Source organism: Chiloscyllium plagiosum, unplaced genomic scaffold (assembly GCF_037043375.1).
Source record: "Chiloscyllium plagiosum isolate Xiang-an unplaced genomic scaffold, Cpla_swu_hap1 HiC_scaffold_11, whole genome shotgun sequence".
NCBI classification, from domain to species: Eukaryota; Metazoa; Chordata; class Chondrichthyes; order Orectolobiformes; family Hemiscylliidae; genus Chiloscyllium; species Chiloscyllium plagiosum.
Genome location: NW_028270149.1, coordinates 31,328,835 through 31,449,502, shown reverse-complemented (window position 1 = coordinate 31,449,502; position 120,668 = coordinate 31,328,835). Strand labels below are relative to the sequence as shown.

The 120,668-nt window shown below is 41.2% G+C and overlaps 2 protein-coding genes across 2 annotated transcripts; both read left to right on the top strand.

The window, feature by feature from the left end:
• Positions 1-35,697: 35,697 nt before the first annotated feature.
• Positions 35,698-42,926, top strand: cdx4 (caudal type homeobox 4). Its single transcript, XM_043705309.1, has 3 exons — positions 35,698-36,124; positions 41,120-41,265; positions 42,726-42,926. The coding sequence occupies exons 1-3, from the start codon at positions 35,698-35,700 to the stop codon at positions 42,924-42,926; spliced, it is 774 nt and encodes a 257-aa protein (XP_043561244.1).
• A 10,936-nt stretch (positions 42,927-53,862) lies between these two features.
• chic1 (cysteine-rich hydrophobic domain 1) lies at positions 53,863-112,552 on the top strand. Its single transcript, XM_043704906.2, has 6 exons — positions 53,863-53,998; positions 68,941-68,995; positions 75,650-75,805; positions 96,682-96,738; positions 106,636-106,695; positions 107,360-112,552. The coding sequence occupies exons 1-6, from the start codon at positions 53,877-53,879 to the stop codon at positions 107,408-107,410; spliced, it is 501 nt and encodes a 166-aa protein (XP_043560841.1). The 5' UTR covers positions 53,863-53,876; the 3' UTR covers positions 107,411-112,552.
• Positions 112,553-120,668: the final 8,116 nt, after the last annotated feature.

Here is a 120,668-nt window from a genome sequence, read left to right as displayed (position 1 = left end):
CTTGATAGAATGCAGAAGAGATTGACTAGAGTGATAGAGAATTTACTAGGGATGAGGGATTTACCAGAGGGATGTGGATTTATCAGAGATTGGAATTTTAGCTACAAGACTAATTGGGAAAAGCAAGGCCTGTTCTTGTAGGGTGACAGAGATTGAGGGAGATTTAAGATTATGACAGATTTAGGTAAGAAAAGCCATTCCCATTAGTTACTCCTATGTGGACTAGTGAACTATTTGGCCAAGAGATACAGGGATGTGAGAAAGAATTTTTACACAGCAAGTGATAATGGCCTGCAACTTACTGCATACAAGGGGAGGAGAAGCAAAGATGACAAATGATTTCAAAAGGAAACTGGATAGTGTTTTAAAAAATTCTCAAGGTCAAGGACCAGGCTCGCAGGAAAGTAGTCTGACACAGAACAAACAGCCAAGAGGCGAGTCTGCTAGAATATAGTTTTATTCCCCGCAGTGTCCCCACAACCAGTCTCGTACTTACAACGGGTCTGGCTTATACTCACTCTACATGTTACCAAAACTGGGAGCCGTCAGTTCTCGTAGAGCGGTTGCCAACAACCCACGCTCGGCGGTTAAACGTAACCCCGGAGCAGACTCTACCGAACTGGAGACTTCTCCAGCTGATATACCCTTTTCCAGATATAAACATTCATGTGAACAGCAGAGCAAGGCTAAAAAACACATTCCATTCTGGTTACATACAGATAAGAAGATTCACACGGGAAGGTGTATAACAAGATTCACACGGGACTAAGCGACACCTTCCATTTTCGGTTAGATTCACACATGTATTGGGACACAATTTTAACCCTTTCACCACATTCCACTGCTTGGCCCAATACATGTGTTGCATAATGATTCACACATGTATTGGGACATAATTTTACACCACATTCCACTGCTTGACCCAATACATGTGTTACATTATGCCCATATGTATTCTTTCTAACAAGCGCCTACGTACACGCCAAATATACAAGCAAGTCAGGACATTACAGCATGTTAAAATCACCAGGACCGCTACCAGGATCGACAAGGGTGGGAACAGGAATGTCCCCGCAGTGGAGGACATACCACTCAATATGTCCCACCAATGATGAGCTGACTCCACGTCCACTACACGGGCAGCATGTACTACCTCCTGTCCATGTATAAAGGTAGACACCGTAACCTTGGTGACATTGGTTTGATGCTTTCGTAATATCTGCTTAAGCTCCTCGGATCGGTCCAATGCTCGCTTAAACCGATCCAGGGAAATGTTCCAGGGATTCCTCAGCACTTTCCACTGCACCTTGGTAAAGTGGCGAGCACTGCTATAAGTGGTCAACAAATAGGTGTGATTCTGCCAGTGCCACTGATAGACATTTGAGAGGCATCCCGAGAACGGTGCTGAGGGAAGCATAGGATGTGGATTATTGGTAGCCACACAGAGCGTGTGTGGCCCAATCTGCCACATCATGTCCCTTGGAGTCTCAACAGTCCATTCGCACAGGGCCATTCCCTTAGTCAAGCAAGGGTCCCGATACCTGTCCATCAGTAGGCAAGTTTTCCCCTGATCAGTCTGTTCACAAGCGGACAGATCATAGGTAATATTGGTATCTGGGCTAAACCACTGTCCCCTTGTCTTCAGAAAATAATATCCAGAAGATGTAATCACTGGTAATACATAATATCGACAGACCGTAACAGTGTGGGTTACATTCATGGTAACAAAGTATCCGTTACACATAGTTGCGTTACACCATGTTCGCTCTAGATGGGTTATCATCCACAATTTCTCAGATACATTCCATAGTCCCCTCCACGCCTGTACATTGGGGGATGTTACCACACGCAAAAAGCGTTCTTTCTGTATTTGAGCATGCAACATTTGAATATGACAGGCAGTCCAATTTAACTGAGCCGTAATGTTCTCAAACAGTTCCTGAGTGGCGCCCCAGACATCCAGTTCCCATTGCAGAGATCGTATCATTATTTCAGCTGTCTCTCCTTGAGTCATCATTACGGATGGCATCCACCTTCCAATAGTATGTAGTCCTTGTGAGGTGGCCTGTCCCGTGTTAGATAATTTAGTACGGGTTACCTCAGAGTCAATGGCATTCGAGATACCCATAACAGTTCCTGCGCCTCCCAGCAGGGTGTCGTACCACGCTCGTCGCCGCCTCTTGGTATGACACTCGGGTATGAGGGGCAACTGTACCCGCCAATGAACATCAGTGTGCAGTACCGCCCGGGCCATCTGTTGACAAGTTGACATAATAGGGGCCAACTGTGTTCGATGCGACCGCACGCCCCCCGTGGCTGGCCCGCCCCGCGTGGGGTTTAATAACGCCTCAGACGGGGCGTTCGTCGAGGGCAGTACCATTATTAACCACATGAATCGATGACGATTCCGAATATCGGTGGCATTGCGCAGCCACAGATCTTCCCCCCGAGCTGTGACGCTCCAATGAGTCCCCGTTGTCCCGCATGTCTGGGTGCGTCGGTCCCACAAACACGTCTTGACTTGGGCATTTACCACCAGGGTGCAATTAGGCGGTATGAACGATATGTCATATTTTTCCCCATCCCGGCGCATGTAGCACTGTGCACACGTGTACAATTGACAGTCGCTGGTGAGAGTCAGAACAACGCACTGCTGACCGGGTTCACATGTAAAATCGTCCTGCGTCCGTCGCTGGCTACTGGCCTCCCACCGCACCTCATGGCGGGCGACCGGTACCAGCGTCCAGGCCGTGATACCGATGCCCTGGAGTGGCCATCCGATCGCGAACATCGCCAATAGGAGTCGCAATCCCCATGACCACCCCATGTTTAAGGCGGAGGGTCAGCCTGCGGGTGCATAGCAATTACAACATTATTTAGGTCTCACGTAAGTAGCACTGGTTCGCCGGGATGTTTGCCCAGGTCGGGTCCCCGGGGTACATAATGGTGACCAGACTGTCCTTCCCCTGTGCTATGATTTCGGCCGGCCTGGGGGGGCCGGTCGTCTGGCGCACCCATACCTTGGCCCCCTTAGTGTCAGTAGACCCAAATCCCCCCGTCCCACGCTCAGTAACCGTAACGGGAGCTCCCATCTCTTCCACCGTTGTAAGGTTACATGGCTTAATGACCAATTGCGCTATTCTGTCCCCCTTCTGTATCACGTAAGGTTCAGCGGTGATGTTGACCAGGATCACCCCCAACTCCCCTTGGTAGTCTGCGTCAATTACGCCTGCCATCACATCAATCCCCTTTAGTGACAGTCCCGACCGCGGGAGGATATGCCCATAGGTTCCAGGGGGACAAATCAACCCTAACCCGGTCTTAATCACCGTAGGTTTCTGTTGGATCAAAGTCTGGGCAGTTAGTGCTCGTAGGTCCAGTCCAGCCGAAGCCGGCGTGGCCCTTACGGGAATATCAGCTTCCTCAGCGAACTTCCACATTTTAATAGGCTGAGTCTTTGGGGTATCACATACTCGTATCATCCTATTCAAGGGTGTTACCCCATTTCCTAATGGGCGGTTATTAATTTGTTTCACCACCCGAATTAGTTGCTTCCTCCAACCCGTTAAGTCATTGCAACCTCCTGCTTTTCGTAGTGAGGACTTCAGAAGCCCATTCATTCGTTCTATAAGTCCCGCAGCTTGTGGGTGATAGGGTACATGATAAACCCATTCCACGTGGTTATCGTGACACCACTGCTTTACCGCCCTTCCTGTGAAATGGGAGCCATTGTCACTCTGGACCTGTATGGGCAATCCATAAAATTGTTCAATCAAATCTAAACATCGCAAGGTAGCCTGTTGATTGTTGTGATGACAGGGATGGGCTACCAAAACCCCAGACATAGTGTCCACAGCTGTACATATGTGGTTACATCCTTGTGAGGAGGGTAAGGGACCCACAAAGTCCATTTGCCAGCTCTGTCCCGGACCATCCCCCCGATGGATATGTCCCATCATGTGTTGGGGCACTCCCTGCCGCTGATGTTGACACTGCTCACACTGGTTTACTGCAGTCTTAACATCATCTACCATAAGGTCTCGAGCCCAGTGCAAGGTTCCTTGCACTCCCCAGTGCCCAGCCTTAAGGTGTGCCCATCTAGCTAGGTCCACTGAGGTGCCCCTTTGCACCATCATGGTTCGGACGATACCATCCACATATCGGTTATGTAGAGCTTCCACATCATTTCGAGAGGTATGGGCATCTACGTGGGTGATGTATATGACCAGGTATTGAGCTTTCTCCCATATATCCTCCCATAACTGTTTACCCCACACTTCCCTATTCTGGATCATCCACTGATTGGCCTGCCAAGTTGGCATCCATTGTGTCATGCCGTTAACCACTGACCACGAGTCAGAGAACAAACAAACTCCCATGACCCCTGCTTGCATGACTACCATATGCACTGCCTTTAATTCTGCCCACTGACTACTTTTTCCCTCCCCTAATTCTTCTAGGGTAGTGCCTTGTTTTGGGTTAAAGGCGGCAGCTTTCCATCTACGCTGTCCCGCTTTCCATTGGGCTGACCCATCTACGAACCAAGCCGTGGCTTGTTCATCCGGGGTCAGTTCATCATACCGTTTTCCCATCTTAACGGGTGATTCCTTGTATTCAATCACCTCAAACCGCTTTTCCCCTTCCTCAGGGGCCTCCGCCACTTGCTCATGTAGGACTGACACTCCTTTCTGTCCAGTCCGCACTCTCTCCGACACATACCATTTCCATTTAATGATGCTGCTCTCTTGGGCAGTTCCTATTCGGTGGGTAGTGGGGTCACTAAGTACCCACGGAAGAATAGGGATAGCTGTTCTCATGATCACTTCATGTCCAATGGTCAGGGCTTCGGTTTCCACCAAGCCCCAGTAGCATGCTAATAACTGTTTCTCAAAGGGGGTATACCGTTCCCCTGCCGGGGGTAATTTTCGGGACCAAAATCCCAGTGGCTTACGGGTTCTTCCCTGTTTTTGCCATAAGCTCCAATTGGCATAATCCCCCTGTGCTGAGACTTGCAGTTCTACAGGTCCTGACTGTATCTTTCCCAAGGATACAGCTTGCTGTATCGCTTGCTTGGCCATTTCAAATGCAGTTTGATGGACCTCCGTCCATTCGAACGCTGCCTTTTTCCTCGTAACTCGATACAAAGGTTTTAAAATTTGTCCTAAATGGGGAATATGCTGTCTCCAGAATCCGAATAACCCAATAAATTGCTGCACGTCCTTCTGGGTGTGAGGGACGGCAAAGACCTGAATCTTATTTTTAGCTTTCGCAGTGATTTCCCTTTCCCCCTTGTTCCACACGATTCCTAAGAATTTTACCGTTTGTGAGGGACCCTGGATTTTGGCTGGGTTGATCTCCCACCCATATCCTCGCATATGTTGAACCAGTTGGTCCAGCAATTCCTGAACCTGCTTCTGACTTGTCCCCTGTATCATCATATCGTCAATATAGTGCGAGATCATCACTTCGTCAGGCACTTTAAAGGCAGCCAAGTGTTCTGCAACTATCCGGTGGCAGATAGTAGGGCTATGCAGATATCCTTGGGGCAGTCGTGTGAACGTGAATTGTCTACCCTCCCAAGTGAATGCGAACTGTTCCTGCCTATCTTCGGGAATAGGAATTGTGAAGAAGGCATTAGCCAAATCAATTACTCCGTACCACACCCCTGGATGATGTTGGATTCGTCCTATAATAGTGACGGCATCCGGGACCGCTGCCGTCAAGGCCGGAGTGTGACGGTTTAGTTGCCGATAATCTACCGTCATCCACCATGACCCATCGGCTTTATGTACGGGCCATAAGGGGTTATTCCACGCCGTGGTGCATGTCCTAAGCACTCCCGCTTCCAAATAATCCTTAATTGTGGCGGATATTTCTTTATGTCCGCCGGGAATCCTATACTGTCTAAGACTTATTACGCGATCGGCGATCGGGATGGGGAAGGGGTCCATCTTAACCTTTCCCACTAACACCGTCCTACAGCGCAAAGCCATTTTCGTGATTCCAAATTCAAACTTCCCCTGTTGGAGGTGAAGTGTTAAACCGGCCAGAATGTCCATTCCCAGGATCCATTCTCTAACCGGTGTAATGATAATTGAATAAGTTTTAATGGGCATTGTACCTATCTTTAGGGGCAATTGTACTGTTCTTCCTTCAATCAGATTACCTCCCAGCCCAACCAGCGTGACTGGGGTTCCTTTAAACTTATGGGGCGTCCCATAGATTAAGGTGGCCTCCGCCCCTGTGTCCACTAGAGCCATAACGGTTTGGACGGATTTGCGCCAATAGATAGTCAATGATACATGAGGTCGAATGTCGTCTGCTGACCATTGGCTCGTTCGTGGGCAAACCCTTGGGGCTTGGCCCGATTCCTATTGTTCCTCCCATTCATCTTCCCCAGACAGCACTGGGTAAAGACGTTTGCCTCGCCCTTCTTTGTTCTTGCCTTTCTTACTAGGTTTCCGGCCACGCCTATCCACTTTATAACACTCTCGGAGGGGAGGCCGTACCTCCTCCTCCTCCTCGTCCTCCGAGGATTCCCACCGCTGGGAAGTGGAAGTTCTACCCCTTCGAGGCTCATTAACAACCGGACCCCGTGTCTGACATTTTTGTGTTAGTAATTCCACTAGGTCTTCCATAGTGGGTCGGGACTCCGTCTCTACCCGGGACACCTTCAGTCCCTTTCGTCTGCATAAGTCTTTTAATTCCGGTGTAGGTAGGCCATCAATCTCCGATGCTGGGACCTGCGCCCGTATCAAAGCTTGCCACAAAGCACGCCGTGAGGGGCCTTGGTTACTTCCTTGATTAGGGTTTACTTTTCCCCCTGCTCGAGCCTCAGGGCGACGCCCCTCCGTGCCCCCCTGAGAAGCACGGGTTGTGGGTCCCCAATCCCCCAAACCACCCATCTCCCTCATCATACTACGGGCATCTCCTAGGGTTTCTCCCCGTCCACTCAACATTATGGTTAATAACAGTGGTTTATAATGGGGGGGGGGCAGTCTTCACTAGATGGTCTCTAGTCTGTCTACTAACATTTGTGTTATCTACCTCATCCAGCACTCCCAGCAACAGGGCATCCCGCACACACAAACGGGTTAGCCTCTGAACCCCTTCCTTAATCGTTGTCCAAGTTCCTTCCAAGGGGGGCCAATCGGACGGGAAGGGATACTGTTCGGCCACTGCCCTGGCATACATCCCAAATAGGGTCCCCATACTGCGATCTATTACCATATCCTTGGCTTGGTTGCGGTACCCCAGGTCTATGGCAGCATCCTTTGCTAATCCACCAAACTTGGGAGCATCCTGATAGTCTACCTGCACTTGTTGCCCCCCTTCCTCGAGGAGCCGAATTAGCCATAGCTCTAACGGCTCCCCAGGATTACGTCGGGTTTTCTGGGTGATAAACAGCACCTCATCGGTAGTGAAGTCTTCCGTTAATTCAGAGAATTCTGCGGGAGGCTGAGCCCGCGGTAATTCATGCATAATTGCCTCCCCTTGTTCATTCCGTATAGGGTTTCCTTTCTCATCTAACATTACCTCCCGTTGCACTGGGAGACGTCTCTGAACCTGCTTTCTCCTAACCACTGGTTTAGCTTGGAGTACGGGTGGGTCCTCTTCGTACTGATCATCTAAATCTCCCCAAATGTTCCCATCCCAATGATCGATATCCCACCGATCCCCGTTATTTAACTGGGCTACAAACGCCCGTACTTGTACCGGGTCCGGGGTTCGAGGGACCTTCCTTTTCTCTTTCCGTTTCTTAGCAGACAAATACATAATAGTTCGTCCTGCTAGTTCAGTTAATGCTGTCAATTCAGCTTTTAACTTCATAATTTCCTGCCTCAACATAGAGGCATCTCCCGAACTGAGTCCCTGCTCATGTTTCAGGAGGGCTAATTCTGCTTCAGCTTTTTGGCGCTTGTCTGACTGTTGTCTACAAGCCGCCGCACAGGCCCACATCCTCCGCTGTACCCCAGGCAATGGGTTCTTCGGCAGGACTGGGATCCTCTCAAGGGTGGACAGCAGCGACCCTGGGGTTCCTACGCCCTCGGCCTCCCAGTCCTCCGGTCGCCCCCCACCATTTCTCAAACAAACTGCCACGCCATGCCACGGCCCATGCCATCCCGGGACGGTCAGGACCTCCACAGTTTGTTCCTCTGGTTTCTTAGCCTTTTTCCAAAACATTGTTCTGTATCAAAATCTTTCCTCAGTTGCGATTGATCCTGCCGGCTACGCCAAAATGTTTTAAAAAATTCTCAAGGTCAAGGACCAGGCTCGCAGGAAAGTAGTCTGACACAGAACAAACAGCCAAGAGGCGAGTCTGCTAGAATATAGTTTTATTCCCCGCAGTGTCCCCACAACCAGTCTCGTACTTACAACGGGTCTGGCTTATACTCACTCTACATGTTACCAAAACTGGGAGCCGTCAGTTCTCGTAGAGCGGTTGCCAACAACCCACGCTCGGCGGTTAAACGTAACCCCGGAGCAGACTCTACCGAACTGGAGACTTCTCCAGCTGATATACCCTTTTCCAGATATAAACATTCATGTGAACAGCAGAGCAAGGCTAAAAAACACATTCCATTCTGGTTACATACAGATAAGAAGATTCACACGGGAAGGTGTATAACAAGATTCACACGGGACTAAGCGACACCTTCCATTTTCGGTTAGATTCACACATGTATTGGGACACAATTTTAACCCTTTCACCACAGATAGACACATAAGAAAATCTAAACTGCAGGATTCTAAGGACTGAGCAGGCAAACTACTATGAACCAGAATGGACTTGATGAACCAAATAATCTTGTGAGCCAGTTTCACTCAATAATCTCTCTGATCATTGCCTTCTCTAAATTTTCAATAACCTTTTTATTTGCTGTTACATCACACTAGTTGACGTTTTGCACATAATATTTGTCTGATTAAGCTCATTCCTTTAATTATAACATTTAAATATTACAGTTTACCATATTTTATCTCTTCTATCTTTTGTTTTGCAACATTGTAAATTATTCATTATCCATGCAGTTGTGAGTCCTCAAGATGAGTGCAGTCCAACTGAAGCAGTTGATTTCAGTGGAGGAATCATCATGAGCTATCATACCCTGATGCAGGGTCAATTGCTATATGCTCCTTTTTATGATTGCTCTTTTCTGTGGCAATCTCAAGACCAACAGTTCTTCAAATTTCTGCATTAAAGTGTAGAGATTTCAGCTCAAAATGCTTCAGTCACGTGCACTCTGTTCTCAAATTTGAAGCTAATCTGGCATGAAGTATTGTCCCACTTGCATTAATCCTTCACTGGATCTTGCACGGGTCAGACCATCTTGACTGAAAATTCCACGAGGGCTAAAATAACTGGAAACCCAGCTTCCCACATCAATATTTCATTGAGGCAATCCTAATTGGGTCAGATTGACACTTCCTGGTATAAATCTGATTTGTCTGGCAGATCCACAGTCACAGTAATGCCAGAATTGAGCGGTGGTACAAGAAGTAACTCCACAAGAAGAATGGTCACATCTTCTGGAGTTCAGGTAAGTCTGGTGGCTTCAGGTGGGTATGACAGACCCCAGCAGGAGGAGGAGTCAAGGAAGGGTTTGAGGGTCTGTGTTTTTGAGACCAGCCATGAATTGTCCAGGTTGCCAAGCAGGGAAAACTTATTGGTAAAATAGTGACATATTTGTATGGATATTCCTTTATTCCAGTCATTTAAAGTTATCACTGATATTTTTTAGATGGACAAAAACATAAATCATATCATAAATGCCTGCGTTGCAACAAAGGTCAGGTAGTCCAAGTAATTTTATAATACAGCAATGTCCTCTTGAACACAACATTTGCAGAACCCATTACAACACTAAAGAAATAGAAACTATTATACAGAAATTTTCACCAAAATTCTTTGAAGAAAGTAGAGTATTTGATAAAAGAGCACAGAACTGTTAGGATACTTATGAAAAATCCATAACTATATTGCACTTTAACCGACTAATGCTGGAGATATTTCCCTTGATCCTTTCAACAAAAAATAAATGCAATAAATGTTTTATGTTCTGTTATTATAATATGTTCAAACTCTGCAGAGCTACTTTTTCAGTTTTGGTTGGCATTGGTCATCCATTTTAATAAGAACTTTAGCTCTTTTCCTTTCTGAAAAAGCGAGCTCTGTCCAAATAAATAAGGATCAGATAAATATTATAAGAATAAGGAACATTCCAAATATCTAAACACTTGGAAAATTGGACTGAATTCCAATCACTGTGCCACAAAAAACAAATACAACTACTGGAGTTGCTGCAGAGTGAAAAAACAAAGCTGACATCAAGAGTAAAACAGAATCAAAAAGCAGCAAAGCTGAAGAAAGTGTTTCACTTTTGTGTCTTTTTCATAGACAGGATTATTTCAGCTTTCATGAATTACACCACAATTCTTCAAGCATGTCTATCCTTGAATTGAGATTTAGGTAGCTTTTAGTACCATGCCTGGGAAGTGCTCAGCAAATGCTGTTAGGTCATTTCTTTATAAATATTAGATCATTCGATGTCTTCATAAGATTTTACTTCAGTCTTTGAAACTAAATTAAAATATGGAGAAAATTTGTCAGATAAATAATGTATGGAAACAATTGAACGGGGATTGAACAGTTGTGTTTATCAATCTCCTCAAATGGATAAAATAATAAATGATTGCAAGTCTGAGAATTTTCTGCTTTTAAGATATAACCCAGTATGGGCGAGAAATTGAAGCAATGATGCATCTCATAGTGAACAAAAGTAATTGGACTTTTTAACTGCACCTTCCACTTTGCACTATATTTCCATTTCAAATTGCTGATTGATGTATTAAATTGAAATAATGAGCCAATTTCAATGCCACGTTTGGGAGCTGGTGTATGTCATTTCCAATAGACGATTTCCTTAATCAACAAATGATGTGGATAGAAAGTTACAGTGAAAATAATTTAGAGACAAATTAGATACAGATTTGACAACTAAAGTGAACAAAAGAAAGAGCGAATTAAGAGAGAGACAAGAGAGAAACAAAAATAGGAGAAATAAGAAAAGGAATTGGCCCACTTGGCCCATATCCCTCTAAAATTTTCCTATTCAGGTGCCTTGTAAATGCTGCAATTGTACCAGCCTCCACCTCCTCCTCTGGCAGCTCATTCCATACACGCACCACCCTCTGCGTGAAAAAGTTGCCCCTTAGGTCCCTTTTAATTTTATCCCATCTCAACCTAAACCTATCCCTCTAGTCCTGGACTCCCTCACCCCAGAGAAAAGACCTTCTCTATTTATACTATCCATGCCCCTCATGATTTTATAAACTTCTATAAGGTTACCCCTCAGCCTCCGACACTCTAGGGAAAATCTGTAGCTCAAATCCTCCAACCCTGGTAACATTCTTGTATATCTTTTCTGAACCATTTCAAGTTTCACAACATCCTTTCAATAGGAAGGAGACCAGAATTGCACACAATATTCCAAAACTGGCCTAACCAATGTCCTGTATAGCCGCAACATGACCTCTCAACTCCTATACTCAATGCTCTGTCCAATAAAGAAAAGCATACCAAATGCCTTCTTTACTATCCTAGCTACCTGCAACTCTACTTTCAAGGAGCTATAAACCTGCACTCAAAGATCTCTTTGTTCAGCAACACTCCCCAGGACCTTACCATTAAGTGTATAAGTCCTGTCCTGATTTGCCTTTCCGAATTGCAGCACCCCACATTTATCTAAATTAAACTCCATCTGCCACTCCTCAGCCCATTGGCCCATCTGATCAAGATCCCATTGTGCTCTGAGGTAACCTTCTTCGTTGTCTACTACACCTCCAATTTTGGTGTCATCTGCAAATTTACTAACTATACCTTTAATGTTCACATCCAAATCATTTATATTAATGACAAAAAGCAGTGGACCTAGCACCGATCCTTGTGGCACACTGCTGGTCACAGGCCTCCAGTCTGAAAAGCAACCCTCCACCACCAACTGCTGTCTTCTACCTTTGAGCCAGTTCTGTATCCAAATAACTAGTTCACCCTGTATTTAATGAGATCTAACCTTGCTAACCAGTCTACTATGAGGAACCTTGTCAAATGCCTTACTGAAGTCCATATAGATCACATCCACCACTCTGCCCTCATCAATCCTCTTTGTTATTTACACAAAAAAATCCATCAATTGTGTTTAGGAATTTGGAAAAAAGGAAAATACTGAAAATGCTGAGCAGGTCAAATAGATTGTATGGCGAGAAAAAAGAGAGTTAATTTTACAGGTCAATAACCATTTATCAAAACATAGAGAAGTTAGAAATGGGACAGTTTTGAGGCAAATACAGGCTCAGTGTCAAGACAAGAAAGGAAGGAAAGAATGAAAGAGAATGTCTGTGATGATGTGGAAGAAAGAAAGGGTATTATATGCCAAAACTGGATGTAATGGGACAAGAAAAAAAAAAGCATGATTCTCAAGACATTAATAATAGCTGGTGCCCTAAACTCATGTGAGCACAATTAAAATTTCTGAACTCAATGTTGAGAATGCGAGGCTATAAAGTATTTAAATCAAAAGGTGAGGTTACTCAAGATTCTATCGAGCTTCACTTGAATGGTTCAGGAAGCCGAGGACAGAAAGATCTGTGTAGAATTTGAGCAGAAAGGCTTAGCGTCAACCTTACGGACTGAATGAAGAGTTTCCACCAAGTGATCACCTAATCTGAATTTGGCCTCCCCACTGTAGAGTAGACTGTAATGTAAGCAGGGGATACATTACACCATAGATGTCAGCATATAAGTCAACATTTGAAACCTCAAAACGTTTTTCCAAAAATGAAGACACAAAGTATTAAAGTGAACCACTAGCATGGGTGTGAGTGGTTGCCATTTTCAAATGTCATTAGCGTCTGATACAGATTGGGCACGTCTTAATCTCACATGTATCTTCACCAAGCAGCCCATATCACCTGCTGATCCTGTGCACTCGGTTAGAAGGTACTGGTAAGTAAAATATGCTTTTGTGGGATGAAAATTTGAGGCCAAGACCACAAGTTTGGCATGCGATGGCTAAAAAAAGGTGGGCTGACTCATGTGATAGCATATACAGAAATAAAACGTTTGGGGTCAGAAGTGGGGTCGTGCTTTAAGCTGTGATTTAAAGTACTACATTAGAAGCATAAATGTAAGTCACTGCTTCACTTGGAAGGAGTATTAAAGGTCTTGGTCAGAAGGGTGAGTTAGAAAGGTAGCATGCACAAAGGACCACCCTGTCCCAATTCTGCCCCTCCAGAGAGAGGCAACACCAAACACACCTTTCCCTTCTCTGCAATTGCAGTGTTTGAAAGGAACTATTCCCTGCACAACATCCTGATCCACTCTTCAATCCTTCAAACATCAGTTCTGCTTCTTATAACCACTATCTTCTGGTATGAGGAAATGCACCATTCCTTTACATCTCCTCCTTCTGTGTCACTGATTATAACATGTTGATGAGATTCCACTCTTCAAATTTTGGGATTAGATTGGGTTGGGATATCTGCTCAGCATGGACAGGATGGACCGAAGAGTCTGGTTCCATGCTGTACATCTCTATGACTCTGTTTGAAAAGAACAAAGCAGACCACGTTCTGTACAATGGCCACAAGAGGGAAGGAGCTGCTACATACGAAGGTAAATGCTTTCCTTGTACTGCATGTGGGCCAGTTGGGGTAATTGTCCTCCATCCTCTGGGAGACCAAGAAAGTCTTTCCTTTATGAAGCCTTTCCCTCCCTATGATCTCTTTCTCCCGTGCTCACTTTTCCCCTCAATCTCCTTCATCCTCTCTGCTACCTTCTGAGATATCCAATACCTTCATTAGCACACAGTGATTTCTCTAATTATCGAGGAGCGTCCCTTATTGTCTCTGACTGCAATCCAGATTTTCCAACCTGTCAACTGATCAATTCTTCAATCTGACTGAGTGCCACATGAGATGGAAGGAAAATCATTGCTAATGAGATCCTGTTGTTAAATTTAGAAGGATTTTTACATTCTCAGGTCTCTCCTCAGCAAATACAAGCTCCCGAGGGTCATTGTTTTCACAGGCTCACTTTGAACTTAACATTCCTTCAGCTAGACAGCTTGTCCTTTCACCTACCTTTCTGAAAAAGATGAAACAGCATGTCATGCTCAAGGATATCTAGCCTCTTTGGAATATTTAATATCTTAAGTGACATTAATTGCCTACTTAATGATAACAGTTGTCCATACATAACCTGCTCAAACTTGATTTAGTCAGACCATGGGAAACCCACACAACACCTTATCATCCGATTAAATGCCCCCATTCACCAAACTCAACTGAGAGGGGATAGTAAATTACACCCAAAGAATTATTGAATGGTACACCACAGAAACAGGTCACCTGCTCATCGGCTAGTTAATTCTTTTGAAGAACACTCTAGTTAGTCCCACTATCCTGATATTTTCCATATCTCACTATAATTTTCTTCTGCATCTACTTATCTAATTTGCTTTTGAAATCTCGTATTAAAGAAAGAAGAGAGAAGGGTTAATATTTGTTAAATATTACAAACACAGGTTCACCAGTAATTTTACAAAGGAGAATTAGATAAATACCTGAGGGAAGAAATAACAGAAATATGACAAAAGTGAAGGACTGAAGAGGAGCGAGCTGGGTTTTTTCTTAGAAAGATCCTCCATTGTTGTACAATTCACTTATTTCTTGTTTCCTCCAACCCAATCGGCAGTACATTTGAAATCCTAACCATTTGTTACTTATCTTTCATTCTTATTCGATTACTCCACTGTAATTTGTGTAATAAATTCTTCATGTCACTTCTGGTTCTATTTCCTAACACCTTAAATTAATGTCCATTGATTATTCATTCTTCAGCCAGTTGAAACATTTCTCCTTCCTTATCCTGTCCAAACTCTTCATTTCTGAGCTTTCCTTGCATCAAGATGAATTTGTTTAACTCCTCCAGTCTATTTGCTGTAACTGCAATCCCTCATCACTGGAAACATTCCAGTATATTTCATTATCTATCTGTTCTAAAGTCATCCAAATTAAAATTCCCAGAATTGGACATGATATTGCAGTTGGAGCCAAAACTTAGTTTTCATATTGACTTAAGATAACTTCCAGCTTTTGTCCTTGATATCTCTTCCATAAACCCTGGAATCTGGTTTGATTTATTAACTGATCCAGCGACATTCAAAGATCTTGGCTTAAACAGCGTTATCCACCTCTTTCTGCATTCTCTACCACACCATGATGGTCTCAGTCCAGCAACTGCAAGCAAAATGCAAAAGACCACTATATCAATTTATTTCAATAAGACATTCAATCAGATGAACAGGGGCAGTCTATTTAAGGTGCTGGAGAAAATTGTCTGTCCCCAAAGTTATTTAATGTGATCTCCTCTTTCCATGATAAATTGGTGGGTAAGGTCAGTTATGTTGGAGCAACATCTAAACCCTTTGAGATCTGCAGTGGATCAAACTGGGTTGTGTTCTGGCACCGACATCTTTGCTGCTGTCATTTGCCATTAGGTTATCTACATGAGTGTCTACTTACATAACAGAATGTACGGAAAACTGGTCAACACTTGAGATGCAAGACAAGATTTTGGCAGAATGGCAGAGGTATCCAACCATGAGCAACACTGCGTAATGTGATTCAAGACAGTTTCCTTGAATAATATGCTGTGGATCCAACCAAGGATCAAGCTACACATCTGGTGATGTGTAATGAGGCAGCTTTAATAAATGCCTTCAGAATTAAAGATCTTTGAGGAAACAGTGATCGTAATATGGTAAAATTCAACATTCAGTTTGAGAGGAAGTAACTAAGGTCTGCAACAACTGTGCTAAATTTAAATATTGGTAATGACAAAGAAATGAGGGCTGAGCTAGCTGGAGTGATCTGAGAAAAGGATTTAGCAGCAAAAATGATCAAGGAACAATGGTGCATGTTTAAAAAATAGTTTATGGCTCATAACAAAGATATAACCCAGTGAGGCAAAATATTCTAGGAAGTGGATAAGTCAAGCGGTTAACCAGCAAAGCTAAGCATCAAATTGAAAGAAAAAAAACACAATGTAGCAAAGATTAGCTGGAAGAGGATTGGGAAAGGTTTTTTAAAATCAACAAATGATGACTAAAAACTAATAACGAAGGAGAAGATAAACTTTGAGGGTAAATCTGGAAGTATTATCAAAGTGGACTTCAACACCTTCTTTCAATATATAAAAAAGAAGACAGAAACTCAATTGAACATAGGCTCCTTACAGAATGAGACAGAGGAAATAGTAATGGCGAACCAGGGAATAACAGATGAGTTGAATAAAAAAATGTTATCAATCTTTACAGTAGAAAACACTAATAGCATTCCAAAAATATTAAATTATCAAGGAGCAAAAGGAGGAGAGAAAATAAATTCAAAAACTATTATTAAAGAAAACTAATCGGGTTAAAGATCAATAAGTTCCCAGGTCCTGTTGGGATGCGCCTTTGATTATTAAAAGAGTCATTACAGAGATAGTGGATGCATTGATAGTAATCTTCCAAGAACTGTTAAGTTCTGGAAAAGTCCCAGAAAATTGGAAAACTGTCAAGGCAATATCATTATTTCAAAAGGGAAAGAGACTGAAAGCAAGTAACTGGAGGCCAGTGTAACATCTGTCATTGCAGAAATGTTAGAGTATATTACATAGGATGTAATAGCAGAACATTCAGAAATACATAATATTGTCAAGCAGACAAAGTATTGTTTCATGCCTCACAAACTTATTATAATTCTTTGAGGAGGTATAAAGCAGTAATATAAAGCAATAGTCAGACCATATCTGGAATACTCTGAATGGTTTTGACCCCTTATCTAAGTACAGATACATAGGCATTGTAGCTAGTCCAGAGAAGGCTCATTAAGTTAAATCTTTGTCTGGAGGAATAATCTTATGAGGAGAGGTTGAGTAGTTTCAGCTTTTACTTATTGGCTTCAGAAAATTGAGAGGCGACGTTATTGGAATATATAAGGGGATCCATTAGGGTAGATGTGGAAAGGTTGTTTATCCATGTGGAGAATGTAGGGCCAGAGGGCATCATCTCAAAATAAGGGATCACCCACTTAAGGGAGAGATAAGGAGGAATTTCTTCCCTCAGAGAGTAATGAATCTGTACAATTCTTTATCACAGAGAACCATTGAGGATGAGTCACTAAGTATACTAATGGCTGAGAAAGACAGAGTTTCAATTTGTAAGGACATCAAGGATTAGGGGAAAAGGCAGGAAAGTGGGTTGAGGGTTATCAGATCAGCCATAATCACATTGAATGGTGTACCAGACTTGATTAGCAGAATGGCTACTTCTGCCCCTATATCTTGTGTTCTAACATACACTAGGCAGGAGAATAATCTAAACAGTATCAAATTTCCCTCTCTGGGATATAATCTCAGCATCTCTTGGCAAGACAAGGTCACTAAATCAGAGAGTCATTGAGTCATGCAGCATGGAAACAGACCCTTTGGTCCAACTAGTCCATGCCAACCATGTTCCCAAACTAAACTAGTCCCACTTGCATGCGTTTGACCCTTATCCTTTCCTATTCATGTACTTACCCAAATATCTGTTAAACCTTATATCTGCATCCACCACTTCCTCTGGAAGTTCATTCCACACACGAACCACTATCAGTGTAAAAAGGTTGCCCCTCATGTCCTTTTTAAAACTTTCCCCTTTCACCTTAAAAATGTGTCCCCTAGTTTTTAACTCCCCCACCTTAGGGAAAAAGACCTTGCTATTCTCTTTATCTGTGCCCCTCATGATTTTATAAACCTCTATAAGGTCACCCCTCAATCTCTTACCTTCCAGTGAAAAATGTCCCAGCCTATCCAGCCTATTTTTATAACTCAAATCCTCCATGCCCTGGCAACATCCTGCAAAATCTTTTCTGAAATCTTTCCAACTTAATGATATCTTTCTATAACAGGGCGACCAGAACTGCACATAGTACTCCAGAAGAGGCCTCACCAATGTCCTGTACAATTTCCACATGATGTCTTAATTCCATCAGCGTTAACTCAACAACTTCCATGTAGACTTGGCCAGATTCATCACATGGATAGCAGCCATATACCTAAAGACCTTCTGTATTGGGAAACTGGCTACTAGGTTATGATCTGCTGGGCTTCCGGACCTCTGTTCAAGGCAATGTCCAAGTAAGATATGAAGATGGGGGATATGAAGATGAAAATTTGGAAGACAGTCACTGTTGGCAATGATCTCTGAAGGCTGACTGTTCAGAAGGGCATTGGAACAGGCAAGTAGATATCAAAAGCTCAGCCAGCTAAGAAAAGGGGCTAGAGAAATAAAAGGCCAGAAATTAATGCTCCTTCTCAATCCAGTGTCTTCCCATACAGCTAATGCAGCAGAGGATGCACACCCGAGTGGGTCTCTTGAACCACACCATGTGATATTTGGCACTGAGCTGTCGATCACATGACAAACCATCTTTTTACGAGATGAAGGACCACCACTGGTAAAGTTCTCTTCCTTAGTGAACACTGGTGTAAAGTATTCAATTGGTGTCAAAAACAGAAGTTGCTGGAAAAGTTCAGCAGATCTGTCAGCATCTGTGAAGAGAAATCAGAGTTAAAGTTTCAGGTCCGGACCCAAAACATTAAATCTGATTTCTCTTCACAGGTGCTGCCAGACTTGCTGAGCTTTTCCAGCAACTTCTGTTGTTGTTTCTGATTTACAGCATCTGCAATGCTTTCAGTTTTTATTTCATTGGTATCTCAGCCATATTGTCTGCCTCCACCAATAAACCTCCATTTAATCCTGAATTGGTCCCATCTCTCTTCTAACAACACATTACTATTTGGCTTGACAATTAGGTTCACCCTTGATTTAGCAAGCAACCTATTCCCAGCTTTGCCCGTTACCTCATACACTTTTACACTTTTCTGTTTTTACCTTCTACATTTGGCATGGTTTTCCTTTTGTCATATGGCCTCTTTCTGAATCATCTTATTGTCATCAATGGAGCTCTTGCTTTGATTGCTTTGATATAATAAGGACAACTGAGTAATTCTAGAAAGCACGTGTGCCTATAAGATGCACAGTGGGGTGCATTCCAGCACAATTACCAAGATGTAAACATAGAAATATTGAAGATAGGAGCAGTAGTAGGCTATTCAGCCCTTCAAGCCTGCTCCACCATTCATCATGATTATGTCTGATCATCCAACTTAATAGCCTATTCCAGCTTTTCCCACATATCCTTTGATCCATTTAGCCCCAAGTGCAATATTTAACCCCTAGAAATTAAACAATTTTTCAGTCTTGACTGTTTTCTGTGGTTATGAATTTCACAGGCTCACCATTCTCTAGGTGAAGAAATTTCTCTTCATTTCAGTCCTAAATGGTTTACCCCATATCCTTAGACTGTGACCCCTGATTCTGGGTATACCTTATTACAGCCCTGCAGCTGACACTGCTATGACCTCTGGGTCAGGGTTATGAATCACAAGTTTGGGTAAAGATCTGGGGCACTCATCTTTGCTTGGAAGAAAATGGAAACTACAAGCCAAAGCTGGTTGGTGGATGGTGGCTCTGCAGTGTCTAACCTTTATCTATTCTCCAGAAGTGTTCAGCTTCCAGGAGAATCCAGAGACAATTTTGTTAATGTCAGCTCAGTGGAAAACTATAACGAGCAAGTTTTGAAATCAGAATTCATAAGAGAGAGAATTGTTATTGGAATTCTTGATGAAACTTTTCCAGATTGCTTACCATTCAAAGAAGATGTAACTTAGGAGAAAACTATTCAAGTCATCATGGGAGCAGAATCCAGAAAGATTTATAGACAGACCCCAAGAGAAGATCAATATTACCTCAAGAGAGCAACAGAGTGTAATAACTCTATGAACAGAATCTAAGAAACAGGACTACTGCAACAATGGGTATCCTATTGATTTTGCATTTGATACAGGAGTAAGTGTTACTGTCCTATCAGATCAGTTGTCAGGGCTGAAGGAATAGAAGTTATATTCTTCAGAAATAGTCTACATGGCACAGCTGGAATAACTGTCAGACCTGTCTGAAAGCGACAGGTTACACAATGGCACACAAGAGAGTTGAAAATGAGTATATTGTTCACAATCAATTTCACTTTTGAGCTTGCTTACATGCCTCAACCTCAACTTCCTCAGAAGAGTTAGAAGAGATCAATGAACTCCCAGAGAGAAACTGATCCAGAAGCAAACATGTGTCCAAACACTGGTCCATGAATAAACTGTTATTGACCAACCAGTCAATGTAGTAACCAGTTGAAGACTTCATGAGATTTCTTACAGTCATGGCAGAACTCAAGCAGAAGAAAGAATCAAGTGAGATCACTTATGTTGCTAAACAAGAATTCTGTCAATTCACACACGCCACAGGAAGTGGTGGGAATGTTTAAACCTCTGTCTTCTAAAACAGAACGGTCAATGCCAGTGTCCATAATCGTACTGAGTGCGCAGCAATCTTTCAGTAACATTGAGAGTCTGTAAAAGTATAGTTCAAAAATCTACTGTCAGCAACTGAAGAGGTCCAGCCTGATCAACTACTCGAGGGAGATGAGCTACACATGACTCCATGGGCGGAAGATCATTGTGTAGAAATGTAGGACAGAGTCAGGAGGAAGAAACTGGCTGGTCTAAATACCTAGAAGTCTGAAATAAAGAGATCACTTCCTCCAATTAGGAGGTGATTACCTGATCCAAAAATCAAAGATACAAGGAAGAGAGTACTTATTTCAACAGAGCTGCCGTCTTGCAGGAAGGAAAGTCAGTAGACTAAGTATCTACTTGATAAATAATGGAGCAACAACAATGTCTACAAAGAGAAACAGCGTCTGTGAAGGATATCAAAGAGATAAAAGACCCTCCAGTGAAGAAGAAATCCACGGATCAGAACCAGGATCAACTGTCAGCAATCAAGAGATCTACCGTGCCTCCAAGTCCAAAGAGCATGCTTGCTGAGAAAAGTTTGAAACAACCAAACCACGTGCATTTGCAAAATTAGAGAACTGGGGGAAGATGTGGTGATGGTAAATGTAGTATAGTCATATACACGATTGTACAATGGGTTAATTATGGAGAAGGTAGTTTGGGGGAGACATATAAAGGAATGGTCTGAAATGGTTAATATTTGTCTCTACTGGCTCCACACATTTCACTGATGATGCACTGTTTGTGGGTGGCTACAAGGGGTTCTACTATAGTTTTTGGAAGGAACAGATGTATCTGTACTTGCTCCGTAAGGTTCTAGTAATTATGCCTGACCAAATGTAGTTATACTTACTGCTATTATGCAGTTGTTATCTAAGAATTGTACCTCTTCTCCAGATACTCTATAACGGTGTATCCTCTATCACTATTCACAAGATTGTCTCAAAACAAAGCAAAGGCAAAGAATGGTTGGTTGTGAGTGAAATACTCCAAATAACTCCTACTCAATAACAAATACTGCAGAGGTGGCAAATACCACAATGTACCAGGAATAGTCACATAGGAAAATACTACAAAAACTTGAAGAGAATTGAAAATAAAGGTGCCTTGCCCATTACAATCTTTGAGTGGGCCTCATCTTAGTGGTCACCTCTGTCACTGGATACAGATGGCAGTCTCAAACATTTGTTTTAATTGAGATTGTATGAAGTATTTTGGACAGACCCGATTTTCAGCTATCACAGCAAAGAGTGTGCTATTTTTTCCTAGTGGAACTAGAAGCAGAGCCGGTAAAACTATGACTCTGAAAGAAACTACTAGAGATCACGCAGAAGATACGAAAGTAAATACTTTCACTGAATATTTTCAAATATTCACTCTCCCATTGCTTTCTGTTCTCTCCTCTCCTTTTAATTACTTTCTGTTAGCTCATCACAGCAAAGGGACTGCTCAATTTTCTATCCTGATTGATAAAATATCAGCATTCATTTCAAACTCTGGTTTTTGGAGAGAAAATAAAATACTGTAGTGTTTGGAGGGAACAGATGTATCTGTACTAGCTTGCTAAGGTTCTAGTAATTAAGCCAGACCAAATATAGTTATACTTACTGTTATTATGCAATTGTTATCTAAGAATTGCACCTCTTCTCCAGATACTCTTATAATGGCGTATCTATCACTATTCACAAGATTGTCTCAAAACAAAGCAAAGACAAGGAATGGTTGGTTTTGTGAGTGAAATACTTCAAATAACTTCCACTCAATATCATATACTGTAGAGGTGGCAAATACCACAATGTTCCAGGAATGGTCTTTTATTTACAACACAAAGTTTTGAAACCCTTTCATATATCGATCTACTTTCACCACTAGATGGCGAGAAAGATCATATAATGAACAGCATTCCCAAGCAAAACTGAATATCACTTCAAGAGCCTGTGAAGAAAAGTAGACCAGTTAAGTTTAAAATACATATCCATTTTAGTTTTAATGTTTGAGGGAGCATACTCAATTGTAGTGAAATTATTTTAATTTTGGAGCAAGTTCTACCATTTTTTTGGTAATGAGTTATGTTGTTTTACCAAACAAGTAATCAAAGACTGAAGAGCATCAAGAACATCTAATCAACTTATTTTCTACTGAGATTAAAATGACATTTTTAAATTTCATTTTTGTCTTTCTGTTTAGTTTTGTGCTCCACTCAGCCAAAAGTCAAATGTTCCCACTCTATTGGTCTGTCCTGGACTGGAAGGGCTTCAGTTAGCTTAATTGGCTGGATGACTGATTTGCAAAGCAGAGTGGTGACAACAGCAACACGTTTTTCAGCATTGATTGAATCCCAACACCAACTAAGATCACCATGAAGGATCTCCCTTCTCTACCTCTCCCCTCGGCTGAGGCACAGTGACCCTCAGTTAAAATGCCACCAGTTGTCTCTCTCATGAGGCAGTAGCCTATGGTCAAGTCAGACTAGGGTTTACTTTTATCTTAGACTGAAACTAGATCCCTTGGATTAAAGCATAGTAACTATCTGAGTGCAAAAACTGAGTGTTGTTCAATAATCAATGTATATCAGTGAATTATGATTTATCCATTAAAGCTACTGCATGAGGTGATATATTAATGTGGCCAGGATTGCTGTTATCAGGGTTTATGAAGTCTGATTTTCTTTTTATACTTGCAACACAATCTTTCCTGATGAATCTAAATTGCATGATTTCTGATAAAATTGAATCTCAAAAGAGAGGGAGCAGAGAACACTCATCAGGATGTTGCCTGGGATGATAAGTTTCAGTATTGAGGAGAGATTGGATAGGCTGATTTGTTTTTCTTTTAGCAGAAAAGGCGAAGGAGGGATTTAATTGAGATATACAAAATGATAAGAGGTATGTAAAGAAGAGATTGTGAGAATCTTTTCCCCATGGCAAACATGTGTAAGACCAGAGGACATATGTTTAAGGTAACTGATTTAGAGGAGATCTGAGAAATAATGTTTTCATCCAGAGGCTGGTAGAAATATGAAACATGTTGCCTGAGAGAGTAGTGGAGACAGATACTCTTGTAACATTTAAGAAGCATCTGGACAAGCACTTGAAACACAGTAGGCTATGGACCGATTGCAGGTATTTGGGATTAGTGTAGTCTTGTGTTTGTTGGTCAGCAAAGATATGATGGGCCAAAGGGCATCTTTCTATGCTGTATGACTCTGTGACTCTATGAAGAAAAGTCATGGCACTGGTCTCTCTGTTATATTGGCACTTAGTTTTTGCACTCAGTTGGTTACTACATTTTAACCCAGGGAAGCTAGTTTCAGTCTAAGACAAAAGTAAAGTTCCCACAGTCCGATTGGACCATAGAGTACTCCCTCTCATGAGAGAGACCAAAATATAATAGAATAATCTTGCCCAAACAGAAAGAAAATGCTTGTAGCTACACTGTATATTATTACCTTGAGAAATATATTGATGTATGCAACACAAAACAAGTACTTTTAAGTTAAGCAACACTGGAGATATTTAGTTCTCATCCTTGTTTACGAATCCCTCCCTGGTCTTTCCCCTCCGCTAGTTCTCCTCCAGTTTCCCTCACTGTCAACGATATCTCTGCTCATCAAATTCTCACCTCTTAGACAGTATTTAATTGCTCTCTCATTGGTTCTAAGGACTAAGCTCTAGAATTCAATTTCTCTACCTTTCTGCCTCTACATCTTTCTATTCCTTTATTTGCTGCTTAAAACATACCTCTTTGAGAAAGCTTTCAGTCCAGTCCCCTAATATTTCTTTATGTGGTTCAGTGTCAATTTTGGCATTAACACACCCCTGTCAGTGAGTATAATTTAGTATATTAAAGAGGTTATATAGATTAAAGTTCTCACTTAGAGTGCAATATCACTATCATTACCTGTGTATCATTATATGTGTAACCACCCTGTCCAACAAATTCCCATATATACATGACTAATTTACATGTGTTTAGTTGTTTTGCTTAAGTTAAGATGTTGACCAGAGAATTCAATATTCTGAGGTGTTCTGAACACTTGAAAAAGCAGACCGGACATCAGTTAGGTATTTTATTCCAGAGGACAATTTCTGAAACAGTTCAGGCTCCCTCGGCACTGCACTACAGCATCAATTTGAATTGAACCATGCGGGGTTGAGATCCATAATCTTTTACATCAAAAATAAGAACATCACAAACGTTTTTTAAAAAGCATCCCAGCAAGAAGCAATCCTAAAATTTTTATGGTGTTGTGCAAAAGCAGGTCATCCAACCATTTACATGTGGATATTTTACTCTATTTTTAGTTTTCATTAAATTCCATTGTTTGTCTTCACATGCAAATCAAGCTTTACAGGTATGTTTGTTTTAAAATATTATATTTCCATGAGGAATTTGGTTTCATCAACACCAGGGAATTTATAGTAAAATTAAGGTAAAGTCATTATTGTCTTACCGGACCAGTAGAGAGAGATAACTGGTGGTGGTTTAACCTGAGGGTTATCACACCTCAGGCAAGGGGAGAGGTTGAAAAAAAGAATTTTCATGGTAACCTCAGCCAGTGCAGGAATTGAACTCACATTCTTGGCACTACTCTGCAATCCACACTCGACACAGTCAAACTGAGCTTCATAAAGAACTAATCTGTAAACTGTCCACCAGATGGTGCAAGAGCATATGCCTGCAGCTGCACTACTTTGGTCTTGGGTTAAAAATCACACACCACCAGGTTATAGTCCAACAGGTTTAATTGGAAGCACACTAGCTTTCGGAGCATCGCTCCTTCATCAGGTGGTAGTGGAGGGCTCAATCCTAACACACAGAATTTATAGCAAAAATTTACAGTGTGATGTAACTGAAATTATAATTGAGCCCTCCACTACCACCTGATGAAGGAGCAACGCTCTGAAAACTTGTGTGCTTCCAATTAAACCTGTTGGACTATAACCTGGTGTTGTGTGATATTTAACTTTGTACACCCCAGTCCAACACCGGCATCTCCAAATCATGACTACTTTGGTCTTGGATTACAACAGATAGACTTTTTCACCTTGTTAAAGCCAAGGTAGGCACAATCTAGAGATCACTGCAAACTTTTCTTTTAACAATTCTACAATGTTCCTATTTAAAATAATCTTGTCAAAGCTTTTATCAAAGTTTCCACAAAGTTTCTAAATAACTTGTCTGGTTTTAACATGCAACAAGATTGGCAGCATTGTAAAACTGCAATATCAACCTGGACATATATGTAGGTAAACCCAACAAAAGGATGGGAATAGTCATCTTTACAAGCATGACTATGTCAACAAATGCATGTTGTTTATAATGACTGGTCCATATTTGTAACCATTGAACCTACCATTAAACATGAATGGATGTTCTTAAAATGCAAGTTTAAAAAATGCTTTCTGGACTTGTGAAAGAGTAATGACCTGCTAAATAATATATAATGCAAAAATACAAACAGGGCACAAAAGCAGGTTATTTAGTCCTTTAAGCTTGCTTTGCCATGCAATATAGATCATAGTTGATCTGATTTAACCTCAACACCACACTCCTGCATATCACCAGTAATCTTTCATCGCTTTGATAATCAAGAACCTTGATTGATAATCATAGGGGTCATCCTCAAAGACCATTGCATATCTATATATATGGGCACCCAAGACACAAAAAAGCAATGTCTCTTTACACTCTTGCACATACATAATCAGTCCTGCACAACATGAGCTAGCCAAATGGTTAGAAAAATTGCTCCACCATTTTTGGCAAAAGATTCCTTCAAATAACTCAGCAGGTCTGGCAGTTTCTGTGGAGAGAAAGCAGAGTTAACGCTTCAGAACTGAGATTTTTTTTAAACGCATGTCAAGCTCAAAATTAATTGAAGTGAGGCTGCAGAGAAATAAATAAGAACTTTGCTGAATACAGAATGGTCAGCATTGGAGAGGATAAGGCCAGAACAGATGGTAAACACCTGACAAGAGATGAGGTTAGAAGAAGGGATGGAGACAGAGGGAAGGGGAGGGGGGAAAGATTCCAGAGGGACGTTAGTTCCAAGGAAGGGTATTGTTAACTCTGCTTTTTCTCTGTAGATGCTGCCAGACCTGGTGAGTTTCTTCAGCAATTTCTGTTTCCTTTGTAAAAGATTCCTTCACATTTGAGAAGTCTGTATAAAACTTGAATATCAATAGTGATGCCTTCATGTGCTCATTTCATATTGCTAACATAATCACAAATGTACCACTCAAGGAAGCCATAGATATCAGCATTACAGCACTAAATTGTAGCAATCTAAACCCCACCCTTTGACTTTTAGAGGATCAGAATTGATTGCATTTATGAACTCAACAACTTTTTACAAGACAATGTATGTCTAAATAGATATTGTTGCCTTGAGGTCCCATTAGCCCATTTATCACAAACATCTTTGTCACATTCCACAAGAAACATGTCTCTAATGCAATTACACTTTACCTCCAACCCTTGGCATATTTCCAAGATGGTATATTCGCTATGTTTGAATCCATGTATGTATATAAGAATTTCCTGACACATCCTAACTAGTACCATCTTGTGCTCAGATTCACCTTTGAAGTAGACCAGTCAAATGAGCTCCCATTCCTTCATGTCCTAGTTGAGAAATCGGTTAGGAGGACTCGCTATTACTGACTACCAAAGCCTACCCCCAGTGAGGTAAAAACAATGACTGCAGATGCTGGAAACCAGATTCTGGATTAGTGGTGCTGGAAGAGCACAGCAGTTCAGGCAGCATCCAAGGATTCCTACCCCCAGTGGTCAACATACCTATTGCAATTCCCACAGTATCACACACTTGGCCTTAACAGCAATATTGTAGCTATGTCCTGAATTATTTGTTCACCATGCAAAGTTGATTCAGAAATAAGGCACGTAAAGGTCATCTTCAGGGTAAAGGTTTCCCTGAACAGATCATTTCTGAGTGTATACCAAGCAACTTTGTGAATGAGCTGAAGGTCTTTGCATATGGCCCTCAAAAATGCCCTGGCTATCTCAGAGGGTAAGATATCTCAAATGTTTGAGCTTTGCAGGCTGTTTCACGCTGCCACTATGTAATAGCAATAAATATGGTGCCTACCACTAACAAAGGCTGCTGTCAAACCAGAAGGACATTTGGTTTTCACACAATTAATTAATGTGGTATGTGAATTTCAGTGCCAGTGTGATGTTACATATGTAGATTATAATTCCAAACACTAGTGCATTAAATCAAACAACATATCACTTCAGCTTCTCCCAACATGCTCGGTACTATCTGCATTTAAATAGCCCTTGCCTGCAAAAGTCAAACACTGCACTCAATATTAGAAACCATTCCATGACCAGACAACATTTGCTAAACAACTGTAAGCATGAGGAGAATTATACTAACAGCCAAGTTAAGATTGTCATTTGGGTTTGCAGTCTGACCCTCTTACATGTATTAAAAGCTGTGTCTAGTAATACACAAGGCCTGGTCATTTGCAAACAGAAAGAACATGTATAAACACTGCATTTGTCTCAGCTCAATAAAATAGCTGACAGCCATTCTTTGATTAATGTCTCAAGCAATGCCTTGACCAATCATAATAAACTGCCTGATTTAAAATTTAAACAAAGCTTGGCATATAATTATCAGCCATCATCTAACTGGTGCATTCACCATGATAATTCATCAATCAGAGACCACTTGCCAACCAATCAGCACTCTCTTCTCATACAGTATAAATTTTGTTTCTCCATTGCGTATGTATTTCTTAAACATTACACTCTTTTCAATGCACAATGAAGAACTGTGTAAAAATGTACTTTCTCAGCAGTACTAAATTCTGTACTAAAAAAGCCATAAAACTATTTTATTTAGTATGATAAAGATGCCAGAGAGTAATGAGGATGTGATACTGCCAGGAGCAGCATAGATGTGTTTAAGAGAAAGCTGGATAAATGCACAAGGAAGAAATAATAGAGTTTTGCTGATAGTGTTAGATGAAGTAGGATGAGAGGGGGTTTATGTATAGCATAAACACTGGTATGAAGACCCAATCAGTCCATTTCTGGGCTAAACATTCTAAGTAATCTTTATAAATTACTTGCAATTATTAATTACATGTTGTAATATTTAATGTACTGTCAGATAACATTTAAATAACAATTTTACAGTAATTAACTATTTGTTTGGTATAGGTGAAAGAACAACCTTCCATCTCTCCCTGCATCCATCCATTTTTGATTGTCTTTAATGAGCTTTGAAAGTAAATATTTAATTGGCTATATGGGTGATTACAGGTGGTAATTAAAAAGGACAAAAAACAATTTAAGAACAGAGTGATTTTGGTGGTAGGAAGATTGCTCAGGTGTGTATGATAACCCTTCTGGGTATAAAAATAAAGAACAATCTTTGATGTACTTCCACGGACAACACTTTGTTTACAAATCTATAGTAATATTTAGTTTGAGAGAAAGTGAGGGCTGCAGATGCTGGAGATCAGAGCTGAAAATGTGTTGCTGGAAAAGCACAGCAGGTCAGGCAGCATCCAAGGAACAGGAGAATCGACGTTTCGGGCATAAGCCCTTCTTCAGGAAGCCTGAAGAAGGGCTTATGCCCGAAACGTCTATTCTCCTGTTCCTTGGATGCTGCCTGACCTGCTGCGCTTTTCCAGCAACACATTTTCAGCTAATATTTAGTTTGACACAACTTTACAGCAGTTTTGAATACACTGCTAAGTAACAAGATCTCGTTTAGCCAGTTTTGTTGACATTGTCACTGTACATTAATTTATGGTGTTTAATCCTGATGTTAAAAAGATCAAATAACTTATATTTTTAAAAATAAAACTTACTGCTGATACTTTGTAATTAAAAAGTACCTAAACCTATTACAGAAATGAATGTGTTAAGGTCACTTGAATCAGACAGCTATGCTAATATAAATCAGTGTAAAATTTAATGATCTTTTAAATTTACAGATCCCTCTGTCCTCAATGCACAAATAACATGTATTATCTTATCTTTCACATTCTTTCTGCACCTCTGAGGAATATAAAGTCCTGAAAAAGGGTTATACCAAAACATTGACTTCTACACCTCCTGATACTGCCTGGCTTGCTGTGTTCTTCCAGGCTCCTGCCTGCCTACACTGAATATAAAGCTGTAACCAGTCAATGCTATTCAATTCTGGGATTTATACCTACAGTTCCAACATTTTCAAGGACACTTCACCTGCATCACCTGCAAAGGAGCTCTTCCTCATCAAATTCTAGCTCCTCTCCCACATATCATCCATTTCTATATTTGCATAGAGGTCCTTGTGTCAATAATTCTTAAAAAGCAGCCAATGTAGAGCCATTATCTGTTCTGAACAGTTATAACTTGGATATTGTCACTAGACAGTCTAGAGACCGGAGTAATGTTCTGGGGAGACAGGCTCAAATCCTCTAGGTAAAAACAAATCCTCCCATGGTGGATGGTTGAATTTGAATTTTTTTTAAATCTAGAAGTTATCTGGTTTATTGATGACCATGAAACCATTGTTGATTGTCGGGAAAAAAATTCCATCTGGTTCACTAATATTCTACAGGGAAGGAAATCTGCCATCCTTACCTGGTCTGGTCTAGATGTGAATATAGAAGCATAACAACTTGGTTGACTCTTATTGTTTTCTGGCCAGTTAGGGATTGACAATTAATATTGACCTAGTCAGTCCCACACTTATCCTCTGAATCAGTAGAAATAGAGCATTGGGAATATTTGTGATGCATAAAAATACTGCTTTATTTATCATTTTCTGATATTACGAAAACATCACAAGCATCCACACTAGAACCGGTTATCTGATTCAGGTAGCTGAAGGTTGTTGCAAGGCAATGTGTTGGCTGAGGATCAGAAGCATGGGCGTGCAAAGGACTTCAACAATTCCACCATGAAAAATAACCACAGGGTAATATAAAACCCAAAGAGGTAATGTGCTGTAAATCCTTACACCAAAACCATTATGATAGAAAAGCCAAACAAAAGTTATACATCTTTAATGGTTTGCTTAAACAGCAGAATTCAATTCTCACTTAATCAGATAGGGGGTTATTTAAGCAAAGAGATGTGATCATCCTAAGTAATGTCTGAGACATAAATAAGCAAAAACACTCTCTCTATCTCACCAATAAGGGCAATGAGACAGTCATTCACACGTTGAAATGTTCTGCAATTCTGTCACTTTTTAACAAGCCCTCTTTGAATTTATTACTCGTTTTTACAGGACAACTATCTTTAACTGTGCTTTTGACTAAGCGTGTATAGCCTTATTTGAGATAAACTGTCTATAATGTTCACTTTTATGTGATTGTTAGGAATGTGAGTAGTAGTAACTACTCACGTCTTGTAACTAAAATAGGCAGGTTAAGAAACATTATACAAGGCAAATTAGCTAGAGTACTGTGATAATTTGTGCAGACAAGTTCTGAACAGTTGATTAACTACCCTTTTATATAAGGTCATGATATAACAGATTTCCCCTCTACTCATCTATTTTGCACCTTTAACTTTTCATTGCCATTAATTTCCTTTACCCGAGCGCAAATTAATTTCCTTTATCCAAGGCAAAAGCTATCATTTATGGAAACATTCAGGTGCTAAATACTGGAGATGGAAATGTCTGCAGTATGCAACAGGCAGAAAGATTTCCATTAGCAATATGTATGACTGTGAGGAGAGATGCTCTTGCTAATTATTTTTCTCAACAAATGTTGTTATGCAGAATAAGACCAAACTCTTAAATGTCAAGATAAAGCATTAAAAGTAGGAAAATCTGAGATTGACAGTTATTTGTTAACTACAGGTATAAAGAAATATTGGCACAGTTACAGCATGAGTTTGCAGATAAACCATAATCTTATTGAATGATAGTGCATACTTCAGGGGCTAAGTGATCTACTCCTGTTCCTATATTATTATATTCATTAGAATAACAGGTGCTTTGTTTAAGCTTTGCTACATTATCATGGTGGCATCAACCCCTCCAAGGTTAATATTCCTACCTCAGGTACAGTGCCCAGAACTGAATGAGCTCCTTCAGATGGGGTCTGATTCAAGGTTCCATACAACTAAAGCACAAAATCTGCTCCATTGCATTCCAACATCCTTGAAATGATTCCAAAATTACAGTATTCCAGATCTGACCTTAGGAGCACCTTGTACAGTTGCAGTAATTCCAAATTAGCCTCTTCCATTGCTTAATGTAACTGCCTGTTTTAATGGTTTGCATATATGGAAGGTTGAATCTGTTGGCTCTGCACAGTCACTCCTTTGTTAGATTTAGAAAATGCTCTCATTACGTTTTTTTTCAATATCTTAATCATGGATTCTATCTGACCTACATTCCCATCTCGAATTCTCCTGACTCCTTGCAAAATTAAACATTATCCATTGGATTATCCATAAATTCTAGTTTACACATACGTCTATGCATTCATAAGACAGTGTTTTGTCTGGTACATCAACATAATATAAGTCACGATCCAATCCGAGCCCATATCCGATTACATTGACCTATTGCTAGGCCTGACATTTGTAATACACTGCAATTCTTTATTTTCATCAATACGATAGAACCTTGTTCCCAGCTTCAAATTGACAGGAGGCCACTTTTGTACTGCTCTAAGGCCTATAACCAAGACCAAAATCTTCAAAATCAGTCTTAGTTCCTTAATGATGTCCTTGACCCTCCAACAATCACATGTACAATTGTTCAAAGGCAAAATACTACAGATCATGGAAACTTGAAACATGTACAGAGAGTGTTGGAGGAATTCATAAGGCCTGGCAACATCAATGGAGAGAGAAGCAAAGTTAATGTTTCAAGTCCAATGTGATTTGAAGAGTCACACAGATGCTGCCAGACCTGCTGAGTTTCTTCAGCACTCTATGTTTGTTATATGACTGCTTGTTTCCCTCTCTTTAGATACATATAAAACTATAAAAACGTAAGAAATTAGCACTGCTGCCTCACAACGTCAAGGACCTGGGTTCAATTTTAGCCTTGGGCAACTGTCTGTATAGAGTTTGCCCATTCTCTCCATCTCCGCATGGGTTTCCTCCAGGTGCTCCAGTTTCTTCCCTCAATCCAATGATGTGCAGTTTAGGTGAATTGGCCATGCTAAATTGCCCTCAGTGTCTAGGGGAATGCAGTGTTACAGAGACAGGGTAGACGGGCGAGTCTGGGTGGGATGCTTTTCAGAGAGTCGGTGTAGACTTGTTGGGCCAAATGGCCTGTTTCCATATTGTAGGGATTCTATCATTCTAAATAAGTTTAAGAGAAGGTTATTCAGCCCCTCAAGCCTGCTCCACCATTCAATAGAATCATGGCTGATCTGTCATTCCCTTGAACACTTTCCTGCCTTTTCCCCATACGCCTTGATTTCCTTTCGGATCAAAAATCTATCTCAGCCTTAAATATACACAAGGTGTGTGGTTCAACCCCATCCACCTCCCTCCCTGCCCCCACAGCATTTTGTGGAAGGAGTTCCAAAGGCTCACAACCCTCTGAGAGAAGAAATTCCTCCTCAACTCAATCTTAAATTGGCACCCCTTTATTTTGAGACTATACCAGAAAGTCCTAGACTCTCCCACGAGGGAAATCATCGTCCCAGCATTTATCCACTCAAGCCTATTAAGAATTCTATATGTTTCAACGAAATTGCTTTTCATTCTTCTAAGTTCCAACAAGTAGAGACCCAATCTATTTAACTTTTGTTCAAGTGAAAACCTCCATACTGAGGATCATCCTAGTGAACTTCCTCTGAACTGTTGCCAATCTGTCCTTATATAAGGGGATCAAAACTGCTCACAATCCTCCAGATGTTCTCTTACCAGCACCTTGTACAGTACACTTCCCTACTCTTATACACCAACTCATTTGAAATAAGGCCAACATCCCATTTGCCTTCCTGATTATCTGCTGCACCTGTGAGCTAGGTTTCTGTGTATGGTGCTCAAGTAACCTCTCTGCTCCCCACCAACCTCCCCCACCCCCGGCCCTTTGTATTGGAGCTTTGTGCAGTTTTTCTCCATTTCAGTTCCTTTGTTTTGCACTCCAAGTTAATTTTATGGGGAGTCATAGAATAACCGTGTGCTTTTATTATTCTGAAAACATTGAAACGTACCTTAAAGGCAGATTGTGTGAGGCAAAAAGGAATCAAAAAGAAACAGATACAGGCTACAAAACACGCTAAGCAGAAGGTGGTGACCATTGTCTTATATTTTCACGTTAAAAGTTTTACTGAAATGTCCTGTTCCTTGGCTAAGGATGAATTACACATTTGCCGCATGTGGAATGCATGTCCCGTCCAATATCAGTTGGAATTTAGGAAGTGCTCAGAGATAGGACCAGTTGACCCGCTTAGACTGCTCTATAATCGAAAGCAAAGGACTTACAAAAGGTGTTTTATGTGGATTTTATTCCGACTGTAAACTCAAACTTTACAAGCCAGCAGTGAGCTCTCTCTCCGTGTGTTTCTGAGAAGTTATACACCAAACATTCTTCTGCATTGGTGGACTGGGCCGAATGTGAGGATTTTGCAAATCTTACCCTTAGTCCCTAATCTCAGACTAATCGTAAGAGTGTAACTGCGTTTTAGATTCATAAAATAGTGCTAAAACCAGGCAAATCTTTTCTTCTGGAGTGTGTTTTATAATAGAGCTGTCCACGGGACGGTAAAAGTCTATATATTCCAATTGAAAGCGAACCCTTGATCAGATACACATTTCTTTTCAGCGGGGATGGATTTAACAAGTGACACTATAACTGTGAAGAACTTTCAACTGTAACGTTCGCATTAAGGGAAGAAACCGCTTCATGATACTTTGCACCTCTTTGCACCGTCAATGGTTGTGTCAAATGGAGTTGTTCCTCATCTACATAACAATCTGAAAACTAGTGGACGACGTCCCTTTCGCGTGGTTTTATATGTTAAGAAATGAAAGCATCATTGCTGTCCACACTGCTAAACAAAAATCCAAGAAGCGAGTAAAATAGTTTTATTTTGTAAATTTCAGAAAGCCACCTTATACCAGTTTGCATTTGCGCTTTTAAGATATTTAAGATCGGAAGTATCATTCAATATCCCACAAAACCAGGTAAACACAGTAAGATGAGGTTCAAAATTTCTCTTTCAGAATCATTATCAACTGAGAGGCCCACACGATTTAATTAGTTCTGTGACCCCCGGGGGTAGCTTCATTTCAAGGGACTTGTTTTATCCTTCTCAAATTTATCAGGAATTTCAAAATGAAATCAAATGATCCTTACAATTTGAAAAGAATTATTGATCATTTAATTTCTTGCCCAATTTGAGCAAATCTTGAACCAGCAAATGGGCAAACTATCTGGTAAGCACATACGTTGTATCTGCCTGAAAGTGCCTTCGGGAGTTCAAATCATTTGCTTTCTATCACTGGTTGACTGCGGCCAGAACGCATTGAGAAATCCACTTAATTACTTGGCTTTATAGCAATATTATATTCAAGGTCAGATTTAAAGTATGCCACACCGGTAAATGGAATAGTAATGTGTGCATTTTAATGTGAAAAGAAGAACCGCAGATGCTGGAAGTCTGAAACAAAGCAGAAATTGCTCGAGAAACTCAGCAAGTCTGGCAGCATCTGTATAGGGAAAACAGAGCTAACGTTTTAAGTCCAGTGATCCCTCTTCAGAAGGGGGGTGTGTGTGCATTTTTTGATTAATGATTATGCCCGTTCAAATGTTTGCTTCCCAAAAATAGACATCGTTCATATAAGTCCTTAGGAGCACATTACAAAACGTATCCCATTGAAAATTTCAGATTTGCACGAAAATTCAACTTCTCTCCAAAGTGCAGGTATTTCGGTGTTATTGTAATGCTTTTGGTGTTTACAATTTATTGCTGAGGTGGACTTCTCTGGCAATAGGAAGTGCCACAGAGCAGAAAGGTGGCTTTATTTTTTTTAAAATCCCGTTCTTATTTGAATGCAAATCGATGACCAGGCGGTGCAATGACGTCGCGGCGCCTTTGGTACACCGTTAGTAGCAGGGTCCTGTCAACAATGGTTAATCGTGTGTGATAGGGGCAGTTCAGTATGAGCCTCGCCAGGCAAATGCCAGTCCAAGTAGACGGCCACAACTGGCTGCAGCATGCACGCAAACCCTAACCCTCGCCATGTATGTGGGCTATATATTGGATAAAGAAGTAAGCATGTACCCAGGACCCGTTAGACGACCAAGCATCAATTTATCCACACAGAACTTCGTTTCTCCGCCACAGTACTCGGAGTACGCGGGATATCATGTGCCTAATATGGAAAACCATCCCCAAACCTCGGTGTCTTGGGCCTCTCCGTATGGTCCACCAAGAGAGGACTGGAGTTCTTATGGGCCCGGGCCATCGAACACAGTGCCAGTTCAGATCAGTAACTCTACTCCAGCGCAGGTTTCTTACAGCTCGCCTGACTATAACCCCATGAACACCCCAGCTGCAGGAATCCTTCCTCCTTTAGACGCAATCTCAGGGGGGCAAACGTCGCCCAATAGTCAGAGGCGCAATCCCTATGAATGGATGAAGAAAACAGCACAGATCTCTGCTGCAGGTAAGAACTCTCCAACACTTCAAAAACCTTCTGGTTCCGTACAATTCGGGGCCCAGGTAAAGTAGGTGCATATTCAACGGTGGTGGGAACAAGGAGAGCTATATTCAGAAATACAGATATTAGTCGCTTGCAGTTATTATATTTAACTCAAGTATTAATGCAAGTGACAATGTTGGCTTCTAGAAAGGTATGTTGATATTATTCATGCTTGGCTTTCTGTAGATTGAAATCTGATGTTAAATGACGATAGTGATTAGTGTCCTGGGTACAGATCGTTCCATGTGGTCATTTTCACAAAGAATCCTTTGTCTTTTGTTTTGGGAAATGTTTATAGAAATGGGGTTCATCTCTCAACTACACTGAGCAATCTGCTGGGCCGGGTGTGAAGCGTTTGTGTCGATGCTCGGGCTCTGTTTTAGAATGTTACTGTTAGAATAGGGTTAGGTTCTCCATTGCGTTGATTGCAGGAAAGCCCAGTTTGAGTGTGCGTGCTAAGCCCTGTAGAAGGCTGCATCAGTCTGTATATTACAAAAAAGTCAGGATTTGGCAAAGTTTTACTTTTAATTACGAGGCCTGAGGCTTTTAGATTTTGTTTGCAAATCTCATTTTTATGCGATTGGCAAAATGTTTATGTTTTATTAACTTCAACTTTGCACTTTTTTGAAATCATTGCGATTACTCGGCTCTTTTTTTTGAGAACTATTGGAACTGAGGGAACTGTAGCCAAGCCAAACCTGAGCCCTTGCCTATTACAGGGCAAGAAATTGGGCCAGGCCCCGCAGTTCCATTTACGTCGATGGAATGGAAACGCTAAGGCCAGTGATTCCTATCCCCTAATGTGTTTTTTTAAAAAAAAAACACATGAAAGGTCGGCCAAGCCCTTCGTGTGTCCCGTCTTGCAATGTGGCTGCACGGAACACCTTCCAAATGCCTGACTCGCCAGACTCTGCGTGTGAAAGGAAACTGCTTTCCCAGACTTCGACTACCTCCGCATGGACTCCAATAACAACAGGACTATTGGAAGGAGCATGTCTGAGAGATTTGCTGGATCATTGCATGCGGAAGAGAAGCTGACCAGTAGTGTGTGGTGACTGCCTTTCTTTTGATGCCTGTTTGCATCAGAATGAACAGATTGGTGAAATGTTAGTTAAATAAGGAAATACGGGTGGTTCTGTTTTACAGCCTCAAGTATTAGCCATTTGAGATAAGAAATTGAATCATTTTTCATTTGGTGGCCAACCCATCTTTCAGCTTCTTAGGTATTTCTGGTTTACCGAATCACATTTGAAAGGGTTTGAAAATAAACGTTGTGATCTGGAGCCAGTTCAAAAAAATCATTGCTGAATGTTAATTAAATCCGCATTTGTTCGCTTGAGGCTTTCTAGTGCTTTCCTGGAACTGGCCAAATGATCGGATCTGGTCCCCACAATCGTAGGCCAATTTCCATTGCTTAAAATCCCTGGGACAACAAAACACTCGCGGATTTGAGACTTGCACAATGGTTAGAGGACCATTAACAACCACTCCACATATTTCCAAAAGCACATTAAAACTTACTGTTCAATTTGAATTAAAATCAAAGAAGTGTAGGAGGAACTCAGCAGGTCTGGCAGCATTTTATGGAGCGAGTAACGGATAGAATTACAAAGAAGTTATAGTGGATTCAAAATATTAAATTAAAAAAAATCTGCTGATGCTGTCAATCAGAAACAGGAAGAGAAATTGCTGAAAAACTCAGCAAGTCTGGCAGCATCTGTGGAGAGAAAGCAGAGTGCACTCAACAGATTCTGTCAGACTTGATGAGTTTTTCCAGAAATTTCCGTTGTTTGTTCCAAAATATGAAATTATTATTTTCTCCACTATGGCAGCCGGCGCTGAATTTCTACCGCATTTTCTGTTTTTTGTTTCAGGTTTGAAGCATCCGCAGTATTTTGCTTTTATTTTTCCAATTTAAATAATCGGATTGGCAGCGGCGAGCTGTTAAGGTCGGAAAGTGAACTGGAAGGTGTTAGTCTCTGACTTGGTTTTGGAAGGGCCAGCCTGGACGCGGGAACCAATCCCCTGTAAGCGCCTATTGTAAGGTTACACAGAGGTTACACTGTGTGAACGAACCTAAGTCCGGCTTCGCAAGCTCCCAATATTAGTCCTACCTAGGGTGTTGCTTCCACCTTGTTCCTGTTGTCAGTGTTGTGTCAACACTCCCTTCAACCCAATAGATTTCTGGAGCTAAACAAATCTCTTCCCTATTATAATTTGCGTGAAGGTATTGTTTTTAAAGAAAAGTTTCCAGCAGGGGTAACAAAACCGGATTATTCTTTTTTTAAAAGCGACAGTATCATTGAATTGGGACAGTGGTCCCAGATTCCAGTGAGAGAATCCCATGCAAATTGCAGGAGGTGCGAATGTAACCAGGCGCCGGTCTCGGTTTGAATGCTAATTTGCCATCCTGTAAACTAGCTGTGAGGTCCCGTTTCTTCAGTCACCACATTGTTATTTGTCATATTCAGGCGGCATGCCCTTTCAACACTTTGCTAGCTTTGATATGCGCCCTGTTACGCTTCCTAACTCCTCATTATCTGGGAACATGGAGGCTTTATATTACCGGAAAGGGTGACGATTTTCACAATAAATAATGAATCTTGTCCTTGTAGCATTGTCTGGCTCGCAATGTCTCCCGAATTTTATTACCAAGGTGAATAATGCGAGTGCGGATGGCCGCGTTATAAACCGAGGTCATATTTACATAGGCTTCGGGTAACCTGTTGAATTTTAACCCTTGGCACACCCGCAAGACAGGTCAATTTTTGTTCAAATGCAAATATGTTCTATCTGTGGCCTGGGGGGGGGGGGGGGATATAAGTAAATTATAAATCAAACTCATTTCTGATTTGGAATAAGGAGGTTGGAATTGGAAGCTAGAAATGGTTTGAAGAATTCTCTTGAAATTGAATACATTTAACAGTTAGAATTGTGAGAGAAACATATTAAGACAATCTGAACTTAACAAGTGAACAAAATGTCAATAAGTACAATTCGAAGAATATCAGCTCATGCTGGAAATCCACAACACTTTGGTCAAGAACTGTAAGGGAAGTGATTGCAATCGTGTAGGAGAGAATAAGGGTTAACTTTTAAGTTGTCTATTCGAGTCTATGGTCCATTTTGAATGAGAGTGACGATCAACACCTTGGTCCCTTATAGAGATATTAAAACTGTTCATAATGAACTAGACCACACATAAATTGTGCATCAGCTAGAAGCCTGGACAGAACAGAGATTCAATAATAAATCACAGAATACGAAGTAACTGCAAAATGGTCTGAATAGAGCTGATATATTTAGAAATAAAAGCAATGAGTGTTATGTAGAAGAGGCAAGTTTTGGCCCATGAGACTCTCAAATCATCAGTTTGAGGAGCAATCATTCAAATACTGCACATCGGCTTATTTGGTCAAGATTCAATTTAAAATACGTTTCTTTTTACAAAGAATCCTTAATATTTTTTGTGGATTTATTAAAAACGAGTAAATGAGAAGATATTCTAAGAAACAGTATTAAAGGTGATCGATACTCGTGTTAAATGCAATGGAACAGTTTATCCTGAAGTTGCAATTGAAATTTGAATACCAGCTCATATTCAGCAATTCTCTTTTAAAAAGTTTGGCTCCCTTGTACTATTGGGCCCGAGAGCCTGCAGACGCTTCGTTTTCGATGTTGTGTTTAAAAGATGCTTTTAAGATGAAAGTAAATGCCGCCAGTTGTTTATGTGAGGGAAATCAAACAGATTGTCCTGTGATCTGACTACTAGAAAGTCACCCTTTTGTAAAATTAACTTGTAGCTCTTTGTGTGGAGTGTGTTCGCTTTATCATATGAATACCGCGTTGTTAACATGTCCAAGGGGGTGTATGCACCACAGAGTGGTCTGGTCTCATCTTTCAAGTAGGGAAACGAGTTGCAAACATTTACAAGGATTAAAGAATCCGTTTGAGGGGACGTCGAGCTTCATTTCCATTTCTCGAAAGGATTTAAACTGAAATTCCAAGTACCACACATGACAGTTTAACCTATAAATTTTTGTGACATTGCTAAAGGTGGGCGCATTGCACAACGTAGATAGATCTAACATTTTTGTGACTTCACCCCACTGTCTTTTCTTTTCCAAAGATAAAATTCTTGCTGTATCTACGTTTTTTTCCCCGTAACTCGTGTTTGTGCTTTGAAACTCGCGGTTAGACTACCAGAAATCAGACGACTGGATGACATTGCATTGTAGTTGGGAGAGATTTGCAGAAAAGCTCTCCTGTGGAAATCGACACTTGGTTGAAGTGTTATTTTGTGCACTTAACTACATTTTGTTTTGAGAATGTACTTATCTGGGATGCGGGTCTGGTGGGAAGGTAAATATTTGTCGAAATGCAAACATACAAAGCTGAATTAGGATAGCTGTCTTGAGAAGTTCGTAAACTAGCCAAGAGAGATGAAATATTCACAACAGGAATGCATCCTTGTCACTTTGTGGTGCTCAAGAAATATAAATAGCAGTGTCAATTTAAATTTGATTCTGATCCGTTAGGAGGATTACAGGATATTCGTTTCATTTATTACATTAATTGCTACATTTATTACAGATATTGCTATACAACGTTTTAAAAATACAGTATTCTACGTTAGCATATTGCAACGTGTAACTTATTTTACTGGATAACATTAAGTTATTAAACGTAAGTTATTTCTTATTCGGCACAAAAACCGAATACTAAACATGCCAAAAAGTCCGAATTAATTTGGGGTATCTGGCCCCATCTCCGAGAATAATAAATACCACTGATGCGTGTAACAGATGACGAGTAAAGAATTAATGCAGAAATTTAAATCTAAAACAATAAGCTTAACTAGGGTTTGCTGGTCAAATAAAAGAGAAAGTCACTCTTTCAGATTCGGCTTTACTGGATTCGTCATAATGTTGCTTTAAATTCCACAATATCATTTTTCAGGTAAAACCCGGACAAAAGACAAGTACAGGGTAGTTTATACGGATCATCAGAGGCTTGAGCTGGAAAAGGAATTTCACTACAACAGGTACATTACTATCAAGAGAAAATCGGAACTGGCAACGATCCTAGGACTCTCAGAAAGACAGGTTCGTTAACAAAATCTTGTAGAGAAATCTGCATTGACGTAGGAAAATATTCGTAAATACAACACCCCTTTCTCCTGCCAGATTCTAATTGGGATCTGCGAAATAATTGCGCTCATTTTCAACATTGCCCTAAAGTCCCTACATACTCAAATCAAGAATTTCATATCATTGCCTCTTCCGTGCCTGAACTCCAGTCTGATATTTGGACACCCGTTGTGCATTTCCAGGTGTCATTTCTGAAAATCCAGTATTAAGTGCGTTTGTTTGAAAAGGAAATACTGTTTCTCAAAACTGCACAGAGACAAAGTTAAAAATCACACAACTCCAGGTTATAGTCCAACAGGTTTAATTGGAAGCACTAGCTTTCGGAGCGTCGCTCCATCATCAGGTGGTTGTGGACAATGTTGGTTTTTTGTTTTATTTTTATGCGAGTCCCTCAGAAAGCCTGCTGGTCAAATCTTTCTGCTAGTTTTATTCTTGTGACTAAATCACAATTAAATGAAAATCACTTCATTGCAATGAAGAAATATCCTTTCTGCTCAGTGGTGTGAGCTTATTCATAACTGTCAGTAAAAGATTACTTAATTCTTTATTTGGTATTATAAGGCTCATATAGGTCTCTTCAAACTTAAAAATCTCTCAACAATAGGCACCTTGAAACAGAAGCAAATGATGTAATTTACAAAAATCAGTAGAGGAAGGGGAGGGTGAAACATGGCAGTGAGGAAATGATGGAGGTAAACAAAGAGATGAATTTTGTGATTATTTCTAAAAATGAGGAGGTTTGATTTGAAGAGAAAATTTATATGTAGAGACACGATTATTAAATGAAAACAGAAAATGAACTGGGCCAACGAAAAACTATAGGAAGGTTAATGGCACCTAGGTTTTCCACCACAAACATTAATTCCTCCTTTCAAATGTTGACTGGCAATGTATATTTCCAGCATTTTCAATTTTCATTTCAGAGAATCAGCATTTACGTCTTTTCTCATTATCTGAAGGCTGCAGATCTGCAAGGTAACTATTCCAGCCCCCAAACTATAAAAAGTAAATTCTCATGTGAAGTGTTTTGAAACATTTCAAGATATGGTATGAGTGCAAAAGGACAGTGGAAACATATGACCAAACATAAGAATATACATGTTGGGAGCAGGAGTAAGCGATTTCACTAAATCAGTCTACTTCACCATTAATGGAGCCCTCTACTCCCAAAAGTTTGATGAGTGGTTAAACATTTTAATACTGCAATTCATAGTTGGTAAACAAGACAGTAAGAATAGAGAAACCAAGGGCAGTAAGTAGTTAGAATCACATCAGCCATAATGTGCTTGAATAGTGAACCTCTGTGGACAGACTGAATGCCCCTAACTTTCTAAAGTAAAATTTATTTCAAGTTATGACACTTGTTTCCCAATTATTGCCATATGCCTTACGGTTCTAATTCTGTTCTGATTTAGGTTAAAATCTGGTTCCAGAATCGAAGGGCCAAGGAACGGAAGATGACCAAGAAACAGTTAGCTCAATCTGATGGCTGTCTGGCTCCCCATGGTCCGGGTCCAGGGAGTCCTGTTGAGATGCCGGGGCAGATGCTGCTTGGGGGCCACATTTCTGGAGGCCCTCCTGTGGGGAATATGGCCCAAGTAACTGTCACACTCTAACCAGTGCACAACAGCAAGGACCTCAGAGCTTGTGAGGATGACCCAGCCATATACCAGGATTATGCACAGAGAGCACTCCATTTAAGAAAAAAAAGGCGCTTTACATTTTCAGAAGATGTGAATTTTATGGATATCAGGGAATGATTTGCAATTTATAAAGTCAATGTAATGACAAGCAGATGCTTGATATACAGATCAAACTTTGTCTTCAACATTAAAAGTTATTCAAAAGATTTTTTTTCAAGAATCTCGGTAACATTCCGGGCCATATCAAGTTGTTTCTTTAAATCATAAGTTTGGATACAAAATAGTAAAACCAATATACATTCAAAAAGCTTTTCAAAGACTTTCTAAATATTCAAGAGGGGAAAAAGTTACCTCTGAACATAAAGGGACAGCAAAGAGCATTGTGTCGCCTGTTGTATTATTAAAAGTGGAGTCGTATTCTGTAAACAATGCAGAACTGTATACTGGTACTCAGCTAAAATACACATGTTGTCTGGTGTGTGTTCAGCAAATTAATCTCTGGTCCCAGTTGCTGTGCTTCATGTTTTTTTTTAATTCTAGACATGTATTAACTTACAAGAATTAATTTTCTGGCATCTTAAGGTACAAATTGTTATCTAACTTGTTAATAAAAGGGTGTTTGGGATGCATTTCATTCTGCATGTGTAGTACCAAGGAACAAAATTACATGGGTTTGGGCAATTTGGAATTTTGCTAAGTTTTAAAGTGTGGGAGTTAAATCAATTAGTTAAGCTTAAATGTAAAATAATTTCTCACTGGTATGGATTATCTAACACAGAATTTTGAGCTTCTGGTTGGAACGTCACTCGTCAGTGCATCTATAATTTGGATCTCCTGCTGGCCAATGTTAAGGACTAGAGGACTCATTGGTGTAATTCTGCACACACTAGTTCCAAATTCAAAGAGTTGAGCTGAAATATGCTTCCATCGAACAGAAGCTTCAAAGTTTGGGGTGGGGAAGGAGGACATAAATGCACCAAAATATTGCATTGGGAAAGTGAATGGATCCATCAAAATAGTATGTCCTCATGGATTACTCAGAATCTGGTTCAGAAGTCTCAATAAAACAAAACTACTGAACAACTTTTGGTAACAAATTATTTCACAAGATAAAAACAGAACTAAAAAGTTGCAGCAGTGTTAGCCTCTACTGCTTTGCTGTCAGAAAATAAACAACATATTACTTATAATCAGACTGATAGCAACCATCTGCAACTGCAGGTATGTTCCAATCAGACAGCTTGCTGCTTACACAGCCTGACTAGAGCTTTCATTTCTACTACCCAGCAGAGAAATTAGTGGATTTTTGATTACAGGCAACCTGTCAGCTCCCTTCTCAACAATTACATTTTTTTAAAAACAGCATAAGTGATGGTGTCTGCATTCTCAAAGCGTCTGAGATCAGTGAAAACATACTTTAAAAGTGTCCACAGAGGACCTAAGTATCTGCAACCATTTCACATGCTTTTTCAAACACAAGAACTTACTATACACAGATTTAAAGTTGTAATGGAAATGCAATCTGCTTTACCACGTTCTCCTGTCAGCAAGTTTTAATCATTTCAGGTTAAACACAACTAGCATCATAGTAAGAGGCACATCTAAAGACTGTGGTGCAAGTGTAATTACCCTTCCTTCAGGCTTAGCTCCATGCTTGGGGAATGGTATCCCTCAAGCTCTACATGACCAGTTGAGAGATTCTGTGGTCTGTTGTGGAATATGGCTTATTACTAGAACCCTGTATTTAAGTTAAAAAAATCACCAATTTGATAAAGTTCAGAGGTCACATGTCTGGCAGAAGCATAACTTAGGGCCACATACATATTTTATCACCATATGTAGAGTTTTAAAAAAAATTTCTAAATATCTTATTAAATCAGAGGGTATATATTTCTTACATCGGAATGTGCACACTGTATTCGTTATTTTGCATGCTGAGGTTTCACCGTCCCGCCCAATGCCAGCCAACAGCAAAAATTAGAATAACAAAAGATAGCTAACATTTACTTCTGTTATTATCTATCAGCTCTTCTCCATGCTGTACTGAAGGTATTATCTGTCTGAGATATGGAGTTGGATTTTCAATCACTGGTGGGTTTGGGACACAGTCTGGGAGCAATTTACAAAATGCAGAGATTAGCCCTGGGACAGTCTCCAAATTTCATAGTGCTCTCTGGGAGAGGGAATGAGGAAACCCACTCACCTCAGATTAATTTCCCATTCATCTCTTATAAGAGTTGTAACAGGCTGAGGGCTCCAATCTTTAAGAAGAATTTGGAAAAATGAAAGTTTTGTGCACATTGATGCACAATTGTCAGATTCACATTGGGGTGGACAGTATTTCTTTATATATTGAAAATTATTGGAGGGCCTGGATTATGTGCCTATTGTCTCTGTTTTGCCCCTGTGCCTCAAGCAGAAGCTCCATTTGGAACCCAAGTAAATTATCAACCTGTAAATCCTTCAACATGTGCCAATGTTAGATCATAAGAGTGGGAGACATTTCTGGACAGTCATGTAATGGAAAGTAAGTTGGGACCCCTAGCATCACTGTCCACTAATGTGGAGAAAACAACAAGACCTCCTCATTGATATGTACCACACTATCATTTTGCCTTTGTGTATCCAGCCCTCCAATGAGGAGCAATCTAACTACTTTCTTGCACGCAGTGGCAGGCAGCTGCTACCCATGAAGGCTGTACGTGTTACAGCTAGCAGTCTGCAGGCAGCTGGTGCCTCCCTGAGACATGTGCATTTACTCTGGACCAATTAAGGTATATGTATTTCCATATCTTACACTTGATAATGGGATTTATGATTCATTTTCTGAATTTGTCATTACCTGGCCTGGCTGAGGAATCTAGAACATGGAATCTATTCTTAGGCTGATCATTTAGGACTGAAATGAAGATCATTTATTTCATTCAGAGTATTGCGGAGTTTTGGAATTCTCTACCCCAGAGAATGTCTGTGCTCCATCCTTGAATATATTGAAGTCTGAGATAGAGGGGAGACTTAGGAAATTCCATAGTATGGTGAGCAGGTAGGAGAATGGAGTTGAAGCAAAATATTGGCTATGTTCATCATGAACATCTTGCTATTAATTGGATTAAGGATAAGTGAATCAAAAGTGTCCTTTTCTCATAGTTGTGGTTATCTATATGTGGAGCTGCGGGAAGTCAGAGATTTAGGCTGTTTCTGAATTTAGCTTTTCTGTCATTAACCGCTTTCACATTTCCTCCATCTGTGCAACTGGTAGCCCATATAGTAGATGGCCAAATGTATATCCAACTGGCTAGTGCTTAAAACGAGGACCTAAGCAGCAACAAACTTCATGCAATGGAATCTTTGATATATTTTGTATTTTGCTCAAAACTTTGAAGAATAAGCATAGATTCTTTGAAGAATAAACATAGCAAAAGATTTTAAAAAACAAAGAAAATAAAAGCTAGTATAAAATAACAATATCAAGTATCACTATTCACTTTTCGATAAGTTCATATTGATCAGTTGAGGTTCCTTTAAAGAGATCAGGTTAGTTTGGCAGATTTAGTCTGTCAAAAGGCCTGTGTTAAGAATCGTTATGAATCATTTAATTAAATTCTAAATTAAACATCAGAAAAGTAGATTCACTCTTGCTTAACATGTTTCTCATCAAAGAGCAGGAATGGGAATATAAAAGTTAATCATCAACCTGGAAATCAGATGAATGAATGAGTGAATTGATACTGATCATCATTAAGGAAAGTAGGATCAAATATTCTGAGTTTTAAGTAAGGTACGAAGAGTTTAAATGTAACTGAAATTGCATCTTACAAATGCTATGCTAATGCCAAAGCTAAGCTGTACCTATCAGACTCCGGTGCTTGTCGAATGGTGAGAGTAAGATAAATTATAATATTTGCAACATTCTCTGCTCAGGTGAAATGAGTGCTACTACATAAACTCAAATTGTGTATTTCATATATCTGCAGAAGTAGGGCTGCTGACTGCTAGTGAAACCTGATAGAAAAGACTTGATGGGATAATTGGCTTTCTTAAACATTCAAAATGCAAAAATATCAGTGGACTGATAGGCCTTTTCTAGAGTTGCCAAATGTTTTCATAAAAATGTCAAGCATTGCAAAAATAAAAGCTTAAACCCCATCAAACCTGTACAAAATGATTGTTGTTGTAATGACTTTCTTTTAAATTTTAATGTTTCACCTCAGTAATATTCCAAACAATAAAAAGCTGAGGATGTGAGAGACTGTCTACTCCAGGCAGTCTTTCAACTAATTGAAAATACCAGACATCCAATACAGTACAATACAAAAAAAGGCTGTCAACATTATTGGCTATGCATATAGATAAGCATCATTTGTTGTAGTGGTCACAACAGGCTGGCATTTTCCTTCGAGATAGAATTGGTCAAATAATGAAATGTTAATTTATGCATTGTTGTGAAGAAAGAATCAACCCAAAATTGGAAAATACAACCAGAAACCTAGTTATAAATATCCTAATTATGATTCCAGTAACTGGAAGTGTATCAAAAGCACAAAAATGCCAAAAACCCACCGCAGACCAGGCAACATCTGCAGAGACAACATTTCTTACAATGATCATTCAGCAAAACCCAAATATTGCTTTAGCTTTCCAGCAGCTATCACTTTTCCTCTTCATGTATATCCATACATCTGTTATTTCCATAGTGCATTGTAAATGGTGGCTATTCCAGAGCACTTTCAGCCTCCAGCACATTGCAGAGTCAAAATGCTTCCAGATCAGAAAAACAGCCTTCATTCTTCACAAACTGCTTGAGGGATTAGTTGGTTTTCAAGGCTCAACAGAGAATTGAAACAAAGGAGGAGTCACTTCACAAGCAATTGGAGTCTTACAAGCCTTTTTATCAGGTGTGAATTGGAAACATCACAAGATATCTACATCACACAGGTTACTTTACCAAGCTAGAAATGAGAAAAAGAGGTCTCTGTCTCCCTCTCTATGGAATAGCTCTTCTCATATGATTCCGAAAACCAACGATAACAGAAGTTTCCATAATGTGGCTGAAAATGATTGTGCAGTTTTCCACGCAATATAAGATAAATTAATGTCGCGCCTTTCATGTCATAAAGATTTTCGAAAATGCTTCAACTAATTAATTACTTTTGAAATGCAGCCACCATTGGCAAATACAGCAAGCAATTTACATATTGTATTGCAAGGTCCCATGAACAGCAATAAAGCAATTAACCAATTATCCTATGCACTAATTAATAAGGCAATCAAAATATCATTAAATTATTAAACACAGTGCAATATATAAAATTCAAAACATTCTGTTTGGAACAATATTAATTTGTTTGTTTGGCTAACATACCTTTATATCCTGACTGAAAACAACAAATGCTGGAGATCACAGCAGTCAGACAGCATCCATGGAGAGAGAGCAAGCTAACGCTTCAAGTCTAGATGATTCTTCATCAAAGCTGAAGTAAAATGTGGAGGGGACAGCATTTATGCTACAGTTTGGGGAGGTGGGGGTAGTGGACGGAGGCTCACTGCCTTCATTCCTGATTTTGCTGCTCCTCGGATGCTGCCTGACCTGCTGTGCTTTTCCAGCACCACTCTAATCTAGACTCTGACTTCCAGCATTTGCAGTACCCACTTCTGCCTAGTGGATGTGGAGTGCCAATTGAAAAAAATGTTGATAGTTTAAGTAATTGGAATGAGAGAATGGCAGAACAATGTTTCTTACCTTTATATCCCTTCATTTCAGTTTTATTTTTTAGGAAATTATTGCAGCCATCAGTGTCCTGAAGACATGTGTCAGTTCTATGGGATATGGTTCTATAGGTAGGAGCCGCATCTGCTCCCAGGAGGACCAGTTACTACACCTCCTCCCATCCTGCCCCCTGTAAAAACGCCATCCCATTCTCCCAATTCCTTCGACTCCGCCGCATCTGCTCCCAGGAGGACCAGTTCCAAAAACGCACAACCCAGATGGCCTCCTTCTTCAAGGACCGCAATTTCCCCCCCGACGTGGTCGACGATGCCCTCCACCGCATCTCTTCCACTTCCCGCTCCTCCGCCCTTGAACCCCACCCCTCCAACCGCAACCAGGACAGAAACCCACTGGTCCTCACCTACCACCCCACCAATCTCCATGTACAGCGCATCATCCGCCATCATTTCCGCCACCTCCAAACGGACCCCACCACCAAAGATATATTTCCCTCCCCTCCCCTATCAGCATTCCGTAAAGATCACTCCCTCCGTGACTCCCTCGTCAGGTCCACACCCCCCCACCAACCCACCCTCCACTCCCGGCACCTTCCCCTGCAACCGCAGGAGGCGCAAGACTTGCGCCCACACCTCCCCCCTCACCTCCCTCCAAGGCCCCAAAGGAAACTTCCATATCCGCCACAGATTCACCTGCACCTCCACACACATTATCTATTGCATCCTCTGCACCCGATGTGGCCTCCTCTATACTGGGGAGACAGGCCGGCTACTTGCGGAGCATTTCAGAGAACACCTCTGGGACACCCGGACCAACCAACCCAACCACCCTGTGGCTCAACATTTCAATTCCCCCTCCCACTCCACCAAGGATATGCAGGTCTTTGGACTTCTCCATCGTCAGACCACAACAAAACGACGGTTGGAGGAAGAACGCCTCATCTTCCGCCTAGGAACCCTCCAACCACAAGGGATGAACTTGGATTTCACCAGTTTCCTCATTTCCCCTCCCCCCACCCTGTCTCAGTCAAATCCATCGAATTCAACACCGCCTTCCTAACCTGCAATCTTCTTCCTGACCTCTCCGCCCCCACCCCAGTCTGACCTATCACCCTCACCTTGACCTCTTTCCACCTATCGCATTTCCGACGCCCCTCCCCCAAGTCCCTCCTCCCTACCTTTTATCTTAGCCTGCTGGACAAACTTTCCTCATTCCTGAAGAAGGGCTTATGCCCGAAACGTCGATTCTCCTGTTCCCTGGATGCTGCCTGACCTGCTGCGCTTTTCCAGCAACACATTTTCAGCTATGGTTCTATAGGTGCCAAGTATCCTTCAGTATCTCTTCCAAATAGGGGTTATTCATGCATGAGCCTTGAGAACAAGCAGACAATACAAACTTCAGGCATATCGTAGCCAAATATTCACTCAGTGCTCAAAAATGTGCACTGCTAATCTGATTACTGATAGAAATCAATGCAGCTAAAAGGTCTGCTGAATGCAAAATGCAGTAATTTTCACAAGTAGCTTCTCCTCCTATGTCAAATGAAACATTAGGTGCTTTCGTTTACTCATTTGTTTTTCTTTCCCGCAGTAATATGCAAACCTTGGCAATACTTAAATTGAAAAAGCTCCACATTGAAATATTCACAAATCTCTGGATCAATAGCCAGTGGAATGTACACTGAACTCTGCTTACCCTTTTCTTCTCTTTTGATCCTTCAGCAGGAAATGGTCAGACTTTAGTAACATGTGCCTGACTCCAACTACCACCTATTATGCACAATGACAAACAATTTTCTTTTTAAAAGAAGCAGAGATAAATCTTACCACCCATTGAACTATTTTATCATGCAAGATGAATATAGCTGATTTTTGGTTCAAACACCACTCTCCTGCATGCTTACCACACCGTGGAATTCCCCGAGACTACCTTACACCTCCAACTTCAACATATTCATTGATGGAGCATGGACAACTCGTGGAGGCAGAGAATTCCAAAGATTCACAACTCTCTGAATAAAACAATGTATCCTCATCTTAGTCCAAAGTAATCAACCTTTTATCCTGAGAATGTGCCTTTATGTTCCACAGCCAGGGACAATAAGTGCTCGTATCAACCTGCCAAACCCTTTCAGAATCTTGCATGCTTCAACAAGATTGTTTATTCTTCAGAGAACATGTATCCAATTTACTTGGCCTCTCTATCATAGGGCAACTCACTCATCCCAGTAAATTTCATTTTATTATCTCAATAAAAGTACATAATCCCTTAAATATGGAGATCAGCACAGCACACAATTGGCTGGACTTTCCCACAGGTGGGAAAGCAGGTGTGTGGATGCATAATGTAGAGTGCTGTGCAATGGACAGCAAACCCACTAGCGGTTCATTCAGATATGCTTTGTTAATCTTTCACAAATAGTGGGGGGGAGGTAGGGGGTAGAGATAGTGGGCCACCAAGTAGCTTATGATCCAATTGAAACAATTAAACAGAGAGGGCATAGATTCTAAATTATGTGCAAATGAAGCAAGGGTGACATGAATTTTTTTTACACACAGCAAGTAGTTCAGGTATAGAATGCACTGCCTGGGAATACAGTGGGGGAAGGTTCAAATGAGGCATTCAAGAGACTAATGGATGATTATTTGCATAGAATTAAAATCGGAATTAGATTTTATTGTCACGTGTACTCAAGTGTAGGAATACGTAAGTATAGTGGAAAGTATACAGAGTCACCATTCTCCGGTGCCATCTTGATTACAAATCTAGAATTTTATAAAACAAGAAACATTTTAAAAAGAGCCAAAAGGTTAGTCGTCAGAATCTTAGTCTAAAGTCTTATCTCCATAAAGTTGTTTGGAATGCTCAGTTACCGATGTAGGCACCCGGGCCTAGCTACAGTCAGGAGTGTAGGTCAGCCTGTGAATCTCCCATCGATCACTGGGAGGAGCCGCATTCTTATTGCTACTGATTATGCTGCCATTATGTCCGATCACCAGGAGGAAATTTAACACTGCTGAATTTCTGTGAATTCCCACTTAAAGGTCCCATCCTGCCATCACTCTGATTTACCAGTGCCTGATTTATACCCCCGCAGAACTGTCCCTGTTATTACCGGCCAGTGAAAATGGGGATTCCTTCCAAATCCACAGAGGTAACTGGAGGCACCGCCCCACAATGGCATTCCCTCCTGTATTCCACCCTACCCTGTGCCTTGTCCAAAATGCAGTCCCAGACCCTCATTTTCCTACCAGACACTAGTAAGGAGCCTGAACCACATGGAGGGTCTGAGATTATCACTCAACTCCTCTCTCTGCCCTCCAATTGCAGGTAGCAATTGAGCATGAGTAAGTCACTTGTGATAGTAAGATGGTGTACAGGCCATCTAACAGTAACAGTTTGGTTGGATGGAATACAAGGGAAGAAACAAAGCAAGCTTGTCAGATAAATAAAACAGTAATCACAAGATGAAATACAAGCATGTGTCAGATATTCAGTCCCTCAAGCTTGCCCTACCATTCAACAAAATCATGGCTGATCTGCCGCAAGCCTCAATTCTTTTCTCACAGCCCGCAACTTCCCAAAACTTCAAAAGTCTATCCAGGTGGTCTTTAAATACTTCCGGTGATCTAGCCTCCATAACTTTGTGGGGTGGAAAATTCCAGATGTTCAATATCCTGCAACAGAAGAATTTTTTCCACATCTGCTTTAGATGACTGATCTTTTATTCTGTAGTTATGTCTGCAAGTTCAAGCGTCCCCAACTAGTGGAAATATCTTAATAGCTACCCTTTCAAGATCCCTCAAAATCTTGTATGTTTCACTAAGATCACCCTCATTATTCTAACCTGTTCAGCTGTTCTTCATAAGTCAATCCTTTCATCCCAGGAATCAGCTCAGTGAATTGCTTTTGACCTGAGGTCAATGCCTATAGATCCATACTTAAATATGGTGACTAAAACAGTCAAACCCTCCAAGTCCAAATCAGTCTAGTCCAGTCCATCTCAGCCTAGTCCTTCCTACTCTAGCCTTTTCTAACCTAATCCAGACCTCCCCACTCTAGATCAGTCCAATCCAGCCCACCCTAATCCTGTATATCCCATTCAGTCCAGTCTGGCCCAGCCTAACCCAATCTACCCCAGTCCAGCCCAGCCTAACCCAGTCCGGCCCAGCCTAACCCAGTCTACCCCAGCCCAACCCAGCCTAACCTAGTCTGGCCCAGTCAAAACCAATTTAGTCTGGACAACCCCTTTCCAGCCCAGTCTCTTCCCAGTCCACCTCACTCTTGCTCACCCTATTCTAGCCTCGTCCATCTTGGTACAACCCACTCGATTCAAGTGCAGCTCTATTTTGCCTAGTGTATCCCAGTTTAGCCCTCCCCATTCTAGCCAAGTCTATACCAATGCAGCCTACCCTAGCCCAGGATATCCTAGTTCAGCCCACCTTAGACTAGTGTATCCCAATGCAGCTCAGGATATCCCCCTGTAACCCATCCTAGCCCAGTCTATACCAATGTAACCCACTCCAACCCATGGTATCCCACTGAAGCCCACCCTAGCTCAGTGTATACCAATGCAGTCTTCCCTAGCCCAGGATATCCCAGTGCAGCCTTCCCTGGCCCAGGCTATCCCAGTGCAGCCTTCCCTAGCCTAGCATATTCCAGTGCAGCTTTCCCTAGCCAAGGATACCCCAGTGCAGCTCATCTTTGCCCAGTGTATACCAATGCAGCTTTCCCTAGTTTAGGATATACCAATGCAGCCTGTTATAGCCCAGGATATGCCATTGCAGCCTGCTTTAGCCCAGTCTATAACAATGCAGCCCACCCTAGCCCACTGGTACACCAAGGCAGCCCATCTTAGCCCACTGTATACCACTGCAGCCCACCCTAGCCCAGGATATCCTCCTGCAGCCCACCATATCCCAATGTAATGTATACCCTGATGAAAGACTCTTGCCCGAAACGTTGATTCTCCTGCTCCTCGGATGTTGCCTGACCTGCTGTGCTTTTCCAGCACCACTCTAATCCAGACTCTGATCTGCAGCCCTCACTTTCTCCTACCAATACAGCCTAGCCCACGTTGGCTGCTGCTGCTCCAGGCTAATCAGCACGTGGCCGTCAAGGCGGCAGGCGGTGCTTGTGACGTCAGCGGGGCCGGGACGTGCGCAGACGCGGGGACGGCCGTGCCCCTCAGGAGCAACATGGCCGACTTCGATACGATATATGAGCTGGACGAGGAGGACGAGCGGGTGGTGATAGATGAACATTTGATCCGATATACTCCGGACCCCGTGGTGGTGCGAGGGGCTGGCCATATAACTGTGTAAGTTGGGGTCTAGGAGGAGCAGGGTTAGAGAGAAAGAGTCTCCCCGAAGCTTGTCCTCTCCGCTGGGAGTGTTGCTCGGCGGCGGCCCCGCTCCGGCTCTCGGCCGCTGCTGACAACAGGCGGCTGTAACCAAGCAAAAGGACGCTGAAGTATTCCCAGGGAGCGCGGGGCTGGCGCACTGCTGGTCCTGCAGGGCATTATTATTGGCGTGACGTTGACCCCTTGCTTGGCTCTATTCTGCGTCTGTTTCTTTTTTTTGACCCGGAAAAACTGATCTGGTTTTGTAATCGTATTTTCAAGAATTAGTTACAGTGGCTACATTTGTAACAGCCGTTTTTAATGCTGTATTTGTAGGATCAGCATTCTGTCACATGTAAGTAACAGTGCGTCGTGAGATTTATATAATCGGAACGATTTGATTGTGAACTCATTCAAACAAGTCGAATTATTGACTGTATTTAACTAGGCTGTATTTATGTCAGAATTAATGTGATTACTTGGATCCTAAAGACAGGAAACTTGTGATACCTTAAATTCGTTTCTATTTCTATTGATTAACTATACAGTGTGAATTTCTGCGCTCCTAAATTTGACTGTAATTTCGAATTTGATTACTCCTCCTTTTGAAATTACTTTTGTGCTTTTAGTTCACAGCTGTGTTTTGGGGGCATTCTTGAATAACCTCGACGTTTATTGACAAGAAACAAAAGACCATGTAATCCGTCAACGTAAATATGTGTTTTTAAATGCAGTTTTTAAAAGTAGGTGTTCATTTTTGAAGTGATCTATAAAAAGATGTGGCTTGTAATTTTGGATAAACAGTTACACAACATATTAATACAGAAGAGGGATTTGCATGTGAATGCCCCATTGTGGTTGTTGAAAAGTGAGTTTTATAAGTACTACTGAGAAAGGTAGCTAAATTTATGGACTAGTAAACTGGAAGCCTGGACTATTTGATTAAATGACTTCAAATCCCAATGGGATGGCTGGAAAATTTAAATTCAATTACTGAAGTTAGGTTTGCAAAAAAAGGACTAATACCAGTAATAATCACAATTGTAAGATATCATGTGTACACAAATGTACTTTATGGAAGGAATTTTGCTATCCGTACCTGGTCTGACATATACATTACTCTGGACCCACAGCAGTGTGGGAGATTCTTGCCTAACACTGGCTAAAAGGGTCATGTAAGCCGTGCAGTTGTATTGAGGAAGCTGGCTCTCAACCTCATAAATTAAATCAATTAGAGGTAAGCGATATAATGATATCCATTTTCTGAGTGAAGTGATAAGTTGTAGGAATACCTTGCTGTTTTGTGGGTGGAGGGTATATTGGGAAATTGAGTAAACTCCAGTGTATTTACATTGATTTAAAATGAATGAAGAATTTCAGATTAAGGATGTGATTTTTCACAAACAGAAACAGAAAATGTAGCTAGCAATTCAAGTCTGGAAACATCTCCCTATATCATTAGTGACAATAGTGTATACTATATACAAGATTCATTGTAGCGATCGCCAAATGCTTTTCTTCATTGCCTTTGAAAACTATGTCTGCTTCCAACTAGAAGCATAATTTCATTAGATGGAATATCGCCTTCCAAATCAGTCTTTCTGACTTAAATAAATTGTAGTTCCTGTTTGTCACTGAGTCAAAAGCCTGAGGGTTGGTACCTAATAACTGTTGCATAAACCTAGAACATTTAGACATTGGCAGTTAAAGAAGGTGGCTCATACAAACTTCTATTTGGCAATTAGGGATGCAATTCTTGAGCATTTGATTGAATATCTTTTGACATTTAACATTTCAGATTGATCTTGTCTGTCTTTTGTGTAATACTGCCAGGTCTGCTGACTATAGCCATGCAGTTTTATTTCAAATTTTCCATTATCTGCAGTATTTTCACCACTGTTTTCATTCATCTTCGGTAGAAGCAGCTTCTGTCATGTACAGGAAAAGAAACATATACACATGAGGGATTTCACCAAAGATTGGCGCAGATAAGGTATGGCCCCACGATGAGCTATAAGTTCATAAAGTATAGGAGCATAAACAGGCCTTTCCAACCATCGAGTCAGCTTGGCAGGTCCATGAGATCATGGCTGGTCTAATAATCCACAATTCCACATTCTTGCTTCTTCCCTATAATTCTTGATTCCTTACTGATGTTAAAAAAAACTAAGCATATTCAAGATTTATATAAATAACAAATTCCACCAATTCACTGCCAATAGAAGAAATTCCTCCTCTTCCTGGTCTTAAGTGTGCATTCCCTTACTCTGAGACTATGCCACTTGGTCCTGAACTCTCTTCCAATGTAGTCTAATGTCAACACCTTGTCAAACACGTTCTGAAAATCCAAATCTATTACATCCACTGTTCCTTTTTCAACCTGGTTGTTACCTCAAAGCATTTAATTAAATTTATCAGGCCACATTTGTCCTTCATTAAGGCATGCTGACTTTGCTTGATCATATTATGTATTTCTAACTGTTGTGTTGTCACGTTCTGTACAACAGACTCTTGAAATTTTTCTCAATAACAGATGTTGGGTTAACTGGCATGTAGTTCCCCCTTTTTTTTTGTCTCCTCTTTTTCTTTTAACATAAAGGTGGTGCTTTTGCAGTTTTCTATTCCTCTGGAATTTTTCCAGAATTTGAGGAATCCTGGAAGATTGCTAACAGTCCATCCACTATCTCTGTAGCTACTTCCTTTAATATCCTAGATCCATCCTGTCAGGACCAGGAGACTGGCCTTTAGCCCCATTAATTTCCTGAGCGTGTCTTCTCCAGTGATAGTTATTACATTTATTTCCTTTCTTCTTTTTTGCCTCCCAGTTATTCACTAACATTGGAATGCTGGTAGTGTTTTCTACTATAAAAACAGACACAATCTGTTTATTCAGTCCCTCTGCAATTTCTTGGTTCCCCATTATTATTTCCCCAGCTTCATTCTCTAATGGGCCTATGATCACTTTGGCTCCCCTCTTTCTTTTTCAGATATTTGAAGAAAAGCTGTTACTGTCCATCTTGATATTACTTAAAGCTTGCCCTCAAAATGTTTTGTATCGGTTTTTAAAACTTTCCCAATTCCCTAGTTTACCAGTAATCTTTGCCACATTGTATGTTTCAATTTGATGCTATCTTCAACTTAGTTGAGTTACCCACTTTCTAGAATCCTTCTTTCTTTCTCACTATAATATACCTTTGCTGTGAGCCATGAGTTGTTTTTTAGAAATCTGCCATTGTTTCTCAACTTTTTTTTTGTTGCTGTAAACTCATTTACCAGTCTATTCCAACCAACTCTATACTCTTTTCTTTATAAGTCTAACCCATATTTATGTTTGGCAGATGTTTCCAACCTAAGCTCCTCACTCTCAAACTGATTGCTAAATCTTGCCATGTTTTGGTCACTGTTTTCTAGGGAATCTCTTCCATTCTGATATGGTTTCTTAAACCTGCCTCACTGCACATCACAAAATCCAAAATAGCCTAATCTCTGACTGTTTCCACAACTTTTACACTCTGAATTGTTTCTCAGGGTTCCCTCTACTAACCTGACTCTCCCAATCTACATGAAGCTTGAAATTGCTACTGATTAATGTACAGACCTTCATTATCTCCTGATTTTGTGTCCATCCATATAGCTATTGTTAGGGGATGTATAGAATATTCTTATCGCTGTCTGTCTTATGTGCCTTTTGCCCTTACCTTCACCTATATGGATTCTGTGCCTTCTGATCAAAGATCATTTCTTTCTACTCTACTTGTACTATCCCACTACCCTTTTTTTCCTAGCTCTCAAAGTCAATAACCACAAATATTTGTATTGCAGCTTTGCTCTCCTTGTAACCATGTCTCTATAATGGTTGTAAGATCATATCCATTAACCTGTATTTAACCTGTTAATTCACTTTATTCCAAATATGTGAGGAGTTGGGAGGTCATGTTGCGGCTGTACAGGACATTGGTTAGACCACTGTTGGGATATTGCATGCAATTCTGACCTCCTTCCTGTCTGAAAGATGTTGTGAAACCTGAAAGGGTTCAGAAAAGATTGACAAGGATGTTGCCAGGGTTGGAGGATTTGAGCTATAAGGAGAGGCTGAACAGGCTGGGGCTGTTTTCTCCGGATCGTCGGAGGCTGAGGGGTGACCTTTACAGAAGTTTACAAAATTGAGGGGCATGGATAGGGTAAATAGGCAAAGTCTTTTCCCTGGGGTCGGGGAGTCCAGAACTAGAGAGCACAGGTTTATGGTGAGAGGGGAAAGATATAAAAGAGACCTAAGGGGCAACTTTTTCAGAGTGGTACGGGTATAGAATGAGCTGCCAGAGGAAGTGGTGGAGGCTGGTACAATTGGAACATTTAAGAGACATTTGGATGGGTATATGAATAGGAAGAGTTTGGAGGGATATGGGCCGGGTGCTGGCAGGTGGGACTAGACTGGGTTGGGACATCTGGCCGGCATGGACGGGTTGGACCGAAGGGTCTGTTTCCCACCCACACCCATTCCCCTACATTTACCCCTTCACCTAACACTACGGGCAATTTAGCATGGCCAATTCACCGAACCTGCACATCTTTGGACTGTGGGAGGAAACCGGAGCACCCGGGGGAAACCCACGCAAACAGAGAATGTGCAAACTCCACACAGACAGTTGCCCGAGGTGGGAATTGATCCCAGGTCTCTGGTGCTGTGAGGCAGCAGTGCTAACCACTGTGCTACCCATACCTATGACTCTCTATGTGCATTCAAGTTAAGAGCCATTAATTTGGTCTTTCATTACACCTCCAACCCCCCCCCACCTGACTGTATTTACTGCTGTTTAGTGTCTGTATACTCTGTCCCTCCCTGTCCCAGTCTGGGTATCATTACACCAATAACTGCTCTGTAAAGATCTTGCTTTGTAATCCTAAATCGTTGATAACAACCTGGTTACAGGACATCAGTCAGCCAGTAAAGATACAAGAAGAGCTGCTTAATCGGAATAATTTAAGTGTGATGGAGATATACTCTCATCAGTTGTTGCTCTTATGATGTAGAAATCATCGTTGTACGCTTGCCAAAGGAGAAAATAACCGTGGAAGTACCTTATGGAATAGTGCTGCTGTAGATGACAATTGGCTTAATTTGTCTATTAATGTTCACCTTTCCTCCATGTGTTACAGTGTGAATTGGAATGTTTTTTACATTAGATTCTAATGAAGGGTATGGCATCCATGGTGGACTTTAAGGGATGTGTTATAGATGTTTATGCTCTTCTTAAAAAGACTGGCTTCTTTTGCGGGAAAAATTATTTTCTGCTGGTTTAACATTCTACAGATAGTGTTTAAAATGCAAATATGCAAACTTCTCCCAAGTGTTCCTGTTCACACATGTGTTTCAATCTATGTTGAAAAATGTCCATGCCTTATACCGCTAGTATTTAGAGTCTGTATGTATACCACATGGTGTAGTACTGAGTCATTGAATGCACCACCTGATGGGAAATTGAACTACAGATCAGTAATTTCCCAAATTCAATTCTTGACTTGTCCCATTAGGTGATTACCTGTATAGATGGAGGTGCTACAAACGGCATCCGATCTCCTGTATTTTTTTAAGAGTCAGTGCCCAAAACTGAGGAGACTCTGAATCTCCTGGTAATTTGTTTTCTCTTTTTCAGTGCCAGCACCCTAAACTGGCGAGATTCTAAATCTCCTGGTTTTTTTTCCCCCCTGACCCTTACCCTGACACTACCCCCTAACTGCGGTACCGCTTATATTTTCCCCATCACCCATGTGGTGTGTGTTGAGGTGTGAGACACAGTGAAAGGCAACAGGTGTACAAATCTTTACTCAATTTCCACCACCAGGAAGAAAGGAGACACCCGGATGGGCAATGCTGTGTGATCAAAAAAGTGAAAGGAAGGGTAGGGGTTAAATCAAAATAGAGTTGGAGGGGGAGATAAAGTACTCCACTCCCTACGGTGCCCACTTCTCCCTGAACAGCTCAAGGGCCGATCTCCTGTATTAGGGAAAAGGAAGATGCACCAAGTATTTCAAATTCTAATTGCTGTCTCGTGACCCTGTTGAGTATGTGTTGAGATTAGGTGAAGGTATATAAATTTTCATGTGAGATGCTTGTCTAGCTCCTTATGCCAAAGATGTTGATCTGACAGGTGAAAATGTTGGGTGTACATTTTTTTTAATATGTAGAAGCAAAGTTGACAGTATATACTGTGAGGGCAGTAAGATGGAAGACCATTCATTTATATGTATTACTTATATGATGTCTGGAAAGTGGCTGATTTAACATTGCCAATCTAACAAATTGTGAGTAATCCTTTTGGGTCATGCATTATTCTCACTCTGCTTAGGAAGTCATCCCAGGCAGTGCCTGTTGTGACTTGATAATGTACAGACAAAGTAACTATGGTACCCACAAGTTCATTGATAATTATACAGTAAGTTATAATCTGGAACGTATTGGCAGCAAGGATATTGGAAAGAGATTAAATCACAATTATCAAAATAGATTTGGAAAAGTCTTAAAGGACACCTTTGCGGTATTGGGAAAGGGAATGAGACATTTCACCAATATAAACTGTAATTCTATAAGTTTTAAGATGGGTGTAGTTCTCAGATAACGGGCGATTTGATTGTAATATTGCTGAGGAATTGAGGAACGGTATTTTTGAGAACGCTTACCTCTGTTCACAACAGCGCAGTTCCAGCACTTTGTTCTGCGCGAACGCCAATGTTGGCTCCGGTCTTCATGCCATTCTGCGCATGCGCTAATGTCAGCTGCAGTCAGCAGCTTCTGTGAGAGATACGTTTAGCAGCTTCCAGTGAAAGATACGCTACTTCTAGATTATCCCTGTTTTTGATTTTAAAAAATGGAGGTGCATAGTGACAAGAATGTTAGTAAGAAGCACCCTGGTGATAAAATTGCACATGTGAACGCAAGAGCAAGGCCTCACTGGAAGAGAAGCTAGATATTATAAAGCCTTTTGAGCTTAAGGAGAGAATTTATGAATTCTCTCCTTAAGCTCACTTAACAGGAATGAGAGATTCTACCTTGCACACCATGATGACCCCTCTGTCCCTCCATTAACAATATTTTTTTAAATGTACTGTTAAATTTACTTTTTGTTTCATTGAGAAATATGATTTTATACCTTCATTCAGACTGTGTTATACTTTTGTGTTAGACTTTTAAGGGGTTTTTTTTTAGCAATAGTGAGTGATAATTTTTGTTGCTGCTCTGCCCCCATAACCCACTTTTCCCATAGGCCCCATTATTTATGTTGTGATTTTTCTATTAAATAAAGTTTGCTGGAATACAACTATGGTGTTATAGAGCTACCTGCAGTTATAGATAAGGAGAAGACTAGACCTTGAGTGAAAGTGCTAAGTTGGTGGAGGCTAACTACAACAGTGTTAGGGAAGACCTGGAGAAATTAGGTTGGGGTGGCTGTTTGAAGGTAAATCCACATTTGACATGTGGGAATTTTCTAAAGGCTAGTTGACCAGAGTTCAGGACCAGCCTCTTCCTGTGAGGCGAAAGAAAGATCAGAATGGCAAGATTCAGGAACCTTGGGTGATGAGTGATATTGAAAAATTAGTGAAAAAGAAAGCATATGTACCGTTTAGGAACCAGAAATCAAGGCCCTTGAGTATATTAAAAAAAAAAAGCTTTGAAGTTAGGAAGGCTAGAAGGTACCATGAAATATCTTTGGAAAGTAGGATTTAAGAATAATTGCAAGGTATTTTGTACAAACTATAAGGAACAAGCGAGTAGCTAGGGAAAGGGTAGGTCCATTAGAGGACAAAGGAGGGAATTTATGCAGATAGCCAGAGGAAGTGAGTGAGATCCTTTTTTAATAAGTACTTTGCATCAGTCTTCACCAAGGGGAAGGACACGGATGATGGTAAGATTAGGGAGGACACATGTTGACATTCAAAGTTTGTGCGAAGATTTGTAGCTCGGATGCTCGTTGTTGTGGTTCTGTTCGCCGAAAAAAAAACTTCCAGCTCGGCGAACAGAGCCACAACAATGTTGACATTCTGGAGCATCCTGATACTAAGAAGCAGGATGTGTTGGTTGTCTTGAAAAACATTTTAAGGTAGATAGATCCCATTAGGTCCTGGTACCTATCTCAGGATACTGAAGAAGACAAGGAAGTAAATTGCTTTTTATTATCTTTTAGCTGCAAGTGAAGACTGGAGAATAACCAGTGTTGTTCCTTTGTTTAAGAAGAGCAACAGGGATAATCCAGGAAATCATATGGTAGTGAGTCTTGCATCAGTGGTACAGAAATTTAGTGGAGCGATTCTTCAGGACAGGCTTTACTCACATTTCGAGAAGCATGGTCTTCTTAGGGATAGTCAGCATTACTTAGTGCGGAGGATGCCTTGTCTCACACACCTGATTAATTCTCAGAAAACTCAGTGAAGATGATTGAGGTTCGGGTAGTGGATGTTGTCCACGTGGGGATAAGGTCCTCCTGGTAGACTAGTCCAGAAGATTAAGTCAGATGGGGTCCATGCTGAGTTGACATGTTCGGTAAAAGCTTGGTCATAGAAGACAGAGTGATACAAAGTGATGAGAGCCATAAATAGAGTGGATAGCCAGAGTCTTTTTCTTTTCCCATGGTGGAAATGTTGATCATGAGGGGGCATAATTTTAAGGTGATTGGAGGAAGGTCTAGGAGAGATGTCAGAAGTAGGTGCTTTTACACCGAGAATGGTGGGTGCATGGAATGCAGTGCCAGCAGTGGTTGTAGAGTCAGATGCATTAGGGATATTTAAGCGACTATTGGATACACACATGGAATGATAGTACAATGAAGGGTATGTAGGTTGATCTGATCTTACACTAGGATAAAAGGGCTGAACATTGAGGGCTGAAGGTCCTATACTGTGCTGTACTATTCTATATGAGGTGTTCCAGGGTTTGAAGGAGATAGGAAGCACTGTCAGAGCTGGACTAGGTGACACAGATGGGAGGGTTGTGGGGACTGAAGGGGGTTATGGAGTTAGGGATTTTAAAGAGAAACACTGGAAAGAGGGACAGGTATTGGCCATTTGGCCACATGAGCCTGCCACATCATTCAATATGATTGCAACTGATTATCTAATTCAGTACACTGCTCCTGCATTCACCCCATACTCTGATGTTGCATTGACTGGTGGAATGTAGTGATACAGAGGGCTGTAGAAATTTTGAGGAGGTTTTACCGAGATGGTGACAGCTATGGAGGCTGGAACAGGTGACAGATATAGGGAGGATTTTAAGAATGGGAAAACATTATACAGAAACAGATATGCAGGGATGTGACGTGGTTGGCACAGGGAGGACTATAGCAGCTCATGTTGGTTATGGAAATAATGTAGTCATGTTTGGAGGTGGTTCAAGGTGGAAAAGTTTGTCATGACTGAAGGAGATTATATGCTTAGAGAGAGTTTGCAGACATTGAATGTGTTTTAGAGACAGGAGAAGTTCATAGTCATTATTTGGATTGTAGAGACTAAATTATGTGATAGGGAAGGTATCTCTGGATGGTGTCCAGAGACCAGGAGGATTCTAATATCTGGAGGCGGTAGCTCAGGTAGGGAGTTTTCTTTTGCTGTTGTGATAGAGGAAGGTTACATAGATAGTGAGGGTAGCAGGAGTTTGATGTAGTTACAAAGGTAGGAAGATTTTTCAGATCTGGAATGGATCCTACCTAAAAAACGCTCAAGAGAAAGAAGAGAGTAGTTTTTGGAGGTGTACTTTTCTGACTGCAGGTCTGTGACCAGTGGTGTTCCAAAAGAATCACTGCTGGGACCTCTAATATATAAGTTTGCAGATGACATGGAAATTGATAACCTCCTCATGTCCACAACTTCAGCAAAGGTTACAGACAAAGTAGACCAGTTGGAAATTTGAGCAGAGAAGTGACAGATGGAGTTTAATCCATATAAGTGAGGTGACACGTTTTTGGATGGTCAACTGCAAAAGGAAACTGCAGTAAATGGCAAGACCTTTGGGAGCATTGATATACAGAGGGAACAGTGGGTGCAGGTCCATAGCTCCCTGAAGGTGATGGTCATACGATGGACGGACAGGTTTCCTGTGTTGTAAGATTTTATAGTTTGATGCAGATCCTCTCCGTAGAAGGACATTTTATTTATGGTTTTAAGACAAAATACTGAGCATGTGCAATAAATTCACACTGGCAATTCAGAGTAAACACAACATAAATTCATGTGTAGAAATTACAGCATGGAACTAGGTCAGCTGTTTCATCAGTGTCTGTTGATATTTCCATCCCATGTGAGCAATGATTTATCAACGATGAGCAATAAGAAATTGTCCAACGTTAGCGCTTTAAGAGAGAGGTTGTGAATCTTGAAAGGGTTCAGAAAAGATTGAGGATGTTGCCAGGGTTAGAGGATTTGAGCTATATGAAGAGGCTGAATAGGCTGGGGCTACTTTCCCTAGAGCATTGGAGGCTGAGGGGGTCACCTTTTTATAGACTTTTATAAAATCATGAGGGGCATAATTAAAGTAAAAAGCTGAAGTCTTTTCCCAGGGTAGGGGAATCCAAAGGGCATAGGTTTAAGGTGAGAAGGAAGAGATTCAAAAGGTGCCTAAGTGCAACATTTTCCTGTAGTGGGTGGTGGTATATGGAATGAGCTGCCAGAGGAAGTTCTGGTGGCTGGTAGTTTTATAACCTATTTAAAAGCTATCTGGATGGGTCTATGAATAAGAAAAGTTTAAAGGAATACGGGCCACATGCTGGCAAATGAGACTAGATTGATTGATTGATTTTAGGATATCTGGTCGGCATGGATGAGTTGGATTCAGGGTCTGTTATCCATGCTGTACAGCTCTGACTGTATGACTCTCAATGACCATTACAGCAGAAGAGCATGAGAGTTTAAGGTTTTTAGAATTATGAAGATCTTAATATTGTGAAGAAGGACAAGTATTTCCTTTGGTTTGGTGGTGAATAATTATGGTCAATCCATTTAAAATTTATTGCTGATAATAAGGGGAGTAGTTAGAATGTTTCATGCAAAGAGTTGTCAAAGCAGCAAACGCTTTATCAAAGGCACTGGTTGAGGGATGCAACAAAAGAAAGGTGAATGAATTGTTAACCCTAGCAAAGGATGACCAAGCTGTAGGGAATGCACAGAGCAATGGGATTATTCTTTGAATGCTCCAAAAAAGAGCACGTACAGATGTGATTTGGGTGAATTAATCTGTTATCGTGCTTTTACAAGAAACATTTACCCAATGAGCGAACAAGATTTTCCCAATTTATAAATTTTATTGAAAAGATAGCTGAAGCATCCTTAGTGGATGAATACACAAACCTGCAAATGCATGAAAATACTAATTGGAGAGGAAACTGCTTAATTCAAAAACAAAATTGGAAAGAAGCAATTATAGAGCCAATTTAAAAGTAATACATGGAGGGGATAGTACACACTTGATTAACACTTTGTGCACAATTGAAAATAGTATCTTGCTGTAGAGGATGAATGAATCACCGTAATCTGTCCTGACATTTTAGCTGTACTGCTTTGATTTTTGTCTGGCAAAATGCCTTTCCACACTCAAAGCATTAATTTGTCTGATTTCCCAACAGCTTCTGATTCAGTCTGCTGTGTTTCCAGCACTTTTTGATTCAAATGCTGAGCATCCTGAGATGTGCGGAAGGGAAATTAGTTGAGTTTTGCTGTAATGCTCTCCGATTCGGGATACTGATTGAAGAGCGATATTGATATAATCATGGAAGTAATGTCATAGAATCATAGAATCCCAGTAGTGTGGAAACAGGCCATTTGGCTCAAGTGCAGCCCAACTGTCTGAAGAGCATCCTACTCAGACCCAACGCCTTACCCTGTCCCTGTAACCCTGCATTTCCCATGGATAATCCGTCTAACCTATGTATTCCTGGTCATTAGGTAATTTTGGCATGGCCAATCCACCTAACCTGCATTGTAGGAGGAAACCACTGGAGCACCTGGGGGAAATCCATGCAGACACTGGGAGAATGTGGAGTTTGCGTAGTTGCCCAAGGGCGGAATCAAACCTAGGTCCCTGGTGCTATGAGACAGCAGTGCTAACCATTGAGCCATGCTGCCACCCTCATTTGATGAAAGAGAATATGGCCTGAGGAGAAAATAAAATGGAGAATTTTTTGTGATAATGCATGTAAATTGAATTTTGTTTCCAGAGGTCATAAAAACATAATCCTCTGATTTGACAAGCTTTTATCATGTAATTACTTGTGCTACAGTATCAACCTTCCATGAGCTGCACAATCAATTTGTACTTGCCAGAATTGCTATTGATGGTGTCCATGTGGAGATCAATGTGGGTGTCTTTGACTCCTTCAATTAGTTACAACATTAAATTGCTAGTTGATAAGGTAGTTAGATGGTTAGATTGAATGTTGCTTTCCCATCGAGAAACAGCCTATTGGATAGACAAAGTAACTTGTTTGGCATGTATAGTTTCTAATAACTTTGATGATTTATACTTGGTTTTGTGTTACTATGGCAAGAAAAATGTTCTGCAATACATTGTAATCTGTGAAATCTAGTAGGCAGATTCTAATTCTTACATTTTTCTTCATTGGGTAGCAGAAAATTGGAAAGTACAATTCTGCTTTCAGAACTATAAGTCAGCTAGTGCCTATTTTTCAGAATCTAACAGGGCACCATTGAAATAATGCTTAAAGCAGAAGGAGGAGCAAGTATCACTGCATTTCAATGCTTTCAGATCTGTAAGATACCTACCAGTAGCTTCAATTGGCAGCAGTATTATATCTTTGCTGCAAGTTAATCTTAAAATGGCACAGAGTAAATGTTAATACTAGGTCATCACTAAAACCTTTTGAAGCTCACATCAATTTCCTTTTCCAGTGCCAGTTAGCAGTGTTTATTTTAACTAATAGTGGTTGGGCAACAAATAAATTTTAAGTTTTTGTGGTACAGTATGTAGTTTCTCTAAATTTGCTGCATGTGTTTTGTAACAGTGCATGTGGCTCTTTGTTTTAAGTGTCCAAACCTTCATTTGGAAAACACATTTTTCTGAACTATTTAAGGACGACAAGTACTTGTATATTTTCACATCTTTCTTCTCCTCCCCCACCCCCGATCCCTCCCTCCCATCAATTGTATGTGTGAAAACAATACATTGTAAGTGATTTTAAGTAATATGATATGTGCAGTACTATTATTGGCAATGTGGTGATAAAGTGAATGCGTACGCCTCTCATCAGAAGTCTATAGCTGGCAGGAGTTTAAACATTTCAGCGACTGATGGCGATTGTAACAATGGCAGGAGTAATCGTTTGTGATGATGGAAGGAATATGGAGCTAGAAGCTGAGACAAGGGTCGCACAGAATATGGAGAATTCCAAAGTTGAGACCAGTTGGTTTCATTTTGGACAGTGATCGTGGTAACGGTTTGAGTTGGTGATTAGGGAATGAAGGTTTTTGGGAAGACTGACTTTAATCTTGCCAATTTATAATTGAAGGAAATGTCCAGTCTTTCATGGCCAGATGTTAGATAAGCATTGTGATCAATTGGAGTCAGTAGAGAGAGAGCTAGGTGGCATCAGTGAAATTCAGGATCTGTTTTCCAATGATGTAGTTTGAGGTGCAACAGGGAAAGAAATGTTAGGAGTAGCAAGCGTACCTCCATCAAGGAGCGGCGCTCCGAAAGCTCACCAGTGTGTTTCCAATTAAACCTGTTGGACTATAACCTGGTGTTGTGATTTTTAACTCCATCAAACAAGTTGGCTTTTAGCTATTCATTAGGTAACTGACCAGTGAAATATGGAAGCTTTACGAAGCTTGGCTTGTTTTAATTCCATTCCTTAAAAAGGGAAACAAATACATTGCACACCCTGGCTTTCTGCAAGCTTTTGAAAGCTTGAGAATGTAATTGCAAGGATAGATGACAATTTTGATAATTGCTTATCTTTAATAGGTTATTTTTAAAACTATGTACTTTTTTTTTATTGTGTTCAAATCTAGTGAAACTTTGGATTATAAAATTTTATTTCTATTTACCAATACTACCTGTAACTTGATATGTTACTGAACTTTCTATTTATAGTAAACAGTAAGTTATGATCCTTACAAATATTTTGTATTTGTGTGCACTCCATTCTGAGATGGAAAGAATTTTATTTAAGTGAGTCAGGAAATACTTTCATCTCTCTCATTTTTCTGTGTAATATGAAATCTTCCTGCAGAATCAAACACATTTGTCAGCTTTGATTTCTTGTACTTGAAACGTCTTGGAATTGTTTTGACATACTTTCATAGAATTGCCATTTTGTTGACATTGCAGTAAACCAAGTATTCTCAGTCTGGAGCAGCTAATGCTCCTTTTTAGCGAAACGTTCTAAATTAAAATGCTGGCTTGAAATTATTATCCCTGAAAATGTTGTTGTATTTAAATTGACCAAGGTGCTATTTAGTATGTTCACTTGCTTCTTGGTGTTCAACCTGCCATTTTGAAACCAGTGCCATTATTTGGTGTCACGCTAAATTGGTCAGGATGAAGGAGCAGCGCTTCGAAAGCTTGTGATTTTTAAATAAACCTGTTGGACTATAACCCGGTGACGTGTGACTTCTGACTTTGTCCACCCCAGTCTAACACCAGCACCTCCACATGATGGGCTAATGGTGTTTATGTTGGAATGAACCTGAACAGCATCTTTGGATCTTCCGTGGTAAATCTTCAATCATTTTGGCAATTCCTAGGTTTTGAGGAAAAATTCTATTCAACAATTAAAATGTGGCTTTGGCTTTTGTTTTTTAAAAAAAATGTATAATTGTGAACCCTTGAATGGTACTTGCGCAGTAACTTTTGCCATAAAATCACTCTCTTCTTGAATAACAAGCATTTACAGATTTTTGTTTTGTTGTTTCTTGTTAAGGTTTGGCCTCAGCAACAAATTTGATCCAGAATTTCCCTCTGTGCTTACAGGGAAGGTGAGTAGTTATTGAAAACTGATTTTTGCTTTCCCTGTTTTTGATGTCCTGCTTGATCTATTTTCCTTTGCTTTCATTGGGCCTATCCTGTTGAACAGCTTAAATTAACACCTGAGGCTTTTCAGAAAATACTTCAGAAAGTTCAGGTGACAGCATGAAGTATATTACGTCGTGGCTAATTATTTACTGACCCAGTACGTATTATTAAGAACGTCTAAGGGGTAAATTTGTACATCTTATTTGGTAACAACTACTGAACTAAGATCATGGAGATTTGTTGGCCTTTAGTCCCTTCATGTGTAGTAGCCCCTTAGTTACTCTCTTTCAAATATGAAATTTGTCTTCTGCTATTGTTCAATGCCTCTGCCATATCTTCATTCTTCATTATAATTGCATTTGCCTCTGCTTCTAAGAGACCAACAGTTACTTCAGCTTCTAAAACATAGAACGTAGAAAAGTTCAGCATAGTACAAGCCCTTTGGTCTTTGATGTTGTACTGGCCTTTTATCCTAATCTAAGATCAAACTAACTTGCATACCCTTCATTGTACTATCTTCCATGTGCATATCCATGAGTCACTTAAATGTCCCTAATGTATCTGACTCTACTGACTCTGCTGGCAGTGCATTCCACGCACCCACCACTCTGTCTAAAGAACATACCTCTGATGTCTCCCCTAAACCTTTCACCAAACACCTTTAAAATTAAGCCCCCTCATGATAGCCATTTATGCCCTGGGCTAAAGTCTCTGGCTATCCATTCTAACTATGCCTCTCATCATCTTTTACGCCTCTATCAAGTTACCTCTCATCCTCCTTCACTCCAATGAGAAAAGCTCTAGGTCCTTCAACCTTACTTTGTAAAACATGCCCTCAGTCCAGGCAGCATCCTGGTAAATCTTCTCTGCACCCTCTCTTAAAGCTTCCACATCCTTCCTATAATGAGGCAATCAGAACTGAACGCAATATTCCAACTGTGGTCTAACCAGGGCTTTATAGAGCTGCAGCATAACCTCCCTTCTTTTTAAGTGTATTTGCAAAAATTCTTACAATGACTTTCATTTTCCTGATTTATATGCTCTTGTGCTAATTTTACCCTTTTATTTTATTCAACATTTTGGTTGCTCTTAGCTTCATCCTAAAACTCCTAATCCTCAACCTGCTGCTATTCATAGTAATGTTTTGTAAGCTTATTTTAATTTAATAGTTGTGGTCTCACATAGCACAGAAACAGACCCTTCAGTCCAACTAGTTCATGCTGACCATAATCCCAACCTAAATTAGTCCCATCTGTCTGTACTTGGCCCATATCTGCCCAAACATTTCTTATTCGTGTTCTTACCCAAATGTCAGGTTGTAAAGTTGTTCACTGAGATGGTAGATTTGTTCTCAGACATTCCGTCACCATGCCAGGTAACATCATTGGTTGATGTATGGCAGGGTGGCTAGAGTCTTTGGGCATATTGTGTCGTCTTGTCTAGGTCTGTTGCGCAGGAATCCATGGACTGTGCTTATCTAATACCCATTGTTCCTGCATATGTCCTGATGCAGCTCTGTTACCAGAAACTCAACTACAGGAGCAATCATCCCAACACCCACAGAGCTGCAAGAGGACATTTTTTTTAAAACTAGCCGCAACACTGCAGCAGCCAGGAGCTACAGGAAGTCGAGAAAAAACACCTATACATTGTATTCAGGAACAATGAGTACCTGATGAGCACAGTCTGCTGATTCCTGCCCAACAGACCTAGACAAGAAGACACAATACGCCCAGAGACACTAGCCACTCTGCCATACATCAAATAAATCTCTGAGATGACGACCAGACTACTCCGGCCCCATGGCATTAAGGTAGCCCACAATCCTACCATCACACTGCAACAGGTCCTGATGAATTTAAAGGACCCCATACCAACAATGCGCAAAATGAACATCTATAGAAAATACCCTGTAAAGACTGCAACAAACATTATGTTGGACAAATGGGCAGGAAACTAGCCACCACGACACATGAGCATCAACTAGCCACCAAAAGACCTGACCAAATGTCACTAATATCCATACACACAGACGAAGAGGGATACCAGTTCGACTGGGACAATGCATCCAATCCTTGGACAGGCTAAACAAAGACATGCATAGGAATTCCGAGAGATCTGGCATTCAGACCGTAACTCCATTAACACAGATTTGGACCCCATTTATCAACCCCTCAAACATACCCAGAAATGATATCACCTACCATAATAAATAGATACAGATAAATGGCAGAAGTGGGTACTGCAGATGCTGGAGATTAGAGTAGTGCTGGAAAAGCTGGAAAATTTATCTCCACCCCCTGAGGCTCCCAGCCTCATCCCTGATGAAAGGCTTTTGCCCAAAACGTCCGTTTTCCTGCTCCTCGGATGCTGCCTGACCTGTGCTTTTCCAGCACCACACTAATCTTGACAATACAGATAAATAGCAAGTGGGGCAGAAAACTGACACCACCAGAGGCTCACTGATGATGATACTGAGCATAGTGACAAAACCTCTGAGAACAAATCTACCAACTTCAGTGCATTTGCATTCATCCTTAACGAAGGAAACCAAAACTGCACACAATATTTGAGATGTGGTTTTGCCAACACCTTGGATAATTGAAGCATAATATCAATCCCAAAGAATAGTCATATCTGACTCAAAACATTACTTTTGTTTCTCTCTCCACAGATGATGGTGCCAGAGCTGCATTTCTCCAGCCTTTTCTGTTTTTAATTGTTTTTATGTAATAAATACTTGTAATAATTAGCATCTCATTAGCCTTCTGGATTGAATGCTGGATCTGCATACTAATATTTTGAGATTTGTGCACTAGAGCACCTAAATCCCTCTGCACCTCAGAAGTCAACAGTTGCTCTCAAATAAGTAATGCTGTCCTCATTTATTCTTCCTGACTAGGTGAACAATTTCATGTTTTCCAGCATTATAGTCTATCTGCCAATTTTAACCCACCCTCGCAACCTTTCTTTGATTTGTTGTATCATCTTCACAACATACTTTCCTGTCTAACTTGGTGTCATCTGCACCTCCTAGCTGCTACACTTTTGCTCAGTCATCTCAGTCACTGATTTAAATTATAAAAGATTCCAGTCATCACATTCTGCCAATCAGGCAAAGATCCAATTATGTACACTGTTTTCTGCGAAACAACCAGTTTTCTATCCTTATAATATGTTATCGTCTACATTAGTGCTTTTATTTTTCTCAATTTTTTGGTGTAGCGCTTTTATGTATGAGTAACAGGGTTATATTTGCTACTTTCCAGTCTGTCACCTTTCCTGAGTCTAGAGTACTTTGGTAGAGTAATATAAACATGTAGTTCATTACCAGCTCCTTAGCTACCTTCCGTCAGACACTAGGAAAAAGTCTGCCTGGACACAGTTTTCAGCTTTCAGATTCTTCAGTTTGCTCAGTGCCACTTCCCTGGTGATTGGAACTTAGTGAAATCACACTATCGCTTCCATTTCCAAATTTAGAGCTACTACTGGAATGTATCCTGTGTAGAAAAAAACAAGCAAAATGTTTGTTTGTTTTGTTTTTTCTCAATTATCTACTAATAACTTGCCATTCTTGCTCTAGAATCATGAATCTATACAGTACCAAAGAGGCTCTGCAGCCCATCTGCACCAACAAAAACAACTACTGTAAATCTACACTATTCCCACTTGGCCCGTGATTGTTATGACATTTCAAATGTCCATCCAAGAAATATTTAGCAGGTTTTGAGGTCTCCTACCTCTACCACCCTCCTAGGTAATACATTCTATATCCCCACCACCCTATGGATTAAAAGTTTTCCTCAGATCCCTTCTAAGCATCCTGCTTTTCTTTTTAAAATTATGTCCCCTTGTCACTGACCCTGCAACTAAGGAGAACAGCTGCTTCTTATCCATCCTATCCATGTTAAAAATCACACAACACCAGGTTATAGTCCAACAGGTTTAATTGGAAGCACGCTACCTGTTGGACTATAACCTAGTGTTGTGTGATTTTTAACTTTGTACACCCCAGTCCAACACCAGCATCTCCAAATCACCCTATCCATGGTCCTCTTAATCTTGTACACCTCAATCAGGTATATTGGGACCCCGGGTATGGAGCAATCATAAAAGGCTTTCGTGGCACACGTGCTTCTAGAACAATTTAATAAAATTGTTCATTACAGTTAGTATTTGAAATTAATGATATGATCTGAAGTAGTACTTTTTGAAGAGTGTATCTTTTATCAGGATAGATGGGAAGTGAAAGAGAGCGGAAGCTGGTTTTGAGACGAAAATGTCTGAGGTGTTAGTTTGAATTTGTTAAGAGTATCATAATATTGGTATTTTAAAAAAATTAAAATATTTAAATGAAGCTGTAATCCAGTTTGTTCCAGTATAAAGTTGCCATGGTTTAAAAATAAAATGTAGTTGTCACAAGATAAATAGCAACAATATGCTAGTTAATTTAATTTCAGATTCTGACTACAAGATGCATGACTAGTAAGCCTCCAAGATGTTTTATTTTGGTAACAAATGTTTATCTAAAAATTTGAGTGGGTTACGCTGTTTCAGGCACTAAAAGTGCAACAACACAGGACTTCACAAGTGAAGTTGTAATTTTTCAAATTAAAGTGCACTTGTTTTGCAGATTATGATCTAATATTTTAATTCTGCAAGAAAGGACGTCCCAAAGAAACTGGGAGACTTATGCATTCTCATTTTGCAAGATCTGTTAATGTGTATTTCGTAACTTCGATGATTAGGCACACTTTACTAATACCTGATACCTGCTGTGCTTGTTCATTTTGTTTAATCATGTTCCTTTTATTGCCTTTTCCATTGCATTGGTTTTATGGCTTTGCTGTTAACAAATCCTTGCAGAATTCTATTCTTGACTTGTGTATCTTCTCTTCCCCTGTATCTGCCTCCACCCCCTCACAAATAAGCAGGATTAAGAGTGTAGTGTAGTCACTTGTGGTGTCGTATGTAGCTCCAGGGGACATGCTGGATGAGTAAATCCTACTTTATCCAGGAAGAAAGGAAGCTTCCTACTCTAAATCTGCAACAAAGAAAGAGCCTGTGGAGAGGTGGTTGTGCATTGCAGAGAAGTGTAAGCAATAAACAAGTGAGTTGCATTGTGACTGTACCTGACAGTTGATAGATTAGAGGGCTTTCTTATTATGATTGAAGAGGTATGGTTAGCCTGCTGGGCTTTGCTAGTCTTTTCACTATTTGTGAAGTGTTTTTGCATCCTGTCGTAAAATGTTACAACCATGTTTTATTGGTAGGACCAATATAAAGCTAAGAGGAAGTAAGAGTCATTTGCAGTGTGGGAAGCATGCCTTACTGACCAGTAGCTGGATGCCGATTTGCATTTTTCTTATTACAATGCCTTGGTTATGGTTTGTAACAGAAATATATTGCCAGTGGTAATGATTCAAATGTTTCTTACGACATTTGATTACTTTTGAAAATATACTACTTTGCGGATCCTCCATGTTACAATGTTTTATACAAGTCATACAGAAAATAAGGAATGTATTTGAATATGGGGTTTCAATTAAGGCCACAAACTGCTGTCTGCCAGTATTAAAATGATGAGGATTGAATAACTTTGAGGACTATGTATGCATAGAGCATGCAAGTCCAGCTGAAATAACACTCATTGAACTTGATCTTAAGTGCATTGTGTAATTGTTACTTGGCCCATAATCTGAAATTGCTTTCTTGACTAAAAAGTACTTAATTGAAAATTGCTCAATTAGTCTTTGATTAGAAATTTTAAGCCAACTAGTAAAGGTTTGTAATTTTCTCCCTTTTTTTAAAGACAAATTGCAAGTAATTGTACAAGTAATACAATTTATTTTCAGTTGCTCTGTGGCACACCGTTTATTTCATTGTTAGCATTTTGAGTTTGGTAACATTTTTAAATCCCGTAATCCATTTTGTAATCTTCCCCCTCCAATGCGTCTGTAGCTGTTGATAGATTTGACTTTTTTTTTATAATTTTCAAAGTCTACAAAAATCACTGATAACATTAATAATTGCCGTTTTCTATATTTGTTAATATTGTGTCTTTGCAGTTGATGCATTGGAACTTTATTTGGCTTCCTTAGTCTTTGGAAGACTCTAAAAAATGTTGTTACTTAACTATAAAACTGCCTGCTGTTGTAAAGAAAGGTGATATGGACCAAAAAAAATGCTTTCCCAAATCCCAATATTGTAAATATCAAACAATTGACGAGTATTGTAGAAATTAATCCACTTGAGTCCAATAACCCAAATGTAGGAAAGAGAAATCACGTTGAAAATTGTCATGTGCTCTTTATTTCCTTTTTTGTTTGAAGTGTAAAAGGAAAGTGAACTAAATTTAAGGATCTTAAATAAAATATTTTTATACTGTTTTGCTTTGATTTCACATTATTGTTAAAGAGCAACTTCAAAATTAATTGAAATTTTTATAACATGAACATAACAAATTCCTGGTTTTGTTTGCAGATCAAATGATTCCAATAATAATAACTGTTTTTATTCATTCTTTAAGTTAACTTGACTTAACATTTATTTATAGCAATAAACAAATTTCATGTGCCTTTTCTCTTCCTTTTTTATTTTGTTTGTTTTTGCTCTAGGTGGCTCCAGAGGAGTACAAGATGAGTATTGGTCGGGTAAATGGATGTTTAAAGAAAAATCTTCCCATCAATGTGAAGTGGCTTCTGTGTGGTTGTCTATGTTGCTGTTGCACCTTGGGCTGCAGTTTGTGGCCTGTCATCTGTCTCAACAAAAGAGTAAGAATTTAATTTCAATCTTCCACAGATTACACCATTTATACACAAGTGGCTGTAATGGTAGCTATAGCAAATGTTTAGAAATCGAGCTAGTGCTGAAACTAATTCTTCTTAAATCATCTCGCCAAGATTCACAAAAACTCGTTCTCGCTAATTCATTTAGTTTCTTACTGCTATGTAAGTACCAAAGCAAGTGGTCATATTTTTGGGCATATTGATCAAGCAACCAGTATTCATGAGTGATATTGGTAAATATCAACAGATAATTTGCGTCCGAAATAGCACAGCTGAGCCTGTTTCTAACCATGTGCATATTTTGGTAGTAGTTTCTTTTAACAGTAAAACGGTTTTCCTCGCAAGTTTTGAGAGGATTTGTAGCTCTGGTTGAGGTTCTGGATGTAGGTTTGCTTGCTGAGCTGGAAGGGTCATTTCCAGACGTTTCATCACCCTGTTAGGTAACATCTTCAGTGGGCCTCAGGCGAAGCACTGCTGATAAGTCCTGCTTTCTATTTGTATGTCTGGGTTTCTTTGGGTTGGTGATGTCATTTCCTGTGGTGAATTCACTTCTTGCTCTTTCTCTCGGGGGGTGGTAAATGGGGTCTAACTCGATGTCTTTGTTGATAGATTTCCGGTTGGAATGCCATGCTTCTAGGAATTCTCGTGCGTGTCTTTGTTTGGCTTGTCCTAGGATGGGTGTGTTGTCCCAGTCGAGGAAATGATATCACCAAAGGAAATGACACCACCGAACCAAAGAAACCCAAACATATAAATAGAAAGTAGGACTTATCAGCAGTGCTTCGCCTGAGTCCTGCTGAAGATGTTTCCTAGGAAGGTGATGAAATGTCTGGAAATGAACCTTCCAGCTCAGTGAGCAAACCTACATCCAGAACTGTTTTCTTGTCCTTTACTCAGTGGCTGAAACCAGCTAAAGCACATTAAATATTACTCACTCAATGCACTTATGGCTATAATTAGAAAAATCTTAACATAAGATTGCAAAATGAGGCTTAGCCAGTGCATTCCAAAGCACTCGATAAGAACATTTTACATTAAAAATATGACCTGTCTCTGCAAAGGAGACATCAAACTATATAACCACAACCTTGGTCAAATAGGTAGGTTGATGTCAAGAATCTTTTAAAGGATGAGTGAAAAGTAGTCACAGATGTTTAGGGAGGGAGTTACCAAGGCAAAGCAACTGACACCAGAGCCACCAGTAATGGAGCCCTTAAAGTCAAATGTGCAATTTGCCAATACACGTCGTTCTGTTATAACGCATGTTTCGTCAACGCAAATCCCCTGTAACACGACTGACAAACTGGGGGCACTGTTTCAAAAGCAATTACTTTTTAAAAATGTGTGTTGGCTGTAACGATTACATCGCCAGCGCTTTAAGCGCTGTTTCTAAAGCAAAATCTTTCTATTACACTGGGTTGCACAAGAATGCAACCATCGCGTTATAGAAGAACTGACTGTATTGCAGAAGTGAAGAGATTTCAAAAGCTTGTGAAACTGGAGAAAGTTACTAATTAAGTGGTATTATCATCGAGGATTTAAAAATTAAGGGCTCAACCAGGAGCCAGTGTCGTTTGTCATATGAAATGATGGGTGAGTGGTCCTTTTATACAAATTGAGATAGAGGCAGCACAAGTTTAGATGTGCACAAATTATATTAGGTATCAGAAAGAAAATTTGAGAGCACTGAAATAGGCAATTTTAGAGCAAATGAAGGCATGAATGAGGCTTTCAACAAGAGATTAGATGGTTAAAAATGTGTTGCTGGAAAAGTGCAGCAGGTCAGGCAGCAAAGGAGAGGGAGAATCGACATTTCGGGCATAAGCCTTTCTTCAGGAATGAGGAGGGTGTGCCAAGCCGGCTAAGATAAAAAGTAGGGAGGGCGGACTTGGGGGAGGGGTGTTGGGAATGCGATAGGTGGAAGAAGGTGAAGGTGAGGGTGATAGGCCGGAGAGGGGGTGGGGGCGGAGAGGTCGGGAAGAAGATTGCAGGTCAAGAAGGCGGTGCTGAGTCTGAGGGCTGGGACTGAGAAAAGGTGGGGGGGGAGGGGAAATGAGGAAGCTGGAGAAATCCGCATTCATCCCTTGTGGCTGGAGGGTTCCTAGGCGGAAGATGAGTCGCTCTTCCTCTAGGTGTCATGTTGCCATGGTCTGGCGATGGAGGAGGCCAAGGACTTGCATGTCCTTGGCGGAGTGGGAGGGGGAAGTTAGTGTTCAGCCACAGGGCGGTTGGGTTGGTTGGTGTGGGTGTCCCAGAGGTGTTCTCTGAAATGTCCTATACATTGGGGAGACAGGCCGCCTACTTGCGGAACGTTTCAGAGGACACCTCTGGGACGCCCGCACCGACCAACCCAACCGCCCCGTGGTTGAACACTTTAACCAGTGTTAAAGAGGAAGAGGAGGAAGAGCGACTCATCTTCCACCTAGGAACCCTCCAGCCACAGGGGATGAATGCAGATTTCTCCAGCTTCCTCATTTCCCCTCCCCCCACCTTTTCTCAGTCCCAGCCCTCAGACTCAGCACCGCCTTCTTGACCTGCAATCTTCTTCCCGACCTCTCCGCCCCCTCTCCCTCTCCGGCCTATCGCCCTCACCTTCACCTTCTTCCACCTATCGCATTCCCAACGCTCCTCCCTACATTTTTATCTTAGCCTGCTTGGCACACCCTCTTCATTCCTGAAGAAGGGCTTATGCCCGAAACATCGATTCTCCTTCTCCTTTACTGCCTGAACTGCTGCGCTTTTCCAGCAACACATTTTTAAGCACTGATCTCCAGCATCTGCAGTCCTCACTTTCTCCTAAGAGATGGGACAGGATTGAAGCCAGGCAATATTACAAAGGAGGAAATAGACCAACTTGGTGATGGAGTATATATTTGGTTAGAAATGCATTACCAGATCAAACAGAGCATCCATAACTCAGCTCTTATTCCTGAAGAAGGGCTTATGCCCGAAACGTCGATTCTCCTGCTCCTTGGATGCTGCCTGACCTGCTATGCTTTTCCAGCACCATACACTCGACTACTGATCTCCAACATCTGTAGTCCTCACTTTCTCCACTGCATCCATAACTGTTACTTGTTTGGTTTGCATTCAGATAGTTGATGTGGAGAGGGATGAAGCTGATGGGTGGGAAAAGACACTTGTGATGACAAGTTGTAATAAATTTAATGTGTCCTTGTAGACAGTTTAGAGGGGTACGGGGGCCTCCATGTCAATGATTTAGCCGGAAAATGAAATCTGCTTTGCATAATTTAACTCAGTGGACTCCAGTCTCATTAATACACTTGGTTCTGATATAACCAAATAGTTCCATTCTCGTTATTTAAAAAAAAAGCTCATTAGCTGTGCTATTTAAAGTAATGGGGCCACAATCATGTTGTAACCAATACAGGTTAGGAACGTTCGCATTCTACAAATCACTGTCTAAATTCTTCAATTGTGTTAAAGCCAATTTGCATTGAAGAAACACTTATTCTCGTAGAACCAACTGTATTTAGTTCAGAAAACTTGCAGTCATCCAATACTGGATGTAAAACGAGACCAATTCGGGCATTTGGAGAGCTCCAGAAAATTTGAGATGCAATAAATTTCAACATGCGTGTGAAAGCTGAGGCCATAGAGTCTGCTCCTGCTCCTTTTTCTTATGATCCTACGTCAAAATTTTCAAAATAAAGTTTAGATCATCCCCAGTAGCTAACTATTTTTAATCTTTTAGTGAAATTCAGGATTTTAATGCAAAGTTTGAGATTAAAATAGAAGTCTTGACCCCATAAATGCAGGAAGTCCACCCGCTCAGCAATGAATTTTACTGAAGGCGGTCTCTTAATTGGCCACCACCAGGCTTACCATTCAATTAAGGATGATAGGCAATTCCTTATTCTGCTGGCATCCTCATCAGAAGTGAGCACCGTTGAGAAAGATCAGAGCCTGAGAGTTCTTCAGCATGGAGACAACCTTGAGTAAGGTTTTTTTAATGAAAACTAGTGGGGGAGAGACAACAGAGCCTCTGTTTGCAATATTGCTCTGGACTGCTGCAGGAAACCTGGCAGCCTTACCAAATGGCGGGCAAGTGCGGTTGTGTTTTGCCACTAACAAAATGCCCCTGGATCTATACAGGTAATCCTAATTGACTCCTGAAATATTTGCATTCGTTGCATGTCTCCATGGAATGGGTAACCACTTTAGGTCCCAGTCCAATATTGATACTAATGGTAGCCAAAGAAAACTCCTAGATCACCAGAACCATTTGTAAAATATGTCGCTCCAATAAGGAAGAATTTTGGAGAATAGAAAGAGACCACTTGATCTGTAATGCCAGCTTGAGCTTCTGACAGCTGTAGATTTAGTCCTATTTCCTCACATGTTTGGGTTATGCGCACAGAGTGGGCTCCCTGCATTCCAGCATAAATGTCGTGGACAATCTGGATTGCCCTGTTTTTCTTTTTTTGTTGTTTTGCAAGTGACAGTTCTTTAGTAGGAGGTAAAATTACTGTTTGTCTCGAGGCTGTTGACCAGTTGGAAACTGGCAGTTCTTGAAGGAATCATATCCATGCTGGTACTGATTATCAATCGTGGCGATGAATGTTCAGTGATTCATTTGGGCACATCCAGGATTTCTCTGAAACCGGGCTGTCAGGTCCAGTAAGATCAGTGTGGGCATGTTGGACAGGGTTGGGGTAGAGAGATAGATGTGGTGAGGCAGAACTATAGCAAAGGAACTCTGGTTGGCACTGAGCCCTGGCAAGAAGCAGCTTCCCCCTGTCAACTAACCAACAATCTGCAGAGTTAACCCTACCAGGCTGCACATTGTTGATCTTAACAGCTAGCAGGGCTCATTGAGATGAGGTCCATGGTTGGTTATTCTCGTGTCTAATTTAAAGCTTCAACTGGGCTACTGGCCAATGATTATCATGCCACCCGTGGCATCCAGTCATAAAGTTACAGTCCAGTCATCTGCCTGTTGAAGTCTCATAGGATTCAGTTTCTAAGTTTGTTTTCATTTTTGCTTTCAAATATTTGTTATTGTCCCTTGCTTAGAGATATTACTAAGACTGCTTTTACTTTCTGTTAGCGTCATATCTTGCATATCTTTCTATCAAACAGTTTCCTAGTAATTCCATTCTCTTGATGATTTTAAATTTGTCTTTCAGTTACTAGCTTGTCCAATAGAAATATATCTTTCTCTTTATCATAAGATTGCAGCTTTTATATCTTCTATAACTATTTCTGTCTTGCTCTAGCTTTACTTAGCTACTTGGTAAATCATTTCTGCTCCCTATCCAGTGCCTTCCTGAATGAATGAATGGCCCAAACCTCAACAGCACTATAAGGCAAAGGAGCAGAATTAGGCCATTTGGCCCATCAAGTCTGCTCTGCCATTTTAATCATGTCTGATCTACTTGTCAACCACATTCTCTTGCCTGGTCCCCATAACCATTGATCCACCTGCTAATCAAGAATCCATCTACCTCTCTGAAATACACTCAATAAGTTGGCCTCTGTCGGCCTTTGTGTCAATGAGTTCCACAGATTCATTACGCTCTGAAGAAATATTTCCTCCTCCGTCTGAAATATCATCCCTTCACACTGAGGCCATGCCCTGATTCCACACTCTACTGCTAGTGGGAACCTCTTCTCCATGTCCACTCTATCCAGGTCTCCATATTCTAAGTTTCAATCAGATCTCTGTCATCCTTCTAAACTCCATTGAATACAAACCCAAAGTGCTCAACAGTTCCTTGTGTGACAAATGCTTTATTTCCAGGATAATTCTTGTGAACCTTCTCTGGACCTCTTTCATGGCCAACACATCCTCCTTATGATGCAGGGCCCAACGTTACTTGCAATATTCCAAATGCAGTCTGACCAGAGCCTTCTGCAACCTCAGCAGTACTTCCCTGCTCTTGTTTTCTAGTGCTCTTGAAATGAATGCTAAACGTGCATTTGTTTTTCTAACTGCCAATTGTACTTGCATCTTAACCTTAAGAGAATCCTGATCTAGAACTCCCAAGTCCCTTAAGGTTTCTGAAACCTTTCTCCATTTAGAGAAAGAGAGGAGCTGAGCAAAAGAGAGAGGGAGGAGAGAGGGATGGGGTCGAGAGAGGGAACGAGAGAGGGACAAGACAAGGAGGGAGATGGATGCAATAGAGAGAGAGCGAGATGGGGGGAACGAGAGAGAGAGGGAAGAGAAAGGAAGATGAGGTGACAGTGAATCGAGAGAGAGTGAGCAAGTGGGGGATGGGTCCTGAGAGAGAGACATACACATGTAGATGGTTGGGAGAGAGCGAGAGTGGGGGAGTGAGAAAGAATGTGGAGGAAGAGTAAAGGAGCAGGGAGATAGAGAGAGGGGAGAGAGAAAGAGAGGAGGACGAGAGAAAGAGAAAGGGGCGAGGGAGAGGTAAAGGGGCGAGAGAGAGAAAGCGGCGAGAGAGGGAAAAAATGAGAAAGGGAGAGAGAGAGGGGGCGGGAAAGAGAAAGAGGGTCGAGAGAGAGAGGGAGCAAAAGAGAGAAAGGGGCGAGAGAGAAAGGGGCGAGAGAGAGAAAGAGGGGTGCGAGAGAGAGAGAGGGGGCGAGAGAGAGAGAGAGAGGGGGCGAGAGAGAGAGAGAGGGGGGGCGAGAGAGAGAGAGAGGGGGGCGAGAGAGAGAGAGAGAGAGAGGGGGCGAGAGAGAGAGAGAGGGGGGCGAGAGAGAGAGAGAGAGAGGGGGCGAGAGAGAGAGAGAGAGAGGGGGCGAGAGAGAGAGAGAGAGAGGGGGCGAGAGAGAGAGAGAGAGAGAGAGGGGGCGAGAGAGAGAGAGAGAGAGAGGGGGCGAGAGAGAGAGAGAGAGAGAGAGGGGGCGAGAGAGAGAGAGAGAGAGAGGGGGCGAGAGAGAGAGAGAGAGAGAGAGAGGGGGCGAGAGAGAGAGAGAGAGAGAGAGAGGGGGCGAGAGAGAGAGAGAGAGAGAGGGGGCGAGAGAGAGAGAGAGGGGGCGAGAGAGAGAGAGAGGGGGCGAGAGAGAGAGGGAGAGAGAGAGAGGGGGCGAGAGGGCGAGAGGGGGCGAGAGAGAGAGAGAGAGGGGGCGAGAGAGAGAGAGAGAGGGGGCGAGAGAGAGAAAGAGAGGGGGCGAGAGAGAGAAAGAGAGGGGGCGAGACAGAGAGTGGGCGATAGAGAGAGAGAGAAAGGGATGAGAGAGAGGGAGCGAGAGAGTGGGGAGAGGGCGAGAGAGGGAGAGAGAGTGGGGAGAGGGCGAGAGAGGGAGAGAGAGTGGGGTGAGAGAGAGAGGGGGCGGTGTATAATCTTACAAATTGAATTCCATCTGCCACTTCTTTGTCCATTATCCAAGACTACATCCTTCTGCAGCCTTTTCTTTCCTTAACACTGCCTGTCCCTCTATGTATCTTTGTGGGTAAGTTTGTAGATGACATAAAGCCCTCCGTTCTTTCGACCAAATCATTTACTGTATAGTATGAATAGTTGTGGTCCCAACACTGATTTCACTTGTCATTGGCTGCCATACTGAAAGAGAATCTTTTATCTCCACTCTGTGCCTTCTGCTAGTAAGCCACTCCCCCTATCCCTGCGAGACCTGGCCCCGAAACACCATGAGCTCTTACTTAGCTGCCTATTGTGCAGCAGCTTGTCAGTGGCCTTCTGGAAATCTGAATAGGTCATATCCACTGGCTCTCCTTTGTCTAACTTGCTCTTTACCACCTCAAAGCAATCTAACCAATTTGTCAGGCATAAACTTCCAGCACCGCTTTACCACACACTTTTTTTGAAGTACTGCGCAAATTCATCTGTCATAATGGACTCTTAAAATCTTACTAATAACTGAGGTTAGGCGATTGGGCCTATAATTTCCTATCTTTTGCTTCCCTCCCTAATTAAACAGTGTTGTTACATCAGCCATTTTCCAGTCCTTTAGTACCTTCCCTAACTCCAGTGATTTCTGAAGGATCGCTACCAATGTCTCCACAATCTCTTCAGTTATCCCCTTCAGAATCTAGGGGTATGGTCATCCGGTCCAGCACAATCTAACTAAACTCTGCCTGGTTATTTTACAAATTAAAGCATAACAGCAAAGTGATAATGCTCTATGCCCTTCCAAAAGAAACTTAATGTAAAATTTTATTACCTTTTATTTATAAAAACTTGTCCTCCAGCTTTTAAGGAATTGTGTCTATGCACCCTTTAGTGATCTTGCTTATTTAAACCTTTACAAAATATTGTCACTTCATTTCCCCCTCAATGCCTATAATTGCATACTTATCAGCATTAGACAGAGTACTGTTTTATATCTATCCTTCCAAATTTGTTGGGAATTGCCTTGGGAATCTTCAGTATTAACTCTGAATTCCGTGAAGTCTCCAAGCAGCACGTCAATCCAGGTCACGAAATCTGCTGATCACCATGCTGCACTCCACTCAGATCTGATGATTTGATATTCTCCATATTGAATGTCAGTGAGAAAATGCTGTGAGGGAGGTAAGGGCACCCATCCCACAATCTTGGGACATTAATGAGCATAACCAGTGATGTTGCTACCAACGTACAAGATCTGAAGGACCAGCATCGCATTTGGTGATAACTTAGTATTGGCATTTTTATCTACTTGATCTGCTACTTGTCACAGCCTTGCCTATCCACAATTTTGGAGACAGATGCCACTGTAAATCCTTTGTGGAGTTGATCTCTTGCCTCTAACGTGACAAAATTATTCATCATGTGTGGTGCAACCACCGTGTTAAGTGAGGGGGGAGAAAAAAATCGATTTTGCCTCCAAATGTGTGCATACATTACTTTAACAAGGACGTTGTGCACGAGCACAATTTGTGACCCAGTATTAAAGAACGTCCAGCATTCCATGACCACCACCAAACCAGAAGATCAATCCTGGTGTTCAAAGACTGAGCAGAAGCAACTAGTATAACTTAGAATGAGGTACTAATCTAGAGAAGTTATTAAAATGGTGCCTTTCTGTTAAACATTTCCGTTATAAGATCCTGTGTCTGCACCTACATACATAGGCATTTTCATTATTTTAACACTCTTTTTGCACTCCATTACTTCCTCAAAGTTCTCAGTTATCAAACATGACTTTCCTTCGACAATTTCTAAGTGTTAATTTTGTAGATTTTAGAAACTTACCAACTGTTGACATTTAGCTGATTTTTTTTTTGTGACATTTTAAGCATTTGTTTCACTACCACTGGAATACAATTTGTGAACTTTACACTTGCTTTTTGTGATGGGTCCTGTTGAGTTAAGCTTTTTTTTTCACCTAAGACCAGGTTGTAATTTTTAAAAGGGTTAATAATTTAATCCTTCTGCTAGTCAACATAAAATAGGCAAGAATAAACTATCTGAGGACTCAGGCTTGCTACACCATTTGATATGATCCTAGCTGATCTCTTATCTCATTCCACTTTCTACCTACTTCCCATATTTATTTCATTCTTCATACTCAACAACGGAACATCCTCAGCTTTCTAGGGTAAACAATTCTGAAAATTTGCCCCCACCCAGCCTGGTAAATATATTTTTCAGCAGGTCACTGGACTCAAACCATTAACTGTTTTCTCTTCACAAAAGTTGGCAGATCTGCTAAATTGCTCCAGCAATTTCAGATTGCTTGTTTCAGATCTCCAGTATCTGCAGTTGTTTTGTTTTATTGAATAAATTTCTCAGCTGAGTTCTCAATGATCAGCCCCTTGTCCGAAGACTGTCCCCAAATTCTAAATGCCCTACCAGGTAAAATATCCACTGGTTTTGCCCTTTTTTTTTAAACTATTTAAATTTTTTTTTTGTCAATGCAATCAACACTTTTTCTTTCAAAGTGTAGACGTAATTAACTCCATCTCTCATCTAGGATAAATCTCTCATTCCAGGAACCAATCCAGTGAACTTCTAACCTGTACCACCTCCACTGCAGGTATATCCTTCCTTGCACATGGAGACCCAACCTGCACCAGGTATTTGCAGATGTGGTTTCCCAAAGCCCCATACACTTGTATTCAGCTTTGCTTTATTCTTGTACACTTTAGTCCTGTAAAATAAGACCAATTTGACATTACCCTTTCTAATGTACCTGCACGTTAAATTTGTTCCTTGTTTGAGTACAGCGAAAGCTTTCAATATCAATTTTTTAAAGATTTCATGCTTTTTTTAAATATCTACTTTTCTACTAAACTGTATACTGTTCTATTGAATCAAATATTTTATTTTGTCCATGGGCTACTTAATTGCACGATTTAAATAGTAGAACATAGAACATTACAGGCCCTTCAGCCCTCAATGTTGTGCCAACCTTTGGAACCAATCTGAAGCCTATCTATCCTACACAATTCCATTTTCATCCATATGTTTATCCAATGACCACTCAAATGCCTTAAAGTTGGCAAGTCCACTACTATTGCAGGTAGTGCATTCCATGCCCCTACTACTCTGAGTAAAGGGACTATCTCCTGACATTTGTCCTATATCTATCACCCTTCAATTTAAAGTTATGTCCCCTCATGCTAGCCATCGCCATCCGAGGAAAAAGGCTCCCACTGTCCACCCTAGCTAACTCTCTGATTATCTTTTATATGTCTCAACTAAATTACCTCTGAACCTTCTTCTCTCTAACAAAAACAGCCTCAAGTCCCTCAGCCTTGCCTCATAAGACCTTTCCTCCATACCAGGTAACATCCTGGTAAATAGGAGAAAGTGAGGACCGCAGATGCTGGAGATCAGAGTCAAGAGTATGGTGCTGGCAAAGCACAGCAAATCCTGCAGCATCCGAGGAGCAGGAGAATCGACATTCTGGGCAAAAGCCCTTCATTAGGTATGAGGTTTGTGAGCCAAGGGGGTGGAGAAATAAATGGGAGGGGGGGGGCGGGGGGAGATGTGGCTGGGGGCAAAGGTAGCTGAGAGTACGATAGATGGATGAAGGTGGGGGTAATGGTGATGGGTCAGAGAGGAGGGTGGGGCGGATAGGTGGAAAGGAAGGTGGCCACGTAGGGCAGGTCATGCGGTCAATGCTGAGTTGGAAGGTTGGATCTGGGATAAAGTGGGGAAAGTGGAAATGAGGAAACTGAAATCCACATTGATGCCATGTGGTTGGATGGTCCCAAGGTGGAAGGTGAGGCATTCTTCCACCAGGTGTTGGGTGGTTGGGGTGTGGTGATTAGAGGAGGCCTAGAACCTGCGTGTCCTTGGCAGAATGAGAGGGGGAGTTGAAATGTTTGGCCACTGGGTAGTGGGTTTGGTTGGTGCGGGTGTATCGGAGATGTTCTCTGAAGCGTTCCAAAAGTAAGCGTCCTGTCTCGCCAGTGTAGATGAGACCACAATGGGAGCAACAAATACAGGTGGCACGGTGGCTCAGTGATTAGCAGTGCTGCCTCAGTGCCAGGGTCCCAGGTTTGATGCCAGCATTGGGTGACTGTGTGGGGTTTGCACGTTCTCCCTGTATCTGCATGGGTTTCCTCCGGGTAGTCCGGTTTCCTCCCACATTCCAAAGAAGTGCAAGTCAGGTGAATTGGCCATGCTAAATTGTCCATAGTTGTTAGGTGCATTAGTCAGAGGGAAATGGGTCTGGATGGGTTACTCTTCAGAGGGTCGGTGTGGACTTGTTGGGCTGAACGGACTGTTTCCACACTCTAATATAAAAAAAGTAAATGATGTGGGGAAGTGCAGGTAAAACTCTGGCTGTGGAAGGCTCCTTTGGGGTCTTGAATGGAGGTGAGGGAGGAGGTGTGGGCAGAGGTTTTACAATTCCTGCGGTGGCAGGGGAAGGTGCCGGGAGGGGAGGGTGGATTGGTGGGGGTGTGGACCTGATAAGAGTCACGGATGTCCTCGTATATCTCCTCTGCACCCTTTCCAAAGCTTCCACGTCCTTCCTATAATGCGGTGACCAGAACTGTACGCAATACTTCAAGTGCATCCGCACCTGAATTTTGTACAGCTGCAGTATGATCTCGTGGCTCCGAAACTCAATCCCTCTACCAATAAAAGCTAACACACCGTATGCCTTCTTAACAACCCTATCAACCTGGGTGGTGACTTTAGGGATCTACATATATGGATACCAAGATCTCTGAGGGTGGTGTTGGAGGGTTGTTTTTCAGACTGGAGGCCTGTGACCTGTGGAGTGCCGCAAGGATCGGAGCTGGGCCCTCTACTTTTTGTCATTTACTTAAAAGGTTTGGATGCGAGCATAAGAGGTACAGTTAATAAGTTTGCCGATGACACCAAAATTGGAGGTGTCGTGGACAGCGAAGAGGGTTACCTCAGATTACAACAGGATCTGGACCAGATGGGCCAATGGGCTGAGAAGTGGCAAATGGAGTTTAATTCAGATAAATGCGAGGTGCTGCATTTTGGGAAAGCAAATCTTAGCAGGACTTATACACTTAATGGTAAGGTCCTAGGGAGTGTTGCTGAACAAAGAGACCTTGGAGTGCAGGTTCATAGCTCCTTGAAAGTGGAGTCGCAGGTAGATAGGATAGTGAAGAAGCCTTTGGTATGCTTTCCTTTATTGGTCAGAGTATTTAGTATAGGAGTTGGGAGCTGAAAATGCGTTGCTGGAAAAGCGCAGCAGGTCAGGCAGCATCCAAGGAACAGGAGAACCGACGTTTTGGGCATAAGCCCTTCTTCAGGAGTTGGGAGGTCATGTTACGGCTGTACAGGACATTGGTTAGGCCACTGTTGAATATTGCATGCAATTCTGGTCTCCTTCCTATTGGAAAGATGTTGTGAAACTTGAAAGGGTTCTGAAAAGATTTACAAGGATGTTGCCAGGGTTGGAGAATCTGAGCTATAGAGAGAGGCTGAACAGGCTGGGGCTGTTTTCCCTGGATCGTCTGAGGCTAAGGGGTGACCTTATAGAGGTTTACAAAATTTATGAGGGGCATGGATAGGATAAATAGACAAAGTCTTTTCCCTGGGGTCAGGGAGTCCGGAACTAGAGAGCATAGGTTTAGGGTGAGAGGGGAAAGATATAAAAGAGACCGAAGGGGCAACTATTTCACACAGCGGGTGGTACATTTATGGAATGAGCTGCCAGAGAATGTGGTCGAGGCTGGTACAACTGCAACATTTAAGAGTCATTTGGATGGGTATATGAATAGGAAGGGTTTGGAGGGATATGGGCCAGGTGCTGGCATGTGGGACTAGATTGGGTTGGGATATCTGGTCGGCATGGACAAGTTGGACTGAAGGGTCTGTTTCCATGCTGTACATCTCTATGACTCTGAGTCTCTCTGCTCACCCACACTTCCAAGAATCTTACCATTAGCCCAGTACTTTGTAATCCTGTTGCTCCTTCCAAAGTGAATCACCTCACATTTCCACATTAAACTCCATTTGCCACCTTTCAGCCCAGCTCTGCAGCTTACCTACATTCCTCTGTAACCTGCAATATCCTTCAGCACCATCCACAACTCCACCGATCTGAGTGTCATCTGCAAATTTATTAATCCACCCTTCTCTGCCTTCATCTGGGTCAATTATAAAAATGACAAACAACAGTGGCCCCAAAGCAGATCTGTGTAGTACATCACTAGTAACTGAACTCCAGGATGAACATTTCCCATCAACCACCACCCTTTGTCTTCTTTCAGCTCGCCAAATTCTGATCCAAACCACCCTCAATCCCATGCCTCTGTATTTGGTAATATAGCCTACTGTGGGGAACCCTATCAAATGCCTTACTGAAATCCATATACACCACGTCAACCGCTTTACCCTTATTCACCTGTTTGGTCATCTTCTCAAAGAACTCAATAACGTTTGTGCAGCACGACCTACCCTTCACAAAACCGTGTTGACTATCTCTAATCAACGTCTTCCTCTCTAGATGATTATAAATCCTATCTCTTGTAACCTTTTCCAACACTTTATCCACAACTGAAGTAAGGCTCACTGGTCTATAATTATCAGGGTTGTCTCTACTCCTCTCCTTGAACAAGGGGACAACATTTGCTATCCTCCAGTCTTCTGGCACTATTCCCGTAGACAATGACACCATAAAGATCAAAGCCAAGGGCTCGGCAATCTCCTCCCTGGCTTCCCAGAGAACCCTGGGATAAATCGCAGCCGGCCCAGGGGATTTATCTATTTTCACGTTTTCCAAAATTACTAACAGCTCCTCCTTGTGAACCTCAACCCCGTCTAGTCTAGTAGCCTGTTTCTTAATATTCTCATCAACATGTCTTTTTCCAGTGTGAATACTGATTAAAAAAAATCCATTTAGCGCTTCTCATTCTCCTCTGACACCATGCACAACTTTCCACTACTATCCTTGATTGGCCCTAACCTTTCTCTAGTTATTCTTTTATTCCTGATATACCTATAGAAAGCTTTAGGGTTTTTCTCGATCCTATCTACGAATAACCTCTCATGTCCTCTCCTGGTTCTTCTTAGCTCGCTCTTCACATCTTTCCTACCAACTTGTAACTTTCTAGTACCCTAACTGAGCCTTCACGTCGCATCCTAATATCAGCTGCCGTCTTCCTCTTGATGAGCAATTCAACATCTTTAGTAAACTATGGCCCTCGATCGACCACTTTCTCCCTGCCTGATAGGTACATACTTATGAAGGACATGCAGTAGCTGTCCATGAATAGCTCTACATTTCAATTGTGCCCATCCCCTACAGTTTCCTTCCCCATCCTATGCATCCTAAATCTTGCCTAATCGCATCATAGTTGCCTTTTCCCCAGCAATAACTCTTGCCCTGCAGCATATACCTATCCCTTTCCATCGCTAAAGTAAACATAATCAAATTGCAGTCACTATCACCAAAGTGCTCACCTATCTCCAAATCTAACACCTGGCCGGGTTCATTACCTAGTACCAAATCCAACGTGGCCTCGCCCTTTGTTGGACTGTGTACATACTGTGTCTGTCTGGAATCCATCCTGCACACATTGGACAAACTGATCCATCTAAAGTACTTGAACTATAGTATTTCCAGTCAATATTTGGAAAGTTTTAAGTCCCCCATAACAACTATCCTGTAACTCTCTTGCTCCTATCCAGAAACATCTTTGCTATCCTTTCCCCTACATCTCTGGAACTATTTGGAGGCCTATAGAAGATTCCCAAAAGAGTGACCTCTCCCTTCCTGTTTCTAACCTCAGCCCATACTACCTCAGTAGATGAGACCTCATCAAACATCCTGTCTGCATTGTAACACTGACGTTGACTAACAATGCTATACCTCCCCCTCTTTTACCACCATCTCTGTTCTTATTGAAACACCTAAATTCTAGAACCTGCAACAACCATTTCTGTCCCTGCTCTATCTATGTCTGTGAAATGGCCACAACATCAAAATCCCAGATACTAACCCATGTTGCAAGATCACCAACCTTATTCCAAATGCTCCTGGCATTGAAGTAGACACACTTCAAACCATCTTCCTGCTTGCCAGTGAACTTGTGCAACCTTGAAACCTTATTTCTGAACTCACTACACTCCTCCTCCTGTACACTGAAACTACAATTTAGGTTACCATCCCACTGCTGAGTTAGTTGAAACCCTCCTGAAGAGCATTAGCAAATCCACCCCCCAACCCCAGAATATTAGTATCCCTCTCGTTCACGTGTCGACCATCCAGTTTGTAGAGGTCGCACCTCTCCCAGAAAGAGCCCCAGGTATCCAAAACCCTCCCTCCTGCATCATCCCTGTAGCCATGTGTTCAACTCCTTTCTCTCCCTATTCCTCACTTCACTAAAATGTGGTACGGGCAGCAAACCAGAGATGATAATTGTTTGTTCTAGCACTAAGGTTCCACCCTAGCTCTCTGAATTTCTGCCTTGCATTCCTACCTATGTCATTAGTGTTTATGTGGACCATGACTTGAGGCTGCTCCTCCTCCCCTGAAGGATCCCAAAATCATGATCCAAGATATCATAAACCCTGGCAGCTGGGAGGAACACATCAACCGTGAGTCTCTCTTGTTCCCACAGAACCTCCTATCTGAACCCCTGACTAATGCTCCCCCCTTCCCTTCTGACAACAGGGACAGATTCTATGCCAGAGACGTGTACCCATGACTTATCCCTGGTAAGTTGTCCCCCCAACAGTATCCAAAATGGTATACTTGTTATTGAGGGGAACAGCACAGTGGTTCCCTGCACTGCCTGCATGTTTCCTTTCTGTTCCCTGACTGTAACCTATCTGCTTTTTTCTTGCACCTGAGGTATGACTGCCTCCCTGTAACTCCTCTCCGTTACCCCTTCCTCCTCCCGAATGATCCGAGGTTCATCCAACTACAGTTCTCTAACGTGGTTTTTGAGGAGCTGGAGTTGGGTGCGCTTCCTGCAGAGGAAGTCAGCAGGCATACTTGTGGTGACCCTTACCTCCCACATTCTGCAGGAGGAACATTCAACTGCCCTAACCACCATTCCCACTATTCTAAATTCCTAAAGAGATAGTAGAAAAATAAAGAATTTTTAAAAAGATAGTTATCAATTTGGTGCGCAGAAACGTTTTTTGGTTAGAGGAGGTGGATGGCTGGGAGACATTACCTAAGTCGTGTTTCTGGTAACGCAACCACCCAAATGTTACTTAACTTACTTAGCAGCCCCATGTCTGCTCTTGCTCAGCGTGTGCTCCACCTTACCTATTCACAAGGTAAGTTTTTAAATCAGTGATTCACCTTCCTGTCAGCCCCCAGTCGACACTCCCGCTCTTCCTGCTGCTGAAACAAAAATGGCATCAGTGAATCACATTAGGATGTTGTCATGAAACTATTAGCTTTGAGTGATAACATGTTCTAGTATTGCACTATTCAAGTAAAATTAGCTCAGTGGAGCTGATGCTGATATGTTAGATTCCTTACAGTGTGGAAACAGGCTCTTCGGCCCAATCAGTCCACACCAACCCACCCAGACCCATTTCACTCTAACCAATGCACCTAACACTATGGGCAGTTTAGCATGGCCAATTCACCTGACCTGCACATCTTTGGACTGTGGGAGGAAACCGGAGCACCCAGAGGAAACCCATGCAGACACAGGGAGAATGTGCAAACTCCATACAGACAGTCACCTGAGGCCAGAATCGAACCTGGGGCCCTGGTGCTGGTGCTGTGATGCAGTAGTGCTAACCACTGAGCCTGATGCTTTTTTCAAACTGATGCCCAAATTTTCACAAATAACCAAATTGGTAGCATAAATACAAGTTTACAAGTTGTGAAGAAAGTTAATGATTTTAATATGAATCATTATGGCATGTTACTTAATTCCATGATCTGTTACGCATTTGTATCCATTTTCTGAATTAAATGATTACACAATCCAGTGACATTGTTTAAAAGGCTTTTTTGGACAACCTGCGGACCCGATAAGCCACTTCAACTTAGCAATTGTCTTTCCAGTGTAATATTAGAAGGTGTAAAATGTAACTAGTTTCATATAGATTGTCGGACTGTACCAATTTGTACCTGAGTTTCTATTTTTGCAATACTGATATTGCCGTTCCTTTTAGCCTTTTTTTTGTATTGTTCCAATTTAGCACTTACCAGTTTAATGAAATTAACATTCTTTGGCTCTGTCCATTTCAATTCAAATTCTTTGACCCTTCTTGTTTGTATAAATGTTTACCTTTCTCAACTTTCCCTTCTTTCTTGCTTTTGAAATCCACCTCTCCATTTTATCTTTTCTTTCATCCTGTTTTTAATCTTGATGACATCAACTGATGACTGAGCTCCTGAATAAACTTTCTTTGCAACCACCAAGCTTTGTTTTTGGGCAATGGTTTCGCTGCCACGTTTAAGTCTGTTATGTGAAGTGATTCAGTGGAACACCAAATGACTAAGAAAAATAAGACATGATTTTTTTATTTATCCATTCATTTGGAAACAATGCCTATTATATTTCTTGTTCAGTAACATTTTATGGCAATTTTAATTGTTAAGGATGCAGGTTTTTTTTTGATTGCAAAAACTTATGTTTTTCACTTTCTTTTGTTTTAAAGAATGGATAACCATTGTAGATTGCTTTACATTATTTGGTTTCATGAGATATCGCAATTCTTTTATAAAAGACGTTAGAAAGGATCTGACTGGCACTAGTGGATCATAGAGAACTTGGCGTTCTGTCACTCTGCTCTGGTATTGTTTCACACCACTTTGTGAAAATAAACAAAATGTGCTGCTACATGGCCACTAAGTACACTCTCCTTCCATCCACTTTTTTGAAATTAGCCCTTCGACATTTAAAGCAGAGTATATATATTCTGCATTAAAGGGTTGAGACCATAAGACGGGATAGAAATTAGGCCATTCAGCTCATTGAGTCTACTCACCATTCAATATTACTGATAAGTTTCTCAACCCCTTTTTCCCAGTAACTCCGGAACTCGTTGATACTCAAGATCCTATTAATTTCGGTCATAAATGTAATCGATGACCTGGCCTCCACAACTACTATGGCAGTGAATTCCATCGATTCACGACTCTGTCTGAAGACGTTTCTCCTTATTTCCATTCTAAAAGGTCTTCCCTTTACTCTAAGGCTATGTCCTCTGGTCCTAGTCTCTGCTACCAATGCTACCAATCTTGCCAACATCTACTCTAGACAGTATTCTGAATGTTTGTCATTCTTCTAAACTCCAATGAGTATAAACCCAGGAGTCCTCAAATGTTCCTCATATGTTAAGAGAAAGATTGATTTGAGAATGTTATTGAGAGAAAATCAGAACATGAAGTAATCAGGTCAGCCATGACCTTATTGAATGGCGATGCAGGCTTGAGCAACCTTCTCCCAATTCATATTTTTGTAGGCTATCTTCAGTGCTATCCAGGGAAGTCTTCTGTGGTCAAGTATGATCAATCTGCAATGAACACTTGGTACTCTTAAATGTCTCCCCAATGAGGTGGAAATAACCTTTTTTTTTTTAAATAAAGTAAAAAGTTCTCTTTAAATTTTTTATTTTTATAATTATTCGTAGATTCAGCTTCAGTGAAATCTTTCCATTCCGTCAAGACTTCTGAAAGTCTTGCATGGACTTCAACACAGAACAGCACAGCAACAGGCCCTAGACCTACCATGTCTGTGACAACCACAACATCATTCTGAACTAATCCCGTATGTCTGCACATGGTCCATAACTCTCCTCTTCCCTGTTCATGTCTGTCTAAATACCTCCTAACCTTTGCAAACGTATCTGCTTCTACCACCTCTCCAGGCATCTTCCACACTGTTTAAATAAAAACTTGCCTCTTGCATATCCTTATAGCTAATAAATTCTAATCTAGGCAACATCCTGGTAAAGCTCTTTTGTTCTCTATCCAAAGCCTCCACATCCTTCCTATAATGTAACTAGAACTGCACACAATATGCCAAATGTGACATAACTAAAGCCTTACACAGCTACAATGTAACTTGTCAACATTTGTACACAATGCCCTGACCAATGAATGCAAGCATGCTGTATGCCTTATTTACCACCTTATCCACTTGTATTTTCACTTTCAGAGAGTTCCGGACTTGTACCCCAAGATCCCCCTATACATCAATGCTTTAAGGGTCATGCTATTTATTGTATACTTTCCTCTTGCATGTGACCTTCTTAAATGCATCACCTTCTGCTTCTTCTGATTAAACTCTGTCATAAAACTGGTTTCTTCTTTCTAAAAGCTGTTCCTTTTCTCAAGGGCACTGTGTCCTTGGTTTTTTTTCAGATGGGTCATGAACTGCTATCCATGCCCATTAGACTGGTTTGGTACAGAGATAAAGGGCTTTAAGAGGCCTTTTTGTTTCCATGCAAATAGATGAGACTTCAGGCCAAAGTAGCCATGTTTTAGAAGTGACCTGTACAATGAAAGGGGGGAGGTCAGCTCTATAGCTGAGCAGTTCAGTTTAGTCCAGAAGTAGTTGGGAGTTTAACAGTGAGCTGTGTGGAAACACACTCTGTCTCTGTTTCTCTGTCTGTCTCACGCGCTCTCTCTGTCTGTCTCGTTTGCGCGCTCTCTCTAACCTAGTAGTCAACCTCGCTAACTTTGGGTAATTTTCACTGTACACTTATCGAAACAAATTGCAAGGTTATGGTCTGGGCTGCCTGCTTAAGAATGTTTTGAATGGTCTGGCGTAATCCATAACAACTCCATCTACCAGGGAGAGGCTGGGGCTTTTTTCCCACTGGAGTTTCGGAGGCTGAGGGGTGACCGTAGACACTTATAAAATCATGAAGAACATAGCCAAGGTCTTTTCCCTGGGGTGGGGGAGTCCAGGGCCCAGATGTCATAGGTTTAAGATTAGAGGGGAGAGATTTAAAAGGAACCTGAGGGATAATTCATTCATGCAAATGGTGGTGCATGTGTGGAATAAGACACCAGAGGAAATTGTGGAATTGGGTACAGTTGCACCATTTAAAAGGCCTCTGGATGGGTATATGATAAGGAAGAGTTTAGAGAGAAATGGGCCAAATGCTGGAAAATGGGCCTAGATCTGTTTAGATATCTAGTGGGCATGAATGAATTAGACTGAAGGATCTGTTTCCATTCTGTATAACTGACTAGTGGTGGTAATGTTCAAATCTTTGTACCTAGCTGGACTTTCCTGAAATCTCTGTGTGGATATGGGAGGTGATAACCCTTGTACCCTACAACTAGGTATCAGTTTTAAATTTTTAAAAACTACATTCTGAAATTTTTTGCTAATTTGTTAGGTCTTTGATTTTTTTTCATGTACACTGCTCCCTGCCTTCAGAACTTGCAGATTTTAGGCAAGTACGGTCGGGAAGTTTGTAATGGGCTATCTCTTTGTATTGTAGTCAAAAGTCCACAATGCAAGGTAATAAAATGCTTCCAAAGCCTAAATCTTTTCCATTTCATTGTGGAAATGCTTTGCATTTTAATTATAATTCCAAGTGAGAATCTTTATTGCTTTTCAGACTAGAAGATCAATACAAAAGCTGTTAGAATGGGAGAACAACAGATTGTACCACAAGGTGAGGAAATTAAAGAACTCTTTCCACAAATGAAAAGTCCATAAATACTGTAGTTTGTTGTTTTGAATTGGCTAAACCTTTTGCTGCCAGAATCTGAATTTTGTTGAGAATCTTCCTGAGTAAATGGTTTAAACCAGTAACTCCACTTGATGGCGCTATATTTTACGAACCTGGAACAGTACAGCACAGGAATGGGCTTTTGACCCATAGCGTTGTGCCGAACATGACACCAAATTAAACTAATCCCTTCTTCTTGCTCTTGGTCCAAATCCCTCCATTCCTTGCATATTCATGTGCTTATCTAAAAGTCCCTTAATTGCCCCTATTGTATTTCCACCACTACCACCACCATGGTAGCGTGTTCCAGACTCCTATTCTACGTTTTGAAAAACATACTTGCCCCTCACATCTCCTTTTGAACTTTCCCCCTCGGTTTAAATGCGTTCCTCTAGTATTAGACATCTCCACTCTGGGGTGAAAGACTCTGACCTTCAATCCTATCTGTGCATCTCATAATTTTATAGACTTGTATCAAGTCTCCCCTCGGTCTCTGCCACTCCAGAGAAAACATTCTGAATTTTTCTAGCCTCTTTTGCTGATACCTGTATATTGTTCACATCTTGACTTGCAAGAATCACAGAACGGTTACAGCACAAGTGGCTGTTTCGACCATTATGTCCATGCTACGGACCATGTCCATGTTACGGCAAGTTTCACTCTTCTGACACTTTCTCCATTGCTCAATTCTACTGTAATGAATTTCAGAATGATCATTTTGCTTTAAATGAGAATAGTCATCTTGTTTGTCTAACCTGATTTACAAATCAATAACTTCATTTAAGCATCCTGGTATTGTGGTGGGCTTATTTGAAGAAAAGCTGTTTACAATATATCTTAATGACTTTGAGAAAGGAAGTGAATGTGATGTTGTCAAATTTGCAGAGGACAAAAGGTAGGTGGAAAGATAGAATAAGAGAGGTATGCAGACAGTTTACAGAGAAATATTAACAGGGAATGTAAATTGGCAAGAAGTTGGCATATAAAGTGGGAAAATGTGTTGTTAGTTTTTGGCAGGGTGAACAAAGGACAGCACTACTTGAAAAAATCTGCCAAAAGCTGCAACACAAAGGGACTTGTGGATATTTCTGCACAAAACACAAATCTAGTGGAATATTTGCCCTTATTTTAGGGGGTTGGAGTAAGAGAGTCTTATTGCAACTATACAAGGTGCTGGTGAGAACACAACTGGAGTATTGAGCAGGTCTTCTTATTTAAGGGAGTTTTTTTTTCTTGGAGGCAGTCCAAAATAGGTTCACTAGAATGATCCTCAGTGTAAAAGGATCGTTTTGAGTTGAGGCTAAACAGTTTGAGACCCTACTCAGTGGAGTTTAAAGAAACGAGAGGTGATCTCATTGAAATATATAGGATCCTTAAGGAGTTTGACAGGGTAAATGCTGAGATGATGTTTCTCCTCATGGGAGAGTCCAGGCCCAGAGGATGGATTCTCAGAATTAAGGAGCACCAATTTGAGACTGAAGTGACTAATTTCTCCTGACGGTTGTCTTTGGAACTCCTTGCCATAGACAGCTGGGTGGGCAGACTCTTCTGTATATTTAAGGCTGAGATAGATTCTTAATCAGTAGGGGAAAGGGCAAAAGAGTGCACATGTGGAGTGTCACATCAGCCGTCATCCTATTGAGTGATGGAGCAGGCTCAAGTGGCCGAACTACCTTCTCCTCTTCCTATTTCTTATGCTCTAAAGTGAAAAGCAAACAACTTCAGGACAGATGCCAACATAGTCCTAAAGATATACAGCACAGAAACAGACCTTCAGTCCAACACATCCATGCCAACCAGATATTCCAACCCAATCTAGTCCCACATGCCAGCATCTGGCCCATATCCTTCCCAACCCTTCCTATTCATATACCCATCCAAATGCCTTTTAAATGTTGCAATTGTACTAGCCTCCAACATTTCCTCTGGCAGCTTATTTCATACACTTACCATCCTCTGCGTGAAAAAGTTGCCCCTTAGATTTTTAAAAAATATATATCTTTCCCCTCTCATCCTAAACCTCTGCCCTCTAGTTCTGGACTCTTTCCCCCCCCCCCCCCCCCCCCAGGGAAAGGACTTTGTCTATTTATCCTTTCCATGCCCCTCATGATTTTGTAAACATCTATAAGGTCATCCTTCAGCCACTGCGCTCCAGGGAAAACAGACCCAGCCTGTTTAGCCTCTCCCTATAGCTCAAAACCTCCAATCTTGACAACAGCCTGGTAAATCTTTTCTGAACCCTCTCAATTTTCACAACATCTTTCCGATAGGAAGGAAATCAGAATTACACGCAATATTCCAGAAGTGGCCGAACCAATGTCCTGTACAGCCGCAACATGACCTCCCAACTCCTGTATTCAGTAAAGGAAAGCATACCAAACACCACCTTCACTATCCTATCTACCTGTGACTCCACTTTCAAGGAGCTATGAACATGCAGTCCAAGGTCTCTTTAGAACATAGAACAGTACAGCACAGAACGGGCCCTTCAGCCCACGATGTTGTGCCGACCATTGATCCTCATGTATGCACCCTCAAATTTCTGTGACCATATGCATATCCAGCAGTCTCTTAAATGTCCCCAATGACCTTGCTTCCACAACTGCTGCTGGCAACGCATTCCATGCTCTCTCAACTCTCTGTGTAAAGAACCCGCCTCTGACATCCCCTCTATACTTTCCTCCAACCAGCTTAAAACTATGACCCCTCGTGTTAGCCATTTCTGCCCTGGGAAATAGTCTCTGTCTATTGACTCTATCTATGCCTCTCATTATCTTGTATACTTCAATTAGGTCCGCTCTCCTCCTTTTCTCCAATGAAAAAAGTCAGCGCTCAGTCAACTTCTCTTCATAAGATAAGCCCTCAAGTCCAGGCAGCATCCTGGTAAACCTCCTCTGAACCTTCTCCAAAGCATCCACATCTTTCCTATAATAGGGCGACCAGAACGGGACGCTGTATTCCAAGTGCGGTCTAACCAAAGTTTTATAGAGCTGCAACAAGATCTCACGACTCTTAAACTCAATCCCCCTGTTGATGAAAGCCAAAACACCATATGCTTTCTTAACAAGCCTGTCCACTTGGGTGGCCATTTTAAGAGATCTATGTACCTGCACACAAAGATCCTTCTGTTCCTCCACACTATCAAGAATCCTATCCTTAATCCTGTACTCAGCTTTCAAATTCGACCTTCCAAAATGCATCACCTCACATTTATCCAGGTTGAACTCCATCTGACACCCCTCAGCCCATCTCTGCATCCTGTCAATGTCCCGCTGCAGCCTACAACAGCCCTCTATACTGTTAACGACACCTCCAACCTTTGTGTCATCTGCAAACTTGCTGACCCATCCTTCAATCCCCTCATCCAAGTCATTAATAAAAATTACAAACAGTAGTGGCCCAAGGACAGAGTCCTGTGGAACACTACTCACCACTGACTTCCAGGCAGAATATTTTCCTTCTACTACCACTTGCTGTCTTCTGTTGGCCAGCCAATTCTGTATCCAGACAGCTAAGTTCCCCTGTATCCCATTCCTCCTGACCTTCTGAACGAGCCTATCATGGGGAACCTTATCAAATACCTTGCTGAAGTCCATATACACCACATCCACAGCTCGACCCTCATCAACGTTTCTAGTCACATCCTCAAAGAACTCTAAAGTTTGTGAGGCATGACCTGTCCCTCACAAAGCCATGTTGACTGCATTTAATCAAGCCATGCTCTTCCAGATGGTCATAAATCCTATCCCTCAGAATCCTTTCTAACACCGTCCAGACGACAGACGTGAGACTTACTGGTCTGTAATTGCCGAGGATTTCCCTATTTCCTTTCTTGAAGAGAGGAATTACATTTACCTCTCTCTAGTCCTCCGGTACGACTCCAGTGGAGAGCGAAGATGCAAAGATCTTCGCAAGTGGCGAAGCAATTGCATTTCTCGTTTGCCAAAGCAGCCGAGGACAAATCTGGTCCGGGCCTGACGACTTCTCATCTTAATGTTTGACAAAATTTTCAGCACATCAGCTTCCTCTATCTCTATCCGTTGCAGCATGCACACCTGCTCTTCAAAGGTTTCATTCACTACAAGGTTTTTTTCTTTCCTAAAGACAGAAGCAAAAAAACTCCTTTAGGGCTTCCCCTACCTCCTCAGACTGCACACACAAGTTCCCTATGCTATCCCTGATCGACCCTACTCTTTCTTTGACCATTCTCTTGTTCCTCACATAAGTGTAAAATGCGTTTGTGTTCTCCCTAATCCGTTCTGCCAAGCCTTTCTCTTGCCCCCTCCTGGCTCTCCTCAGACCATTTTTGAGCTCCTTCCTCGCCTGCCTGTAATCCTTTATAGCTGAGCTTGACCCTAGCTTCCTCCACCTTATGTAAGCTACCTTCTTCCTTTTGACGAGAAGCTCCACTGCTCTCGTCATCCAAGGTTCCTTTATCTTACCCCTTCTTGCCTGTCTCAGAGGGACATATTTATTCATCACTTGCAACAACTGTTCCTTAAACAGTCTCCACATGTCTATAGTGCCTTTACCATGGAACAATTGCTCTCAGTCCATGCTTCCTAACTCGTGTCTAATCGCATCATAGTTTCCTCTTCCCCAATTAAATATCCTCCCATTTTGCCTAATCCCCTCCTTCTCCATAGCTATGTAGAATGTGAGGCAGTTGTGGTCACTGTCACCAAAATGCTCTCCCACCACAAGATCTGATACCTGCCCCGGCTCATTTCCGAGCATCAAGTCTCAAATGGCCTCTCCCCTCATCGGCCTGTCAATGTACTGAGTTAGGAAACCCTCCGGAGCACCCCTTACAAAAACAGCTCCATTCAAATCTTCTGCTCGAAGGAGGTTCCAATCAATATTGGGAAAGTTAAAGTCACCCATTACAACAACCCTACTACGTCCACACTTTTCCAAAATCTGCCGACCTATGCTTTCATCAATCTCCCTGCTGCTATTGGGGGGCCTGTAGTAAACCCCTAATGAGGTGACTGCTCCCTTGCTGTTCCTAATTTCCACGTTACTGACTCGGTAGGCAGATCTTCCTCGACAATGGAAGCTTCTGTAGCTGTGATACCCTCTCTGATTAGTAGTGCTACACTTCCTCCTCTTTTTTTCCCCTCCCTATTCTTTTTAAATGCTCTAAACCCTGGAACATCCAGCAACCATTCCTGCCCCTGAGAAACCCATGTCTCTGTTATGGCCACAACATCATAGCAACAGGTATTGATCCATGCTCTAAGTTAATCACTTTTATTCCTGATACTCCTTGCATTAAAGCAAACACACTTTACCTGATCCCTTGGTTCCTTCCCACTAGCTGGTCTACCTCTTGCTATTGCCTCATCTGCATCAACTCTCACCTCCGGTATACAGCTCAGGTTCCCACCCCCCTGCCATACTAGTTTAAACCCTCTCGAGCTACTCGAGCAAACCTTCCACTCAGGACATTGGTCCCCTTCCAGTTCCGATGCAACCCGTCCTTCTTGTACAGGTCCCACCTTCCCCAGAAGGCATCCCAATTATCTACACATCTGAAGCCCTCCCTCCTACACCAGCTGCGCAGCCACATGTTAAGCTGCGCTCGCTCCCTGTTCCTCGCCTCACTATCTCGTGGCACCGGTAGTAAACTAGAGAACACTACTCTGTTCGTCCTGCTTTGCAGCTTCCATCTTAACTCCATAAAATCACTTTTTATATCCTCAATCCTTTTCCTGGCTATATCACGAGTGCCAATATGTAACACGATTTCTGGCTGTTCGCCCTCCCCTTTTAGAACCTTATACACCCGATCGGAGACATCCCGGACCCTGGCACTAAGGAGGCAACATACCTTCCGGGAATCCCGATCCTGACCACAAAATCTCCTGTCGATTCCCCTAACTATCGAGTCCCCTACCACAAGTACTTTTCTATTCTGCCCTCTTCCCTTCTTTGCCAGTGTCAGGCTCAGTGCCAGAGAGCTGACTACCATGGTTTTCCTCTGGTAGGTCATCACCCTCCGCCCCCAGTAGTATCCAAAACTGTATACTTATTGCTGAGGGGAATGCCACAGGGGATCTCTGCACTGTCTGTCCCCTTTCCTTCCCCTAACTGTAACCCATCTATCCATGGCCTGAGCCTGAGGAGTGACCAACTCCCGGTAACTCACCGCAATTACCCCCTCAGCCTCCCGAATGATCCGTAGTTCATCCAGCTCCAGCTCCATTTCCCTAACACGGTTTTCAAGGAGCTGGAGTTGAGTGCACTTCCCGCAGATGTAGCCAGCGGAGACGTGTGCCATGTCTCCCACCTGCCACATTCTGCAAGCAACTGCCCTAGCATCCATACCCCACTTAGCTGAACACCCACTTAGTACTGACGTAGAAAGCTTAGTTCAAGTTGCTATAAAATTAATAACAAATTTATATTCAATAGAGGAAGTTTAGAATGAACCTTACCTTATTAACTAGGTTAGAGGAGGAGGGCGGGTGGGAGACACTACAGTTGTAGAGTCTCTGGTTTAGCCGTCTTGCTGATATATATGGTCACTGCTTTCCTTCCCGGCTGCCCCTCTGATCCTCCTCACTTCCTCCGCTGCTCCCTCTCCTTCTGTGAAAGAGAAAACACTGCTGCCCGCTACCAGTAAGTAATTTTTAAAAAAACTGCCTTACCTTGGCTGCAGTCTTCCGGGTTCGTCTTACCTCCACTGCTGCTCGCACTCTTTGTTCAGCAGCACTCCCTAGGATCTTACCATTAAGCGTATAAGTCCTGCTAAGGTTTGCTTTCCCAAAATGAAGCACCTCACGTTTATCTGAATTAATCTCTATCTGCCCCTTCTTACCCTATTGGCCCATCTGATCAAGATCCTGTTGTAATCTGCGGTAACCTTCGCTGTCCGCTACATCTGCAATTTTGGTGTCAACTGCAAACTTACTAACTATACCTCTTAAGCTCACATCCAAATCATTTTATCTAAATGATGAAAAGTAGTGGACCCAGCACTGATCCTTGTGGCACTCCACTGGCCACAGGCCTCCCGTCTGAAAAACCGACTTCCACCACCACCCAAACATAGCGAAGCTTATTCATTTTAAGCTATTAAATCTGTGGTCAGCTCCCCCCAAAACATGTTTGAATCTACCTAGTCCATTTTTCACCACTGCCACTGAATTGTAATGGCCCTAGCTGGTCACAAATGACATTCTTTGTGACCAAGATCATGTTTGCTGTTCCTGTTTCACTGTTCTGAAGTAATAAACAATAAAATAAGAATGGAATTATGCATTGGGCTACTTCTACATGGTTCCGTTCCATTCCATGCGACCTTTGATCTTCATATTCGACTACCTTCAGCCGCTTTGCTGGACATCCATTGCTTGAACTCTGTAAACATTAAATTTTCCAAAATGAATTGTTGCTATCCTGCACTGTTGCAATCATTCATTAACTTTTCCCAGTAGTACTGTTTTAACTCCCTGCCCTCATTTTAAAATCTAGAAGTATGGTGCAGGAAAAGCACAGCCAGTCAGGCAGCATCCGAGGAGCAGGAGAGCTGACGTTTTGATCGTAAGCTCTTCATCAGGAATGTGGGGGGCGGGAGCCCAAAGGGATTGAGAGATAAATGGGAGTGGGATGGGACTGGCGGGAAGGTAGCTGGGAATGTGATAGGTAGATGAAGATGGGGGGTGATGGTGATAGGGTGGGGCAGACAAGTGGGCAGGAAGATGGACAGGTGGCACAGTTCGAGAAGGTGGTGCTGAGTTGGAGGGTTGGATCTGGGATAAGGTCGGGGGAGTGGAGATAAGAAAACTGGTTAAATCAACATCGGTCCCGTGTAGTTGGAGGGTGCCAAGGTGGAAGGTCGGGTGGCTAGAATTTGGCAGTGGAGGAGGCCCCAGACTTGCCCTTGGCAAAGTAGGAGGGGGAGTTGAAGTGTTCGGCTACAGGGCGGGGGTTGTTTAATGCATGTGTCCCAGAGATGTTCCCTGAAATGTTCTGCAAGTTGGGGAGACAGGATGCCAACTCGCGGGATGTTTCAGGGAACATCTCTGGGTCACACGCATTAAACAACCCTACCGCCCCGTGGCCAAGCTCTTCAATTCCCCCTCTCACTCTGCCAAGGACATGCAAGTCCTGGGCCACATCCACCGCCAAATTCTAGCCACCTGACTCGTGGAGGAACAGACATCATCTTCTGTCTTGGGACCCTCCAACCACACTGGATCGACGTTGATTTCACCAGTTCCTCACCTCCACTCTCCTGACCTTATCCCAGATCCAACCCTCCAACTCCATACTACCCTCTTGAACTATCCTACCTGGTCACCTTCTTCTTTCCCACCTGTCCTATCTTCCTTCCCAACTATCTACTCCACCTTACACTCCAGTCTATCACCATCACCCCCACCTGTTGCATTCCCAAGTATCTTTTCCCCAGCCGCCTCCCATTTATCTCTCAGCCCCCTTGGGCCCCACCTACATTCCTAATGAAGAGCCTATGCTCGAAACGTCTATTCTCCTGCTCCTCTGATGTTGGCTGACTAGCTGTGCTTTTCCAGCATCACACACCTTTTCACTCTGATCTCCAGCATCTTCACTGCAGTCTTCACTTTCCCCTCATTTCAGAATATATCATTGTCTTAGACTTCCTACTTTGCAACCTCCTTTTGAGCCATACATCCTTTTCTTTTTATTGAACCTTTTTTCATCCTCTCATTGAACCTTGTAATGCGTTTGGCAGAAACCGAACCTTAATCCTCTACATCTGTGTCCTCCTTTACAAATCTTACAAAGAGCCACCTTTCTGACACAGCATTAAGTCATTTCTTTGATCTCTTTCATATAGGCTGTAATTTTTATTAATAGGCTAGGAGACAGGAGTGCAGGAAAATGTATCCAAATGGTATCAGAAAGGGTTCCTATCTTTTTCCCACCAGCAGGAAAAGCAGTAACTCAGCCACTACTGACTTGGAGATAGACAACCAATATAAATAGTTGAGAGTCCAGCTGATGGCTATTTACCTAATGCAGACTCGGCCTCTACATGGCTTTTTGTGTGTGGGTAAGGTGGAAAAGTAATGCAGGTGACATGATTTCCAGAGACTGCAGAACTTAGAGGGGTGATTCTTTGGTAATGACCTTCTGAGAGGTCCCAAAGCCACCTCCGAAGAGGTTGCCCCACTAATCACTCCCTGTATCTTGACTGCCTGGCCCTGGCACAAATGAAATTGTGTTTTTCTCCCTCAACAATACCTTAATGTAGTGACATTCTCTCTTTCCTCAACCTTCAAAGCAGCCACTTACCCTGGTTGTTACAATGAGTCTGAGGAGTTACCAGGCCTCTAGGGTGGAAGCTGTGAAGTGAGCCAACAGTTTCTTTGACCACTGGCCTCAATGTGATTCTTGGGCCCCAATACTGGGTATTGCCTTGTGCCAGCAAAAGTTCATTTTGTCTCTGCATCTCTATAAAGCATCTTAAGATATTTCCACTGTTGGAGTTGCTACATTGGTGAAAAATGTGCTTCACCTGAATACTTTGTCAAATGTGCAGAGAAGGCATGGCATTGTTCGCTGAGAGCAAGACCAGTTAAGTTTCCTCCCTGCTTTTAGCAAAGAAGAATGAATAGGGAAGCTGAAAGTTGGACTTCTGAGTACTGACCATCTTTGTATTGAAAGGCAGCTGCTTTAGTAAATGAGACCTTATTGGAGTTTTACTTTTTCACATATAGAAGTAATCAATTTACCCCAAAAATGAAATCTTCTGCTGCATAATATTGCACTTGCACTAAAGCTTATAAGGGTCAATTCCAAATGTCTTTAACTAAATGTGATTTTTGTTTTTTTTTGTTTTGGGATTAGCTTGGTTTGCACTGGAAGTTAAGTAAAAGGAAATGTGAGTCCAGTAACATGATGGAATATGTAAGTTCATTTTCACTTAGTTAATCTTGTTACAATTTTTTTGGTTTTGCCAATATCTCCAATCTTCCTCTGAAAATATTGTTAGACCATACTTCATGGCCATAGCCAGTAACCAATCTTTGTTGATTCTAATCAGTGAGTATCAGCAGAATGTTTGCAGGCATTGTGTGATTTTACTCATGCTTAACATCCATATGAACATTCTCTAACAGAACTTGTTAGGTACTGAGTAAGAGTGAAAAATTGCCTAATTATGGTGAGCTGGAAGATAAAATAATTACTTGTCTGATTGAAATTAAGAACCAGCAGCAGATCTGACATTAATATTAGGAAAGGAAGTGAAAATCAATAGGCTGGTCACCTGAATTGTCCTGATTCTTTGTGACTGACTTGAAACCAGCCACGTAAGAGGTCTGAGACTGGTTTCCCACCAGCGTTCTTGGTTTGACGTAGCAAAACGTGCAGCACCTGAAGCTTTTTTTTTCTACTGTTTATTAGTTATTCTGGTATTTATATAATGTTACCTCCTTAACTTGTACTAATTGACCTTATTTGTATTCCACAAGTATTTTGTTTGGTTTTCCTACAAGTTTTAGATCATATTCTGTAGACAATGAAATGTGAAATATTATTGAACGAACAAATATTTTCTTGTTCTTTACAGGTAATACTAATAGAATTCTTACCAAAATTTCCTATATTCCGACCGGACTGAGAAAAGCTTCAGTCGTCGAAGTAACAGCATATCATTCCCGCCCTTAGTGCCTTGTAGATATATGAACAGATGACTGCCAATACAGCTGTTTTAACAATAATCTACCGTGGTGATTGTAGATACCTTTCTAACCTACTTTCCTTCTTTCACGAAGCACATTTTGCACATGTATTATTTTCCCTTTCTCTAAAATGTTGCACTCAATCTGTTACGGCATTCACTTGTTGAATGTGGAGATGTTCACTTTGGGGGGAAAAAAACTCAAATCTTGTACGTAGTGCTTCAGTCCATATTGTACAGTGGCTATATTAATGTTTACAGAATGTAATGTTGCTCCTTTTACTTCACCCCAACAATCTAAAAATATGGAAGGACATTTTAGTTAATTATGAATTTTTGTGCAGATTTTAGTCTGTATGCTATATTCATAATGGGATTAGCAATGCAACTGGATGAAGAAGTGCCTTTATTATAGTAAGACATAATTTGCATTGAAGTAATGTACACTGCATGTGAAAAACCGCTAAGGAAGTGGATTAGATAAAACTGTTATTTCTGTGTTAGAACTTAAGTATTCTCATAATTATTGGCATCTACAGGTAACTAAATTGTTATTACAGCAAAAGTTTTGAATATTATTTTCATTTGGATGAAGGATGAAATGGATAGAAGATTCACTGTATGGTGCTTGTTAACATGTTTCTCTCCACCCCATAATCATCTTTTAACCTCTGCTTTTGCCTGAGTAGTTTTGCTGAAACTGAAAGCCATTTCACGTTTGAGAATCACTTTTAGTGGTAACACCTCTCTTTTTCATCACATTGCTAAATAAGGATTTTATATATTGTGAAGTTTTTATTATGAAAGAAGGATCCATTATTAATATTTATGTCAACAATAGTTTTTAATTTCTCTTCCTTCAAAGCATACTCCTGGAGTCATTGTTGCCATTCTATGCAGATTTAGGGGACAGAATTAGTAAACATGCCAATTAATTGTTGCTAAACTTATCAGGAATATTAATTTTGCTAAATTTTATTTTTTAATTAAGCACAGTTTTTAGTAAGTGGTATTAGACACTTTGCAAACCTTTTGAGGAGCCAAAATTCCTTAGTGTCTCATTGAATTTGCTTTGTAGACTTTCAGTAACGCCTTTTTGCTTCAAGGATATATTAACTAGTATCATACTTTTTGCAACTTGAGGCAGAACGTTATGACTCTTTTTTTAGTACATGTACCTGCTACACTTCCTCTGTGTTCTGTAACAATGTTTCTTAGTTGACCGTATAGATACAGAGAGGGTGCCTCATTTAAAGTGTTAGAGCCTTTGTTGCACTGAAGCTCATCTCTCCAGTAGCCAAAATCTCATCACAAAATCCAGCTACAGTTTTAATGATGATTTAGTTCATTTGCCTCCGCTGCTCTTCATGCAAACCATTGCAAAACTTAAAGATCATTCTTTTGAATTTTACATTTGTCCTTTTTAATCTTTCCTCTGGCTTACATTGATATACATTAACATTATACTTAAGGTAGTTTGTTGAGTTGCAGCTCCTGTTTGGTTTCTGTGTCCAGTCCCCATTCCTAACTCATACTTCAAATTAACACACTTTTTATTGTCAAAACTTATATTTGTCTGTTTGCAATTTTAAAACAAAAATCAATCTGGAGTATAAATTTAGCACATGAATTTTAGCCACTTATTGTTAAATTAAGTAAATTTGATCTATAGATCTGGCGAAGTGCCAAATTAGTTGTGGTTTACCTGTGGAAATAATTGTTTGCCAGTTAATCAGAAAAGACAGATCTTAGGATAATTTTCTCTTCAATTCACCTTGATTTTTATTCTGCAGATTATCACTGCCCAACCAATTTGCATATTATTTTACAGTAACTTCTAATATGAAGGGAAATTTGGTTCGCAAGAGCCAAAATCATGGTCATGACCATAGAGTTACATTTTGCTCACTTTTTGCAACCATCTGCAATGCACATTCTCTCTCTCTCTCTCTCTCTCTCTCTCTCTCTCTCTCTCTCTCTCTCTCTCTCTCATTTTAATTTTGGTAAGTCATTTATCTAACTCTAAATGGGTTCTTTAAAGACGATCTTATTGCAACAATGTTGCTAAAATGATAGTAAGAAAGGGATATGTACTGGATTGCTCTGAGCTAAAATAAATTACATAGGATTTCCACAAATCTCATATCAAACATTGTATGTTTAGCATGTTAGATATTAGTATTGGCCTGAATTCTTGTACTGTAATGCAGTTCATGTTGCCTATTTTAGTATAATTATGCTCTTTGCAAGAATTTTACTTCGTAATTTAATAGAAAATGTTACAAGATTAGTAATTTGAAAGGTTCATGAGATGGCTATGTGCACCCTTGTGTTCCTACATTTTTTTTAAATAATCTATACAGTTGCTGGTACAGGTCCTAAGATGAAGGAGAATGTTCCATCTCCAATATTTTTGAATGTTTCAGTTTTTAAAATTTAATTGCAGTTTGTTTTGTTCACTTGGAAATGCCACAAATTGATCTTGTTAACCGCAGAAAACAAAGTTTCAAAAACAGGTTATGCTATTAGAAGCACTTTCTACAAATCTGCTTGTTGCTTGCGGATGAAGCAGTTTAAAAATTGGTCCAACAATCAGTACTACAATATGGTTGCATAGTGGACTATATACAACTTAAATTGCATCAGAACTTAAAGCATTATTTCCTGACAACACTTTGTGAAGAATGTAGAATAAACATTTCACTACATGTAACTTTTTTTAAACTAATTTTAATTATTTAGTAAGTTATTCAACAGCTTAAAAGATTCTTTGTGAAGTAGAGCTTGTTTTCAGTCAATACTCAAATGATGTTAGCAGAAGAAAGTAAATTAATTCAAACATTTTTATTTAAATAAAGGAAAATTTGCAAAGGTTTACCATTGTTACATAATTGGTTACGTTATTAAATATGGACTGGGGAAAGAAGAAAATCTATCCTAATTGTTCAAACAGAAATTGAATTTCATTATTGTCACACCTAAGCTTTGCAATGTATTCCAATAACATCATTCAAACCACATGCTAAAAGTGTTGTGCTGTAGACCAACGGAAAGCACATGGATAGATATCAGTGTTTAATTAAACCTTACAAAACTATTGGCTTGATCAGCAAAACGCTGTTCTTCATTTGAATTGTACGTGGCGTTAGAAATTCTTACCCGGTCAGTAATTCAAACAATCATGTTGCCATTGTTTGAATCTTTATCACTTAAAATATCTAATTCCCTTTCTTCTCTTCTCCATCCCTCCTATTGTCATAATTAAACTTACTATTGTCTGTTTTGTGTATTTATAGAGTGTACTACTTTTCATTCTACTGGGTCATTTATGAAAATGCATAAATTAAAAAAAGTTTAAAAATAGTGTGCTGTTTTGACTTTGTCTCCCAACTCTATCTTAAATTGTCACTTAAAATCATTCACGATTCATTATCTTGTTACAACAGTAAAAATCCGCAATTGTAATTGTGTGGCAAAGTTTGTAATTCAGGTGGTGATGTTGAATGAATTCCTGATTCATGTTACCTGATGAGCCTCAAAACACATTTTATCTTTTGACAAATATACTGATTGGTCACTACATGTTAAATGAATGCAAGAGTAGAAAGAAGATTACAAAAATACTATTTGGTCATTATCACGTGATGACTGGTGTGCCTAATTCAGTGTCAAGTGTGGTGCTGGAAAAACGCAGCCAGTCTGGCAGCATCCAACGTGCAGGAGAATCGACGTTTTGAGCATAAGTTCTTCATTAGGAATGAGGATTATTCCTGACGAAGATCTTATGCTCGATGTCAATTCTCCTGCTCCTCGGATGCTGCCTGACCAGCTATGCTTTTCCAGCACCGCTCTCTCCACTCTGATCTTCAGCATCTGCATTCCCTGTAGCATTCCTTGCAAAACAGCAGCAAATGCACTTTAGCCAAAGTACATTTTGTTTTTGCAATTGAGATGTGCTGTGGTCAGAAAAGGCACAATGTAAATGCTGCAAGTCAGGCAACATAATTGGGTGGACTTGTCCTGACTATACCCAAAATGTTGACTTCTCCACTTCCAGTCTTCTGTTTGTCTAGTTTGGAGTCCAGCATTTGCAGTTGTTTTGTCTCTAACCTATGCAAATGCTGGCTCTTTTTTCAAATTTAAGAACAGGATTATACCACCTTTTTAGTTTTTTTTCCCCCGGAGTTCTTGCTTTTTTTCGAGATACTGAACCTTAAGTATATTTTGGTATTGATATTGTAATTGCGATAAGCTTTCTCAAGACATCAACGTTTATCAATTTTTTTTAATATTTTCATTTTACCCACTACTATAGAATTAGTGTATTAAATACTGTAAGCAGCTTTCTTTAATCATTACCTGGACTGGGAAAAAAATTATCTTTGACTCACTACCTAGATGCATTAAAGTGGAGCATTGCACTGTTGTTCACTCCTGTATTCAGTAAAACTTTTCCTCTTTCATCTGTTTCTTTACTTCATTGTTCACAAAGTGAAAATACTGTATGCTGATTATCACACATGCATTTTTCATTTATAAAGTTGATCTGAACCGTGGAAATTTTTTAAACTATCTCTTGAAACTGCGCAAATGTATTTTAGAATGCAATGTTTTATTTTGCAGGTGGTATCAAATGATCTAAAGCAGTTATCAATAAGCCTTAAAATTTTAAGGTCCTAACAAACTACTTTGTCTCCAGAAATCCCTTTCCAACTATGCAACAATTATTTTTGTAGTTTTTGAACAAAATCATGTGCAATATTGTAAAGAGTTTTAGGTGTGAGTCACTCCTAATTGGAATTAGATTGAATAGAATCTGGGACAGTCTCCAGCATTAGCAAGAGGAAATCATCAAATAATTGAAGTATCTATACCAACATACTATTATCTAATGGCTGCTCGTGTACTGATTTATTTCATCTCATGCTGAATACATTTTTATTCACAAATTCAATTGGTATTAAGAATTAGAATGATGTTTGTTCAGTTCATGATGTATTAGTTAATGTGAAGGATACTCTTTCTTTGTACCCTTTTTAATGCTCTTTGCCTTTGTTCTGATTTCAGATAAATTAATCCATTAAGTGATTGAGTTTAATTTGCCATTTTGTTAGTCACACAATTTTTTTAAATTCAGTTTTCCTCTTGGAATGTTATGACTGTCTTGGCTTCAGTAATGAATGATTAACTTAGATAATGAAATCCATTTTCATTACTTTTGGGGAAAATGGACATTGGTACTGGAAAGACAGAAACACATTTGTTATTCCACAAAAATCATTTTCTCTCATACTCATGCAGCAGGTTTAGTGAATTCTAATAAAACACACAACTGTGGGTGCTGGAGATCTGAACCAAAAACAAAGTGCTGGAGAAGTTCAGCAGGTCTGACAGCACCTGTCAAAAAAACAATTAACGTTTTGAGACCAGAGACCTTTCATCAGAACTGAAAACAGTTTGGAAATGGTGGTATTTATGTTGTTGACTGGATCCGAGGAGTAAGTCAGATAGCTGGAGGCAGTGCCTATAGTGAGCAAGCAAGAGGAGGTGGTAGGGGGAGAAAAAAGCAGACCGGGATTGCTGATGGTAAACAAAAGTGCTGAATTGGTGCTGTCAGGAAGTATGAATGGTTAAAAATGGGTTGGCTGTGTTGGGAGTACGTGTTACAGAACAGGACCTGAAGTTATGAGGATTGATAATAAACACTGAGGATATTGTGTGAAACGGTTAGACTGTTGAGTTCTGAGGTCTGTAAAGTACTGAGGTGGAAAATTATGGTAACTGCAGCAGGACTGAGACAAATGTTGGTGTGCAAACATGGTGTATTGAAATAGCAAATGATTCAACACAGTCACTTTGTGGAAATGTTTCACAAATCAGTCACTCTGTGTTTCATCTCCCCAAAGTAGATTATACACTACATTGTGAGCTGCAAGTAAAGTAGACTAGATTGAAGTGCAGGTAAACCACTTTGACCTGGAAGGTGTCTAGGGCCTTAGGGAAGAAGTAAATGGGCAAGTGTTGTATTTTTTTTTTGCAATTGCATGTGAAGATGCTGGGAGGTCATGCGTGGAGGAGATGATGTGTACCATGGTGACCTGGACCAAATGGTCCCTGTGGAATGCTGATGGAGGGAAATCTATCTGTTGGCAAGGGCCAGTTATGATCCTTTTGGATGCAGAGGCTGGTGGGTGAAAAGGTGAGAATTGGCAGAAGTATTGGAAACTGGTTAACAGTGCATTATTCTGCTGTTTGACTTTCTTTATTCCATGTTACTACTGTTCCACTCAATAGTGATTAAAGAAATCTACCAAAGTGGAGAAGAATGTACTGGGTTTGGAGAAACATTATTCAAGTGAATTCATATGTCTTTTATTTATACATCCAGATCAGACCTAGGGATGAGTTTATTGATTTGCAAAACAAATTCAATTTGTAAACTTTTAATAAATTCAGTATCTTGCACTGATGAGCAATGAGGTTGGGGTGAATAAAATTACTGGAGTATAATGGACATCTAAAGCCATTACATTGTGAACATAATGATAAAAATAATTAAATATTTTCTCTACATACAACTGATAAAATCAGAAAATATTACACTAACATTTTCGAGATCATTGCTTTCAAAAAAAAAGTTAGGTGGTGACTGATTTATTGTTAACTGCCAAGCTTTGTTTAAATTTTTTGAACCAGGTCAGACTTCCATAGGGAGATAGCGGACCTGACGCATGGCTCCAGTATCTTGTCAATGTCATCTCATCCAGAGTTAAAAATCGCAACACCAAGTTATAGTCCAGTAGGTTTAATTGGAAGCACACTAGCTTTCGGAGTGCCGCTCCTTCATCAGGTGATTGACAATCACATGATGATGAAGGAGTGGCGCTCCGAAAGCTAGTGTGTTTCCAATTAACACCAGGTTATAGTCCAATAGGTTTTTGTGATTTTTAACTTTGTACATCCCACTCCAACACCGGCATCTCCAAATCATAACTACTCTCTCATCCAGGCACATTTCATGTGAACCCCTCTGATCCAGGAGGAATAGTACACTCTAAAACAAGTTCTGTGTTACCACAGTAGGGTCATTTTGTTTGAAGACACCACCTGCATCAGGAGAACTCTTGCTGCCAATGAAGGATTCGCATTTGTTTAGAAGTTTTGCAGTCACTGTTGATATGGATGCTTTTTAATCAACCCTTTCCCACACAGTCTGACAAGTCTGAAGCAGGTGGTGCTTGAACCTGGACCTCTTGCCCAGAGTACTACTACACCACATGAACTCTCTGCTGCACTTGATATTCCCAGGTGGCCTGCTGTCTGAGTGTTAACTGTGTCTTTTGAGCTTCCAAAATCTATATCTTTCAGACTAGTATGGCCCAGCTTCTCCTTTTCATACCACTCCTTGACCTGCCTCTAATGAAAGGTGAACTTTGTGTGTTGTCAAGTGTTTACATTTGTGTGATGCTCAGGGAGGGAATCAGGACAGATACATAGGAAGAAAATACTCCTGAGACCATCTTAGCGCTTTGCTGAAGATGGTTTCCATGTTCAGCAACTGCTGTCTGGTGCCCTCCCTATGAACTGTGAGGTATTGGAGTCTGTCTGCTTTCTTGTCTTTACTTTGCCTGAAATGGATGTGGTAGTTGTTCCTGTCATGGAAGTAACACTGGGGGGGCATCTCCAGAGACTGCACCTGAATCATTGTGGAGCAATGCCCATCATAGGGCCTCTGTCAAAGAGGTCAGGAGCTGAAATGAAGATGAAGCCCTGTGAGACATGATACTTCATCTTCCTCAGTGATATCCTCAACCCTTATCTGATGCTGCAAATGACTGGAAGAGAGTGCCAGCTGGAGCACAACTGACATCCTTTCCAGTACTGCGTCTTATCCATGCTGCAGAATGTACCATAAATCTGATGCTTGTCAGTGGTCAGGGCACTCATGTAGCCGCACCTGGTTCTCCATGAGTTTGGCAACTCTCTCCCGAAAGGAGCTCACATGCACAAGAGACCTGTGCCATTTTGTTGCACATTAGATGCACGGAGAGTTTAAGGCCATTGAGTTCCTCTGGTAATCAGTTGCCTCTGATCGTAGCTTCCAACAGCCAGAAGTAGGATTTCTCTAAGGTAGGATATTTCCAAGGCTTGCTAGCCAGTCGGAGGACTGACAACTATTCTGTCTCAGCAGTGCCAATGAGGGTAGTGATGGCTGCTGGTGCTGTAGTTGTCCTTAACTAGCACCAATGCTAGACGTCTGGAGTGAAGGTAAGTGGTGCAATCACAATGAGGCCAGTAAAGAGACTCCAACAATGGGGAAGTATGATGGAGAAGCTGGAGTCTTTCTTCAAGAAAGTACATGGTCGAGCACCGACTGCCCAAACAAGGTAAGCTGTCACCATTTGAGGCTCACAATCAGGGTGCCAGCATCTACCTGATGGGCCCTTTAAACATTAGTCTTTCCCCACCAACATCCATGCTACAAATAAAATACCAGCAATGGTATTGCGGTGCAGGCTCGAAGGGCTGAATGGCCTACTCCTGCACCTATTGTCTAATGATGCAAGGAGAATCTTAAGGGCCTCTGCATCACCAAGGGAGGTTCAGCTGTCTATGACCTACTTGCTGCAGGACAAGAACACATGGCAACAACTCATCATTGCATAACATTTTACATTTATCGTTCAACTAAGCCTGCTTCTGGAAGGATCACAAATACCGCATTAAAGTATACAGTTAAATTCGTATTACCATGGCATCAGTCTCAATCTCATCATTCTGTCCTCACTTCCACCAATTTTTGAACTACCAAGGCATTTGAAAGGGCAACAAGTATTGATGCAATCTGAAAATAGTTCATGACCTTGGTTTAGAACCCAAGCACCTATACATAGCAGGTCTACAATGAGAGCCATGCTGCAATAAGGAATCACAGTAAACACCATTGCCATCCTCAAACAACATTTCCACTGTTTGGACTGTCTGGAAAAGCCCTGCAGAACTCACCTAAGCAAGTATAAGGATGCATGATAGTATGCTGTGTGATGAATAACCCAACCATTATAAAGAACAGCTCTTGTCACCATGTAAATGAAGAAGCTGAGGAGCAGTACCATAAGGGAGATGAGAGGTGGAGGAACAAGAGGAGCTAAGGAGTTTACAGTGTAGATAGTATACTTCTGTCCAAGCTCAGTGAAATGCAAGACCAGTAACATTGACCATACCTTCATATTCACAACAGTTGCACATGCTCTATCACTGAGCAATATATCATCCTCTTGGAACAACACAATTAAAAAACCTACCAGAACACAATCCAACTTGATAACTTCAATCATTATGTAATGCAAACATGTAAAATTAACACCCTTATGCATTCTTTGGTGTCGTTCTATGTACCATTGTCTGTCCTACTGCTCCTACAAGGTGCATCCCAGTGACTGCAGCATGGGTAATGAAAGGCTACTGACCTCCAATTGAGATATCTGCAGATGGCATTGAAAAAGGGTTCCATGCCTCAGAAGCTTGAATACAAACAGCATCACCTCAACATTGTTAGCAGTAATCTGTGTTGAATAGATGACTGCAAGTGCACTTGGCTGAGTAGCAGCACTAGGAACATGAATGTTAGAACATTTTTCAGTACCGCACAGGAGCAGGCCCTTTGGCTCACTATGTCTGTGCTGACATTATGTCATTCTAAACTAATCCTATCTGCCAGCACGTGGTCCATATCCCTCTATTCTCTGCCTGCTCATGTGTCTGTCTAAATGCTCCTTAAACTTTGTTGTTGTATCTGCTTCTACCATGTCCCCGACAGCATGTTCTAGATAATTACCACCCTCTGTAAAAATACTCTTCTCGTACATCTTTAAAACTTTCCTTCTCTCACCTTAAACCTATGTCCCCCAGTATTAGACATTTCCACCCTGGAAAAGAGACTTTGATTATTCATTCAATGCCTCTCATAATTTCATATGCTCATGTAGGTCGTCCTTCAGACTCCAAGGCTCTAATGAAAATAATCAACGTTTGTCCTTATAGCAAATACACTCTAATCCAGGCAACATCCTGGTAAACCCCTACTGTAGCCTCTGAAGCCTCCATTTCCTTGCTATAATGCAGCAACCAGAAATGCACACCATATTCCAAATAGAATTTGAGCAAAGTTTTATATAACTACAACATGACTTGATAACTTTTATACTCAATGTCCCAGCAACTGAAGGCAGGCATGCGAAATGCCTTCTTTACCACCTAATCCACTTGTGTTGCCACTTTCAGGGAGTATGGACTTGGACCCCCAAGATCCTTCGATAATTAATGTTCCTAAGAGACCAGCCATTTACTGTCTTCTTCCTTTATTTGATTTACCAAAATGCATGGCGAGACATGGGAACAGGTTCGTACACATTGGCGCTGCTACTAGTCCTGCAGGGTGGTGACTCAGCAATCATAATGGTCCATTGCAGAATGGATTGATTGATATTTGTGATGCCCTGGAAGACCATTTCAACAGTGATATTCATAGTCATGATGCCAGCAATCAGAATGACAGTCTGACATTGCCCATCAGAAAATAGATTATGGTGGATCCACAGATGCGCTGATGGAGGAGACCATTCAATCCATAATGGAAGGGATGGGCTCTGCACTAGCCCTGTGCCAGGTTGGGAATTGATGCATTATCTCTGGTTAACTAAAAAGGTTAAGGATAGTATTAAACATAAAATTGTGCAAAGACAGGTGATAAGTCAGAAGATTGGACTAATTTTTTTTAAATCATCTGCTGCACTCTGATTCACAATCCTTTGAGAGAAGTAATTTCTCCTCATCTTTGTTTTAATCTTCTACATTTTGTACTAAAACAATTACCTCTCATTCTAGGTTGCTCCACAAGAGGAAACGTTCTCTCCGCATCTACTTTGTCAATTCCCTTAGCATCTTATAAACCCCAATTAGATCTCCTCTCACTCTTCGAAACTGTAGAGAGTATAGGCCCAAACTGCTCAATCTCTCACACCCCTCATCTCTGGAATCACCCTAGTGAAATTCGTCTGAGAAACCTTCAATGCAACTATATTCTCCTCAAGTAAGGGGACCAGAACTGTATGCAATACTCCATGTGCAGTCTCACTAATGCACAGTTGCAACAACTCTTCCCTATTTTTATACTTTATTCCTTTAGCAATAAATGTCAAAATTCCATTTGCCTTCCTTATTACCTGTTTCTCCCTTTTTTTTACACTTATTCAACACCTAATATTGTCTTGTCGCTTTGTGTGTGTATTTGTATGCACATGGGAATTTTAAAAAGGGCACAGCAGTTCAGGCAGCATCCAAGGAGCAGTGAAATCGACGTTTCGGGCAAAAGCCCTTCATCAGGAATAGGCTTTTGCCCGAAACGTCGATTTCACTGCTCCTTGGATGCTGCCTGAACTGCTGTGCTCTTCCAGCACCACTAATCCAGAATCTGGTTTCCAGCATCGGCAGTCATTATTTTTACCTCCAATTTTAAAAAAGGGTAGAGTTTACGTTATACGAGTATAAGTTAGCATTTCATGTTTCTTTCTTGCTGTTGGTTAAAAACAGTTTAATTCCAATAAACAGTTTTTTTTTGTTTAATGTAAAATGCCTGGTTTACATTTTCTTTCAACCAGAGGTAATATTGGGCATGTCAGTGGTTTAAATCAAATCTGGGAATAGTGGGGCATGATTTCCAATGCACTACCCCAGTGTGTTGTGACACCAGACAAATGCAGCTGCAGAACAAGTATGTACAGGTAGTTCTTCTATAATGCGATGTTTGCATTCTTATGCAACCCCATGTTATAGAAAAAAATAGCTTTAGAAACATCTCTTAAAATTTTGGCGATGTTATTGCGATGTCAACGCATTTTAAAAGTTTGTGCTTTAGAAACAATGTCCCCAATTCGTTAATCGCGTTACAACGAATCTGCATTAATAAAACGCGTGTTATAGCAGAACAACCTCAGGAAATGCACAAGGGTCATTAGTGAGTATTTCATGATATGTTGGGTGTGATATTGATTACTGCTGAAAATGTGTTGCTGGAAAAGTGCAGCAGGTGCTGGAAAAGCCCAACAGCACATTTTCAGCTCTGATCTCCAGCATCTGCAGTCCTCACTTTCTCCTGTGATATTGGTTAACACTGCTATTGGAATGATTGCTTTCTTCTGATTTTCATTTCAAAATTTTGAGTAAGATCATGTTCCACCAAAGAAAGATGGTAAGCCATAGAACTGATGAAAAATGGTTACCTAACTCTAATACTGTGCTCATGGACAGCTCATTATAATGCTGGTGTGTTAGCTGTGGCCAGGTTCCTTCCTCGCTGTTCTCTATAGGTACTCACTGAGTGTGTGGTAGCAAACTTCTGCACTAGGCCAAGTTGTGGAGAATACAGCCAAATATCATGAATTGTGGTATCCACTCCATTGGACAATTCTACAGAGTAGTCGAAGCAGCAGAAACATGCTTCAGCAACAGCTTCTCTCAAGACAGCGTGGCTCTCATTATACAAGTGCCGACATCCTATGGTTCTCTGCAGAGGGAAGTTGCCAGGCAGAGAACGAGGCTCTGTTGCCAAACAATCACCCTTTGATTCAAGATGATTGTTCAAAGATTTATGGGACAAGGGACTGGTGCAGGATAAATGTACCATGACTTTTGTCAAAATAGTGGGCGTTAAATAGTGGAGTTTGCACATTCTCCCTGTGTCTACTTGGATTTCCTCCGGGTGCTCCAGTTTCCTCCCACAGTCCAAAAATGTGCAGGTTAAGTGAATTGGTCATGCTAAATTGCCCGGAGTGTTAGGTGAAGGGGTAAATGTAGGGGAATGGGTATAAGTGGGTTGCTCTTCGGAGGATCACTGTGGACTTTTTGGGCTGAAGGGCCTGTTTCCACACTGTAAGTAATCTAATCTGTAAGTAATCTAATCTTAAATAACACAATGTGTGTGGTTATTAGAATGGACCATCAACACATTGAGTGAGAGATTACATTTGTGGTATTTGGTACATTTCACTATTAAGATGTGGGCTCCACAAAATCCCACAAAATGGCAGTGGGCATGAAGGGACAGCCTGCTGTCCTAGCAATTTTATGTGCAAGCTTCTTCTGCATCTGTCTGACCTCTGTCAAAACGTACAGAACCTCTACCACTTCTCAATTTCAG

What these genes read in the sequence shown, in the direction of transcription:
- cdx4 (XM_043705309.1), top strand. Translation starts at nt 35,698, where the DNA reads ATGTATGTGGGCTATATATTGGATAAAGAAGTAAGCATGTACCCAGGA. An exon ending in AGCACAGATCTCTGCTGCAG is followed by an intron (nt 36,125 to 41,119) that starts GTAAGAACTCTC and finishes ATCATTTTTCAG; the next exon opens with GTAAAACCCGGACAAAAGAC. An exon ending in TAGGACTCTCAGAAAGACAG is followed by an intron (nt 41,266 to 42,725) that starts GTTCGTTAACAA and finishes GTTCTGATTTAG; the next exon opens with GTTAAAATCTGGTTCCAGAA.
- chic1 (XM_043704906.2), top strand. Translation starts at nt 53,877, where the DNA reads ATGGCCGACTTCGATACGATATATGAGCTGGACGAGGAGGACGAGCGG. An exon ending in ACAACAGATTGTACCACAAG is followed by an intron (nt 96,739 to 106,635) that starts GTGAGGAAATTA and finishes TTTTGGGATTAG; the next exon opens with CTTGGTTTGCACTGGAAGTT. An exon ending in CCAGTAACATGATGGAATAT is followed by an intron (nt 106,696 to 107,359) that starts GTAAGTTCATTT and finishes TGTTCTTTACAG; the next exon opens with GTAATACTAATAGAATTCTT.